The sequence below is a fragment of the Camelus ferus genome, chromosome 2, assembly GCF_009834535.1.
Source record: "Camelus ferus isolate YT-003-E chromosome 2, BCGSAC_Cfer_1.0, whole genome shotgun sequence".
In the NCBI taxonomy this organism is placed as follows: domain Eukaryota; kingdom Metazoa; phylum Chordata; class Mammalia; order Artiodactyla; family Camelidae; genus Camelus; species Camelus ferus.
Window position 1 is genome coordinate 36,863,389 of NC_045697.1, and position 120,448 is coordinate 36,983,836.

The 120,448-nt window shown below is 37.7% G+C and overlaps 1 protein-coding gene across 1 annotated transcript; it reads right to left on the minus strand.

The window, feature by feature from the left end:
- Window positions 1–40,489: 40,489 nt before the first annotated feature.
- On the minus strand, window positions 40,490–96,841 carry CHIC2 (cysteine rich hydrophobic domain 2). The gene is made up of 6 exons (XM_032497690.1): window positions 96,368–96,841; window positions 77,452–77,506; window positions 77,149–77,304; window positions 54,592–54,648; window positions 54,366–54,425; window positions 40,490–51,102 (listed from the first exon to the last, which is right to left on the minus strand). The coding sequence occupies exons 1-6, from the start codon at window positions 96,484–96,486 to the stop codon at window positions 51,052–51,054; spliced, it is 498 nt and encodes a 165-aa protein (XP_032353581.1). The 5' UTR covers window positions 96,487–96,841; the 3' UTR covers window positions 40,490–51,051.
- Window positions 96,842–120,448: the final 23,607 nt, after the last annotated feature.

Below are 120,448 nucleotides of genomic sequence, written 5' to 3' on the forward strand. Positions count from 1 at the left end.
ACAAAAACAAAGCGTAAATACAGGGCAGAAATAGACTCACAGACAGAGAATACAGACTTGTGGTTACCAGGGGGGTGGAGGGTGGGAAGGGATAGACTGGGATTTCAAAATTGTAGAATAGATAAACAAGATTATACTGTATAGCACAGGGAAGTATACACAAAATGTTATGATAACTCACAGAGAAAAAAATGTGACAATGAGTGTGTATATGTCCATGAATGACTGAAAAATTGTGCTGAACACTGGAATTTGACACAACATTGTAAAATGATTATAAATCAATAAAAAATGTTAAAAAAAAAAGAAAAAAACTCAAATCAGGAATACAAAATTATGTATGAAAGTAAAATAAATTTTGATTGAAAAAAGAAATCACAACAAATTACAAATTTTTAGAAGATGACAAATAAGGCAAACATAAAAAAGTGAAAAATTATGTAGTATATACCTCTAGTATACTTTTCCTATTTTGTTGTATATTCTTTGTGTGATCATCTCTGCAAATGGCAATAATTCTGTACTATCATTGTCACGAAGAGAAGAGAAAACAATTCAAATGCACTTTGAAATGCCATTATATTGGACTGAGCTACATAACTGTTTAATCAAATTAGCTTTAAACCATATGCAATAACTTATAGATGAATATGCATGGGAGTTTTGTCACAGGAACACTTAGGTTGCTCTGCTATGATTTTGAAGATTTTGAATGTCTTTTTTTTTTTTTTTCTAGAATTGCCAGACTTCAACAGGACAAGGTGTCTCAGATATGCTAAGACTGGTCCAATGGGAATCAGTTGGGGTCCCAGTCAGTTTTTATGCTAGGAGGCATAAAAATGCCCCTTCACAGTTTATAGTATTGCTACAGTTTTGTGCCCTAGGAAGTCTGGTCAGTTCTATCTTGCACTGATCCTCATTTTAAAAGCATAGTAGTATGGTGTGTTATAATTGTATCCACTGCCCTACTGAGTATTTTCCTGAAGGTAATTTCTGTCTTGAGTAGACATCAATGAGAACCAAATATTCCAAGTATAATTTTGTACATCTGAGGATTCAAAGAACATCCCTCACACTAGCTTCTATTTCTGCACTTCTTGACTCTCTTCTCTTCCAGTGTCAGGTGCAGTGGGATACACTGATATTGTAATAGGACCTGTGATGCCAGATGGGTTTGTACCAAGGACATCAGGCATATTCCTGGAAGCCGTTTCGACCCGAGAGAAGCTAACGTGGAAGTAAGTGTGAACCACGTGAATAGATCCCTTGAACCCCAAATAAGTCTCCAACCCAGCTTCTCCTTAGCTGGAGTCCCCACCATGCTCAGGGCCTCTCCATTGACACGCAACTCCTCAAGGGAAAACTGATGGAGGGGGAAGAAGACAATATCCTTAGCCCACTGCAGTTAAAATAGCTTACATTTGCGATTTTATCAAAAGCATATGACCACGTGAAACCACGCAAGGACCGCATTATTAGAAGTTTTAAAGCCTAAGCCTCTTTCATTTCACAGTAAATCTGCCCTGACTGTGGTGAAGATGGTCATTGCAACCTGACCTGAGATCGTGGATAAATCAGTGTGGACCAGAGTTGTCAAAAAAAATCTCATGTTGGAAAAAGGCCCTGAGCTAGACCTTGGACCTTTGGTAGGATTCACGAGACAGAATCTAGAGTAGGAAGAGCCGAAGCCACAAATTTCTGCAGTCTGCCCAAAGTTGACACACATATATATGGATGTGCTCTCCTGCCAATGAAAACATTTTTTCATAACTGGCTGAGAGTTACCTCCTAAGAGCCAATGGCAATACATTTCCACATCACTAAAGAATGAGACTTGAATTTTCTTCCCAGCCCCCTCTCTCCATCCCAACCAGTAAATAATCTCTCCCAAGATGGGATCAACCAAAGCTTCAGCATTTGGCCCACATGTGTCCATCATCCGCCTTGCTCCAATACAGGGACCGAAGAATGCTGGGTTTACACTCCAGACAGAGGGGAGGGGAGGAAAGAGGACCTGGCCGGAGACAGTTTTTTGGGAGGACTTAGGAAGCAAAGCCTGCTGAATGCCTGTTCAGTCAGTGTGAGGAAAGCAGGCCCAGACCCAACTCTCATTTCCCTTTCTTTCCAATATTTTCTGTGCCATTATCTTGCTGGAGCAACAGGCAACATTTCCTGCCAGCGGCAGCATCCAGCCAGCCACTTGGAAGCCTGGGAGTTGATCTTGGCCCTGGTCTTCTGCCTGTGTCTTTAACATGCTGGGTTTAATCCTCAGTCTTGCTCCTACTGGTCCCAAATTCCACTCTGAAATATCAGAGAAAAGCTCCCAGGGTCCCTTGAGTATGAAGAGTCTTCATACTTTCAGGAGCTCTGGACTCAGACAACAACACCCACAACCATCTGCAGTGAGGTCTGCCCAGTGCAGCACCAAGACACACACATCATTTAGTCCACAAACACCTGTTCAGCACCCGCTGTGTGCCTGGTTCTCTCTTAGGAGTTAGAGTAACAGAGTAGCCGAGGGTTTCCAAATGCCCCTGTCCTTCCAGATCATAAATGCGATTATCCTCTTTTGGTTTCCCACGAGCTGAGGTCTAGTCAATTTGCAGTTTATCCTTTACCCAAATACCACATCACTCTAGAATTCAGCTGGGTTCGTTCCTGGGTCATCCCACTGCTGTAGCACTGGTGATGCTTTACTTGTACGAAAGCAGCCACACCGCTGATCCGCTGCCTCAGGGTAGGGCCTGGGGGAGCCTCTGAACATGGGCACATAGAAAGAGAGAAGGTTAAGGAACAATGATCAAGTGCCAGGTTAAACTCATTTCAGGGTATGGTTTCAGGTATGAATCTAAAGTGCTTTTTATCTAATTTTAGTCTTTGTATACAAAATCATTTATTGAATAATTCTCCCTTTCCCTTTGTGATGCTCACATAATCTTTTATTCAATTATCATATATTTTTAGATCCATGGCCAGCTCTCTAGCCAGTTTCACTGACCTGCATCTTCACCGTGCTAAAAATCACACTGCTTGAACATGCACGGCTAGGTCCTTATCTCCAAAATCCCACCTCCTTCCCCTCGACCCCTTTTCACCTCCTCGGCCCCTTTTTCCATGAGGAGATAAGAAAAAAAGACACAATCTCTATCTTTCCTTGAGGAGTTTGCATGCTATGTAGGAAAATAATTCTTATGCCCTTGGAATAGGGTAATATGCACAGCCAGTGCTCAAGATGGCTCATTGACATAATAAGTTCAAATACGATGGAAAGGTATCACCAACTAGCCTGTCTATTAACTACTCACTGCTCTATAAAAATGGTTCCAATTACCCACCCCTAACACACACACACACATACACACATATGAATCTCCATTATTGCTTAATCTTGCTCTTGTTTTTCAGATTGACTTGATTCAAATTGTGTAAAGTAAAACTCACTGGAGTGACCTCACCCAAGCTACTTAGAAATGAAGAGCCAGTCATTTGAATCATTGTTTTCGTTTTATTTTGGAGGGAAAAAAATAAGGTGGGGCAGGAATATCGCCACAGAAACAGTTTGCAGAAATTTGCAGCCATGGAGTGGGAAACAATTGGAATTTAGGGACTATTCTCCCATTGGCACTTGGTTGGTTCAGAAGCACAAGAGTGCATTCTGTATTATCAGGTCACTTATGTGCTTACTATATTTGGCATTTCCAGAGATATAAAGGTTTGATTTAAGAAGACAAGATTTCTGACTTCTCTCATTCTTATGCGAGTCAGGAGGTAAGTTAGGCATGAAAAAAATAGTTTTTTTTCCAATCAAATTTTTCAGATTTTAAAAACTCTAAAATTAAGATGTTTCCCCATGACCCAAGGTTAATTCTGGGCCTCTAGAATTTTTAGCAAGAGTACTTAGCTCTTATCGGTTGTGATATAAACTGACCTGTCTCCGGATCTAGCCCATTCACACCACCCTTCAGGGTGGAGCCTGCCTGGACTCCGGAGGAGCTGCGTGCAGGGAGAGGGTAGCTGAGGTGTCTCCGGAGTTCTCAAAGTCCTGGATAACTCCTCAAGCTGAGGTGTGCGATGGGTACCAATGGTACCTGCCCTCCACCAGGGTGTCTTGAACATGAAGATGCATCAGAATCATCTACCGAGTCAGGCTACTGCATGGAGGGGAGCCCACACAGGCAAACTTCCAATAGAGAGACCAGTGCCCCCAGTCTAAGGAGCCCCGGCTAGACTAGAGGCTCCAGCAAGATCAGAGGTGATCTTTATTCAGTCTGTGCCTGGAGCATGGCACAGTGCCACATATATAGTAAGCACTTAATACATATTTACCAAATTGATCATAATTAGTACTAAGTTCCACTTGGATTAAAAATCATTAATACTTTTTAATAGAAACAAAATCATTGAAATAGCTTCCAAATGCTGTCAAACCAAGAAAAGGATATTCTTAACTTGATTTCAAAGAAAATACTTTAAAAGTTATCACAATTATCATTGCTACAAATTTAGTTGGTGTCAGGAATCACTAAAAATAAGATTCTTCCATGATGGCTAAAGTGAAAACACATCACTGTTTCACAAAAGGCAGAGGCAGCAGGGAAAAAAAAATCAGACAATAAAGAGTCAGTTTTTATGATACAGAATCCTTAAAAGTAAAATCCGTCTTGAGATTTAAGCACCTGCAGTTCTTCCTTGTCTTGTTATCTTCCTCCCACACCCCCCTACCCCTGCCTCTTTCTCTTTTTTGGCTTCTGTTCTTTCTACCTGTTTCTCTCTGGCACCCTCTGTAGCTGACACTCTCTTTCATCTTCTTGGGAGCCATTAATAAATGATTTGAATGCTCTGAGTGGGTGGTAAGGACTGAGGCTTAGACTGTTGAAAGAGCAGATAGAACAAATCCAGGGCAACTTCTGAAGGGTCTAGAACTTGAGGATGAGTAGGCTTTAGCTTTGCACAGAGTAGCTGAGAAAACATCTTCAGACAGCAATTTGTAAACATTTAAGTGCCCTTAGGAAGCTTGCTGTTTAAATAGGAATTCTCTACTAGATTCAGTCCAGTTCAACAAAGATTCATGGGCATAGCCATGATGTGAGGACAGAATCTGCAGGCAGACTACCTGGTTTCAAATATCAGCTCCAAAAGTTCCTGCCGGTGTGACCTTGGGCAACTTTCCCCTCTTCCACACCTCAGTTTTCTCATCTGGAAAATGGGGACAACAATAGAGTTGATGTGAAATTTAAACCAGGGTCTGGTGACCTATAAATGTTTTTGTATCACTGCTCTTCTTTTCAAGTAAATGAGCAGAAGACCTAAATAGACATTTCCCCAAAGAAGACATACAGGTGGCCAATAGGCACATGAAAAGATGTGCAGCATCTCTAATTATCAGAGAAATGCAAATCAAAACTACAATGAGGCACCACCTCACATCAGTCAGAATGACTATCATTCAAAAGTCTACAAATAACAAATGATGGAGAGGGTGTGGAGAAAAAGGAACCCTCCTACACTGTTGGCAAAAATGTAAATTGGTGCAGCCACTATGGAAAACAGTATGAAGTTTCCTTAAAAAGCTAAAAATAGAGTTGTCATATGACCAGCAATCCCACTCCTGGGCATATATCCAGAGAAAACTAATTGAAAAAGATACATGCACCCAAATGTTCATAGCAGCACTATTTACAACAGCGAAGACATAGAAATAACCTAAATGTCCATCGACAGATGACTGGATAAAGAAGTTGTGGTATATTTATACAATGGAATACTACTCTGCCATAAAAAAGAATAAAATAATACCATTTGCAGCAACATGGATAGACCTAGAGATTATCATACGAAGTGAAGTAAGTCAGATAGATAAAAACAAATACCATATGATATCACTTATATGTGGAATCTAAAAAAATGACAAAAATGGACTTATTAACAGAAACAGAAACAGACTTGTAGACATTGAAAACAAACTTATGATTACTAAAGGGGAAAGGGGATAGGGGAGGGATAAATTAAGTTTGGGATTAGCAGATACAAACTACTGTATACAAAATAGATAAACAGCAAGGTCCTCCTGTATAGACCAGGGAACTATACAATATCCTGTGATAAGCCATAATAGAAAAGAATATGTATATATATGTATAACTGAATCACTCTGCTGTACACCAGAATCCAACACAATGTTGTAAATCAACTATACTTCAATTTAAAAAATAATAATAAAATTTAAAAGAGTAAATGGAAACAAGAGCTTATAATTTAGTTGGGGTCAGTGGGCAGTACAATATAAACAACTCATACTAATTTTTCTTTCCTATAAATCTGATTAATTTTTTTTTTTAAGCAGGACATAGCTTACATATAGGCATGTAATGGAAGAAAGGCTTACTGAGGCACTCTGCCAAGTCCTTTGTGTAATTATGTTAATCAATCCTTACAGAACCCTATGAGATAGATCTCAGATAGATCTCATTATCCCTGTTTTGCAGATGGGGAAACTAAGGCTGAGAGAGGTTAATAAACTTGTCCAAGATCCCACAGCTGGGAAGTGGCTGAGCAAAGATTTGAGCTCAAAGTCCCATTCCAATTCCTAAGAGCTTCCAAAACATCGTTAACCCGGAGTCTCAATCCACAGTTAAAACTGTTGACCTGCAGAATAAACCATTTCCCTACCAGCCCCCTTGCCAGCCCCACCCAGCTGACTCATGGAGAAACTGAAAAGGCAGCATCACTAGAGATGGTTGCAAAAACATGGGAAATCTTGGCTGGCAGGAGCCACCTTGTCCTTCAAGCCTCCAGGCCGAGCCTTCAAGCTCTGGGGGATTAGGTAATCTTTGGCGAACGTGGAATTCCCCTCCTCCCCTGGTTGCCAGGATTCACAGGAACCTCTCCAGCTCTGGTGTTTCTTGTGCATTTGCTGGGCTCTCAAGACACTTTCTTGGAGTTCCCGTTTTCCAGCCAGTGACAGGAGTGAATTTAAGGCTAATTCATTTATCAGGCAATATAGCCTTAAATTTGTCTATCAACCCGCTCTTCTCTCTCCATTAGGTATTCGGCACTGGGCAAAAGTCGAGGTCTTGTCCATCCTGGCCCAGAAGGTCCCATGCCCCAGGAGCATTCCAAAAAGCTCTGGGAAAAAGTGACTGCTGTGTGACCTTCTTCAGCTCAGTTTTGTGGCCAGATTTGGATAACATCCAAGATCTTATAACTGATCTCCTCCTCTTCTTTTTTGGATGCCATCAAGCCAGGGGTGTTTAGGAATGTGTTAATAATTCCCAGGAGAAATTGGCCAGGATTACCTAGTCATGACTAATGAAGCTGTCATCCACCCTTCCTTCCCGCTGCTTAATAATGCCTTCTGAGGAGCACTTTATGAAGATGGATCGTATGGTAACGCTGCACCCCAGAAACTGGCACAATGTCAATGGAAACAGAGACCAGCTTATTCTGCATGCCACTCCATTTTTCATTATACTTCACAATAACTTGTTATTAAATGAAAATGAATTCACCATTAGGGACGAGATACTCTTTAATAACTGTTCAGCAATGTTTCATGATTCCTTTTTTTGAGGGGTGGGTAACTAGTGCAGCTGTCGTGTGAGTAAATCTCATTCTGGATAAGGTGAGGCTGGATCTTCTAGAACAATCTGAAATATTTCATGGAAATTGATCATTAACACCTTTGGGTTGAAGCTTGGTTTGCAAGATTCTGACTTTGAATTGGCCATCTTAAAAACAGAAAGCATGAGGTAGACTGTCACCTTAAGTACTCCCAGAAAACGACAGAATGGGGCTAGGACGGGGTGTTTCTGTGCAAGAACAATGGCTTTCTGCATAGAGGGCAAGGAGGCTTTCTGGAAAGCACCCCTCCCAGCTGCCCTTTCCAAAGAGAATGTTTCAGTCAGGATAGTCAGTGTTATTTTCCAATACCAAACTCCTAAGATTTATTTATCAGTGGCTTAAAAATGACAAATGTCTGTCTCTTGCTTGTACTGCTGTGTATCTGTCATGACTTATCTTGGAAAATAGACGATGAAGCCCCCACCATCTGCAATGGTAGCAGAGAGGAAAAAGAGCCTTGGAGGGTCTCAAAACAGCAATGAAGAGCTTGATCTTGAACTCATCACCTGGCCCTAACCAACACCAAGGAGTGGGGGGAACTAAGAATTACAACCTTACTATGTGCTCAAAAGGCAGAAACAGCATATCTGATGATCAGCCATCGTAAGTACTAATGTGGGATCAAAATGAGGATTCATTCAATCACCTGAAGGCCTGAATAGAACAGAAGTAAGAGAATTCTTCCTGCCTGGTGGTCTTTGAACCAGAGCATCGCCTTTTACCCTGTGGTCAAACTCAAACAGAAATGTTAGCTTTTTCCTGGGTCTCGAGCCACTCCTGCTAAAGATGAAAACGTGCATATTCTTTGACCAGCCACTCCACTTCCAGGCCAGGAAGTGCCTAGAGCTGAGCGCAGTGCCTGGTGGACAGAGTAGAAGATGGCAGTTAGGAATGTGAGATTTAAAGTTACAATAGCCCATAGATAAACAACGCAATACTACCTAGCCATAAAAAAGGAGAAAATAATGTCATTTGCAGCAAGAGGGATGGACCTGGAGGTTATCATACTAAGTGAGGTGAGCCAGAAAGAGAAAGAAAAATACCATGTGACATCATTTATATGTGGAATCTGAAAAAAAAAAAAAGAACATAGATGAACTTATTTGCAAAACAGAGACAGACTCTCACAGACATAGAAAACAAACTTGTGATTACCAGGGGGGGAAGGGAGAGGTGGCGGGATAAATTGGGAGTTCAGGATTTGCAGATACTAACTACTATATGTAAAATAAATAACGAGGTCCTACTGTATAACAGGAAACTATGTTCAATACCTTGTAATGGCCTATAATGAAAAAGAATATGAAAAGGAATATAAATATATGTTACATGTATATAACTGAATCACTATGCTGTACACCAGAAATTAACACAACATTGTAAATTGATGATACTTCAATAAAACAAATAAATAAATGAAGTTACAATAGCCCAGACCCATCACTTACTCACAGCTTGACTTTGGGCAAGGAACTCCATCCAACCTCAGTTTCTTCATCTGTAAAGTGAATGGTAATGCCTCACCGCATTGTCATGAGGATTAAGTAGGATAATTTATGTACTGCCCAGTGCCTGGCAGGCGGTAAGCCTTCAGTAAATGGAGGCACCTGTTTGTTATGACCCTCAAAGCTGGCTGGGCTCCTCGCTGCACAGGGTGGAAGGCCTCTGACTGAGCTCTGAGGACAGAGAGTGGGAAGGAAGTTTCCATCATCTGAATCATGGCATCTACATCCATGAAGCCTTGCACTTTTTAGTGATGGTAAGTAGCCTTTATGTACCTCAAAAAATTGTGGGACGCCCCCCCAAACATGAGAATAATGATATATTTTAAAATCCTTGATTGAAAAACATATGACACCAGAGGGCTCCATTCTCTCCATTCAGTCACACTCTGAATGTGTTTTACTGGCCTCAATGGTATTGACCTACACCTTGAAGAGAGGAGGGCCTTTGATGTGTGAGACAGAGACTTTACCCAACCTAGGGACAATGCTAGGTGGAGATCTGGTTTCAAGATCCCACTTGGGGCCTTAACTCCAGGGCCATTCGGGGATTTGAGGCCTTGTGGGATGAAAACAGCCACTTGGCTAAGTAATTGTGCGAGTCAGAGGAGATGCCCACCTATTCCTCCATGGGAGCTCGAAGTCGTACTTCCCTCCTCTGTTCCTGCGCTGCAGCCCTGCCCAGGCAGGTGCATGCCGACCCGAGACTTCCCTCGGCCATCTCCTTCCCTTTGAGGGGCTGTCCCCCGCCATGAGTGTCACTCATTTGCTCAGCTCTTGTATGTACTCCAGTGTGAATACATGACTACTCATCACCTCATTCTCAGAACTGTATTTCTGAATGCATTTGCCAGAATGATTAAAAACCAAAGGAGACCACACACTAGCTGAAGCTGGAGGACTAGACATCTGGTCATTTCCACAGGAAAGGACTGTCATGAGACTGAATGGTCAGAGCTCTGATTCTGGCTGTGTCCCAAATCCCAGGAGGGCCCATCTGGAGAGAGGCTGTGGTCCTCGGTGCCCATGAGACTTGAATTCCATCATCTCCCAGGGACGATTTCCTCACTGGTAGAAGAGACTACCTGGAGGAGGGAAGACAAATCCAGCAGCAAGCTCAGCCCCACGTGTGAGCTGGTTGTCTCTTCTAGACCCTAAGGCAAAACTGGCTTTTCAGTGGCTCCGAAGGGAGTCACTTCAAGAATCTGACATCTATGACAGGAGGTTGAGAAGTCATTTGCCCCACACCCTCGACATGCAGCCACACCAATCACAAAGACCACAGATGCGCCAAACATGTAAAAGGTGTGGAGCCCAAAGTGACAGATTACAGAGATCCTCATCTATGTGACACGTGAAAACCAGCAGGAAGAAACTACTCTTTCGGCCGTCACTCATTCATTCAGTCATTCAGTCAAACAGTTACCAAACCTCTAGGACACAGGGTAGGTGAAACGTTTTCCTTTGGAATAAGTAAAGTAGTTAGTTCCCCACACAGGCTAGTTCTACAGTGCCCTCCTAGGAACCGCTCCCAGAGACCAGCCTACAGCCGCTCCTCCAGCCCTCCCAGCAATGCTGTAACACCCGGTTCCCAACTAACTACTATATGTAAAATAGATAAAACAAGTTTATACTGTATCGCACAGGAAACCATATTCAATATCTTGTAGTAACCTATGGTGGACAAGAATATGAGAACGAATATATGGATATTCCTCTGTGACAAGTGTTGTGCTGTACACCAGAAATTGACACAGCATTGTAAACTGACTGCACTTCAATAAAAATATATTTTAAAAAATCCCTTTCTGCTTAAACCACCGAAAGTGGTCTCTATTATCTGCACTTAAACTTGGATTATATAAGTGGTGTAATCTTCCTTTTCTCATAGGAAAAGCTAAATAGGAGAAGCCATACAGTATGATGGCCCAGGCACTGAATTTGGATCAGGTGACATGGGTTCTAGTCCCACCCTTTTACTGAACAGCTCCATGACTCTGAGCAAGTTCCTTTATACTTCCGAGTCTCAGTTTTTTTTATCTTTGACATGAGGAACTATATTGTCATGTCTGGCTCTAATATCCTATGATTATCATCAACCCAGAAGAATATTTAAGCACCCATGATGCAGAAACTAGCAAGGCTCTTCGCTCAGTCCTGAATTCTCCTTGGTTTAACTCATTTGGCAGAATGCTCTGTGCTGGGGCTGGGATCCAGACCCATCCAGAGACTTGAACCATCGGAGCAGCACATTGAGGGTGGAGAGGGTACAATATCTATGGGTTGTTAGCTGCATTTGGAAGCAGCTGAGCAGGAAAGCTGGGGGTTAGGGAGCCTGGGGCTGCTAGAGATCAAGCCAACCAAAAGGTCAGGAAACTGGAAAATCAGGACAGGACCACGGAGAATTCTGAGGGCAGAGGTCAGTCACAAGGCAGGGACGGAAGCCAGGAAGTCTAGCCCGAAGCCAAGGAGTCCACGGTTCATTCATAAAGCTGTGGTCCAAGTGAGGAGACAAAGATGTCAGAGTGCAGATTGAGAAGTAAAAAGAGGATCCTCATCTACCCTCCACCTGCCTGTTCAGATTCAACTCACTCAGCGGCTCACAGTTTGGAAGCTCAGAAATTGTTATTGCATCAGATCGACTGAAACCTGGTCTTGGAACAGATGTTTCCAGCCCCAGTGATAAGCAGGAAGTGTTTTCATAAGTGAGAAAATCAGTGGCATTTGGGGAGAACGGTTCTGGCTGACTGAGGACAAAGTATTGAGCAAGTCAGTTGAATTCTGGCAAATTGTCAAGGGAGGAGGGGAGTGGAGGGGGGAGGGTGGGAAGAGAGCTGGACAGGGTAGCACTCTGGCCGTGGAAAGGCGGACTTCCAGTGTCCCGCCATCCTCCAGGGAGAATGAACACAGACTCTAACGTTAGAGTTTGCCTTAATAGTTTGCTGTCTCTGTGTTTACAGTTCTTTTTCATCCCTTCTAGCCCATAAATACCGCCTTTTCTGAATCTGTTCTCACATAAAAACAGTTATGGTTACCCCTGGGGCATGGTGGGTAGGGGTAAACTGGGAGTTTGGGATTAGCAGATACAAACTACTATGTACAGCACAGATAAACAACAAGGTCCTACTGTATAGCACAGGGAACTATAGTCAATGGATTGTAGTAACCTGTACTGTTTCTGAGTATGAAAAAGAATATGCATAACTGAATCACTATGCTGTACACCAGATACTAACGCATTGTAAATCAACTATACATCAATAAAATAAAAACAACAGGAGGAAAAAAATCTGCTCTCAGATAGGTGTTTCCCAGCAAGGAAACTGATAAACAAATTCAAAAGACACAAATAATTCAAATGATCATTTGTTTCCCTCCTCAGAGGTTGTTGCTTTTTTAGAAACAGACTAATAACGATGAATTTACACCAGGGAAGCACTGTGGAACAGGGCCCAGGGTAATGAGATCTCACCCTGAAGGATATATAGTTGATCTTCATTATTCGTGGATCCTGTATTTGTGACTTCACCCTGCCTACTAAAATTCATTTGTTACCCCAAACCAACACTCGGTGGGAATTTTGCAGTCATTCACAATCATGTGGAGTGGCGAAAAATTTGAGTCCCACCCAGAGCATCATTAAACAAGGTGCTGCCTTCTTGTTTCAGCTCTCAGACTATCTCCAAGTGTCCTTTCCATGGTCTATATAGTTCCATGGTTTTTTTTAATGTTCTTTTTTTTTAATTTATCTTTTAAGAGATATTTTACTTATCATTTGTTTTGGGGGTAATTAGGCTTATTTATTTGCTTATTTATTTCAATAGAAGTCCAAGGGATTGAACCCAGGACACCGTGCATGCTAAGCATGCACTCTACCACTGAGCTATGCCCTCCCTCTGTGTAGTTCTGTGTTGTTTGCACTCATGTGCTTTGTTGATGGTCTCATGGCTTACTGGCCCCCAAACTGTTGCTGAAGGGCTGTCTAGTGTTCCTGAGTGCAAGAAGGCTGTGACGTGCCTTAAGGAGAAAATACGTGTGTTGGAGAAGTTTCCTTCAGAAGTTTCCATTGTGCTGTAGGTCATGAGTTCAATGTGACTCAATCAACTATGTATGTACTAAATATGGTAATATACATGGAAATGGAAACACACATGAGACAAGGTTATGTATTGACTGACTGATGAAAATGTTGTTGTGACCAGAGGCTTGAAGGAAGCTAACTCTGTATTTCCCCTGGAGCTCAGAGACTTTCTAGAGCATAACTACCGTGAAAAACGAGAGTGGGCTATACTTGGTCCATCTCCAAACACTTCTGCACCCTGACAATGTTACTAGGAAATGTGTCCAGGGACCTCCTGCACGATTGCTGCAAAGAACCATAATGAAAATATTTGGAAACATTTTTCAAGATCTTTACTTCTTAACCTTTTCCCAGGAATGGCCTGAAGTTTTCCTTGACAAGCCATGACTGTGATGGCCCATTGAGGACTGGATGTGCTGTTCCAGAAACTGAGATAAAAAGAAACTCTGTAGTAAAAATTAAAATTAAAATTTTAATTAATTTTTTTAAAAAGCTCTGTAGTAATTCTGCATGAATTTTTTTTTACTATCCTACAGATTTGGGGGATCCCTGCTCCTATCAGATTCTTGATGTGAGTGTAAAACTTTTGAAAGAGACTCCTAAGTGATAAATGGTTTCACTACAAAGTCTTCACGGAGACTGTCCACATGGAATCCTAAGCAGAAAGCTGGGCAGAGATGGGGAGACAGAGGCTTACAAGGGAGCCCTCACTCCCCCTCTATGGGAGATGGCAGAGGGTCCGATTTAGTCACCAACAGAGGGAAATCTCTACTTGGCACTTAGTCTGTTTCTGACCTTTCCAGAACTATCCTGCCTGGAACGGAGCTTGGTAACACTTCAAAAAGAAAAGACACGAGGAGGCTGCTGCTAACATAGATGCCTGCTAAAGGTGCTTAATCCCCAGAGCACACTGCCGAAGACAAGAAGCCCCTGTTTTTAAGCAGTGACACCAGGTAATTCACTTCCAAAGCTGTTTAAGCTTACTGGGAGGATTTGAGGGGCTCAAATGTTAGCTAAAAGCTGTGCTCTCCCAAAGGAAAGGCATTTTGAGGCTGACAGGGAGTCTCTTTTTCCCTGCATTTCTCTTTCAGTTAAGTTGTGGTGAATTTCTTCCTTTTGCATTTAAATGCATGGGATAAAAAAGAGGCTTCCTCCCCATGGTTCTCTGCTCCACCGCCACCCCACGTCCAAATTTCTGAGCCCAAGCATCCCAGACACACGTTTCTCACAGTGATGAACTGAAAGGCCTCTCAGTGCAGCCCAGCCCAGCCCAGCCCAGCCCAGCCCGGCCCAGCCCGTCCAGCCCGGCCCAGCCCAGAGGCCTGGCCGCCCGGCCTCCCTCGGGGCCCTCGCAGGCCGGGCGTGTGGCCTGGTCCAAGGAGGAATTTGTAACCGAGGACTGGGGTCAAACGCCTTCCGCTTTTCTACTTACTGACACGCTTTCTCACAAAGGGGTCGAGAGTTGGGGCCTCACAAATGCATCCTCTGAGATGAGCTGCTAGAAATGTTTGCTTAACAAGAGTCCTTTTCTTCTCCCTGGAGACACTGCGAGTTTGAACCGCAGACCTTTCAATCCCTCGGCAGAAGCTGTAAACCACAAATGTGCTCCATGTTGAAAAGACGTGCAAGTGACTGCCCTTTGGTCTTCGCCTCAGCCGACGGCTTGGGCAGTCTGCCCACGCTGCTGGGGAGAGAAGAGGGACCGCTTCCTCTGCCACCAGGGAGCCATCAGGACTCCACCAGCTCGAGCCTGCCGTCCGCACTCAACAGGCTTGCCTGGGCCCTCGGCCCGGCCGCAGCAGGGCTTCTCTCTCCCCCGATGCCCACCGGCCTGCTCCTGTGACGCCTCCTCTCTCTCAGGAGCCTGTCAGAGAAGTATCGTTTGGCCTGTTGCTGTGACTCACCAAAAAACCCAGCTGCTGCTCCACAGGGACACGGGGGAGCCAGCACAGCTATAAAGCAACGGGCGCACCAGGAGGGCGGCCACGCTTGTGTGTGACCCCAGAGTCAACAGGTGTCCACTCGGGAAGATTTATCACCATTCAGTTTCCTTCCTTCTTTTCTTTTTAAATGGCTTTTGCAAATATTTTTTTAGCAGGTATTAAAATGTGCTCTGTGTTTGTGTTTGTGCGTGCGTGTGTGTGTGTGTGTGTGTGTGTGTGCGCGCGCGCGCGCGCGCGCACGCACGCGCGTGCATGTGCGTGCGTGTATCTCGAGGTTGGGGTTTATTCTGGAAAAGAGAAGAGCCTGGAGAGAGTGTGGGAGGCTGGGTGGAGGGGAGGTGAAGCCAGGTGCTCGGCTGAGCAGGTGAGGACAATTCCTGCCCCCCCGCCCCCCGCAGCTTCCTTCTGATTGGCTCTGGCAGGAGAGGGAAAAGGGTCCCAAAGTAGGTGAGAGCAGGGGGCACAAGGACAGCACAGGTCCCGGGTCAGCGTCGCAAACTCTGTGTTGCTGGATCTGAAGCACCAGCCGGGGGCCTTCTTCCCACTCACAGGCCTCCGTGTTGCCTGTTCCCCAATTTGCTCTTGCCCTCCCCCGCCCTCTGCTCCTGGCACATCCAGGACAGGCTGCAGGCGCCTCTGATGTCTCTTGACTGTGGATGTCTGGATGGTTGCAGGGAGTCCAGGTGCAACTGGACCATAGAGAACAGAGCAGAGGTCCGTGCAGTGGGGCCCACGTGTGAGGAAGGGACTCTGTTTTCTCCTTGGTCCTGCTCAGCCTCCTGCCAACCTCAAGTCCTTCCCTCACAGTTTCTGTCTTTAACAGAATTTGTCTTCTCTTAAAAAATGCAATATCCCTAGGGTCGGGATAGCACTTTTTAAATTGTGCTTATGGAAATCATATTATGCAAACACTGAAGCAAAATATTTTACAAAGCACATTTCTATCACTTTTCCAATCAATTTAATTTTTCTAGAAATTTTGTCTGTTATCAAAGCAAGTCCTAAATGTCATAAAATATGTTTTTAAGAGGAACTCTCTCCCTGCGCACACCATTGTCCCTCATCTACTTTGCAGGAAGGGTAGCCACGGTTAGGAGTGTGTGCAGCGTCCTTCCAGATGTTTCTCTATGTGTGCACGTGTGTGTGTACAAGTGTGTTGTTTTTAAGAAAAATGCATTCCTCTTTACACAGTTCGGTAGTACAGGTATCCCCCCGCTTTTGAGTTCTGTTTATGCCACAGGTCTTTTACCAAAGACCTACATTAGTACCTATTTTCCATAACTGAAAGAAATCCAAGGAGGATTTTCACTTTCTCGAAAAAAGGTGAAAAGCACAAATAGCTGCAGTCAGCGCTGGTTTCGCAGCAACGGTTACAGACGCCCCTACACTGAGCAGAGAGCGAGGCGCCGCCAGGCTCCTTCCCCAGATCTACCCCCAGCATCTCGGGGTCCAGCCGCCAGAGCTTGGAACTGTGTGAGCATCAGGGCTTTATCGCGATTTATTTTGTGCCTCTGTTAGCAAGAAGTGTCCTTATGCCGTTTTACCTTAGGAAAGGTTTCATAGGAATCTCTGCTTTCAAACAGTGGGGGAAACCTGTATTTGATTTTTTTCCATTCACTGCATTAGAAACCTCTTTCCAGGACCAACTTTTTTCCATCCTATTAATATTACATGAAAAACCTTCAAAAGTTAAATTTTACTTAATATACATTTAACAGATCACCTTTGTTTGTGTTATTGTCCTGGTCTTTATCAAACAGAATAAAAGTACAAGAGGTCAGGGATTTTCTAGGGCAGTGCGGTCTATTTGCTGTTTCTGTTGTGCTGGAAATACTCCGTATCTGCTCTTTCCAATATGGTAGCCACTAGCCACTAGCTTAGTACTCTTGAAATAGGACTAGTGCTAGTGAGGAAATGAATGTTTAATTCCCTTAACTTGAATTATTTAGATGCTAAATTGAATAGCTTCATGTGGCTGGTGGCTACTGTATTGACCAGCACATTTCTAGAAAATTTGAGATGAACCCATCATCTTCTCTTAGAGGGGATATAGGAAGAAAATTTGAAGCCAGACTTCCTGGATCTGAGCCCCAGTTTCTTTCACTTACCAGTGGTGTGACCTCACCCACGTCATTCAACGTCTCGGAGCCTCAGCCTGCTCATCTGTAAAATGATAAAATCGCAGAAGTACCTTGTGGTGGTGGTATGAGTATTCAGTGTGTTAACACTAGTAAAGCAATCGAACACACGGTGCTTGAGCACATAGTAAGAGCTCAATAAATATCAGTTATATCATTCTTCTAGGAATGGAAGGGAGAAAAAAAAAACACTTGAAGAGGGGAGGAGACGGGAGAGAGGAACTTTTGGGTGAATAAATGGGGTGCTTATTCCCTCAGGACGGTGAGTCAGCAGTGCAAACAAACCGCAGGGCCTCTCAGTGTGCTTAGACCTGCCCTCAGCGATAGGGGAGGGAGCAAAAGTCTGGTCTGGAAAGTGAACTCCTTCAGCTGGTTCTTGAGTCCGTCCACCCCACCCCCCACCCCCCAACCCCGCCCCCTGCCCCAGGGCTCCTCCCGGGGGAGCTGCTCCAGCCCAGCTTGAACGCCTCCTGGGGCCTTTCAGAGACAAAGCCTGCTCCACGTCAGTGCCGGCCGCCCTGAGGCCTCGCCTCTGAGCCCAGGTGGCTGCACAGGCGTCCCCGGCCTGTGGGCAAACGGCAGGCACAGTGTTCCCAGCCCCCAGGGCATCCCTGTCCTGCGGCTGTGTTAAGGCTAATTTCAGTAAAGGGCAGGAAAAAACAATCTAACTTTGTCATGGAAGTGGGATCTCTCTTCCAGGGGAAAACAGAGTCTGTATAGTTGGAATAAATTGACAGATACAAGCAGATTTTTTTTCTCTCAGGCTAAGAGTTTACAGATTCTTATATGTGATGAGCTGCTTTTCTCTTAAATTAAGAAAAAAAAAAGGGATATTTTATGATTTTTTTTTTCTCTGTGAGTAAGCCAGCTGACTTCACTTAGTATGGTGACCTAAAGGTCCATCCATGTTGCTGCAAATGGCATTATTTCATCCTCTTTTTATGGCTGAATAGTATGAACAGAATTTAAATAGGAGGAGTCAACTGTTATGGGTCTTGGGTCAGTGTGGATTATAAAGAATGCCGAGAAACACGACTTTATTTTAGGAAAAGGCACCACCACCGGCCTGGCCAGAAGGATGCCTGGGGTTCAAGTTCCAACTTTGCCCTTTGGCATCGAGCCTTAACTTACTTTCTGGTAAAATGTGGGAGAGACACAGATGATCTCCAGGATGCCTCAAAGCTCACACATTCTACACTGCCTGCACTCCCCGGGTGAGGTATTAGGCAGACACCTACCTGGCCACAATTTTCCCAGCCCAGGGGCCACTGGGCAGCCTTCCTCAAGAGTGGCAGGATATTGTTGCTCCTGCTGCAGCCTCTGAAAAGGCCGGTTGTCTCTGTGGCTCAACAGAAAGGCCCACAGCCATTGTCCTTAGGGGAGCCACCCAGTCCCTGCAGACACGAGCTACAGCTCCCATCACCTCAGTAGCTTTTTGAGGGGGATTTTCATTCACAAACTCCATTCAGAGGCTTTTTGGAAGCCTTCTGTCCTAGTGCAATGAAGCAGGCTGCCTCTTTTTCCACCAAGTGTCCCCAAGGGAAGTGACATTCACCAAGAATTTGGACAAACTATTTTAGAGGAAGAAACAGTGTGAAAATTGCACAGATCCTTGTTACTTAAAGCATTTGAGAAGAAAACGGCAGGAAGTGGTGGATTCGGGACATAAAGGACATCATTTGCCTGCCTTATTATCTCATTTTTCAGTGGAGCTGACAGGACAGCTGCCTGTTATTACAGGGCGCACCAGGAAATGTTTAGCTGCCAAACAGAAAAGAACGAGGGAGGGATTAGCAGCCCCGTTCATGCCACACAAATAGAATTCTTGCACCTGGTAGTCATGCAGTTCGATTTATCATCCTCGTAGGGTATGTTACTTAAATTCCATTTACAAAGAAACAAAAACAACCCAAAAAGGCGCCTTAATGTCATTGTAATTATGATCAGTATTAGTAACCACTTTGCAGTTTTTAGTCTCGATTAAAGTAATTGGTGGTGGTTTTCATTTAATTGCTCTAATCTTTTATTTGGTTTCTGGAGTGTTGTAAATTCACTCTTCCGTGTTGCAAATCAAAGGCGTTCTTAAAAATGAAAGATTGATAACAGTTCAATCCTCCGGAAGGCTGCAGTCATTAGTGACATAGTACAACCATAGCGAGCTCTTTGCAAGGAGCCGGATCACCTCCAGAAGTGACATTTCAAAGAGAGTCAATACTTTGCTTCTCGTCATTTTCTAATGCTGGGGTGGGGGGATGGGGGGATGGGTTTGCCAGCTTCTCAAGCCCAGAGCCCTGGGAGGCTGCTGGCAAACAACAGAGGCCCTAAATGGCCTGCTTATTCCCAGGATCGTGAACTCACCTCCCTTATGCCAAGCCCCAGGGAGGGATCTAGCGGGAGGAAAAAGTCTTAGAGTGAGTGAAAAGTCTTAGTGAGTCTTAGATCCTGTGAAAACTACCCGTTAGTATGAATCTTCGAATTAATTAAAAAAAAAAAAAAAAGCAAACTCCTCACAGTGCCTTGTTGCATCAAGTATGAGGGGAGAAACTTGAGGCTGTTGAGTCTTCATTCCTCCTCTGGAGTCTCCCAGCACCTCTGTGCCAACCCTCGACATAAAGAAGAGTGAGACCAAGTCGGTCGGAGAGCATCAGCTCTGCCTGGAGGCCTCGGAGACGTTTTGGGTCCAAGGGGGTCTTAGTTTTCCAGGGGGGATAGGAGTCAGGGGCATTCTGGAACCATATGAAGGGCACAGAAAAGGCCTGAGAAGGGAGCTGCAAGAAGTCGGGTCGGACTATCACTCAGGGTGGCTACAGAGCAGTGCAGGGGGAGGAGGCTGGAGCCAGAGGACAGAGGGCCTTGAATGCCCTATGAAGGGGCGTGGACTCTGTCCTCCCAATGACGGAGGAGAGTAATGTAGCACTGGTGACAGTTGTGTCATTTATTCCTGCAGCGTGAATTTTAAGGAAAAAGGGCTGAAGAGGGGAAGACTTAGGAGACTCAGAATTGTCCAAGTAGGACATGCTGAGGCTGCATGGCAGGAGCATGAAGAGGAGACAGGTCCCAGAGAGCTTCAGGGTGACACTTTGACAAGGCACCAATCACCCACTGGACAGAGGGAAGAGGAGCTAGGTTGGCTCCTTGGGCATGTGGGTGAAGAACGGTACCACTGATAACGATGCAGAACTCAGCAGAAGGCGGATTAGGGAGTGAGGGAAGAGCTGATTTGCACTATACTGTGGGATGTGCATGTGGAGGGGTCTGGTCTGGAGATTTCTGTCAGTAGAGAGTATGAGCATTCGGGCACCATGACCTGGTACTTAAAGGGAGCTCAGGAAATAGATTTGGTACTTACCCTTAGAGCTATTCTGTGCTTACCTGAATAGAGACAGAGGTTGAATCCACTGGATTCAATACAATCACTCAGGGACGATGTGTGGTGAGACTAAATACAGACTGAAAACCAGAGTGAAAGAACACCACTTATAATGCACTGAATGCTTGTGTCTCCTTAAACTTCGTATGCTGAAGCCTAATTCCCAGTGTGATGGTCTTAAGAGTTGGAAACCTTGGGAACTGACTAGGTGATGAGGGTGGAGCCCTCAGGAATGAAACTGGTGCCCTTATAAGAAGAGGCCCCAGAGAGCTCTCTTGCCCCTTCCACCATGTGAGGGCACAGTGAGAAGACAGCCGTCTATGAATCAGGAAGTGGGCTCTCACCAGACATCCGATCTGCCAGTGTCTTTATCTTACCTTTCCCAGCCTCCAGAACTGTGGGAAGTAAGTGCTTGTTATTTAAGTTACCCAGTCTATGACATTCTTGTCAGAGCAGCCTGAATGGACTAAGACACCACTCTTGAAACACGGACGTAGAGAGAAGAGCCGGCAAAGCAGAGGAGTAAGTGGTCAGAAGCCAGGGGAGGACAGAGTTTTCACGAAGAAGGATGTTAGCAGCAGTGTCACCTACCAGACAGGACAAGTGTCCATGGGAGCTGACAATGAAGAAGTCATGGTCACTCTAGCAAGCAGTGTTCTTTCTTGGGGGTGAAGGTGGGGTGCTGGTGGGGGGGGGGTCAGGACAAGGAGTAGCCTTGCTGAATCTTCCTGGGGTGAAGAGGACAGAGGATGAGAGTGTGGAGACTCTGGGTAGAGACTTTCTTGTTTTTTATGGCTGTGATAGGAAGGAAAGGAACAACCCACAAGGAGAAACAGGATTAATGAAGGATTTTTTTTTTTTTAATGGAGAAAACCTGAATCTATGTATGAGCTGCAGGGAGGGCACCAGTCAAGAGAAGTCAGTCAGAGGGTCAAGAGGGTGGGAAGCACTTTTCTCTGTGGAAGGAAGAGGTAGGGCTGGGAAGACCGTAGCAGAAGGATTCGGGTCATTGTTTCAAGCTGTTTTCCCGTTTACTTATGCTCTCCTCTCTCCTGGAAAGGCTCCTCTCTGTCCCTCTGCCCCATCACCTCCAAACCAGGACTGCATCCTTCAAGGCTCCCCTCAAGTGCACCTCTCTCCCAGCCCCCGCCCCATTCCTCCAGCTGTGGTTCCCTTTTTTGAACCTTGGCAGTTTGTCCGTTTTCTTCTCACAGACAGACATATTTTACCTTGTATTGTTGAATCATCACGTGCCCTCACTATGAGAGGTTTGGCTCTTTGAGGAGAAGAATCGTAGCTATTTTTCTAAAAATATAAAATGATTTTCATTTGAGCTTAATAACATGTTGGAAAAATAAATCTGCCGTGATCAAAGTCAGATATAAAAAATGTGGATGATTTTTGCTACACAGGGCAAGTTATATAACTTCTTGGAGTATGTTTTCTTGATCAGTAAAGTGGGAATAATAATAATACCTACTTTTTAGGGTTGTTTCAATCATTTAATGAGATAAAGTATATAGTGTTTAACACAATGCCTTGCACATCGGAAATGCTTAATAAAGGATAGATATTATTGTTATTAATCAACCAGATAATCTCTGATTAAGTTCCATGATTCTTTCTCCACTAGTGCAGGCAGACCTTACCTATAAAACATGCACATACTTGCTAATACACCATAGCCACAAAGCTCGGCTAAAAAGGTCAGAACTTGAAGCAGACTGAGCAAGCCACCCTTCCATATCCCTTTCTGTAAGCATTTCTTCTGTAACTAGTGGCTATCATAGTTCATTCATTTGTTCACTTCACAAATACTTTTTTGAGAACTTTAAGTGTGCAAAGCACTCTGGAAGAAGCCACAGAGAAATCCAGGATGAATAAAACACAAGCTTTGCTCAGAGGTACTCAGGGATTGGGGTAAGTAAATAATTATATCCAAATCACAGTGCTGTGTGATGGAAGGAAATACCCAAGGAGAAACTAGGAAAGGTTTCAGGAAGAAGGGGGCACCGGGGGCCACCACCATGGCAATGAATTCTGCACCAAGCACATCAATTTAGAAGCAAAAGCCTTCCAAGCTTGCCTTTCACCCACCATACTCGATTAAGGAAACACATGTTCAGGGGGGAGGGTATAGCTCAAGTGGTAGGACGCATGCTTAGCATGCACGAGGTCCTGGGTTCAATCCCAGGACCACCTCTAAAAATAAATAAACTTAAATACTGCTCCCCCCTACCCCCCCCAAAAAACATATACTCTTTCCATGGGCTTCTTTCTTTAGCTCCAAAAGGTAAGGAAAAGGACAGACCTGTCAACATGGAGCACCTCAGCACTTCAGGAGACCAGTCGCAAGGTGACCTCTGTTATTCAGCCAGCTGGATTTATCAAGCCCTCAGAGACAGAGTGACTTCTGTAGGAAGACTTGAGGGTCAATCGTTTCTTCTTTTTTAAGTCCTCAGAAGGGCCAACAAAATAAAAAAAAAAAAAACGAAGAGAGGTATTTTGGGCAGTGTGTAGAAGCCCAAGGCATCCTTAAACGCAGGTATCTGGCTCCCTAACATCACCACACAGGGAGGCAAACTTGCGTCCGAAGGAAATACACTCCTCAGAAAGCCAAACATTACTTTCAAAACAGAGTTTTCCAAACAATTTGCAATTTGTAATACAGACTTGAGGTCTGGGCTCGTTGAGAAGGAAAAGTGTGCAAACTGTTGGATGCTAGTTGGTGGCATGGATCAGCAGACGTCGTGGAAGAATGTCAGCGTTCAGTTCATCAGCCAGCTTTCCTCCTCTACTGTCATGGGTTTCTGAGAGAGAAGCCGAGGGGACTTCAGACGAATGGTTGGTGGTGGCAGTGACTGCGAGGGAACCGCTGCCAGGCTACTTGTGCAGCCCGTTGGCCAGTTATCTACAGATGGTATATGGGAGCATTTCACCAGTGAGCCTGAAGGTTATGGCTTTGAAAGTCTTAGTGTAAGAGGAGTGTCCCACACTTCCAAAAAAAAAAAAGCTTTTGGCTTTACTTACCAGATATCGACAACAATCTAAATTATGTCAATGTGAGTTTTTGTTGTTCTTAATGGAAGCTTCAGAGCATAATGAAGACTATTTGCTGATACCTTGGGTTTTTTTTTTAAATGAATATGAAATTTATCAAAGGAAGAAATTTTAAATTTAGTTTTCCTTAAACCTAAAGTTCAATGTAGAAGCATTATTATTCTATTTATAAGTCAAGTAAATTTTAACCATCAGTTTCAAGAGGATTAAAGCTCTGTCAGTTAAAGCTGCAGGAATTAAATTCTCCTAACAGCCTCATTTAAATACTCAATTAATTAAATTCCATTAAAAATTTTAATCTGCATTATTTGTTTAATATAGTGGATCTTTTTTAGCAGTTCAAATGCTTCTAACAAGCAAAATGTTCTCAAATGACTTACATGACTCTAGAAAAACATAACTAGAATAATCTCCAGTTCTCTTAAACCAAAATGGTTTAGAACCTTAGTCAAAACGTTTTTAAAGTTTATACATTTCACCTAAAAATCACAAATTATACTTTTTAAATTGGGATCACAGTTCTCTAACAGGCTAAATCCTCCCTTACAAATATTTGAAATACCAAACAACACACAACATCCTCAAGATTATAAAAATCTCTTCCTGAACTTACACAGAAAATGCTAACCCTGTGGGTTTGATTTACTTCACCACCTATTTAAAACTCTAAGTCTTAACAGGATTAAAAGCTCCATTAAGAAAACAATTACACACCGTGCCCAAACTAGTAGAGGTCACCACTCTAGTAGAATGAGTATTCATAGTATCTGGAGGTTTGGGGCCAAAGTGCGATTTCATTCTGTGACAGTGAGGAACAACACGGTGAACTTTTTCAAGGGTGTTGGTCTCTTCCAGTTTCAAGATACATCATTACTTGCTTTATCTGTAATCCAAGTCCTGCCCACTTGTTCACGACTTTATTGGCTAGAATAATTTATTTATACCTGATTCTATTCTCAGTGTTTTTCTATTCTTCCATTTTGACCAGGCCATGACCCTTATAAATAGGTAAGTGGCATTCAAAACAATTCTGCATGTTCCCCTTGCGTTTGTCTGGCTCTGCCTACGCCTGGATCAAGGGGATGGCCCCAAACCAAACTGTTCCGCTTCAAATGACCCAATTTGTCTCACAAGATAAGGGAAGTTTGACAAGGCTTTCTTCCTTTTCTCATTCGGTCCAACTCAGATAAAGAATTTTGTTTGTTCCCAAAGAGCTGCACCCGAGTTTAGACACAGCAGACCAAGTGAGGTGGTAAGTGGCCCTCTACCAACACTGCTTCTCAGACTTGCAATTATTGTGTTTATTGTATTGTATTGCATTGCCATGTATTTGAATCTCCTAGGATTTCATTCAAGTACAGATTCTAATGCAGTAGGTTAGGGCTGAGGCCCAAGATTCTTCATTTCTAACAACCTCGGGTGCTGCTGGTCTTCAGAGCACACAGTGAGTAAAAAGAATTTGAATAGTTGATGATATTTGAGGGTCAATTTAGGGTCAATCTGGCCCCCAATTTCTGTAAATCATGCACAGCAAGTATCTAGTGTTTTTTCTCACCAAAGTCCTTCTGTCTCTTTTCTCAATCTTGGGTCCTCAGCTCATACACACACACACACACACACACACACACACACACACACACACATCCACACACACACACTTCTCTCTGCCCCTTTTCAAACCTGCCTGTGAGAATATAATGCTGTAACCATTTAAAAAGTAGTTGTTATGCAGAGCTGGAAAGAAGGCTGTACAGAGAGAAGACACACATTTCAGCTCTGTATTAACAATAAGAGTGCCCATTTATTACGTGTTAACTAATGCCAGTCACAAGAACTATGTGTTTTATGTAATCGTATGAAAAACGTATTACTATTTACATTTTAAAGGAAGAGGAAATTGAGGCTCAGAAAGGTTAGTAACTTGCCCCAGATTAAAGAGCTGGTACCTGACAGAGTGTGGCAGCTGGTCAAGACTTAGTCTTTGAAGGTCATCCCACCAGTGTGGCCTCGTGACCAACTTTGACTAAGAGAATGTAGCAGAAGTGACTTCTAAGCTTTGACCTCAGGAAGGCTTGCGGCTTCTGCTCTAGCCTTTTTGGGACACTGCTGCCATGTGAACAAAACCGGGCTTGCTTCCTTGGGGATGAGAGCCTTCATGAAGAGGCCCAGTCATCCAGTTGTTCCAGTCCAACCAGACATGTGAAGCCAGCGAGGCTATCTGGGACCAGCCACTTCCCAGCCAATCTACCCACTGCAGACAGAAGAGTGAGCACTGCCAACACCATGTGGGCCAGAGATGAGCCATCCCAGCTGAGCCTTGCCTAAATTGCCAACACACAGATAGACTCGTGAGTAAATACGCAGGTGCTGTTTTAAGCCACTAAAACATGGGGTGGTTTGTTATGCAACGATAGATAGCTGAGCCAAGATTTGAATTCCAAAGATGTCTGATTCTAAACCCCTTCTGAGCCCAAAGGCATGACCCTACAAACCCTAACTTGGTTCTCCAGAAAGAACTGGTTTGGGGCCTGCTTGCTTCTCTCTGCATTCTTGCTCTAAGCTTGGTTTAACGCACTAGTCACTTCTGATTTTCCTGTTCCCCCTCTACCCCCTACCCTTGGGCTGACTGCTTTCCCTTCTTCCTATTTGTGTTCCAGTCCTCCTTCCAGGCTGCCCTTTCTGTTCTGCTTTGAGCTATCTTCTTGGTAATCTTTATGTGAGGTCCAAGTTCTGGTCCTCCTTTGACTCCCTAGGGCAGTGTTTAAATTTTAGAGAGTTTAAAAATCTTTAGACGATTTTGTTGAAATGCAGAGTCTGGTTCAGGTGGTCTAGGGTAGGACCTGAGATTCTGAATTCCAAATAAGCCTCCAGAGGATGCTGAAGCTGCTTGCCCAAGAGTCACATTTTGGATAGCAAGGCTCTGGGCTGCTCTGTGAAGCACCCATCCCCTACTCCCCCATTCACATAAATAATGGTCACAGCTGATGGGGGTCATGGCTGGACTCTTCGGCCAAATAGGGAGCCTCAGCTGTGTGCTTGTCAGTGACCTTCACTCCTGCACACAGAGAAATCTGGAGTCATGTGCCCCTATGAACTCATCATGCTTAATCCAGGGAACAATGTAAAAGAGAGGAAAGAAAAAAAGCTAAAAATTCAATTTCCAAGGCATTTATTCAGTAATATAAGCATTTACTAAGCACTTATGCCAAACACTATATGATAGTATCTAGACAGGGAAATCCATCCTCTTTTGGAGACCTGGACCAGCTAAGCAAACACCATTTTATCATGAAACTTTCTCTAGTCACCAGAGTCCCTTTATTTAGTTGAAGTCTGTGGGCTCTAAATACAATGCTGGCTGATGCAATGTGATTGTTTTACAGCAATCTGAATTAGGAGCTAATGTTATGTTTGAAATGTAGGAGTGTGGTTAGCGTTTAGCTACCTGTATGTAATGGAATGATACGTCTTTAAAAGTGTGTGCCTGGGCGGGCCAAACTCTTTCTTAATAAGATCAGGGATGCACACGAGTGATCTTGTAAATAAGGCCAGACGGTGGTCCTATTTGATCTGAGCTTCAGTCTTTGTTTAGAGACAGCAGGTCCCCAAAAGAGGACACCTGGAGCTCCCTGGACAGATACGGCCACACGCTATCTGGCACAGGCACTTGGGAAATGTTTGCTGTATTATTGAGTGAATGCCTTGAAACCGGAAACTTTATCTTAGATCCCCTTTTCCTTTTTCTGTTGAGGCCTCCTATGATGAGTGCTGTCTCTCTCCTGACTAAAGGACCTAGTTTCCCTGGGGAACAATCAGATCCAAGAACAACGTCACCCTTCTTTGACATGGAGTGGTGAGGAACTGCAATTCTCCCTCCAGCCAGGGCTCCACCTCCCTTCTCTTCCTCCAGGCCTCAAGAAGAGCAGAGTGGGGTTAATTCTTGCTTTGTGTTGCCTATTCCTGGGTTTGCAGGGCAAAGGCCTACTTCTGGAACTATAAACTTAACCTTTAGTTAGTGTAAGACAGGGGACCCTGAAGAAGCAAAGGTGTGAGACAGACACAGTCCCTCCCCTCTCGATGGCCTAGTGAGAGATCAAGACAAGGATGTGGACACTAAAGAGATACAAACTACAATGGGGAACATACGGTGATATCATAGGAGCACTTAGGAAGGATACCCACCCCAGTCTTGGGAATTGGGGTGGTGATGGAAACAGGAAAGACTTTTCTAAAAAGATGTCACCTAAGCTGGGTGTTAAAGAATGAGTAGCACTGAGCTAAGCAGAAAGGAAAGGAAGGGTAACAAGAGGATCCCAGAGGACAAAAATCACTGTGTAAAAGAAATTCAAACAAACTGTTGAATCAAACTCAAATCCAAGTGTCAATGCAGCTGGATATGTGGATAGAAACTCAGTAGCATGAGCTGGGCTGAAGATGATTTAAGGAAGTCCCTGGGGCCTTTTTATTTTAAACTAGTTATATCTCAGCCTTATTTATAGAAAATGTAATAGAAGATTCTATTTCTTAGTATTTGGAGTTTTGCTCCATTCTTTACAATTGTGCTCACTTCCAGGAAGTGAATTCCATATTGCACACTTCCCTGGGGAATATGTGATAATTGGACAAAGCTGGGCTGACATTTACCTTGGCTGCACCTACAAAGAAAGGATTTGCTAAGATAATGAATAGAGCAACCAAAAGCAGGGGATGTACTTAATCTACTTCAAGGACACATTTTTCCCCCAGTATTCTATAAGCACACTATATGCAAATGATGTTATGCATTAAATTAAAAATCAGCCTCATCTAGTCATCAAAGCAAGTCGTGGCTTACCATCTGCTGGGAAACACTCAGCCATTATAAAAACAAACTTGAATTTAATTACATAACGCAGCATTTCATAAGGACTTTCATTAAAACTTTATATTAATTCAGCCTGATCTTCTAACTTATCTGACTTGTGAGGTTTCACCAAACTTGGTAGATGCTTAAATGCCTATGGATTGACTTATGTTTTTCTTAGCCTTGAACGTGGGAAGTTTCTAAATTCTTCTGACACTATCAGTTTAAGCATGACTATAACAGTCAATCAAAAAGAGTTCATGTATTAATATAAAATGTAGGCCTAGTCTCCGTATCCGACTATCTTAAGGAGAATTTATTAGTAAAACCATCTTTCTGGAAGTCCAACAAAGGGTATCAGCAAACCATTAAATGCTGAGCTCAACAGTAAGAAAATTTTCAAACTCAAATTTCTTTTACACTGAAATAACTAATGTCAAGAAAGATGAAGTTATTATCCTTAAATTCACAACTCAGTCAAGATGCCAGTATAGGCTCACTTCTCTTGCCTGTAATTCTGAAATCTCAAAGGTTTTAAAGACAAAAGTTCTTTGCTTTTTAAATTTAGTACCAAAACTTATTGAATAGCAAAGTCTGGCCTAAGCCTACATGAGGTAATGTATCACAAGGTGAATATTCATATATTTCACTGAAGAAACATGAGTCCATCTGATTATGAAAGCTTCCCTGGACCTCAGCGGAGATGTAAGTGCACCAGATAGCCTGTCTACAATCTGAAGAATTCTGGATTACAAAGCATATCTGGCCTCAAAGATTTTGGCCAAGGTATTATGAATTCCTAACAACAGCTGTTTATTATTGAGTATTTGCTTTGTGCCAGATATTCTCCTAAGATTTTAGATGCATTTTGCATAATCTTAATCGGACACATTCCATTCTGACCGCACCTCCCATCTTTTCAGCTCACTCTTTCTAGTACCCCTATTCCTGCCATCCTTCTAAGCCATGTAGATCTCTAATCCATTTGGTCCTTCTCTCTCTTTCCTTGAGGTCCTATATTCTCTCCTGATTTGGCTCAAATTCTCTGGTCAACTGTCATGTTGTAATTACCCACATCAGAACCCTTGAGATCTGCTCCTTTCTCACTTTGCCACCCTTGCTTACCAAAACCATAACCCTGGCAAAACCCAGCTCTTCGCCTGCACCAGAATGGTTGAATATGCCTGGTGGAAGACTCATCTGTGCTGACTGGCCTCATTTTGAGTTTCTGATCATTAAGTGGGCCCTTAATACTGCCTGGCATTCATAACATGTTCCTCCAGTCCATTCATTCTCTTGTTCTCCCGGAGAACAAGTTCACACTGTCCTCTCTCCCTTTAGTCTCAGCTGATTACTTTGCTTCCTACATCTCTGAGACATTTGAGAGAACCAGAAGAAAACTGCCAGAGACTCCCACACCCACATCTCCCCACCTACCAGCAGCTGAACTGGCGTCCTCTCTGCCTCCTTGCCTGCTGCCACAGAAGAATGCCCTGTGCGTCCACCTAGACCGGATCCCTCCACCTGCTCAGGCACATCCCTCTAGACTTAGACTTCTCTTTCCTGCATCATCAATATTCACTCAACTGGGTCACTCACACGACTGGATCATCAGCACACAGAGGCACTACTATTTCTTCTATAACTACCTTTTCCTCCTTTTCCATCCCCCCACCACTTCCAGTGATCTTTTAAAATATTGGTCAGACAGGCTCCACATTTCACTCTGGGTTCTGACCATGGCCTTCCCCAACCTGCTCTGTGGCTACTCCTCCCTCTCCAACCCACACTCGCTTCTCTCCTCTTTTCTCTCAAACATGCCTGGCATACTCCTGCTCTCTGGCATTTGTACTGGCTTTCCTTTGCCTAGAACACTGTCTCTAGATACCCACATGACTTACTCCCTCACCAACATCTAATCTTTGCTCAAGCATCACCTTCTCCCGTCTACTCTTGTCTATCCTATAGAAAATCGCAAGCCACTCCTACCCTCCAATATCCCCCAACTCTGCCTTTGGAACTCTTCCCTTCACTGCCGCCCTTAGCACATAGAACTTCTAACGTATCGTATGTTATTTTAATATGTTTATGGTCCTTATTTGTCTCCCATCCTCCTGTCTCTGTGATGTTTGTACTCTAGCTAGGGCAAAGATCTTTATTCTGTTCACTGACCTGTCCCAAACATGTTGAATTACATCTACCACAAATAATCCATCATCCAGTGCCATAGCTTTTTATTTTGTCCCATTGGGGCACATGACAGTTTGGTAGTTTTGATCTAAGATCAGATGTTACTTGTTTACTTCTTTACTCCAGAAGGAAGAGGTTGAAAAGCCACTCAAAGGCATTGGATTCCATTCATTTATCTCCTCATTCATTCAGTGTATATTTATTGAGCATCAACGTGCTGAGTCTATTCTGAGTGAGGACTGTTGATTTGGATGGAGTCAGTAAGTCAAACATCCCCCTTAGGTCACTAAGGGAAAAAATGCCCCCATCGTTTCGGAACTAAATTCACAGATGAAAGATGATCTTTCTTTAACTGCATCAGAACGAACAGCACTCCCCTCAGCATAGGAAGAGCCTCCTGTTCTATCCCCTGTCCCGGGGGCTCCATTCCAAGGAAAGTGGAACGGCTAGTCCCTGTGCCTCTGCTGAGTTACATAGCTAATGGCTTGCTCATTCTGAATAGCCTGGTGCTGGAATTTAGAAGGAATGTGTGTAGCACTCAATATGAAGCTCATTTTGGCTTCAGGGACTATTTTAATTAAATTAATTATCTCTAGAAGAAACACTTAGAGCTGTTTAAGCCTGAACAATAGGTACTTGTTCTCATTCCTAATAGGAGCCGCATTGTGCAGCGTTCTCTTGGTGAGCTGAGCGCAGTACCACCACCAGATATTTAACGCAGGCCCTCCCCTTTTGCTCCTTGCCCCGCTTCTCTTTTGCTCTCTCCTCACGCAGAGTGAAGGGGCTTTCAGAGAAGAGAGATGCAGAGCCTGCGAGATGTGCGAGTCTGGAATCTACGTAAATGTACTGCAGTGCTTCAGTGACTTTCCTAACTCATCTACTTCTTGCACTTGGATGAGTCCCGCTGCCTGGCTCTATGTGGTCTGCATTTCCAGGGGAAAGGATCCCATCCCTAGTGGTCCTTGTTGTTCCTCTAAAGGAATAGGTGTCACCACTTTTCTATTACATTCTCCCCTGTCCCATTTTCTTCTACTGTTCCACTGTTTTCAAGAACTCTAGGTTTTGTCTTTTTAAAAAAATAATGTATACCCTGCCTCATTGCAAAAAAAAAAATTTTTTTTCAGGCTCATTTGTTCTATTCTGTTTTTTAAAATTGCAGTCCATGGACGTAGAGTTAGTCAAGTATTTCCCCTACCTCAGTCTCATCCTCTGCTTCTAACAGCTAGTCATGCCCCACAACCTTGTCACTAGGGCAGGAAGGGGTAGGGGGAGTCCCTGTACCCTCAAAATTCACTCTTCTGAGCTGTGTATTATCTTTCAGGCTGTGCCACTCCTTTGTAGGAAAATCTTGATATTGCAGGCTTTAAAAAAAATTCTAATTAAAAGTGAGAACGTTTAAGGCCGTTCTGTGCTGTCTAAGCCCTCCTGTGGCTGTGGCTTCCCAAGCCCTCCCCCCCGAGCCTTCCCTCAGCAGAGCCATAGATGGCCTCTTGTTCGGTGTCTCTCCCACAGCCTGGTGGACACGGGGTACGGCACGCAGCAGAAGCCCTCAGGCAGTCACTACTGTGTCGACAATGGCAGCATTAAGTGTATAACGGCTAGATTTGCTGAAATAAATGTAAAATAACGACCAGAGCTTGTCAAGTTAGTTTCACATAATAATATTAGACAACTGGTGTTGGAAGACTTGGCCAAAGCCCAAGCCACAGCCTACATTGGTCTCATCCAGCCTTAACCATCCAGAGTTGTTGTTCAGCAAGACTTGGTCAGCAGTATTAGTGGTGACTTCACTATTCTTGAACTAAAGTGGTAATAAATGACACTCAGTATTATTTTAAATTTATGTTTGGCATATTCTAATTCATGGGCAAATAATAGAGAAAAGAAGGAAAAGGCTTATTTTATCTTTCTTGTTGTAATTAAAATCTCACGACTAATTGTTAGCATACCCCTCTCGCCATGACCCATTCCCAGCCTATTTAAGTAAAAACTACTGCATTGTTTTGAACACATAGTAAAATTCCAAAACTTTTCAAAATCATTTCTTTACAGACAGCAATCAAGTGAGTTGATCAATAGTAAATTACCAATTTTTAAAGGTTTCCTAACCTGCCTTGGTACCCTAACAATATTGACTAGAACAATATCCCCTTCTACAGCTAAGGAAGCAGAGACCTGGTGAAAATTAATAGCAAAAGTGAGCAACCCTAAACAGATTAGCTTGAGACAACCCTAAATTATGAACTGCTAAATAGGATTTTACCCCATGAGCTGTTTCCTAAGAGTAACTATCTTAGGACACAAAAGGATTTCCATATTTGAAAGCAAATTTTGACTAAGGGAAAAAAGGGAAAAAAGATGTGGTAAATAAGAGTAGTAACCAGACTCTGCTTTCCACTTTCAAATACTTAGTACTCACTGGGTACAAACACATCTTTATACAATAGGAAGGATGTTGTGTTTTCAATGACTAAGTTTCACTGTTTCACTCACTTAAAAAAGAAAAGCATTTAACAATTTAGAGAAAGATAAAGATTATTCTGTGGTTGGAAAAGAGCACTGCACTCTTGGGACCATCCTCTAAACTGCTTTGGACAAACGCAAAAAGGATAGAAATGCTCACGCTGCTTTTCTGTGTTTTTCCTCATAGGATCATAAAATCATGGCCTATGAGAGATTTACGTGTTTTCAAAGGAGACTCAAGCCTTTGTCTCACCTCTCTTCACATCACATAATAGTCTATTACCTTTTATCAGCCATATCAGGAAAGCACACTTGCTTATTTAAGTCAAGGGTCAAGCCAAAAGCTCCAGCGTGTGGGAGATTTCTAAGACCGTGTCTCTATTTCCTGTTTTGGTCTATATTGATAATTTACTGATGCGCTTCCTCACTGATGTTTATTCAAAGATACTGTCATCCTTCTTTTCATTCTGGAGGAGTTTGGGGACTTTCATTTATTTATTTTTTTAAGAGCGGCTGGTGTAGGTGAAAAGAGTGGCAAAGCTTCTCAAGGTAAGAAATGAGGCGATGAAGCCAGGAACACCCAGAGCCGTGGGAGAAGCAAGGCACATTCTCCTAGGGTCAGAGCTGTGGGGGTGAAATTAGTTTCATATTAAGACAAATACATATATTTATTCAACTAATATTTATGGAGCACTTAATTATGTGTCAGGCAATGTTCTTAGTGCTGGGAATACAGTAGTAAGGTCCCCAATTTCATGGGGGTGATACCCTAATAGAAGACATACCAAATGACAAAAACATGACCAGGGTCAATGCAGACAGTGAAAAGTATAACCAAGAGAATGAAGCAGGACACTGACAGGCAGCAGTGCTAATTCAGACTGGATGGCTGGGAAAGGTTTCACTGAAGGAGCGACATGTGTGATGAAACCTGAGTGACAGAAGCTAGTCATTCCAGGCAGAGGCAACACTGAACCAAAGGCCCCAAGGGAGGACTACCCTTCACCTTTTTGAGTACGACCGTTCAGCCAGACTGCAGTGGGTGAGCCTGGGTGCTGGGTGGTAGGAAATGTCAAGAGGTGGGCAAGAGCCAGATCAGGTAGGAAGCTGAAGAATAGTTGAGAGGCTATCGCAATAATTCAGATAAGAACTAACAGAAGATGATGTATTTTTGAGGTAGAGACAGGGAGTATGGGAAATGGAGGGGAAAGGACAAATCCTGGGTTTTTGAATATCCTGGACTTGAATATCTCAGTGTAAGGAGATGCCATATACTGAGGTGAGGAAGAATGAAGAAAGAACATTTTTCACAGGGAGAAAACCAAGAGTCCTGGTTTGGCCATTTTAAGTGTGAAATGCCTATTTGTTATTTAAGTAGAGAAGTTGGCATCCAGATATCTAAATTTATAGCTCAATGGAAAGCTCAGAGCTGGCAATATAAATTTGTATGCAGATGGTACCAGAGGAGACTGAGTAGAAGAAAAGAGCTGAAGTCAAGTCCTAGACCTGAGCCCTGGAGCACTCCAACATTCAAGGGTGAAGAGGAGGAGCTCGGGCCAATGGGTGGAGCAAGCAGCAAGGAGCAAGAAGCTGGGAGAGCAAGCCGACAGGGAAGCCAAGAGAAGGTGGTGTATGAAGAGGACGCAGCGGTCAACTGACTAAATGCTTCAGAGCAACAGAGGAGTGATGACTAGTTTGGCAAAGTGGAGGTGTTTGGTAATCTTGACAAGAGCAGTTTCAGGGGACTGGGTAACCAAAACCTAGTTAGGGTCAGTAGAGGTAAGCTGAAATGTGAGGAAGCTTTTGAGAAGATTTCTGTGAGGTGTGCGAGACATGGCAGAAGGGGATGTGAGGTCCAGGGAGAGTTTTATTTTATTGAAAGACGGGAGGCAGAGAGAATGTTTGCATGCTGATGGAAAGATCCAGTAGAAAGAGAAAGCTGGTGCTGGACATTTGAAGTGGGAAGTCAAGGTATGACAAATTACCTTGGGAGAGTAAGAGAACAAGCGTTATCTGTGAAGTATGGTAAGATCTTTCGGTAGTACATATTTGACATTTGTGGTAATGAATTGAAAATGAAATTAGCACTGGTTGTAGATTTTTCTCCAGGCCCATTCAGCTGTTAGGTGCAAGCACAGAGTAGTTTAAAGTAAGTTGAGATGCAGGGGACTACGAGAGAGGGAGAGTGGCTGAAGAAGTGGATGTCATTACAAAGCAGCAATTGCTAGTGACAGCTTTGGTAAGTTCAATTCCCAGCTGAGTGTTTATTAAATGATGAACGACACAGGTCTGGAATCGAGCTTTATTTATCAGTTCCTAGAAGAGCAAGTTACTTATCTTCCGCTTAAGTCAAAGTTTCCTTTGCAGAATAGAGATACCAACTTTTATGTCCAGAATTTCATTGTAACTTTTGTTAACATGCCTAAAATAGTACCTGGCTGAGTGACCACTCAGTATATGCTAGTTTCAGTTCTGCTTCCCAAGCACAATTTCTTTTCTCTTCCTCTTTCAGTTACTCAAAAACAATTTCTTCAACACTTACTCTGCCAGACACTGCACTTAGTGCTAGAGAGAAAACGACAAGGCTAACAGGTTTCGTGGTGTATCAGGGAACACAGCTACTATACAAACAAGTACTCTACCTAAATATTTAAGTTCAGTCATGAGAAACACTATACAGGTTGGTCGACCAGTGTTATACTCACATAAAATGAAGATGTTGGAATGATTAGATTTTTAAATTTGTAAACTTTTATAAAAATGTTCGACAAATCTGTTGTTATAAGTTCAACGTTCTGATATATCCTTTTTTGAGCTTGAAAAATACTAACTCAAAGTAAAAATCTAAAACATAAGAAAAATCTCCTCACATAGAAAAGGAGTGAGAAGGTACAAGCCAATAGGGTAGGTCAAAAAAAAGACCAAACTGTCCTTTAAACTAGGGTTGGAATACATTTGAGAGTTGGGTTCAATAGTATAATTCCTTAGGAAATATTTTTTAAGCTTTAAGTTTACGACAGGCATTGTGCTAAGTGGTGAGAAGAGAAAAGCAGCTCCTGGCATCTGGGAACTGGCTTGTTACTATCAGTTAGGTCTTGGTGTTCTCTTGTTGAACATAAATTTAATCTCACAGAACACCAATATCAGGCAAGGTCACTCTGTTACCCTGATGATGTAAGACAAACAAACAAGCCCTCTTTATAACTTTGTCTAAGTACAGTTAAAAACAAAGTCACAGTGCAAAGCACAAAATACCAAACACCCTCCTCCCACCTAATACTAGGTGACTGATGCTGCTTTACCAGTTACAGCTTTAACTTCCCTTTGTTCTTCCCATCCTTCTAAACAAGATCCAATAAGATACCCAATCATAAAATTACCCCACCTCTTGAGAGTATGCAATTCAGAGCAAATTCTTGCTTCCTTGAACTTTTCCAAATCATCCAACAATAGCCCAAATCCTATTAGGCCTTTTCAGCATCCTCTCATTTGAAATACCTCCACCAATACCCCACTGTGTTAGTTCCAACAAGTAATAAACCCAATTTTGTTCAACTCCTCCTGTGTTCCTGATAGTCTTAGGTTGGGTAGCATTGCCAGTAGAATATACACGTTACGTTATTTAATCCTCACAGCAATTTCTGGAAACAGGCGCTATTATAAATGTATTTTACAAATGAGAATACAGGCACAGAACTGTTGAGTAACATTTGCAAGGTCACACAGCTAGAAAGTGGTAAAGCTAGAATTAGAGTCCAGGCTTGACTCCAGAGATTCCTTGATAATGTCCCAGATAATTATCCAGAATTGTTAGAAGGCTAATCTTTCAGTTAAACAAAGGTCAAAACTTTTTTCTACACCTCCATTCCTTCCATCTTACCTATTATTTGGTCTTATTGCTAAAATAATGAGTTCTTCAGTGAGAGATATGATCAAGTCCACTTACCTTCTAAACATCCTTTTAATAGCTTCAGGTTAGAGTTAACATGTCAGCATGATACAAATGTCCCTTCTCCCTTTTCTGGCCTTATCTCTTGATGTTTCCCCATAATTTATTAATTTAAGAGATAATTACTATGTACCAGATAATCTTTCCCTACTTTCCAGTCATGCAGAACCCTTTTCAAATGCAACATATTTATAGCTCTCTCTGCCTCTGCACCTGTACATTTTCAACTGGTCCTTCTAAATCACCTTGCCTATCCCCTCTGAGGACTTCATTGACCTTCTCATCCAATACAGAATTTACTGCTCATTTGTAGCTCCACCGCACCAAGTAATTCCTTTGATTATTGGCGCCTATTATACATTACATGTTTATTCCTCCAGCCTCAACTCTTCAGAAGTGAAGAGATGTTATTTCCCTTGCTATCCTTTACACTTGGCACAATGCCTGTAAATGGGTCAAGCTTAACACATATTTCATAAAGCCTTCCCTCACCAAACCAGTTTACAGTATGGCTCTAAGGAGAAAAAGTCTAATATCTTCAATTTCATTAGTAACATTTTTCACTCTGTTACCTGGTACTCATCTACATTAAAGATTTAGTAATCTATGCATTAGCCATGATGGTGGACAATTGGTATTCAGACTATTTCCCTAAAATCTATTGTGGATTGGAAGATAACTTATTAACCGGATTATTTTTCTCATCCAGGAATAGAAGTTCAACAGGTCTTTACATTATAGAAGTGTCACCCTTTGGAACTAAACTATGATGCGTTTTTTAAGGAAGTCTTCCTCTGCTATTCCAGGCCACTGTTTGCATGATTTGAGGAGACAGTGCAGTCATAAACCTCTCTGATAACTAATAGGAAAATAAATATTAATAACAAAACCAAAACCCAAACAATTCAAAATAGAATGATTATTTTGTGGATGCAAACTGAATAGAAACTAACTACTACTCTCTACTGTACTTTCTGAATTCATGCAAAAAAATTTGATAAAAGTATTTTTTAAAGCTAAAAATGTAATTGTTGGAAGTAACAAAATAAAGTCATAGAGTTAGTGTGAAATAATTAAGGGGCAACTTATTTATCTACTTAAATGTAATGGACACTCCTATAAAAAAAGTATATTTATAGGGCAGCTTTTAAAAGTAGATTTAAAAAATAGAGATGGATTACTTTTTTGTTTCAGGAAAAAGAACAAGCTAATCATCTATTTCAAAATTGTTAAGAATAAGATTGGGGTCAAAACACATGCTTAAAGTGGCACTAAAATGACAATAACTTTTTAAAATTTGTTTCCCCTTCCTCTTTTTGAGAAAGCGGTATCTTTGAAAGGTAATTTGCTCCAAGAGTAAACTCTATCTTGTTTGAAATATGTTTAACATTCTTTTTATTTCTATAGAATAATTAAAACAAACTTAATTACATCTAGCAGTTTCAGAAAGTTCAAAGCCTTAAACTGTCTTTTGTTGGAGAATGCAAAATAACCCTTTTGTCAAAACAAACATAAAACTCAAATTCTGAAATCTAAATGTTATTTCAAGGCAGGACTAACACTGACTTTCTATCTCTGGCCAATATTTTGAATTACTTAAAACATCATTTTTCTTTTATTCTTCTTATTTTAAGTTATTTAAATATTATCCCAATTGATCTTACTTTAAACAAAATTTTTAAAAAGCATAAACAAATTTTAACATACTATTTAAGTCTCTAGGTTTCAACAATGCCAGCTCCTGTACTTCATCTTCCTACGTAATTAAAAACATTCTCCAACTGATTTTGAATGATTTGATCAACTTCATTCGTGATCTTGATATAAATTCATTCCAAGAATGCAATTTTGATGAGTAAATCAGGGCAGTTTAATAGAGGAACAAAGGAGATAACCAAGAAATTATTCATGTTTACCTTTCATGTTTGAAAATGTGGCATTTAAGAATTGTAGCAGATTTGAAGCATAGTTATGTGCTGGAAGAAGACAGTGTAAGAAAGACAGCTGTCAGAGTTCAGTAATCCTGCAACATCAATATTGTTCACTAACGCTGCTTCCTCAAGAGAACTTCAAAACTAAGTTTCTGACAGTGCTCCAGACATTCAATAAAAGAAAAAGCACATTCATAAAGTATTAAACATTCTGTAATTTTTAATGTATACTTTAGTTTTCCTTTATAAAAAAACACCTAAAGCTAATTTTTTAAAAAGTTGCTAAAATTTCAAACTGCACAAGAACAAGTTCTTAACTGAGAGATTCTGATCAAAAACTTTTCAGTCATTAAAGAAAAATTTTTATATGTTGTAACTTCCTGCAGTTGAAAGAGTTAATACTCTTTAAATTCATGATATACTTACTTTACTCCCAGAAAATATCTTCTTCAATCATGGCCTAAAGCCATAAAATCATTATTATTGATGCCAGTAACTAAAAATAAGGCCTTTCCTGTCATTTTTTCAGGCACCTGCTTGTCAATTACCCTCAACCGGCAGCCTGCTGGACAGAGCTCCCTTAAGCACATAGTTCTTAATTCCAACATTTCATTACATAGTCAGTCATTGTTTCCTCTACAACCCTTTTAGATTCTGTGTAATTTCACAGAACTTCCCAAAGTATAACATATTTGAAAGAATGGCAAACTAAGAGTTGAATAATTGTATCTTAGTCTAGTGAATGTTAATCATCAAATACTACAGTTTCATGTTGTCATTCACTATCAAGACAGTTGACTTCTGTCCATGTGGATGCAGAACTAGAATGGCAAGTCTGCAGAGAACTAGTTTACCACACAGCTGAGCAATGATGCTCAAAGTACCCTTCATTATCCGGAAGCATTTATTACATAAGGGAACATTACATAGAGTTTGTGTGCATAGATCTACAGATAACATTAAGTACAGTTCACTGAAATTAACATTACTACACAGTACAGTTAGCTTACACTTTAAAATAAAAAGGGAAATTAATGGTAAGGAAACAGAATATAGTTAGCATTACATTATTCACCATTTGCTTGGAAAATGCAATGAGAACACACACACGCAAATTGGTATTTGTAGACCTGCCTTTGTAATTTAAAATGTTAATCAAATGTAAATTTTTTCTGTACAAAATTCATGAATGTTCATCTCTAGGCTGCATTGTGTCCAACCTTGTTGGAGTCCTTTTTCAATTTTCTTAGTATGAAAAGTCCCTCATTGTCCATTTCTCTTCCATCTCACCACCACCAAAGAAAATACATTTGACAATCATAATTAGAATACTGTCAGTAAAATGTAAAATAATTTTAATTTAGAAAACAACACACCCCTTGCTTTTTTTTTTTTTTTTTAACAAAATCAATTTTTTGGGTTCCAAGCTATTCATTAGGAAGAGAATGTGTTTAATCTGATGTGAAGTTGGCTACCCAGCAGTCTAGTCAGACTGGAGAATGTTTAACTCTGGGTCTGGTAGGCTGCCAGCCATTCTAAATGTTTTCACATGCACCAGCAACAAATAATTAAATGTTTAAGTCACAGTTCTCAGGTTGGGCAGTAGACAGAGCTGAAATTTTATCACTTAAGAGACAAGGAATTTGGTGGGGTTTTTTGGGCTTTTTCCCCCTTTGTTTTTTTTGTTTTTGTTTTGTTTTGTTTCAACAATTTGCCTTTAGGTGTTCAAGGCATAGATGATAGTCTTTCAGTTGCAAAGAATCAATTTTGATAATGCTTTCTGGACTTCAAATGATAACTTTTAGGAATTTTTTTTAACACCTATATTTGCAAAAAGGAAAATTCTATTTATAGTATTTACTGCAGGAAAGACCCCCACATGAGCTCTATCACTAACAATCCATGAACGTAGATAAATGAGAGTCCATTATAAGGTTACAATAGGAAGGGACAATGTCATCATAATTGAGAAAAAAATTTCAAAATACATATACGCTCTCCTTCACTCTCCTCCCAATTCTAATGGGGGGAGAGTACAGCCAAGTGTATTTGAAAAAAACCAAAAAACAAAAAACTCCCCAGGATTTCAAGGCACATTCCCACTGGGCACCTTTGGGGTTTCTTTCAGCTCGGAGATTCTACCTTTTTAAAAATGGATGGGGGGTATATGGCTAAAGGGCAAGACTTAGTGCTGACAAAACTGGAAAAGAAGACAGAACTTTCCTACACACACTTTCTGCAAAGCTCTTTCCTGATGCAGCCTAACTGTTGATGCTTTTGATAGTATTTAAATACCATGTATTTATAAATCACCTAACTAATCTTTGCTCTAAGCAGCAGATAGAAGAAATATTGGTCAGACAATCTGGGCAGAATGGTTGATCTCTCACACTTGCATTCTTTTACAAAAATACCTTCCAGCAGGTATGGTATGTTACAAACAGAAGACTATAAACAGCTGAATCTTCAGAGTTCATAAATCTTAGAATACCTCCGGTAAATTTTACCTGTCTTTGGAAAATAATTTCATGAGTTTTTGTTACATGTTTAATGCTCAGAATAAAGCTGTATCACTTGTTTTATGTACATGAATGGAATAGGTTTGCCTACCTCTTCAGGTTAAGCTTTCCAAGCATAAGTTTAAAGTAATTTAAAAGTCAGTTTCAATAGATTAATTCCAATTTGAAAAAAAATGCTCTCAATATATAGCATAAAAATATTAGTATATGTCTCATTACCTTTTACCTATAATACAATTTAAATTTAAGATTATACCATGGAAGAATGGTATCATTAACGTAGAAACCATTGACAAATACAGCCAAAAATACCAGGTCAAAAATACAAATTCACCCTGTATTTTCTGACTTTAGTCTTTAAAGCTCCAGTTAATTAATTTTAAATGCTTTTTAAAATTACAGGAGAAAAAAACAAGTACAAATGTACCAAGATTTTGGGATGTAAGATAAAAATTCTTCCCACATTTAGTCTGGAAGTTGGGATCTTAACCATGAAGCACAGTACCTGCTGAGCATCTTTGGGAGAAAAATCTACTGAAGAGAACTATAAATAAAGGAATTAAAGATTCCACTTTCAGATGTTTTTATAAATTTCATATTTGCCACTGCTAGCAAAATGCCTCTTCAATTTTTGCTTCTTGCCCAGATCATACAACATTAAAGGATGGATAATTTAGACTTTTATTTTGCTGAAGTTATTAATAAATTATTTTGACAGAAACAGCCATTTTTCATCTCTGAATAATGCAGGCTTCTTCTTTTAACACTTGAGATGCTTCCTTTGTGATCAGATTTTAATTTCCCCAAACTTGTGTAGTAATTTTTTTCATAGTTTCTAGTATATTATTTTTGACATTTCTAATTTAAAATGTCTAAAAACTCTTCAGATTGTATCAGTGCAGTATTTTTGCTTTGATTTAAAAACAAACATAACAAAACTACAAGCCTGTTTGATCAATGTAAACCACTAAAGGGATATGACTGTGCCACAAATGTATCCTTTAATACCTTCAGATACTATAATGTAAGTAAATCACTTCACTGATTCAAGACATGTCAAGTTGGATTCTCCTTCCATTCACAGCAGAACATTTGAGGGCTTTTTTTTTTTTTTTTTTAAAGTAAGACGACAGTGTCTGGATTCTTGAATATGATACAAAGTAAGGAACATATAGCTAAAACCTTCCATTTCATCGAGTTAACATCTTCCACATCTAGAGACATACAAACAATATTTGAATATGCTAGTCCTTACAATCATCCACAGGGTATCCTTTAAGGACAACTTAAGGTCATAAGCTATAGAAAGTCTAGCCTCAGTCATGCTCTAGAAAGGACTCAAAAAGAGATTTAGGGGTGAGAGAGAACCATCTCTTTGCCACTTCAGAAGAGTTTCACACTTTGTAAAATGGCCCTATATTAGTCAATGAGGTAATCTATGGTATGCCAGACTGGGCTCCAAAAAGTGGGTGGTCTTTGCAGAGGGAGGTGCTCACTCACTCTACCTCTGGCCAGAGCCAGTTCCTGCAGCTGGACCGAAGAAGGCAGCCCACAGACTACACTCGGCACATTTCTTCATTTCTCACTTGAGTGCCCTTCTTTAGTTCCCTTTCAACTGCCCACTTTATATCGGCTTCATTACACCACCGCTCCATTTGTAATGTAAATTGGAAAACTCGGGGAAGTTTTTCTTTTGGCCTTGTCTACAGAAGAATACGGAGTGGTATTCAAAACGTATTAACACAAATCAATGGCACCAATAAAAGCAAAATCTCCTTAGCAACATAATCTTGATTGCAAAAGGAGAACTGAGAGCATTTAGCAGAACAGTGGCCCACATGGAATACGCATTTGTCTGGAAGAATCCAGCACAAAGCCTAAAAGAGAGATTTTGAAAAAATCCAAAATTAACTCACAGGGAACAGTTACTCTTTTTTTCAAAAGTACACAATTGGTTACATTAAATCTATCGTGTGCTTTTGGCTCAGCAACATTGTATCACACCGCTTTGCAAACTGAAATTACAACACCCTGCATGCTTCACATGAGTTACAGGGTGTTTTTTGTTTGTTTTGTTTTTTTGGGTTTTTTTTTTTTCCCTTCGTTGATTTCTTTAGTAAAGCAAACAAAAAAGTCTTAAGAAATATTCATCTCACACACAATGTAAAGAAAACTGAATGGCCATCTAACAATATCTAAGACTGTAGGTACAAAAGGTTGGACTATCTTTTGGGCTTTCTGTGATGGATTCTACGATAGTAACTTCTACAAGCAGTAATGGCATTTTTGCTTAGGTTTCCAACTGTGGAAAGGGAAACTTAATATACTTCTGAGAACTCTCACATTTTTCTTGTCAGGAAGAAAAAAAAAGTGAATAAAAGAATAGAAATTCAGAAAATAAATCAATCCTTTTAAAACTACAATACTGAGATGATTCAAGGAAAAAAAATAATCCACGAACACAAATTTCCCTTAGTTTTTAAATGTTTTGAATAGAATCAATTGTCATTTTGTACTTTTACTAAAACAATCCAGGTGATGGAGTATAAATGCATCTTAACTGCCTACTGCAAAAAGATATCTTAGTGAACTGAGTTACAATTACTTTATTTTAGAATTATGTGTATGTATACACGCACATACATTTTTCCATATATATGGAACTACTTTTTAAAGGTTTGCACTAGAATCTGGGTCAATCAAATCAAATGAAAAAAAAAAAGTTTATATGATAAATAGTCATTTCATACAATGCAATAGATAAACTTCAGCTAAATACTGCTAAATATGTGTATTTGCAGGGATCATGATTAGAATTATTTCTGTTTCCTCCTGAAAACTTAAAAACCAATGCTAAGCCTAAAAAGGATAATCAAGAACTCTATGTAATATAGCTCTACTGGCTTTTTAAATTTAGGGAAAACTTAAGATCTCTAGAGGGAAAAAAGGTAGTATGTAAGTTGTATTTTTTCCTCTTCTTTTTTCTAACTATAAAGTGAGTTCATGAACACAATAATATAAAATTTTCTTTTATAAGTGTATTGCTTATAGCTCCTAAACTCATATTTATAATGTCAGATGTTTTATTCCCAGAAATTTGTACAGGTCATGTTTATAGAAGAAATATGTTTGTGTGTTCATTCACATGGTCATTTCAATAGATGTGATTAAGTTTGGTCAATTTCCTTTAAAGTGATTTGATTTCTAAATTTTAGACTCCCTTTTCCAATGTCACCTAAATTAGCTTAAAAGTTTACTTAACATATTATAGTCTTTAGAGACCAAATGCTGTGAATTAGCTCATATTTCGGTTTTGAGCATAAAATCATGTGCTGAAGTCCTGTGTTACAGCAGAGTAACAATAAAAACTCAACTAGGCAAAGCAACAAAAACTCAACTAGATAAAGTAAAATTAAAAAAAAAAAAAAAATCCCCTAGCTCCATTTGTTTACTGGAAAAACCATGTCAAAGAAGACTTAATTTTATAAGACTAAATAAATATACTGCAACCAACAATGGACAAAAAGCCACCTTAAATACATATTTTTTCATAACTATAAAGGCAAACAAATTTTTATCTAACCAAAGGGAAAATCTCATCTTAACAAAAACATGGTACTTGTTTGGCAATGGCTTTAATTTCTTAATAATGAAAGAAAAATATAATACATACCTTTAAAATTCAACTGTGTATTTTACTAAATTACTTCCATTTTTCTGGATTGAATTAAATTTATTTATGTAACAAACACTGGATATCTGCTATGTGCCAGGTCCTGAGATGGTGCAACTTTCTTTTTTTTAATGTTAGCAGACTTACCTAGATGTAATTAGAATTATCTGAAAGTATGATTAATAGGGACCCTGATCTTGGGTCTGCATAATTGCTCATCCATCAGAAATTTCTGATGAATTACTTTATTTGAAAACTACTCCATGCTCATCAAAAACATAGGAACAAATTCCTAAAATCCTTTATTTGGTACTTTTCAGATTGTTTAATTATCACACTTAAAACTATAAAAGATAAATCAAAGAATACTGTATTCAAGGTGGTCTCTTTTATTATCTTCTCAAAAGGACATGATAGAAGAAGAAAACTCTAGAGTAATATTTTGCTTTAAAAAATAATTTCTATCGTAATACATAAAGAATGCATAAAAGGAAGTATAAAGCCACGTGCAATTCCTGGCCATTGCATAACCTTCACCTTCGTAAATCAAAGTGTAGGGCAGCAATGCAGTTATTTCTCTCAGCCAGCATGTTACTTTCAGTCATGTCTACCGTGCTTCCACTGCCACTGGAATGCTTAACTTTCCTGAGAGGGCAAAATGTCATAGCGCTAACAAATGTAAAAAGAAATAGACACGTTAAAAGGGCTTTGATAACTTTAGTTAAAACAAACTCATGTTTATGAAGACTTCGTGGCAATGCAATGAGACTGTTGTAATTATCCAATTAAATAAGCTGCTATGAAGAGAAGGAAGAGGAAGTGGTCTTTAATTTGTACAAAAGGTTTCTTGAGGAAATAGAATGCTCTTTCCTTCTAAAACATTTTAAATCTATGTAGCATTTATATTGAGAAAGAATTGAACCAGTTTTATTAAATTAAGAATCAGTAGGTAAAATAACAGGAGAGAAAAAATCTGCAGTTTGAGGAGACATTATGGTCCAACAGACAGGAGCACTGAAAATTTACTTATCTAGTCTTGAAGGTTGGGTGACATTGTCTCTTTAAAAAAAAAAGACTAGACAGCTCATCTGCCAAAATTAAGAATTACCTGGTATAGTTAGTTCACTGAAATATTTCTGAGATAAAGAGCTAGGGAAACAACATACCGTCTATTTTTCATGAAGAGAAAAAAGCAGTCAACTCTCAAATTCAGAGCACCATGTTTATGAAGTAGAGGAAATGTTAAAAACAAACCAAAAAAGGGCATGATTTTGCTTACATATCAGAGATGTGACTATATTTTAAAAGCTTTTATTAAAAAGAAACTTTTCTCAAGTATTCTATTTAATGTTTACCTGATTTTTAAGCATGCAAAACTTAATTTTAAGTACATATAGGGAGTACTCTTAAATTTTAAATGCAAAATTTGATAACTCAAGTTTCTGCTGATATTGTAAATAAGTCAAAAAAGCCACTCAACCATTACTGTTGAACATCTAGCTACTTAATTCTGTATAGCACTTAATGAATAACAGTAAAATAAATGATTTAAAAATATGAGGTAGTCATAGTATCCTCCTTCTGTGAAAATGAGAAGCAAAGAGGCCAAGTAACTTGGTGATCTTGCAGAACATCAGAAATCAATCCAAATTCAGAATTAGCAATCTGAATTTCTGTTTTCAGAACTGTCTATTAAGGCTACAACCTGTTGTTTCAATTTAGCATGGGATGGGTTGAGGGGGTGACTGCTCCCTATAACAGAAACCAGTACACAGAATTATGACTAATAATGTAAATAATATTTATGTTTCTCTTAAATTACCTAAAAATCTTTGTAAATGTACAGAACAAGATAACTCAAGATTTAAAGACAAATCTTCAAATCTCAATTTATATACAGTAGTTCCTAAAAAACAAGATAAAGTAGGCTATTGTATCTATAAGAAATTAGGAGTTGCTTTATTTATTTTAAAAGAGTATTTATTTAAACATAAACTATTATGGATAACTAATAGTTTGATCTGGGATTGGTCTTAAGCCGATTCTTTCTGCCCTAATGCTAGACATAAATCAGATTTCTTCAGAAATACTGGTTTGAGAAGCCCCATATGCAACCATCCTATTACTCCCTTCCTGTAAAGAGTGGACTGTAAAGTAGGGTCTGTTGAAAAGGAAAACACAAACTGTACCACTGCACCAATTGGAAATTTAAGTTAAGAAATTCCCTTTTAAAGATGAAAGTACCACTTAAGCAGAATTCAGAATGTCAGCCATTCATCACTTAATGTGACTGACTCACATTAACTGGCCTCCTAAACACCTAGCTAAGAATGCAAAAACATTAACATTCTTACTGGGAGCTTTGGGGAAGGAAGACAGAAAGGCAATTCTAAACTATGTCCACGCCTGGGTGAAGACTCTGGAGATCAAGAGGGCAACAAAAGAACCCACAGTGCTTCAGTGGGATAGGAGAAGGAAAGAGTCCAGGACTAGATGCTGAAATTCCATCAAAGACAGTTTTAAAACATATGTACTTCTGATTTAGTATACTGACCAATAGCTGAGCCAAAGCAAATATTTACAGTAAAACATCAGGCAAGCAGCTAATAGTCATAATCGCGAAGAAAATACCATGAAAGTTCAAACAGTCTGTATACAGAATATTAAATAACACTAGTATAGTTTGAACTCATGCAACTATGGGTCTCACTGTATTTTACTACTTAATATCATTTTTCTATAACCAAAGACAGATATGGAATGTGTCAAGTTTTTATATGGTCAGCTTGTGTCCACTAACATAAAGAAGCAATCAGAAGCTCTCTACAAATAACACTGAAAATGCAACCATGGAGCAAGTTGTGGTTCTTCCTGATTTAAAATCATTCAATTACAAAACTAGGTTTTTCTAGTAAGGAAAGGAAATTGTTTACTGGTATTTAAGGTTTGAACACTTTTTGATTTTAGGCCAAAACACACGTTCGTATTTTAAATGGATAAAACCTAGTCACTAAAGAGTCTTAATAAAGCATCTGATGACCATTTTATATAGGTAAGGTGACCATCTTGTGAGAGAGGGGCATATCTACCTTAAAAGCTAAATATGTCAATTCAGTTTTACTATAGTCATTAGGTTTTGGAGTATATATTTTAACTCAGATATACAAGAGTCATGTACTAAAATATAATAGGGTCTGCAAAGTGCATTATTTGATAAAGGAATGTTTCTACACAAGAATCCTAGACTAATTGCAAAACACCAGTAACATAAGAACAAAGATCATAAGTTTTTCACATAGCCCACGTAAAATCCGCAATTAGATTTTCTGCTGACAATACCTATTCTTGGACAGTTTTATAAGTATGGTTCAAGTCTCACAAACTTGTAAGTCAGAAAACAGTAACTGAAGAGCAATCATCATTTCAAACATTTCCTTTGAACTAATGTTCACATAGCACAGGCATCTCTGACATTTCTAATTTCCAGTAACATGGGCACTTAAATTTATGATTCAAGAAAGGATAAACCAGAGTGCTTACGCTGGCAGCTACTAATGAAATCCCAAGTATAGAAATCTAACCTCTCAAAGCGTGACTGGATTATGGTAATGCCACATATTAAGCATTCACAGCTCTTTTCTACACATTCGTTAGAAATATAAGTGTGCCCAATTCTAGGGAATCTTTAAGCAACTGATATACTTCTCAATAAAATTAGAAAAGCTTTTTAAAATCCTGTACTTAACATTATCAAGTATGAAAATCATCTTTTTGTTAAAAATATTCTGGGAACATAATGTTAAAATTACAATTTACAGAATAATAATAAGAGAAAAAAAAATGCCTAAATAGATGTAGTTCTTCCTTTAAAGCTGATTAGTATGGTGCTCGCTCAGTTCACAAAACTTTAGATTTGGAAACCTGTGCCGCATAGTCTGCAGTCATGTTATTCTGCTCGTTATAAATCCTGAGGCAGAATTAGCATCCTTCATACAACAATGCTACATCACACTGAAACCACAGAGGAACACTAGAGTCTGAACAGTGTTATCTTTTAATTGCACTACTTTAAGGAGACAGGATACACCCAAGATACACCGTAAATAAAGTGAGAAGTGTTTGAATTCTTGGTACTTTGAGCTTTTCAAAGGAAAAGTGTTTTATAAATTCAAGTTGGTAAGTGTCTTGCTGGGCAATGGAAACAAATAAATCTCAGACCAAAAAAAAAAAAAAAAAAAAAAGAAACTTAGTTTTCTTAGTTTTTAAAATAGTTCCTAATGTCTGATATAGGATATAAGATACTGGCATTCAACTATTCAAATTTTTATAGAATTACAGTACTTTGGAGAAGTACAAAGAAATACTTTTTAAAAATACAGATATATATAAATTAATGAAACTGGTATTTAAAAGGTTTAATAAAGGGAAAAAAGGTATTATATAGTGGTACCAATTCTTAATACAAATTAGCATAGTTTATATAATTTCAAAAGTTATTCACATTATTGCTCGATACCACAGTCGTATGGAACAAGTTCTTGACACACATAAAATTTGTATAATTCCAGGTTTATAAAAACAAAAATTTACAGATAGGCCATTCAGAAATTTAGAAAGTTTTAAAATGCATGGAGATATGTACAACCAAAAGGAGAAAAAAATGTATGTTTGTATATATTTTAAAGAAATAAGCTGATCTGATTCAAACTTAGATGTTACAATCTCAATCAAAAAAGTATACATAACTGGACTGAAAGCAAACTAGTGGATAAAAACAGTACTAAATATGTCCTCTATTTTTTTTTAGCAATAATCTGTTTTTAAATATGAATGGGGTATTAAACACCAGCTTACTGTAATTCTAGAACTTTAGCTTTCTTTCAAAAACTTTTCAGAAACATATGCCCATTCTACAATTGTGTTAAATTGGGAGAAATATTTTCCTTAGAATTTTTAAGGGAATATTTTTATACTTCTGTATATAAGATTTGATAAACAATAGAAAGTAACCAAATAAGGCCATTATTAATACCATCTTGATCAAAAATATACAGATTGTAATGCTACTATATTTTGTGATCCTGAGCTCCAGTAACCATTAGATGCATGCATATCATTCACTGATTTGTATATTCTAATGAAAATAATTTAATTCTGCCTTGCTACTTTTGAAGACAGAAATACTTTCAAAACTTTTTGACAGGTCTTCATAACGTTACAGATATTTCTGTTGTAAACAGAGCATTAGGAATTGTATGAGAAAGAATGCGTTAGGTTTCAAAAAGCTATCAAAGAAAACTATTTAAAAATAATAACTACATTAAATTTTAAAAGCAAGAAAAATAATGCAAAGAGTGTGCTTGCTAGAATATATAAGTAGAGCCTTACAAAGGTCTTTTTCTATATTAAGGAATTAATAAATAAAGGACTCTGTGTACCTTGGTGGTAAAATAAAAAAGGCTAGCCATGTTTTATGCTAAGTTCAAATGTATTTTTTTGATAATACAAAAAAGTAATCCTTAAAATCAGAATACATAACAGAAAAGAGCACAATAACTTAAGTATTAAACATCTGTATGAAATAACTGTTGCAAAGTTTGACAAAAATGCACACTTAGAACATGCGGTTATTGAAAAAAAAAAAAAAAACCAGAAAAAAACACCACACGATTCTGTAGAACCAATGTTATGTCACCACCAGGAGAGCACCAAGCAAGGCACCATTGGAAAGACAACATACTTGGAAAGTCTCTATAAATAAAGTAAATGCTAATCTGGTCGAAAAATCGGTGTCTTTGGTAAAAATTCTATGAGGATGACCTGTAGAAGGAGAAAAAAAAGTTTTAAAAAGATTTTAAAGGATTTTTATCTTAAAAAAAAATTTCAGTTATATTCCATCACTTAAAATGATTTTGATAGTTCCTCTGACAAACAGGAGAATGCATGTATGAATGAATGAGAAAAAGGAGCTAGCATTTACTGAGGACTAACTACATACCAAGTGTTTCATACTATATACACCTATTTAATCTCAACAATTTTTTATAAGGCAAGTATTATCATCCTCATTTTATAGAGAAAACTGATGATCCAAGAAGTATAATATTATGGATTGTGAAATCAGTATTTGAACAAAGGACTGTCTTACCTCCAAAGCCTTGCCCCTTCTACTGCCCTATTGTGGTTGCAGTTGACTCAATATTTACTTCTTCAACCTTCTTCCCTTTTATCTAAAGCCCAATTCCATTGGTCTTTAAGTTCTTAGACTTACTCTCATTTTACTGTATCAGGATATGTGATCTCTAGACAAAGAGTGTTATCTCTCTCTTTTTTTTAAACATCCTTTTCTTCTCAGGTTTGCAAATTTAAATGTTAAAATTCATTCCAAAGGACACTTTACTAGGAAACTAAAGGGAACAAAACAAAACAAAAACAAAACACAGTAACAAAGAAAGACACAAACTGACCAGAGCTAATTTTTATTCCAAACTCAGAACTATCTTAAATTATTATCAATTCTTCCCCATGTCTTAACTCTGTATGGAACAGATGCCAAAAAAAAAAAAAAATTTTTTTTTTTATTTGAACAGCTTCCAAGTTTGGCGAACTCCTCAATTCTTTTTCAGTAACTATGTCTTGAGATGACCTCCAGGTTTGGACACTCTTCTACATTTAGCCATTTGGGCCAGAAACCTTCATTTTCACCCTTCAGTTCTCCTGGCCTTTGATCTGTCCCAATAAAGAAGGCATTTCGATACATGGCTCAAAAATATTCCTCTCCTAGTGGACTTATCCTGCACTAAGCCTTAGGCACCCTCTTTGCCACTCTCCTGATCTGTGACTTGCTTACAAAATGTTCACTAGCTTCCTATTCAGCTTCCTTATTTGAGCTAGAGTCTCCTGTTTCTCAGTTTCCTCATCTATAAAATAAGGGAATTGAACTAGATGAGAAGATTCTTTGCAGCTCTAAAATTTGCTGATTAAATTACATTTACAGTATATACTACATAATGTAAATTAAAGGCTATCTTTGACTATATTTGAATTACTACTAGTTTTTAAAGAATATATCCTACAAACTTTTTTCCTTTAGAAGCCACACACAGAAACTGACCACTTGTCTGATTTCTTCTAGATCATACTGCTCTATCATATCTGAATAAAAAGAAAAGTTGGTATCAAGTTAGTATTTTTCAGAGATTGACTCAAATATTCAAAATATAATGGAGGAACATTATTTTCCTTTAACTAACAAAATAAATTTCTATAAAGAAAAGTTGAGGTCAAATACATGGTAGATTATTTATTACCTTATCTTTTCAAAATTACTTTTAGGAAGTTTTTAAAATTATGTTTTCCCCCATTCAAATATCACAAATATATATACTCTGAGAAAACTTAGAAAAAATATATTTTAAAGCAATTTTAATGTATTTTTAACCTATTCTTCTGGATGTCTTCTATGATGGTGTGAAAAATAATATAATGGCTTTAGCAGAAGTGTTTATGTAAAAATTCATGATAAATTAAAGGAAACTGTTTTACAAACAGAGCACATGGTTCAGAATGTTTTACAAGGTTAAATTATTTTACTTTTAGCTAATAATAGAAAATCATAAAAATAAACATGAATATAATGAGCACACTTTATGAATCAATTACATTCATATAGTTCTATCTGGAAATAAAAACACTACGAATAACTTTTGTTTTCTCTTCCAAAGTAAATTTGGAAATATGCAAAATAAATAAATAAAAAGCCTCCTTTTTAAACTTTGAGCTTATAAATACAGCAAATACTTTTTCACAAAATCTCTTTACATGTCCATCCCTACTTGCAAAACACCTACTCTCTTATATCTATGATGAAAATATGAGACTAACATTTTTATAAGTCAGTCTCAAAACAAGTTCTTTGTGCTTTTACTAAAGAAGTATCAAGTGTATTTCTCATCATCATAAATTAACAAGTTTGATATAATAGATAATGATAAAATCTACATTATCTCCTTCTCTGAATAGAGTTATTCTATGAAAAAAGACATTTTTAAGAAATCTTTTATGTTCAAGGCTAGAAATGGGATTTGACTGTGTGATAATGAAAGAGAAAATGCTACATAGAAAATGATTTTATGGTAATTTCCAACTATTTAAGCATTGTTTTAATCAATCTTTTATACACACAACACACACAACACACACAACACACACACACACACACACACACATATATATATATATATATTACCTATGATGGCTATATTGTTTGAAAGAATAGACAAAATTTGTGAGAAATTATTTGCCAGGTACTTCACTCTACCTTAAATCCTTTTCTTTTAATATAATAATCTTCCCATATTTAAAATAAAACACCCAAGCTCAAGGGAGAATAAATAATGATTTATAATTTTCCAAACTATTCTGAACTTTTCAAAGAGAAAAATTGTTCAAGTAAATCAAAGAATCAGTAAATTAAATCCCATTCTAAGTTCCAAAATCCATTGTATTCATGTGCCCATCTGGTATCTTTTAAAGAATAAACACAAGCTGAGCAACATCTCATCTCCTGTTTACTTTGAAGATAATTTTTACAGAATAATATTCTAATAACACTTTGAAAGATTCTCTAAAGGCCACTGAGGTATGGGCAGTTAAAATCTATAAAGGCTAAAGGTTTCTTAAGCTCCAACGGCTTGGCTGAAAGGTTTTCTTCCATACTTGGAAACCTGATTAGCATTATATAAAAAAGCCATATCTGACTTGCTGCGTAACCAAAGTTGTGGTTATTCTTTATACAGCATCTAAAATTTCACACTCCATCAACACACGTTCAGGCTATTTTATCTTGGCAATTAATTTATTATTTTTCAGAACACAGTGAAGCCTTGTTTTCAAGTCATTCATAACTTTATAAATCAGTCTTGCACATGAAACCGTGCATCTGTGAACCGTAGAAAATCCTTGCACTCAGGAGATTAAGCTCCTGACACCTTTGCTGATTAATAATCATGGAAAGAATAAGATCAGAAGCAAAATAAATGATCATTTAATAGAGAAACTCACAAAACAGCCCTTTAACTTACATATTCCATCATGTTATTCGTTTCACATTTCCTTTTGCTCAGTCTCCAGTGCAAACACAGCTAGACAAGTAGGAGAGTAAAAGAAGAAAAATGAGCTCCATTTTACTGCAGCACACAGACTAACCCATTTGTCCACCTTTCATATTTTTAGTTCAACAAAAGCATCTGTTTCCATACTGTGCAATTCAGACCCCAACAGTACGAAGCTGCTCCCTGTGGTACTCACCTTGTGGTATAACCTATTGTTTTCCCATTCTAATAACTTCTCAATCGATCTTCGTGTCTGGAAGACAAATGAGAAAAAAGTTTACTCTTGACTGGATTTAGAAAAACTTTGTTTTGCAGCTGCTTTCTGTGTGAAAAGGAGAAGTATTAAGACAGGAATGGAGTAAAGAGCAGCCTGGAACACTGTCACAGCTCCAGCACTAAACAGCAGCCTGAACAGAAACAGTACTCTATTTTGATAAAGATAAGGTTTTATCTTTTGTCATTGTATTTTTTTTAACTGTTTCAAACTTACTAGCCTCTGATTTAAAACTATCAGAGTCTAAAAAGCTAATGTTATCTACCAAATGACACAAATTTAAATCCCCATTTCTTTCAAAAATATTTTTGTAATACTTAAATAGTAACAAGAGTTCCTTAATATATACTTTAAAAGAAAGGCTATTTAAACATTAGTCAACAAAATGCAAAAGGTCTTTGGAGTAAATTCAAAAAGAAACTAACTAAAAATTAATAAAAAATCAGTCTGCTATCAAATCAATTGTTTACATCATACTTAAAAATAATGTCCAAATTTAAAAACTAGTTTATTATTCCACAGATAAAGATTTTCAAACAGTTGCAAAACTGCATTTAAACCAATTATTTTTGTTGGTTTTCAAACAAAATTGGTTGTATAGGAAAATCAAACTCTGTATTTATTACTATTGTTAAAGGAATCAACTAAGAAATTTATGGTTAAGATCATTTGATTTTTTGCAAAACACACCATGCAGCACGAATGCTTCTTGCTTGGAAGGAGTAAAGGGAAGGATAATTCATGGTGCCAGGTGTTAGGATGAGACTGACACAGCTGCAGGTGCAAACAGAACAGTGTTGCCACAAGAATCAACTGCAACTTGCTGCAGCTGCAGCTTCCTTGCAAGGAAAGGAAAAAAGCATCTAGATCTATTAATGTGACACAACTAAGTACTAAGCATCAAATATGAAAATCTGCATGTGAAGCAAGGATGAGTTAGGTAAAAACTCATTAGGATCAAGCTGGTTTTGAAAAATTTAATGTTACATAATAAAATGTTTAATATTTATTCAAAGTATCTACTGTAATCGAGTTACATTACCTTTTAGCATGTCGAAGATGCTTAAGACACATCACAGTCACATAGGTGCCAATTATAATTCATAACTACCACTACCACCTTACATTTTCCAAGCTTGTGTCATAAAAATCAGAAAATCAGCTCTCTAGGTTATAATATGCCAATGACTAATTTATTACATTTTTTTTGAACAGTTTTTTTGGCAAGGATTTTAAAGGAAAAAAAAAGTGCCCTTGTTAACAATGATCAGCAGACCTCACTTGTTTCTTTGTAAAGATAGCCTTTTAGAAGCAGCTCTCCTTTTAAATGAAAATAGGGCAGCAGTTATGGTCACACTTTTTGTTAATTTAGTTGCCAGTCAGCCCCAAATCAAAAGAAAATAAGGCTGCAGAGTGTAATTAACATTCAGTTCAGTCGTTTTGTCCCTTGTCTAGCCCCCAAGCTTTGTTAAAATTGCCATCTGAATGCTGAAGGCTGTAGGGAAATCGATTTGATTCTAATCGCACCATGAAAAGAACATGATCTAACTGCTTTCAGCCCTCCGTAAATCTGTACTAGGTCTTTAGCACAATGCAACTTCCAATTTAAAAAGCACTGAATGTCTCGTCAATGACTTTGTGAAGAAAAAAGAACAAGGAGCAGACATAAAAATTCCAATAGTTGTTTAAGCATTAAAGTTCATTTGCATCACAGCGAACCTGAAAAGGGCTGACCTCTCAAACCGCCTCTCAGGTCTATGAAGTTGTAGCCTTGACAAGCTCACATTGACAGAGCTCATTGACTCTGAAAGGCTACTCTATCAATGGTGAAAAATGGCAATAGGTTCTACTCTGAGCAGGCATCTGCCTGCCCACCCGCTGCTAAACCAATGGCAAAACCGATTCAAAACCTGAATCTACCTTGTAATCTTCCTTTCTAGGACCTTTTAATAATAGATTAAGATTACTATACAATTTGAGGTTTTACTTTTACTGATGGTTTAAAAAAGGGGGTGAGGTGGGGGGGATGAAAGAACTAGGGTGGGGAGCACAAGCTTTCCAAGCTTATAGTTTCATATTAATGAATAAAAATTAAAAGTTTAACATTACATTCTGCAAATACTCATTAGTTAAAAAGTGTAGTTACCACAATCACCATTTCATCTCAAATTTAAATCCATATGCATAACAAGAAAACATCTCATTATGAATGGATCTCATGGTGTATATGATACACACACGTCAATTTAGAAACTTAACGATATTTACTTTAAATAACTTAAATCAACTACTAGTATTTGAATAAAGATAATTATAAAGTATGAACCTTATATTCTGAAATATTTATGTGGGAATTCTGAATTTACCCTTTGCCTCTAATTAAGAGTTTAATGATAGGATTTGATACAATAATTATATCTTACAATATTTAAAAGCTCTAAACAAAACAAACTGGTGTGCCATATTCTAAATAAACATCTAAATATAAAATATTTCTACATACTTAATAGTCAGGATTAAAAGCTGTGAATTAGCACCATCTAATCTTGCTATAAGACTTCTCTCCAGCTTGACAGGTGAAAAAAAAAAAAAGCACTTGCACGTGCAGCTTAATTAATCATCGCACTTGACATCTCAATGATTTACAGTGAGGAGCAGGTGAGAACATACAAAACCAGAATTGAACCCTTAATCTGAGTGGAACATTTCTAGCACACTAAGGTGACAAGTATATAGACTCTAACAGTCATTTAAAAAAAAAAAAAAAAAAAAAAAGGAAAGAAAGAAAGAAAAGAAACTGTGCCACAAATTATTTGTTAGTAACAACAAAAGCTCAAATTAAATGGAAAAAAAAAGCTTTAACTACTGAGAATGTTTAATACTTTGCAATTATTTTCAGTTAGCAAAATCAAAATATATATTTTCAGGATTAAATACAGTACCAATTTGGCAGATAGTGAAAAAACATGACACTTCAGCATTTATAAAAGCTATTTAAAAGCCTTTAATGATGAAAAGAAAGCACCTTATTATTGCAGTAATCTAGAAATTAAAAGTTAAGAGTTTATGTCCACAAGGTTGTCAAATGAAATATAACATTCAACACTGCCCAACTTTATAATTACTGCTGGACAAAAAAATCTAACAGTATAAAAACTGTCTTTGATTTTTAAAAGTTTATACTGACCACCAAATTTAGCATAAAGCAAGCTAATATACATAAAAAAATAATATGTATAGGGTCTTTTGACATGAAACACCAATAAAAAATCATCTTTCAGTATTCTAGGCCAGTGGATTTCTAAAAATAAGTCATCTCAATTTTCTTAAAAGAATTTGGTGCTTGTGAAAAGCACCAGATTGACAGTCATGGGAACTAAAAATCTTCTATTTAACTGAAAGAACAGGGGAAAGGGCAGTGCAGGCTTCAGTGCAAGCTTCCCTACAGTGGGCCTTAATCCTTTTCAGTGCTCACACCCTGGGGGCGAGAGGACAGGTTAGTGGTTCTTAACCAATGAATCTTCAGTCCTTCTGCATAAGATGATTAACAAGAAATCTAATTTTTTAATGGATTCTTACTCTAAATTAAAAGGACCAAGACCACCAACTCACACCATGTAATCAAAACAAGTTTTTTTGTTTTTTTTTTAATGAGAATAACATGTCAACTAACCTGGTTGGGTAAAGAACTGCTCTAAACTTCTGGATTCCCATCCATCTCTCTCATTACAGAGCTTATTTTAATTTTTTTTCATACATTTCCTCATTTCAACACCTTGCTAATTACATTTTTCTCACTAATGAACTAGATCTAATATAGCCATTCAGCAATGTTACAGTAAAAAATAACAGATTCAAAGTCATAATTTCAATTATAGACATATTTACTAAACAGATTCAACCTGAGTAACAAACAGAATAGAAAGATAGAAATTTTGGTTTCTATTCTTTTGGTTCCCTTTAAATTTGGAGGAGAATTGTGGAAATAAGTCAAAACATGAAAACTGCAAGAGAGGTAAAATGGCCTGGATAATTCACAAAATGGCTAATTAAATTATGATTAATCAACAATTAATATTAGATATGATATACCCCTATCAACTTTCAAAGAAGCATCTAAAGTAAGCTTACAATAGTAACATACATATTAAATACCTAGATATAGTAAGTTACTGCAATTGAAAATTAGAGTTTTCTGAAAATTCAAATTTGACTTATAAAAAGAAGCTTTTTTTGTAATTTTTTCTAAATATCATAATTTTCTAAGGAATAAATTATTATTCCCTACAAACAAATTATGTGCCTCTAGATATAAACAAATCTTTCAGGACAGCAAGGGATCATTTAGAAAGTCTTCAATGTATTACTTTCCACTTTATTACCACTATTACTTAATAGCGTACTCATTACCAATAATTCATTCACTCACAATCGTTTGAAAAAGTAGTTTTTCAAAGAAGTGGTTTTCTAGAAGTTGCTAATAAAATCGATAGAAATCTCATGAATTTTAAAGTACTTTAAACCAAAAGAAAAATGTTAAATGTGAAAGCTGTAACATAATTTCTCTGAATTTTTCCCAAAGAAATAGCCCTCTTATCAGTCTTTAGAATATAGATGCTAAGATGTTAACAAAATGTATAAATAGAATCTCACTAATAACTATTTGTAAAAGTTCAGCTATTTAAACTTAAAATTAAAGTTTATTTGAATAGGATTTATATTTATTCATAACATCACAAAAGGTCAAAGTGCAATTTCAAATGTTCAATTTCTTACTTAAAACAAGTTTTAAACTCCTAAGTTTATATGCATTAAGCTTTAACTAGAACAATGCTTTGAATGTATTCATAATTTTTAAAACTTTTTAGTATTTTTCAAATAAGAACTATACTTATCTTTTGACATCTGTGCAAATTTAAATCATTAAAATAAGTGAAACAAAAATGTTTTTAAGTTATAAGTCATTAGGAAACCATACAAAATTTTAAATGAACTATTTTAACTTAACAGAAAATTACTTGATTCACCTCTGTTCTAAATTAATATAAATCTTATATTGCAGTTATGTGCAGAAAATTAAAGGGCCTCTCTCAGTATTATGATACATGAAAAATCTGGATTCACCGAAAGACAAACTAGAATATGATCAGATTCCTCAAAAGGATTTTGAAACAAATTCCCCTCCTATACTTCTAGTCCCCTTTTAAAAACTTTATGTGAATATTAACTTTTAAAAACTAAACATCCATCAAATTATCTTTGGAACAATCCTTTTTGTACTGTTTGTTAAAAGTACTATTTTTAGATGAAGATAAGCTAAACAACTGCAGACATTTTGTGTATCAAAAATGTCCTTTTAACTTAGTACTGAACAGTGACTTACAGGTACTAATCTTAAATAAGGAATGCTTACATGCAATTTAATCAAGAGTTTATGACCTAGGCTAATGGTTCTTAACTTTTTAACGTTACTCACACTACTGTGTGAATGGTAAAAAAGGCATTTATGCACAATATATGAAATGTTGCGAACAATTTGAAAGGGGTTTTCCACGAACCTCTGATAACATTTCAGAAAATATTGATAACATATCAAAAAAAACTAACACTGAGTTCCAATTGACAGCAGATATTAGAAGAACTATTCATAAGACAAATGAATTTCCCTAAGTGAATATAGTCAAACATATCACTATCAGGGATTTTTTAAAATTATATAAATACACAAGGAAGAATCATTGGCTAGGACCAACAGGTAGGCAGTAAAAAAAAATCACCTGCTGATTGATTATAATGGACAACTGGAGAAACAAAAGGAATAGTATCCTCATTTTGGATCTGACTCCATGCTATGTGTCTTCTCTTTGTTACCTTGTTTAATCTTCCCAATAAACCTAGGAGACCTTGTATAACTTCTATTTTACATATGAAAACTACCTCTTAGAGGGGTTAAGAAACTTAAAGCTACACTAGGAAATGGTGGAGCTGGGATTTGAAACCAGGATTGTACGGTCTTCAACATGATGCCTCTCTCCATGAATTTACAGAGGTATGAATTAGTAAAGAATCTAACTTGTGAAATAACACGTCTATGTAACATGTATCTAAGCTACTAACTAGGCTGTCGGCCTTGAACAGTCAACTTAATCTAAAACTAAATTTTCTCCAGCTCTAATATTCTTCAGTTCTAAGATCTAGGAAATACCCATTCTACTCTTAAGTCTCAATGAGACTTCTCCAAAATGTATTTTGTTCTTGCTTATACCTTACTTTGTGCAATAAAACATGAACTGAGGTATATTTCTATTTTACAGATTAAGTATGCAAGCTTACAGAAGTTAACTGGTTTGCCCAAGGTCACACAACCAGTAAGGGTAATGATAGGATTCAAACTCAGATCTCCAAACTTTAAACACAATGCTCTTTCCACTTGGGATCAGCAAACGCAACTATTTCTACTTGTCTCTAAGTGACATCAATTTACAAATCCTTACATTCAAGGCACAAACATAAAGTGAATACGTCCTTAAAAAAGGTACTGACAATATGATTTCAATTTCAAATATGAAGAAATTTCAAACAAAAATATAAAAAAACAAGATAGTAACAATCACACCATGCAAAGAACAGCGTAATTCTTTATGTAAAAGTATTTGGAGACTTATATTTATGGGTAGAATGTCAACACTCAAGCCTACACTCCCACCACAAATATACATGGATGTAACTGAAGAAGGAAAAAAAACCCACATTGTTTTTAAAACATCAGAAAATTCTGGAAACAGTAAGACTAGATGAAATAAAATTCAGAGAAGGAAAGAACCCTTCCTAAATCATTTGATGATTATGTACTGGCCATTTTCTTTCTTTGCTGATTTGAGGGGTTGGCTGAGGATCAGGCTTGGCACAACCAGTGGGGCTCTACTGAGGAAAAGGGAAATTAAGAGAGTTTTTGCAGGTTGTACAGGCTGGTCCAATGGACTGGAAATTACACATGCTCTAAAATGCAAAGCCAGTTTTCCCTAGAGACACTACTGAATTCTGGGGCAGCATGGAAAGGGTAGGGACCAAGATAAAAAGGCAGAGAAAAATTATTCAGTCTCCCAGTACTCAGGGGACAAGATTCTGCTCAATCTCTGATTAGATCAAAATGATCATTCCCCTTCTCGTATCTGTCTAACAGAGGAAAGAGGGGACCCCTGTTTGTGGAGGATTTCTTCTGGAGCTTCTACTTTATTTTGTTTATAACCTCTAGCATAAAGTAAAACAGTTTAAAAGCCAGGGAAACATGACCAATAATCAAAAGAAAAAACCCCACAGAAACAGGTCCAGAGATAAAGTATTGGTGTGAGGTGACAGGAATTTAAATTAATTATGATTAATATGTTCAATATAATACAGGGAAAAGATGGGTAAAATGGGTAAAAAGATGAAGAATTTCAAAAAAGAACTAGACTGTCTTTGATAAAAACAGCAAATGGACATTCTAGAACTGAAAAATACAACATCTAAAATTAAGAAGTCATTGAATGGGGTAACAGCAGACTGGATACTGAAGAAGATGGGTAAATCTTTCTACAGCAATTCTATGTTCTAAATATTTAGAGAGAACTAAATGTCCATCAGACCTCGCCAAAACATATTTTAAAGGGCTCTAACACATCTTGAAGTCCCAGTGCCATCTCCGCACATTTAAGACTCAAAGTTTACATTTTTTTTTGCATATCCTCTTTTAAAATGAGAATTTAGTAACATGTTTTTACTCCAATTAAAAACAAATCATCAGTCCCATTCACACTAATGGTAGTAATTCATTTAGTTTATGTAAGAATCAGTTTTCTAAGTTTCAGCCTAAATATTCTTTTAAAATTAAACAGCACTAAATATATTTTTCTGGTTATGAGAAACCTTCTACATAAGACCCCTTTCCCACAGCAATTAAAATAAGATTTTAAAAAGGTTAAGCCTATTGATTTATCCTGCATTCTATAATATGAGAAATACTGAAGAAGGGGCAAGAAACCACAAACTGAACGCCTAGGGTTAGATATAGAAAACCCGGTTCCAACTTCAGTGAGAGTCCCTGTCCCTCCTACACTGTCATTATGCAACATTCTCAACGTAAGAGTAAGTACACAAGTTACAACGAAGAGTAAAATATTAGGAAAAAAACTTTATCAGAAATAGTGTGCAATTGTTTATTAGGGAATGGGAACCTGATAATTTTCAAAGACAGGGATGCTGATTTTTGTTTTTATAAAAGTAAAACAGAAACAAAAGCAATTTATCAGCTCTTAGTTGTCCAACTGGAACTTTGTATAAAATCTTATCAAAATATACTGTTTTCCTGCATTTACCTGCTTTATGGCCTCCTTTCTTTACCATGAGTTTGTATCTTCAAGAAGTACAAATTTGTTTAAATATTAGGAAAATATTATGGAAAGATAAATGTGCTAAAAAACTAAAGTATTCCAAAAACCAATATAAAATGCTTGGATACTGTTACCATTTATAAATCTACTGGATCAACTTAGATAAACTGAAATATTCAATGGCTCTGAACTTCCTAACTTGTGAAATAATCATCTTTTAAGTTCCTTCCAAACCTCTAAAATCCCCTGCTCACATGGAATAAAATCGAATTAGATAAGTTAAAAAACAAAAAACAAAAAACACCTTGATTTCTGTATCCTCATCAAAGAGAGAAAAAAAAAACCCTATGAGATTTCGAATTTAAGCCTGGAGTTCTAATTATGGCCTAACTTTGTAGACTGTGAGATCTCAAATAGATTACTTAACTTCTGAGCCTCAGTCTTCTCATCCTTAAAGTAGGAATAATATGAATGCCTACTCTTGTATTTGGGGAAGATTAAATGACACAGTATAAGTAAATTGGTTAACACGATCTGTGGCATGCAGTTAGCACTCAATAATTATTACATGTGATCATGATGTTTACCACACAGAATTGCTGTAAAGATTAAAAGAGAATGTATGGGTTTCACAATATATATGTATTAAATCATGCTGTACACCTTAAACTTATACAATGTTATATATCAATTACATCTCAATAAAGCATGGGGTAGAACTTATGTTAAATGTTCTTATCACACACACACACACACACACACACACACACACAAAGAGGGAGGAAAGGAGTGAATTATTAGAGGTGATGTTATGTTTATGGTATTGTCTATAATGATGGTTTCACAGGTATATACTTATCTTGACAATATGAAAGCCCTTATAAATATATTATATTTATAGAAATAAAGCAATTGTGTAGCATTCTTTAAAAAAAAGTTAGCACTGATTTTCCTACATTTTCAACCAATAATGACTGTCATAAGAATATCATCCCTTGTTCACCACAAACTTTTCAAGACCCCCTGTTTGCTAAAGTTTCATTAAGGTGCTTTTAAGTTTGTTTTACTTTTATTATCTGCAATATGTTAGAAGCATTCTTCTGTATCTAATTCTTCATCCAAATGTTCACTGCCTTTGCCATCTTATGATTCAGAGGTACTGGCTACAAATGCTCAAATCCCAAACATGGAGTAAATCAGAGTTCTGAAAGTTCAGGGTAACTTCTAATACTGTCACAGTATAACTGAGTAAGTATATTTCAAATTCCTCCCATATACAAATATTTGTAGCTCTCTGGTTGATTCTCCCAGATTCACTTTCCCTTGAATTTCTGTAAGTCTTACAAGGCTGTCTTACTTCTGATCTGTCCCATTTGGATTCTCCACCCCTACTGCACTCCAACCAAAGTAACTCACAATTATTAGATAACTAAACTTGAGGCTGACAGGAAAAGAAAAAAAAATCCAGAAGTAAATCTACATACTTAGCCAGACTACAATTTAAAAGTAAAAGAAGTAGATTAGATACAAGCTCTTTCAATCAAAGTTTCAAAACTAACAGCAATTATCTACTAAAACTCAGCAAAGCCAAAAAAAAAAAAAGGGAAAAAAACTTAAAAGAAAATGTTTTAAAATGTTAATTCTTTAGATTTGAAATAAAAATCAATATGGAGACCTTTTTTTACTTAGAGCTTAGAAATAGTGATGTTTTGTAGACCTACACAGTTCAGTTTTCAAAGGATTATAGATTTTCAGAGCTAGAGAATACCTGGAGCGATTAGTCAGCCTCTCCTTTCCTGAGATTAAAAGAAAAAGGAGGGGTGGCGGTGGTGAAACTCTAGGCTCAACACGGTTTTAAGTGACTCAGTTAAAGTCACTCAGCTTCAAACAGTGATTTGCTGTCTTTTAGACTTTATCATATTGCCCCTGTAGAAAAAGTCTGTTATTTACTCTAAAAGACAAGATGCTTTTACTTACTTGGGAATCTAGTTTTGAATGGTGAAGACCATATCTTCTGAAATGTTATAATCTTACTACTCTAGAGTTTCAGAAGTCAAAGGTGCATTCATTCAGCAAATATACAAGTACATTCATTCAGCAAATATTTATTGAAAATAAAGTAGATGAGAGGCACTGTGAGAGGCACTGGGGATTTAGCAGTTAGCAAGACAGAGACTGGGAAGAATAATAATAAAATGGTATTAATAGCAACTGCCATTAAGCATATACTATAGGCAAAATCCTACATGAAGTACTCTATATGCACTTGCTCAAATTTTAAAAACAATGCTGCAAGGAAGAGATTAACTTCATTTTAGAGAGCTTAAAAACTGAGGTCTAGAGAGAGTGAACTGATCAGTCATTGAGTGCCACTTTCCAAGCCAGCTCTTTCTAGCACCAAAGTGCAAGTCTTAGCTACATGTTGCAACCTACTTTCCTATTCCTAAGGGAATGATTCCTTGATACAGGACTGACTACAAATTAAGAGTATAAAGGGAATCCACATATACACTATTTACAACAAATCATATAGAGAGCACTCTAGAAAGCCACACAATTCTGGTCATCATATGTAAGAGAGATTAAAGCACCAAAAAAAGAGGTTAAGACAACTCACAAGATTAAGAAGTTGGTATAAACACCCTAAAAGTTAGTATTCTTTAGTCAGAAAGGATAATGGCTGAGAGCATATATGAACAAAGTCTATAAAATCACTAAAGTTGGGATACGATATATATGTGCAAAGTCTCAGAAGACTAAAGCTAATAGTTACTTTAGTATAAAAAATAAACCAAAAGAAATAAACAGAAAATACTGTAACACAACATACAGTAAAATTATGAATCTTGTTTCCTCAATAAATGAGCCAGGCTGAAAGCAATTACAAGTCATAGAGAGTTCACTTACTTAGACGTCAATTTTCTAAACTATAATACTACAATTAAGGCACAATCAAGAAGCAAAGTAAACAAAAGTATAAACGAAAATAAGCTTTTGCAAAGTAAATGTCGTAAAATCTATTTATTGAAGCTGAAGCATCTTATTTGCTTGTGAGCTCCTCAGGCTCTTACAAAGAACCTACTAAAAGGCTGAGGTTTCCTGTTTTATTGTCTTTCAAGCACTTACCACTATTCGTAATTACTTTACTGCTTTCTATCTTTTAAGTCCACAAGAGGAAACACATAACCTCTAAACAGTATCTAAATGGCATCTAAAACAGTAACAAGCCCACAGTGCAGCTTCAGAAACATTAACTGATTCAATGAATAAGTAACTTCCGGAGAATGGCACATTAGCAGCATAAAGAAATGGCAGCTAAAACCAGCAATTTCATAAGACAAATATGCTTATATTCCAAGAGTATCAACTTTATTCAATAAGTCATTTTAAACTTTTCTATTGAAACAAATGTACATTATGTAATAGAATGTATAAGTCAAATGTGCGTCTGAGATATAATACAAGACTTCAAATATATTTTGTAATTGCAAGTGGTTGCTTCATATTTCTAGACCCAAAGGACACATATTTATTGTTTTTTGTTATAAGAGACACTTCATGAAAATTATGACAAGTACTTACAAACTCAAACTATCTCTGCATTCACCTACCCAATTCTCCAGATAGACTATATGTTCTTTGAGTATAGCATTAATATAAATCCTTCTATCACTGGCACAGTATTTATATGTCAAAAATGTTTCTATAAAAAGAGAACATTCAGACTTTCATTTTCAGCAAAGATGCAGCAACAGGCACCAGATTTACTCTCTGGCCTGAAACCACCAAAAAAACCCCACAAAAAACAAAAAACCCAAAACACATAAAACTTGACAATAAAAGACCAGAATTTCTGAGAGACCAGAAACATATGAGAAAGGTCCTATGATTTCCCAAGATTATTGATAAAAGAGAGCTTCCAGGTCACAGTGAATGAATGGAAGGAGAGCCTAGACAAAGCCTGGGGACTCTGTGAGTAAGGAGACAGAGCTCAGACTGAGGAAACTAGGGCAGCTAGAAGCACAGGACACAGTACCAGAGAAAAGATGCTGCAAAGAACTCCAAAGATCTTCAAATAGTCACTACTGAATACTGAGGTCAGTACTGAGAAGCACATGCAGGTAAGGAAACTACCAGGGTGGAACAAAGAACTACTAGAAAGGATTAGAGGTAAGAGTGTCCAAAACTCACAAAGATCTAGCACAATGCCTCTTCCCATCAGCCAGACTAGTAAACATCAAAATTAACAGGCCACTGAGTAGAGTATCCAGGCAGGTCTTGCCTCACTAGTGGGAAATAGATAGCCCTAAACTAAACACTGCTCTAGTTCTTTAAGAAGTAGAAAATTACCTTATGACCCCACACTCCAAGGTATATACCCAAAAGAATTGAAAACAAGTATCAGACAATACATGTACACCCATGTTCATAGCAGCACTAGTCATCTTTTGGAGGGGAAGAGCCTAAACCTCCATCAACGGATAATGGATAAACAAATTCTGACACATGCACATAATGGAATATTATTCAACCATAAAAAATAATGAAGTATTGATACATGTTACAACACGGAAGAACCTTGAAAACATGCTAAGTGAAAGGAGCCAGAAACAAAAGGTCCTGTATTGTATGATTCCATTCATATGAAATTACCAGGATAGATAAATCCTTAGAGAGAGAACACAGAGTAGTGGTAGCTAGAGGGAAAGGGTAATGGGGAGAAACTGCTTAATGGATAAGTTTTACTTTGGAGTGATGAAAATGTTTTGGACCTAGACAGAGGTGATAGTTGTACAACACTGTGAATGTACTAAATGCCACTGAATTGTTCACTTAATAAAGGTTAATTTTTGTTACATAAATTTCACCTCAATAAATTATTACCTATCAAGGTCAATCCATGAAGTAGACAAAATCTGAAAGTTTATGCACCTAATTACAATGTCAAAATATATGAAACAAAAACGGCAAGAATAGACAAACCCACGATTACATAATTACAGTCAGAGATTTTAATACACCTTTCTTGATAATTGATAGTACCAGACAGAAAACCAGTAAGAATACAGATGATTTGAACATAGTTAACCAACTTGACCTAGTTGACATTAAAAAAAAAAAAAACACCCACTCAAAAAGAGAAGAATACACATTCTTTACAAGTGCACAAGGATCACTTATCAAGACAGTTCATATTCTGGGTAATAAAATAGGTCTTAATAAATTTAAAATTCAAAACACACACAGTTTTATCTAACCCAAATGAACTTAAATTAAAAATCAGTAACAGAAAGATCTCTACAAAATCTCCCAAATATTTGGAAGCTAAATAAAATATTTCCAAATAATGCACTAGTAGAAAAAAAAAAAAGTGATATGAAAATAAAATGAATTGAATGAAAATTAAAACACAACATATCAAATTCAGGGCAATACAACTAAAGCAGTATTCAGGAAGGAAATTTACAACACTAAACCCCAGAAGAGAAGCCTCAAATCAATGACCTTTCGCTTCCACTTTAAAAAAACTAGAAAAAGAAGAACAAATTAAATCCATAGTTAAGGAGAAGAAAGGAGAGAATAAAAGGCAGAGTGAAACCAATGAAATATAAAATATTAAATTGATAAAAATAATGAAGCCAAAAGCTGATCTCTGAGATGATTAATAAAACTGATAAACCTCTAGCCAGACTAGTTAAAAAAAAAGAGAGAGAGAGAGGAACAAGGGATAAATTAACAATTTTAGGAATGTGAGAGGTGGTATCACTAGAGATTTTACAAATAGTAAAAAAAAAAAAAAAAAAAAAAAAATTAATGAATTTTATGAATTTTATGAATTTTATGAAAATTCAACCACTTAGATAAAATGGACAAGTCCCTTGAAAAAAACAGAAACAGAAGCTCAAACAAGATAAAATAACAACCTGAAAAGTCCTGCATCCATTAAAGAAACTGAATTTATAGTTTAAAAAATTCTAACAAAGAAAACTCCAGGTCCAGATGGCTTAACTGTTGAATTCTTCCAAAACATAAGAAAGAAATAATGCATATTCTGCAGAAACTCCTTTAGAAAACTGAAGAGGCGAGAACACTTCTCAACTCATTTTGTGAGGCTATCACTACCCTGATGCCAAAATCAGACATTACAAGAAGACTTAATAAAAATATCCCTCATGAACACATGTGTAAAACTTCTAAACAAATTTATTATCAAATCCAACACAAATATTAAAATAGACATGACATGATCAAGTAAGGTTCATTCCAGGAATGTAAGGTTGGTTTAGCATCCAAAAATTCAATCAATTCCATGTATTTCTAAATTAAAAACAAAAACAAAAACACATATAACTATCTCAAAAAAAGCAGAAAAGATATTTAACAAAATTCAACATCTATTCCTGATAAAACTCTCTACAAACTAGTAGAATAAAACTTCCTCAAGAATAAAGGGCATCTACAAAAACCCTACAGTTAATATACGGAATGATGAAAATGTGAACATGTTCTCTCTAGTATCAGGAGTCCCTATTGGCCATTTGTATGTCTTCATTGGAGAATTGGTTGTTTAGGTCTTCTGCCCATTTTTAGGTCAGGCTGTTTGGGTTTTTTTGTTATTAAGTTGTATGAGCTGTTCATATATTCTGGAAATAATATTTGCATCATTTGCAAATATTTTCTCCCATTCCATAAGTTGTTGTTTTGTTTTGCTTATGGTCTCCTTGCTGTGCAAAAGCTTGTAAGTTTAATTAGGTACCATTTGTTTATTTTTGCTTTTATTTCTATTGCCTGGGTAGATTGCCCTAGGAGATCATTGCTAAGATTTATGTCAGAAAATGTTTTGCCTATGTTTTCTTCTAGGAGCTTATAGTGTCTTGTTTTATACTTAAGTTTTTAAGCCACTTTGAGTTTATTTTTGTGTTCTCACTACTTCTAATCAATGTTTCTGGAGATTCTAGTCAGTGTGGTAAGGCATGGGAAAGCAACAACAACAAAAAATCCAGATTAGAAAGAAGTAATACCATCCTCATTGCAGATGACACGACTATCTATAAAAAATTTCAATATTCTACAAAAAAGGTAACAGAAATAATAGATGAGTTTAGCAGAGCTATACCCTAGCATGGAAAAATAAATAATTGAAATTTTAACAATACATACCATTTAAAATAACATAAAAATACTTATGGATAAATCTAACAAAAGATATATAAGACATGTACACTAAAAACTACAAAACACTGCTCAGAAAAAAACTTTAAAGATATAAGTAAACAGAGAGATATCATTTCCTGGGTCAGAAGATAAAATATTTTTAAGATGCCAATTTCCCCAAACTGATCCATAGATTCAATGCAATCCAAACTAGTCTCAAAAGGATTTCTTTTGTAAAAAGTGAAAAGCTGATTCTAAAATTTATATGGAATACAAATGACCTAGAAAAGAAAACTTCTTTGAAAAAGGAGTAAAAGGAGAACTAACACTACCCAATTATAAGACATATTACAAAACTTATTACTCAAGACAGTGTGGTACTGGTATCAAGATTGACAAAAAGATCAGCAGAAGAGAAGAGAGCCAAGAAATAGGTGCATATACACACTGACAACTAATTTCCAACAAAGGTACAAAGGCAATTTAGTAAAGAATAATCTTTCTAACAAATATTATTGGAACAACTGAATAACTATATACAAAGAGAAAAAGAAAAAGAACTTCAATCCCTACACTGTACCATATAAAAAGCTTAAATCTAAATGAATCATAGACCTAACTGTATAAACCTATAAAACTGCTAGAAGAAACAAAGGAAAAAAAAAATCTTTGTATCCAGGCTTAGGAAACTAAGGTGTAACACTAGGTGTAACACTAATAGCACAGTGAATAAAAGGACAAATGGATAAACTGGATTAATTAAAATTAAAAACATCTTCTCTTGAAAAGACTTAGGGGATGAAAAGACAAGCTATTGTTGGGAGAAATCTTTTCAAAGCATACACTTATTTCCAGAATATATAAAGAATTCTCAAAACTAAACGATAAGAAAACTCAGTTAAAAAACAGGCAAAAAGGTTTAAACAGCCCACTTTATCAAAGAAAATATACGAATGGCAAATACACCTGAGAAAATGCTCACATCATTAATTATTAGGGAAATGAAAAATAAAACCATAATCATAACATTACATACACATTAGAATGACTAAAATTAAAAAGGCAAACCACACTAAATGCTGAAAAGGATGCAGCAAAACAGACTACCACACACTGCTCGTGGGAATCTTGCAGTAAAATAATAGCACCACTCCAGCAGTATTTCAGTTTCTTAAAAAATTAAACATTTACATACCCAAATGATCAAGCCACTCCGTTCTTGGGAATTTTTACTCAACAGAAAAGAAAGTATATGTCTATCAAAAGACTTAAGAATATTCACAGCAGCTTTATTTATATAGATCAAAACTGGAAACAATATAAAAGTCCATCAATAGGTAAATGGATAAACAAATATGATATATCCATATGAGAACATTATACACATTAAAAGGAAATTAATTATTGATCACTACTGATACAACGACATGGATAAATCTCACAATAATTATGAGTAAAAGACAAAAACAAACAAACAAAACCCCATACTGTATGGTTCCATTTATATAAGACTCTAAAAAATACAACTGAATCCATAGTGCCAAAATGCACATCAGCAATTGCCTGGAAGGGGAAGAAAGATTACAGAGACACAGGGAGTTTTGAGCGGTGATGAATGCATTCACTATCTTAATGTATACATGTATATATGTATTATGTGTAACAAAACTCATCAAGTGATAACACTTTAAGTATGTGCAGTTTATTGCATGTCAGTTACATCTCAAACTGCTAGAACCTAAATAAAAATTTTAAAGAGACCACTAACAAGATATACTATATTCAAGGCCATAGAATAAAACAACACATTTTTCAAAAAAGAAATCACACGAAGTATGTTCTCTTAGACAACAGACTTAAACTAGAAATCAGTAACAGAAAGGTGTCTGGGAAATTCCCAAGTATTTAAACAACACATTTCTTTATAACACATAAATCAAAGAGGAAGTCTCAAGGAAAATTAGAAAATATTTTGAACTGAATAAAAGTAAAATATAGCATATAAAAATATGTAGGATGCAGGTAAAGCAATGCTCTAGAGGGAAATGTTTAGCTTTATATACTTATATCAGAAAAAAAGAAAGCTCTCAACTCAATGACCTCTGCTTCTACCTTAAGAAACTAAAAAGAAAAAAAAAAGTAAATCAAATCCAAAGCAAGAAGAAGAAATAATAAAAATAAGAGCAAAAACAAATGAAATTGAAAATAAAAAAACAGTAGAGGAAAACCAGGCCTAAAGGAGTCCACTCTCACTTCTACTCCACATTTTACTGGAAATCTTACCTAGTGAAAAAAGAGAAAAAGAAACAAATGGTATGCAGATTAGAAACCAAGAAGAAGGAGAAAAAAAAAAAACCAGTAAGGTTATTTATGTAAAAAACCCCACAAAATCTATAAAAACATTCCTGGAATACAATAACATCACAGAGCACAATTTCAGTATACAAAAAATGACTTATTTTTTATGTACTAGCAATGAACAATGGGAAATCAAAATTTTAAAAATACCATTAATAGTGCCGAACACACACACAAACACATACAAAGTTAACAAAATATGATCTATATGCTACACAAAAAATTATGAATTACTGGTGAAAAAGAAATCACAGAAGACCGAGATATGCCATATTCATTGTTTGGAAGATGTTGTTAAGATGTCAATTTTCCCCATATTGATCTATAATTCCAATCCAATCAAAATCCAAGTTTTTTTTTAAGATATTGACAAGCTCATTCTAAAATTTATACAGACAAATGAAAGAAATTAGAACATCCAAAACAATCTTGAGAAAGAATCAAGTTTGGAAAACTCATCCTACCCGATTTCAAGACTTACTATAAAGTACTACTCTATACACACACACACTATATATCTATATATACACATATATAGATGTATATTATTTACAGTACTTTTTAATAGGTACTACATTGCTATAGCATGTACATATACTATATACTATAAAGCTATAAAGTACTTACTATAAAGCTATAAAGTATTATAAACAAGATGACGTGGTACTAAAACCAAAATGGATACACAGAAATCAATAGAACAGAGCAGAGTCCTGAAGCAGATGTACATAAATAGGCTTGATTGATTTTTTACAATGTACAATGGCAATTTAATGGAAAAGGATAGTCTTTTTACCAAATTGTGCTGGAAAACTTGGAGTTGTATGCAAAAAATGAACTTTGACCTATATCTCACACACTGAGTCACACAGTGACTCAAAATGAGTCATAGATTTAAAAGTAAAATGCAGAAGAGATCATCTGAGAAAAATCTTGTGACTGTAATTTAGGCAAAGAATTCTTACATATGACACCAAATGCACAATCAATTTTTTAAAAATTGATAAATTGAACTTAATCAAAATCAAACTTTTGCCCTGCCAAAGATACTAAGAGAATTAAAAGACAAACTATAGACTGGAAAAATATACTGGTAAATTATATATCTGACAAGGGATTTATATTCAGAACATATAAAGAACTCTCAAAATTCAACAGTAAGAAACAACTATTTAAAAATGGGTAAAATATTTGAATAAACACTTGAACAAAGAATATGTATAAATGGCAAATAAACACATTAAAAGGTCCTCAATGCCATCAGTCACAAAGGCAATGGAAATTAAAACCACAATAAGAAGCCATCACATCTATTAGAATGACTAAAATTTCTAAAACAAACAAATACCAAGTACCGGCAAGGACACTGAGCAACTATAATTCTTATAAATTGCCGGTAGGAATGCAAAATGATAGAACCATTTGGGAAAACCGTTTGGAAGTCTCTCATAAAATTAAGCATACACTTACCACAGGACCCAGCAACTCCATTCATAAAAATAGAACTTATGTTTATACAAAAATATACATGTGACAGTTCATAGCAGCTTTATTCAAAATCACCAAAACTGGAAACAACGCAATCCTTCAATTGGCAAATGGATATGTTGTGATACAGCCATACAATGGAATATGACTCAGCAATGAAAAAGAATGAACTATTGATACACAAAAGAGATGACTCTAAAAGTGATACTTGAATGAAAGAAGCCAGACTCAAGTGGCTACATACACTGTGTAATTCCATTTATATAACATTCTAGAAAAAGGCAGAACTGTAGGGATAGAGAACAGATGAGTGTGGTTTAAGAGCTGAAGATTGTATGACTGCAAAGGGACAGAAAAAGGAAGTTTTTTGGAATGAAAACTGAAACGTATCTTGATTGTGGTGGTAGTTACACAATTCTATGCATCTATCAAAAATCACAGACTTATACATCAAAAAGTATGAATTTTACTGTATATTAAATAATTTTCCAAAAAGGCTAGGGTAATATTTTTAAAGGAAAAGGCAATCTGGAAGATCTAAAAATAATAAAGGGACAGATAAACAACAAGGTCTCCAGAACAAGACCCATCATAAAAAGGGGCACTCAGCTGGGGATGAATTTCAAAGGCAAGACAAAAACCTAGTTATCCAAACTATTGAATAGTGTCAGGAAGGTGAAAACGTTAAGCTGCATATTGAGTATGCCTTTGGTCCTGATTTAAATCTTAGAGTCTGAGACAATTATAACCATACAATAGGATTCCACATCACAAATGAGGACAAAAAAGAGTTCAGAGGCTGACAATTAGGCCGAGTTTTAGTTTTTATTTATATTAGTACCTCTAAATCAAAGGTTGTTAACATGGAATACCTAGATAGAATTCCAGGAGTCCACGAAAGTTGACAGAACAAAAATTCATCTTTAATCTCACTAACCTCTAATTGAAACGTAGTATATTCCCTTAGGCTGTGAATGTATGCAACTAAGTGTGGTACATTAAATAGGACCTGTATCTTTATCACTCATAGAAATCACAGATTTTTCCTATCACATCATATTGCCATGGATCCCCTGCTATCTTATTTTGCATACATTAATAAAGAAATATTTATAAATTATATATCTGAGGGGTTTTAAATATTTTGATAACTATATATATTGGTTTCCTTTAACTCTACATATTGGATTTTACACATTAAAAATACATTAAACTTTTCCAAATACAAATAAAATATTATTCTACGAAAGGGTTCATAGGCTTCCCCAGACAAAGGGGTCTATGATAAATAAAAAGCAAAAAATCCCTGCTCTAAATTATCCTGCCCCCATCTTACAAAACACCATTTTTCAGGGCCTCTAAAATCCTTCATAAATGAAGGGTCACTCTCTCCAATTACTTAATAGTTTACACCCATGACAGGGAAATGCAGTTTTTCAAGCAGTAATCATATTTGTTTAGGCTCACTGGATAGTAGAGTCCATACAAAATTATATTATATATATACACAAAGAAAGACCTTAGACGTAATGCTACAAAGATGGATAAAATGTTCTTTCTGAAATTACACACTGGAATAACCTAAAAAAGTCAATCCACCTTATGTCTCAAAAAAAAAAAAAAAAAGGAATTTAAAGCATCTGAAAAATGATCTTGTTACTAAGAATATGTAGAGAAGGATAGGAAGTTTACTTTTGTTTTCTAAATCCTACACTGTGTACACATTGCAATATCTTGTTTACTCATTTAAAAAGTTTAAAATAAAAAAGGATTTCAAAACCTCAAAAAGCAACAATAACTAGATCGCAAAGGTTTCTAAAGTAATAAAGCTCTCTGATACGCTGGCTTAAGTAATAGCAAATTGCCAACCAAATAAGTTATAGCAGTCATGTAAACAACAGAAATGGCCAAACAGTAGGAGGGAGTGAGGAGATCTAAACTACAAGAGCTATAAATTCAACTGTGGATGCAGAGACAACCAGATTTAAAAAAAAAAAGAAAGAAAACTATAATAGGAAGATGATCTGGTGAGAACTATGAGGGGAAAAAAAAAGAAACATTCTTAGAGCAAAGTAAATATTACAATAAATATTACAAAAGTAATTCTATTACAAAGGCAATATCTACTTCCTATCAATAAAATGTACTAGTTAAAAAATTTTTCAGTAGAAATATATATCTTATTTTATAGCAACAACAAAGGACAAACAGAATTTGCTGTTCAATATTTCTTATAATTATTTGATGACAAAATAAAATGTATCCACATAAATCTATTCATTCACTTTCAATTTAACAATATTTAATTTTTATACATAAAATTACCATAATTTTAAAAAACTTTTTAACACAAATATAACATTCAATCTATACTAGTTTGCCGTATCTATCCATATCTTGAAAAACTGTTCCTATAAGCAGTCAAAATTATGACTCTTTAGATCATTTTTTCTGTATAGGATCATTATATAATCACCATGGGAAACTTATAAAATACAAAAACTTTTCTTTAAAAAAAAAACAAAAAACAGAATTCCCCATAATCTCACCAACTAAAAATAAGCATTATTACCATTTGATTTCTTCTACTGGTACTCTTCTTATATCAGTAATAATGCTATTAATCAATATTTATTATACACTTGCTTTGAGCTCTTTAGCTACAAGCTTTACAAATACTATTTCATTTTATCCTTACAACAATCCTATTCAAATAAGGAGGTAAATACTGCCATTTTACAGATATGTCAACAAGAGTTTAAAGAGGTTAGGAAACATGCCTAGGGTCACAGAGGTAAGTTGTTAGACCTGAACCCAACATTCTCAATCACTATACCATACCACCATTAATGTACATATAGAGAATGCTGTATTCTACTCTAACATAATATCCTTTGTCATAAAAATTATAAATATAATTTTAGATGGCTATTTAATATAATAGCATGTGACATAATTTACTTATTCACTCCTCTACTGGATCAAATTATTTTTGCAAAGTATTTAGGATAGTGTGAGTCATTTAATATGAAAATAAAAACTAGATAAACCCAAGATTTGGCTTGTCTACTTCTAAATTTAAATTAAAATATATAATTCAACTTACTCTTTTACTGAGGCAAATAACTGGCCACATACTGCAACCTAACGTGCAGCAGCAACAAAGGCAGCCACAAAGTAGCCAACGTACATTAACGGGAAGGTTCTTCTTAAGACAACTGTTAACTCTGTTGATGCTGGCTTTAAATTCTTCAGGAGCTACCTAAAGAAAAATTTTAAGAAATAACAACACTGCAATATTAATGTCAATAAACATGTCTCATTAGCATAAATTTTTTTCTAATTTGTTAGTAAAAGATTTTAGTTTTGAGGCATATAAACAATACCTAAATAATTGACAGACACTCACTTTTCCAGTTAATGAAGAAGGAAATTCTGATTCAAATTTGTTGCTCAGTCCAAATCTATTTTTTAAAAAAGAAGAAAAACAGGTTATTACATGTCATTTTTGCCAAAATATACCATTTAACTTAATCAAAGGATAAGTAAATAGAGTGCAGCTTCCTATACAGAATATGGAAGTTTGAGACACAAACATTGTAATCAGCAATTTATGAAATATAGTAAGCAATTTTAGCAGCTGAATCAAAACTGATATAGGAGGCTGAGAACACAGAAAGAAATTACTTCTTTGGTGCTATGTTTGTGAGCCAAATATTAATGTAATGGAAAAACAACACATCTGTCAAATTTTGTCAAAATTACCAAGCTTCTGCCAATTTAGTAATATAAAGCCAAAATCTCTGCTATTGATCATTCTTTAGGTCAAGAGCATTTGTTAACACTCAATAATGTGGTAACATGTAGATCAGTATATCTACACTGCTATCACAGCTAGAGAATGCTAAAAAACACCTGGAACAATGTGATAGCTGGCCTGGCTGCTTAAACTTTCAAATACCAAGACATTTGCTAGACATAGCCCCAAAGAAATGGAACTAAGGTAGTGCATTTTAGCATTTTTAACCTTTTAAATGTCTGCAAAGATCATGAGAATTGACTGGGCACTTGACTACTTCTTTGCATAAGTTATTAGGAAGGAATAAAACATTCATATACACACATTGGTAATACCAGATCGCACCCTGGAAATAAAACTGAAATGCTTTTATATGATGACTTTTATTCAATCCTAGAGCCAAAATTTCTTTTCCAGTTTTATTGAGATATACTTGATATTTAACTTTGTATTAATTTAAGGTGTACAACATAGTGATTTGATACATGCATATATCCTGAAATGATTACAAGTTTAGTTAACATCCATCACCTCATACAGTTACAAATTTTTTTTTCTGTAAAGAAAACAAGAGTCTCTCTCTAAGCAACCCTTAAATACACAATACTGCACCTTAGGTAGCTGGCACTGGTAACGGGGATCCCCTGAGATATTGTACATGAAACAGTTGGCCAGGTCAGCGGTTTCTAACTCAATCATTAGTGAAGTGGGGGGAAATCAAATAAGGTAGGCTGTGTGAAGGCAGTAAGAGTGATGGAGCCTGACCAAGTGGAGGCCATACAGTTTGAGTGTATGTGTGTGTGTGCAGTGTCATGGCCAGATCCAGCTGATTACTGTCACACTAAAATGCAGGTCCACCTTTGACAGATTATATAATTTTTTTTGTTTGTTTCTAAGAGGAGCTGGAAAACCAGATTTTTATGCAAAATAGAAAAAATACCTTTAAAATACTGTGCAAGTCAATCACAACACTTCTGTGAGTCAGGCTGTTGTTTACATCATGATCTAGACTTCCCTACAACATGCAAATGGACCATCTGAGACCATTTTATTATCATCTTAAAGTACCCTCAAAAATTATTTAATAGCAGCATTGAAATAACATTAATGTCTTTATAAACAATGGATATTATTTATGAAAAAGATGACAATGTAACCACCTAGATTCAAGCCGAAGTTCTTTTCACACTACACATAAACTGGCAAGCATTACTGTTTACTATGATTCTGGCATTAATGACATTCTCTTTCTAAGACTGGAAGACTCTAAGTTAACCCAATTTTTTTATCTGGGGGCCTCAGAGCAATGTGGTTGCACTTGAAAATGCCCCTACAGATAACTCACCTCCAACCTTCGAGGTCTTTATATAATTTGAGGTAATTTTGAATGTTCTTATAATATATACCCGGTACAACTTTGCAAAGGGACTGCAACTTTACACTTAAATATAAATGGAATCTTGAAATTGGCTTGTTTTACTCATATCCCACCTACTTCCATTTCACTGTGACCTCATTCCTAAATCTACAGCCAACATTCAAAAAGTAAGCCATGTTAATCTGTTACCCTGCACTCTTATCTTCATCCAACTCAAAACTTCCCTTTCCTGACAGATCCTTCCTCTTCCAAACCCCCTTTAATATTTAACTTTGGAACCCCTAATCTGTTGGTCTGCTACCTAAATATCTATTTGTATCTTCACTTAAAAAATTTTTTTTTTCTTTCCTTTAACCAAAAATCCTGTTGAAACGACACTCTTTCCTTAGAAGTCCTCAATCATAGCTCATTCCATGGAGTCTATCTTCAGACTCCCATCTTCCAACTTCTCACAGCACTTGACTACATTCTCTCTTGTATAGTCCTTGTCAGATCTTACTATAATTATGTCATAAGCCTGACTCCCTATCCTGATAAACAATGAGTTTTTTATTGGTAGGCATGGTATCTTAATTATCTTGATACTCTAAATGTATGGCCCAATGCCTGATAAATACTTGATAAATAAGTTAATTTCCAATCGAGAAGAAATGCGTACATTCCACTAATGCCTCATTGCAAACTTCCACACCACTGTTCTCTTTTCCTCCGATGAACAGGATTTCTATTTATACCACACTGTTCCAAGCCCCAACCCTCATTTTCAGCCTTCCAGGTCACTCACTTTGTGTTGGGGGTCCTCAAGACCACCCTCAGGTTTGATAATTCACTAAGAAGGACTAATAGGACTCAGCATATAATTATACTTACAGTTAGCTTTACTACAGCAAAAGAATACAAAGCAAAAATCAACAAAGGAAAAGGCGTATCAATCAAAGTTCAGAGGAAACCAGGAGCAAGCTTGCAAGAGTCTCTTCTCCGTGAAGACACAAGGGATGTGCTTAATTCCATCAGCAATGTAGTTTTGACAACATGTATATAATGGTGTCTACCAAGAAAGTTCATTAGACGGTCAGTGCCCAAAGTTCTTACCAAGGGCTCATCATGTAGGTCTCCTCTACTTAGCATGTACCCAAACTCCAGACTCTCAGAAGGAAAACAGGTATTCAGTATAAACTACACTGTTTGTACAGTTTAGGCACAGGGAGCCATTCTTATCAATTCTGGGATACTGGGAACTCTCCCACATTTCAGGTTCCCAGACACCAGCCAAGAGCCAACACTGCAAGCAAGGCTTTCCATGGGCAGCAGTCTCAAGCCTGCTATGTTAACTCTTTTATGCACACCTCCACCCTCTCTAAGGACACAGACATTCATGTCACACGTTTTTTCTCTCTACAAGAACTCTTGACTTCATCCCAATTAATTCAATATTCAGCACCAGAACCTAACTAGTTACCCGACTTAATCTATTCCGAGGAATTTCACTTCTACACAATTCACTATGAAGCAGTCTGAATACTGTCATCGCTTGGAACTGTATCATCTCTGAAATCCTGAACTGTAATAAAATTCTCCTCTTACTACTACCATCAATCATTTCATTTCTCCTACCCTTAACAAATTTGTTTTGTTTTGTTTTTGTCTGTGGTTGTAACCTACTCCTTACCACTCCTCTTTGCTTTTTCACTCCATATCTGCTCCATATGACTATACTTCCTTCCTTCTCTGCCAGAACTAAAGAGTCAATCATTTAACCATATTCTAACAAAACTCTTTATTCTCTGCATCTCTAGACTCTCTCTTGTCAATCCAGTTCAATTGAAATGTTTACTTTCTTTGCTTTAATCTCCACCACCTGGAGCTACAAGAGAAAAATCTTGAAAAAATCAAATTATTTCTAACTTCAGTTAGATTGTTACAGTAATCTTTATTCTTTCCCAATCAGCTCCCTTTTCTACACTTCACTGTTGCTCCTCTATGAGCTCAGCCTTATCCTTACAATATACTTTTTTTGCAGATAACCATAGTCCTTAACTCCAACCAGAAGAAAAAATAAGACCAATGAACATAACCTGCTATGCCTCCTCTCCATTTCATTTTTAGATTTACCTATGTCTTTAGTATCTTTACTATCTTTCTCAATGCAAACTACCATTTGCTCCTGGTTGCATCTTCTTTAATCTCCTCTGCAATCCACTTATTTCTCCCTCTCTTCTTGTTCCTTACACACAGCCTACAAACCTGCATAAGTCTACCAGCCTGAGAATCTGAATGCCTATTTTTTTCTCCCTCAATGTATGATGGCATCCATCTCTTTTCCTTCCTCATCCAGTGTCTTGAAAGAGTCCTCTACATTCACTCTTTATCTCACCTCCCATTCATTATTCAAACTACCATAATCCATGATTTAATCCACATTCTTTACTGATGAGACTGCTTTCAACAGAGTAGTTGAAAATAATTCTTTTTTAACAAGTCCTACTTCATACAGCATGCTTTCTACTAGCAAAGAGCTCGGGTACCAGAGTGGAGAATGTTCAAACCTAATATACCAGACTTCGTTTGCTATGTCTTCACCTCTGCCAAAGCCTTTTTTTTTTTTTTTTAATGTATTCTAGGCAAACCAAAGCAACACTGTCAAAGTTTTAGTAAGACCATCCTTTTTTATGAAATAGATAAGAAAAGCCACACTTTATGTCCATTAATATAACTATAAAATATCATCTTTAATAGTTTTGATGTGACATAAGTTATTTAGATACTACTTTAGTTCCAGTTCAGGGAAGGTGGTTTTGTTTTTTTTAAGTTTGGCAGGAGGTAGGGTTTGTTAACAATAAAAATGAGATACATATTTCAGTTTAAGTTGACAGCATCATAAATTACTCCTTTTATCCATTATGCTCCTTCAAGTTAAAGGTTTTTAAATAAAAAATAATTTACTTTTTTCTAAGTACAATTGGCCCTGGACAGTATTGAAAATACCAACTTTCTTAAAATAGTAACTTGGTATGTTTGAAAGAAGAGCAATGGGTAGGAAGCTGAACTCTCTTCAGACCTAATAACCTAACATTCTATTAATCCAAAAAGCTAAAAGTAGCACTTATTAATTTTAAAAGATATAATTAAAGGTGAGTGGCATCTTTAGTTATCTACAAAAACTAATAAATGAAATAAAACCAAAACAATGTATGCTGGCAAGAAAGTATTAAAATGGAAAATATCATGTACTTAAGTGGAACTATAAATTATTACAACCATTCTAGAAATCAATTTGGCACTAAAAATATTTATACCTCAACACAGTAATTTCTCCTTTAGAGATCTTACCTAAAAAAAATCTGAAATATGGATAAAAATATATGCATAAAAAAGTTCCCTGAATCTTTATTCACAATAGAGAAAAATAAACAAAATAAAATTATGGGAAAGGGATGGGGTTATAGCTCAGTGGTAGAGCACCCTGGCATGCATGAGGTCCTGGGTTCAATCCCCAATGCCTCCGTTAAGGAAAAAAATTTTTTAATTTAAAAATAAATAAAATTATGGGAAGATTAAGTAAATCACAATGTCCCAGCATAACAGAATATTAGGCAATTCTTAAAAATGAAGTTTGCAAACAACATGGTAAATACACATAATCTACTGCTAAGTAAAAAGAAAACACAAAAACTGTACCTATAACATGATCTCAAATGTAAAGGAAAACACTTACAACATGATAGACCCTCAAGAGCACAATTCAATAGTATGCAAAAAAAAGTCAAAAAAATTCATATCCTTTGATCTAGTAATTCTACTTCTAGAAATGTATCAGAAGAAAATAATTATAGGTTTAATTCTGTATGGCACAGATATGTTAATGAGTAATCAAGTATTCTATAGTGTTATTTTGGTGAGGGAGTATTTGGTGAGGGACATTTTGTTTCATTTGTTGTTTCTAAAATAGGACCTATTTTTCAGAGATGTATAGTAAATGCTAAGTAAATACTTTAAAAGTATTTTATACAGTAACATCAACGTAATTTTTTCTATTTGAATCTTTTATTTGGTTATTAACTAGGTATGTTATCACAAGTAAACAAGGGGTTTGGGGTTCACTAATCAATAGCTTTCCTGAATGCGTGCTAACCTTTTCTATAGTTCTAGTCCATGTAATCCCCAGTTTTCTTTTTATTTTGATTTTTAATTCTTCTATGTTCCTTGTATCTCATATTAATGTCTCTTACATTTCATTAATGCATTGTTATTTTGAATTAAAATGTTTCGTGGTGAATTGTGCCCTTTAAATACAGAAGTACAAGAATATGACGTCTTCAACTTTGTTTTGTTCGTGTTAATTTTCCTTGCTTCTGAGTTGCAGTGCTATTTTTAACAGTGAAAGTTTGAAAACAACAGAAGTAAACTACTATTGTATTAAATTAATTATGATGCATCAATTTGAAGAGATACTACACAGTCCAAAACCATATACACTAGAAAGTAGCCTAACTAGGAGCTTCCTACACTTTGGTGAATTAGACCACAAATAGGTATCTGCTTTAAGAACAGCTAATCCCTGGGCTGGCTAGCAGCACGTGGGATGGCAGGGCCCAACAGCCCTACTCAACTTAAACAACATTAACTAACTCAATCTAATCCTCTTTCTTGAGGTATCTGAATAAGAGGCAATAGTTTTTGGAAACACGAAGCTTAGACTGAAGCCAAGACATAGTAAAGTCATGAATAAGTAGAAGTTATGAATAAACTAAAGCCAAAAGTAAGCAGAAACTATGAGACAGAGGGAAAAAGCAGTCTGCCAACTCTTGCTGCAACAGCAGAAGCTGGAACTGAGAGTAGGTAAGTCCCTGTGACAGACCACTAGACCAAAGGACACAATCTGCTGAAAAAAATGACAGAATAAATTTCATAACCAAAGCTGCATTCAGTTATTCAAAACAATAATATTCCAGTCTCCTTGAAGCCTGGCAAAACAATGGCAGAGTTTCATGTCTTCTTTAGTCTCTATGCATTTTTACAAAAAACTTGCACTACTTAAGGCCCCCTAAGGTGTTCTATTCTTTGGAATCTATTAGAGCCAACGTTTCATACTATGTAAGAACCGGCAAATGTTCCCAATATGTTAAACAAAAAATGTGGAGTACAAAACACTTTATAAGTATGGTCTTAACTTTTTAATAAAAATATTTACATATAAACAGAAAATCCAAGGCAATAATATTATGGGTGATGTTTCATTTTCATATTTTACATTTTCTAAAATTTCAATAACATATATTACTATTTTAAACTAAAGATTACTAGGAAAAAGATTTTAATAAGGACTAGAAATACACCAAAATATTAAATATTTTCCTCTTGGTGATTATAGATGGTTTATTTTCTGCTTCACTTGGAAGTACTACTTCCCAATTTTTAATAATCTTTATGTTTTTCATTATAATTAGAAAAATAATTAAACCTGAAGAAAAAAGTAGATGATTAAAGGGGTTTTGTTTTTTATTTTTAAGTGAGCCTAAGGAAATATGTGTGCAATTGGCATGTCACATTTCAAGACAATTCTGCTAGTTTTAAAGTACATTTTTGAGTAAATTTTAAGGATTTTTAAAGTATATTTAAATATATATTAAGTATTTTGTAAAGAATTTTAAAAATAAATAGAAAAAAATTCCTAATTCCACAGTAGTAGAACCTCAGAATCTGAGAGCTAGAAAGGACCACAACTATTATTTAGCACAAACATTTAATTTTACAAATGAAGAAACTGATGCACAAAAGGCAAGTATCTTGGGTCTCATGGCTAATTAATACATAGGATCTAAGCTAGACCCTTATTCTCCAGAACCCAAGCTGGGGGCAACTTCTATTGCAGGACAATGCCTTCAATAACGTTCTCTGTAAGCACAGAAAATGTTTATCTCCTTGAAATAGAAACTGTAAAATTAGAAAATATTTGAAAATTGGAGGGAAAAAACTTTTCCATCAAACAGAAATTACAAAATTAAAACTAATACATAACAGATGTTCACATTCTCATATGGACCTAGGGAAAAAAAAATCTGTTTTTGAGCTTTTCACATTTGTACCTAAAATCCCAAAATACAGGATTTTGTTATAAATGCTTGTGTTGATGAATAACACAGAGAACGCTTCAGTTTGTTGCTTTAGTTCAATAAAATAAAAGCAATTAAGCAAATAAGACTCAGGAGTCGGACTGCTTGAATTGAAATCTTGACACTGTCAATTTTTAGGTATGTCACTTTGAGCAAGTCAGTTACCTTTTTGAGCCTGTTTCCCTATTTAGATACCAGGGATAATAAAAATGCCTAACTCATTAAATGAGTTCATATACATAAAGCATCAACAGTGCATAAACCCTGTATGTTTAACTGCTTTTATTACTATAAAACAATGTAAATGTATGCTATATTTTTATTAAGGTTGTCATCCTTCTAATAAAGTGGGCAATGTTGTCATTTAACATCCACTCTGGATAATGATAAATTAGAGAATGTCCAGATCTCAATGACTTCACAAATATTCTTTTCAAACAGCTTAGCAAATAGAATAGCCAGTGATAAAACTGGCTAATGTCTAATGTTAACTGTCAAATATTCCAACTTTCTGCCAAATTCTGTAAGGTCAGGGGGTAATGTGGAGGAAAAAAGGGATCATAGAGTGGTGCTGAGTTCAGGAAAGTCAGGCAACATTAAATAGCTGTAGCAAACATGGGCAATCATGAGGCCAGGAATCCAAGCAAATAAGACAAAGGTTGAAAAGCACAAAGAAGTTATTGTGGTGAAAACATAAGAGCAACTAAATGGAGAGACAGAATGTCTGAATTCTAATCCTGGTTCTGACAGCAACTAGGTATATTATCTCAGGAAAGCAAATCTCAAGACAGCTTACAAAATGAAAGAAAATATTCACAAAGGATGAGACTGATAAGGGATTAATTTACAAAATATACAAATAGCTTATACAGCTCAATATAAAACAACAACAACAACAACAAACAACTCAGGCAAAAAATGGGCAGAAGACCTAAATAGACATTTCTCCAAAGAAGACATACAGATGGCCAGTAAGCATATGAAAAGATGCTCAACATCACTCATTATTAGAGAAATGCAAATCAAAACTACAATGAGGTTTATTACCTTACACTGGCCAGAATGGCCATCATCAGAAAGTCTACAAATAATAAAAGCTGGAGAGGGTATGGAGAAAAGGAAACCTCTTAAACTGTTGGTAGGAATGTGAATTGGTGCTGCCACTGTGGAAAACAGTACAGAGATTCCTTAAAAAACTAAAAGTACAGTTACCATATAATCCAGCAATCCCACACCTGGACATATATCCAGAAAAGATGAAAACAAATTCTAAAAGATACATGCACCCTAATGTTCCTAGCAGCACTATTTACAACAGCCAAGACATAGAACCATGGAAGCAACCTAAATGTCCATCAACAGATAAATTGATAAAGATGTGGTGTATGTACATGCAAGTGCGCGCACACGCGCGCGCACACACAGAGGAACATTACTCAGCCATAAAAAAGAATGAAATAATGCCATTTGCAGCAACATGGATGGAACTATAGATTCTCATACTAAGTGAAACAAGTCAGAGAAAGACAATAAATATATATCACTTATATGTGAAATCTAAAATAATGACACAAATGAACTTATTCACAAAATAGAAATAGACTCACAGACATAAAAAACAAACTTATGGTTTCCAAAGGTGCAAGTGGTGGGGGCATATATTAGGAATTTGGGATTAACAGATAACACTACCATATATAAAATAGATAAACAAAGGACCTCCTGTATAGTACAGGGAACTATATTCAGTATCTTGCAATAATCTATAATGGGGGGTAAAAGAATCTGGAAAAAAAAAATATATATATATGTATAACTGAATTACTTTGCTGTACATCTGAAACACTGTAAATCAACTATATGTCAGTAAAATGAAAAGAAAAAAAAAAAAAAAACAGCAAATCTCCTTTCTGGCTTTATTTGTCTCACGTAAGACAACCTGCTTCTCAGGCCATTTATGGCCCAAAGGTCAAACACAATCCCAAAGTTTTTAAGAAAAAAAAAATAGCAAGGCTTTCTGGGTTCACATTTTATAGGTGGAACAGCTGCTGCAAAACAGGGAGAACGTTTTAAAACTTTATTCTTCTCAAAAAAGTGAGTTTTCCTCTTTGCAAGGGAAGGTTGTCTAAAGTTTGTAGACTTTATCAAGTCTGGTTCACCTCAAGTTCTAACAGAGGAAACACTATGAAAGAAGAAAAAGCACAGAGTAAGGGAAAGGTAGATGAGTTTTAAGTAGAAGGGAGGGTAGGGCTCAAGACAACTGTGAAAGATATGAAGAGAGTGAAGGAACTAGCCATTTTGATATCTAGGGGGAATAGTCCAGAAAGTGGAACCAGCCAGTGCAAAAACCCTAAGCCAGGAGTGTGCCTAGAATAATTCAAGGAATGGAAAGGAAAGTAATGTGACTAAAATGGGATGAACAAGTGAAAGAATGATAGAAAAGAAATCAGAGAAATAATGATGGGTCAGATCAGGTAGGGTCTTGAAGACTATTAAAAGGAACTTTTAACTCTGGAGGTGGAGAGCTTTGGGAAGTCTGGATGCAGAAGAGACATGATCTGATTTATGTAGCAGATGTACCAAAAAGATTGTAAAGCTTGAAAGGCAAAGGGGGGAGCAGGAAGAAGAAAAGTATTAAGTGTAACACAGAAAGAGACACCAGCAGTCGAGATGGTAAAAAGTGGTCAGATTTTGAATACAGTTTGAAGATAGTGCCGATGGATTGATTTCTTGACAGATTAGATGCAGTGAAAGAGAAAGAGGGACATCAAGGATATGCCAAAGATCTTTTAGTCTAAGGAAATAAGATGCCAGATCTGCCATCAATTAAGAATTGGGAAGGCTGCATTTGTAGCTGATTTGGGGGGGAAGATTATAAGTTCAGTTCTGGATATTTTGGACTCTGAGACACTCAATCTGTACAAATCTATGGGCTCGGAGAATCTTATCTTCCTGTTGATGTAACACCTCTGAACATATGAACCTGAAATTTCAGATTCAATGTGAACACATGGGTTATGCAGAGGGTGAGTGAAGATGGCACGTATTTCCTAATGCTGAACTCTGAGTTCAATGGAATTAGCTTTTCAGCTATCTGGGGAGATGAAGTCATAACCATAGATGAAATTGACAGATTTTAATGCATAAAAATCACACTTTAAATTTATCTGGCTGCCTTAATATACACATGAATATCAATGTGGCTCATAGAGGGATAGAACTGAAAGTGTACTATGTCTACTCAGAAGATACAGAATCCCTGGAGTTGGAGACATATAATATATGAGTCTCAGAATAAGTCTAAAAATTTTAACTGTGTGACCAAATTCTGAACATTTGGGTTCAGTCAGCTCTGTGAAAATATAATCTCTTCATAAGCTAGGGAAATCAAAAACTTATTTAAATCATGTACTACATTCACTCTGTCATAAACCTTATCATTATATACAGTTCTATAATAGAATAGCATTAGAATTTTACTAATTTTCAATTATTAAGATTATATTTTCAAGTATTAACAGTTAATAACACATGTTGTTAAATAGTGAAAGCTATGCAAATATACACTGATTAAACTTCATGGTATTAACGTCTGATTGTATAGGGATTCAATTAATCCAACTCAACTACTTTCAATTATCTTCACCAGACTAAGGAAAAAAAAATTTCTATATCTAATTTATATACATTTTGGAATATTCTTCATACTTGTATAAATACTATGAGCAACACAATGGTGATAAATTATGTTCATTTCAGAAATCATATATACTTGAATTGGTTTATAGACTACAAAAATATCAATTTCAAGTAACATTTACAATTAAATAGTTTAGAAAGAGCAGGGAAGAAGGCTGGGTAAATAGGAATTCCTTCACTGGACTAACCAAGGACTCTATTGTAATTAAAATTCAAGATCAAAGAGAATAAAACAAGGAGCTCTAGCAGGAAGCAGATGGATACAGACAAGACAGACAGGCAGACGGAGATACACACATATATACACATTCACTTCTTATCAGTCAAAAAAGCAAAAGTAAGTTAACCCAAATTCCAACCAACTCTACCCTAAGTAAACTTCATTTACTAGATGCAGGATGGAAAACAGCTTAAGAAGAAAATCATTTTTCCAGATCTTTGGGAGAAAACTTCAGCCCTTATATATACAGTTAGTTTTAAGAGTAAAGATGTAAAAAGCACAAATCTTTTCCTCAAATCTAAAGCGCAGACCATTGTCAAAAACACCACACATCTTGTAGCTAAAGTGTACAAAGGTCCTCACTTCAAAACCTACGATCTTGTGGGAAAGCCCTTCTCCACTTCCAGCTCATGCTGTTCTGGCATACTAGCTGCCCTGTGGCAAGAGAACAGGAAATGCAGGTATGTCATCAAGGCAGTCTCCAGTCAATAGTAAGGGCAGCCACAGTTGCTCGACCTCAGCCTCCACAAAGCCAAAACAAAAACAAAAACAAACAAAAAAACCCCACAACTGGGGAATGAGATGGGAAAAGTGGCCGATGCTATACTTTGCCATACTTCATAGGAAAATTGGGAAATTTGATGGCTTACAGGCAGAACTGTAATATCTCCATTATCTAAAGTCCATCACCCTAGATCAAGCCACTATCATCTCATCTGTACTGTTCCAATAGCCTCCCAACTACTACTCTACCCAGTTTCACTCTAATCTCTATACAATCCTTTCTGGTCCCTACTGAGCTCACCAACCTCATTTCAAGGCACTACCTCCTTTGTTTGTGCCTTAGTTCTCCAGACCTGCAGCGCTTTTCACAGGACTCTTTTAGTCTTCCTAAATGTTACCTTCTCAGAGAGGTTCTCCCTGATCCCATTAGATTCTATCACAGAATCGAATGAGCTCCTTCATAGCAATTTTCTCAGACATAATTTGTCTATTGGCAGAGGAACTACGTGTGTTTCATTCAAAACCATATACTTACAGCCTCACATAATACTTAGCATAAAATTTAATAAATATTTGTTAAATTACTTATCAAGAAATGTCAGTAAGACAGTTGATAATGAAAGATTAATCAAAAATACCTTGAGGAAACAAGTAACTTAAAACTCAAGTATTAACATTCAAATATCTAAATCCCAGCACTCAGAATCAACTTCTCTTTATACATCATTCTAGTAAGATTGGTTGTCTCATTTCCAACCTACAGCTGATCAATTAGGAGGAAAAGAAGGTAAACAGAAAGCAAAAGCCATCACATGTGAAATTCAAAGAAAGCACCATTTTAAGACCCTCAAACCACAAAATACCTCAACAGCCTTTAAGAACATCACTGTGTAACAATCTGATATCTGCTTTTGATTAAACATTTCCTCAATCAGATAATTCTGATTTATGCTCAGGATCTCCTTTTAAAGCAGGAAAGTATATGTCACCTTTTAGACTTATTTCCAAGAAAATGGTAAAGATTAAACAAAAAAATATGCATGAAGGGATAAACAACAAAAAGTGGTAAGCAATAATTTGCTGAGTGCCTACTATGGTTCCAAGTCATCAGATAAATTATTTGACTCTGACACCTAATCTCTGAGGTAGATACCCCTTTAGCAGATAAGAAAACTAAAGTTCTGAAGGATTAATGGTTACAGTTAGAAAGTTTCTGAGAACTGAAATTAGCTTGACATCAAAGACCATGCTCTTTCCACAGTACCATCCATTGCTTTCCAAATGTGTTTGATATGAGAATCACCTAAGCTCTTACTAAAAATAAAAATTCCTAGACTCTTCCCATAAAGATTCTGACTGAGGATGAATCGGATAAAAACTTGTAATGTATATATATATTTTTAAATATCTTTAGTGATTCTGGTAACCAGGTAAATTTAAGAAATCTTGTACTGGGATTAAGCTAGACTACATGAACATGGAAACACTGGTATAAGATCTGACTTTATAAATGGATTCTGAAACAAATCATGAAAGGCACCAACAAATCTTACACAGAAGATACTAGAGTAAGGGTACCTAACCGCATTTGTTGCTACATGTTATATTTAAAAGCTTTATTTTATTAAGAGTGAAATCTTAAGTAGCTTTATAGTAGATTAGAAAGCTAAACCAGACATAGACACTATAGAGACTTAAAAGATTCCCTTCTGAGTATATAGTTGGTCTAATATACTGGGCGTTTAACCTGATAGGAATATAAACTCAAGTTGGAATTCAAGAGCAGCTCTCAAAAACACTATTCTTTAGAGCAATATTATTATGAGTAACATGATTTAGAATAATAGTACTATTTATTTACCACTGTAAACAATTTCATATAATTTACTCTCCATCATTTAGTCTCTGTATTCCACTTAGCTAGTCAGATAAAATTTTAAGTATTAGTTAATTTCACATCTGTTAGCAGGCAGAAATCCCACACTAAACTGTTTGGACTGAAATAGCCTGTGAATTTCAAATTAAAATATAGCAAAATTTGGAAACTTCAGTTTACTGTTCTGATAAGGTCCAAAGATGTATACAATTACCTCATTTATTTAGAGAACATTTCAGGGCCCATAATATTCCAGACATTATATTAAGTAGTGGACAAATAAAGACCAATAAGCATAATTCCTGTCCTCAAAGAACTACACAGCTTTATGGAGAAATATCAGTAAGTTCTTCAAAAATGTCAAAACAAAAAGTTTAATCTTTTAAAAATGGAATGACTATACTGGGTGGAGGAAAGGAGATGGGAGTTATGAAGTTTTGAAAAAGTATTTAATTGAAGTGAATCTGTTATTTGGGCAAATCATGCTCATGTCTCTTGTTGCTTAACCACAGCATCTAGGAGCAGTCTTGAAATAAGGACAGTTCAGGACAGACAATTTTTTTTTTAACTCTACCATTTGAAAGTTCAATAAATACTAAAGTGTTTCTGTGCCATTTCCTATGCAAAGACCCTATTGTATCCCAAAATGTTTCCAGATTCTTTCATTTCAAGTCACGTTTCTAAATCTTTCAATTTTCTACAGCATACCTGAGATGAAGACAAAGAGAGCGATGTTCTACAGCCATTGATAAAAACTGGTGCTGAAGGATAAGGAATTATTTGTGGAGATGTGAAGATTATATCTTAGACGAAGTACTCAAAGATATGATAATTTTGTGAAATCAGAAGAGAATAACATTAGAAACAAACCTCAGTAAAAATAAGTTGGCTTTAAGACAGGGCTGAAGTCAGAAGTCAAAGATTATGCATGCCCTAGGAAAGCTCCAAGTTTGATTCTGATTTAGGAGGGCACGAAATGAGACAGAAGCAAATAATGTCAGTTACAACGATGAATTAGCTAGGAAATACTGGCCTAAAACTAGCTTTAAATTCTAATTTTTAGATTAACACATCACTATCATCATTCTGAAAAATTAGTCTTCAACCAAGAGTCATTATATTTTGCACAAATTATGAGGGGCAAAGAATGCCATAATTTAAAAATATTAACCAATCTGGCCAAAACCACCTAATAATCACTTTATTTCTCATCTTCATTACATAATGAGAAATACACATACTCACACACACACATAGGAAATCTACTCTTAATTTAAGTGTGAGCTCTAGAGTTTTAAATTACATGTACATAAATATTATGCAATAATAGGAACTTATCATTCCCTCTCTTCCTTCAATACCACTTTTCCTCAAAATATTCTTCTGCACAAGATTTCTCCCTGTTGGAGCTGCCACCTTGTTCCATATTGCTACATACAAATCTAACTACGAAGGAAATTATTATATTTATCTAAAACAATGTCAAGAAAGAATACTGATCATGATGGAAGTACAAAGTGTAAGTCTGATTTGGGGTCACTATGAAAATATTTTATTAAAAACCACACTTAAAGCAGATTTTATTAGGGCAAATTATACATTTTAGATCCAATTTTATGTCCCCCAAATCTATACCCCAAAAGTAACCAAGACCTGATTGTGTAGCAGTAAATAGAAGGTAACTTACTTTCTTACATTACTATAATGACATGCCAAATTATGCCCTATGAGAATATAATGATTTCTAAAATAAAATAAGAGTAATATTATAATATATTAAAGTAGAGGGGGAAAAGACTAGAAATTTTCAACCATAAAGGTCTACTCGAAAGTAAAATTTGTGAAAAACCATGTGGATGAATCTATCTTTTCAGACTGATCTGGATTACAGATGATTCAGTTTACAACATAATTTACTTTCAAATTGGTAAGGGAAAACTGCTCTGAACAGCTCCTTAATTTAAAAAAAAACAAGTGTGGTTGGTGGAGGGGTGGGAGGGTAGGGCAGTGGCAGTGATAAGCTTAACCAGTCTTATTATAATTGTTTTAATAGCTCTTTTCATTTACACTTAAAAGAAAGAAAAACTGAACATGCTCAACAGGTATAGCAACCCATAAGCACCAATTTCAAAACCTTTTATAGGTGTTAACTGCGGTCCTATTAGCATTAGTATGACTGAATTATGCATGACAGAGTCATGTAAAAAAAAAAGTTTTGTATTACTATACTTAACTATGTCACCACAAAACAGGCTTAGGTTTTCAATGCAGAAAGATTCTTATCAATTCTCATCAAAATATTTCTCACAACAATTTAACCTCATACAAGTCATCTAGCAATAGAAAAACAAGGCTAAAGTGAATTACTATTAGGTTTGAAAACAGCAGTTCAGATTTCTTAGCACTGTGCTTTATACCTATGTTTCTCAAAGTAGAATACTATATGTGTGGATGATAATTAATGAAGGCTAATATTTAGTAAGCACAGTACCACACAATGTGATGAAGTCTTTGAATGTATTGTCTCATTTAATCCCTAATAATCTTAAAAGTTAAAAACTATAACTATCCTTATCTTAAATAAAGAGACATAGATAAATAATTTATCCAAGAAGTGGCAGAGGGTAGATCTGAACCCAGAGATTAGAACCAAGGCAACAGGAAAGAAAGGGAAGATGCTGAGGGAGACCACAGAAACATCAGCTCCCCATGTAGAAAGGCATACTCCTTACTGGTGGCAGTTCCTCTTATATTCTGGAATAGTGGTTTTCAGTCCTGGATACATATTTGAATCATCTGTAGAACTTTTCAAAAAAAGTATCCAAGCCTGGGACCCTCACTCAGATACTTGGCTTTCAATTGCCTGGCCTGGGGGTAAAGACAAGGATATATATTTTTTTAAGTTCTCCAGGTGATTCTAATGGGCAACTAAGTGAGAACCACCTGTTAACCTCTTCCACCCTGTTAGCCTCTCTAAGTAGCCAACTAAAATCAAATTTACTAATCACCTATTTGGTTCTGAGCACTTCACCTATTACACTTTCCATTATGCCCAACAAAGTACCTAGCTTTCCTTTTCCCTAAACAGAGGAAACATTACAACCATAGCTGCACCTTTTAAAATAAAATCTTGCTAGCTTTTCTTTGATATGAAGAATATAAGGGGAAGAGTGGGCAGATACCATGATAAATTTTGAAAATTTCTTCTTTAAGCACCCATACACTCCTTAGGTTTAAAATAATGTAAAAAGGTCCTAACAGTCAAACAAAACTTAAATGGCAGGCTATGAGACTTAAAAGTTTCTATGATATATGTTAAAGAAAGATTTAATATCCATAATATTTGGTTATATTTCTTAATTCTGCTGGTGATAACAGTTAAAATACTAAGTAACTGTTATTGTGGTGATAAATTCCATTGTCTTCCCATGGCACTGTGACAGTGATAATGCAGTGTTTTTATCCTGTTAAGTCACCTGAACAAAAACTAACAGGTGCTAAAGAAATCAAAGCATTACATAGCATATCCAAACAACAATATGGCTGGTCATATCACGTATTGAGAAATGCAAGGATTTTGCTGACTATCTTATATGAGAAGTCCTACTGTTTCACTCGAAGTTATTCACTGCACATCCTACTCACCCTGTACCAAAAATATAATGAAAAGTGTTCCAGACAGTCTCAGACTTGCTGGCCCTTTTGTTTTACTAAAAAGGTGAAGTGTGGATATATCTGACAAGCATGAAGTTTGATCTATGACTTGAACAAAAGATCTAAAATGAGAAAGAGTATAAATACTTAAAGTGGTACAAAACTCTGGACTTCTCAAAAACATTACAAAACTTCCTGCTTCCGGACAGCTCATTATTTGGTTCAAGTCCTCACATTCCTTTATTAGTCATGACCTTTCAGAAAGTTCTCCTTCCTTATTGTTTGAATAATATCGGACTTTCAAATGTTGCCAGTTGGACTAACAGGAACCCTTATCAAATGAAGAAGCCATCCCAGAGTTCATGTCCAAAGGAGGGACTTAGGCTACAGAGAACCCTCGGTAACCTGAGCAGTGTTTGTCCATCACGTAGATTTTTCTTAAATTATCTGTAAACATATATCGTTCCGCATCATAAATATATATGTTCATCTACACATTTTTATCATATACAATTATAGGAACTTGCATTAGTTCCACAGGAATTGATTCTGCAAGAAATTGTGGAGACCGCTGGGGATGTGTGAAATCGACACAACGACAGTGAACCACTCACTACCGATTGTCACTGGGGTCTCACTCGGCCCAGATGTGGCCTCTGAGCCGCATGTCACTAGGCTCAAAGGCACAGCCGAGGAGACAGAAGCACAGGGTAACTGGAAGAGAAAACAAGGGGGAGGCGCCTCATAAAATACGTGTATTTGCAGCCCGAAGCTGAAGGGGTGGCCGGAAGGGCAGACCCTAAAGAATAACCTTCCCTTCTGGGATCCGTCACAGCACCCAGGCCCGCAGGGCCTGCTAAGAGGGGTGTGTAGGGGAGGAAGGGCAGTGTCTGTCCCCACTTCGGGGACAGACAAATGAAAATCAAGCAAGTTCTTACTTCCTGGTAGCCTACTCTGCCCACAGGCCTCCGACACAAGACGGACACCGAGGAGAGAGGGCCCCCGTGGAGCCAGGGGGCCCGCCCAGCCCTGCACCTCCCGTCCTCGCCCTCGCCCTCGCCCTCGCCCTCCTCCGGCCTTACACGGTGACGTGACCGGAGCCGCGGACCACCACCGGGTCCGGCGAGTACTTGAGCAGCTGCTCCTCCAGGGCCCGCTCCTCGTCCTCCTCCTCCTCGTAGATCTCGTCGAAATCCGCCATCCTGAACCGCCGAGGCCCCCCGCCCGAAGGGGCCTGACTCCAGTGGGGCTGGGGGCCGGGATACGGGCTGGCGAGGCGACGGAGGCTGAGGGGAATCGCTGCCGCGAGCTCCGAGGCCGTGGAGTTCGCTCTGGGCTGTCTCGCCTTCGGCTACAGAGGAGATGGGGTCCTGGCCGCCGCCGCCGCCATTACCGTCAGCAATAACAACACAATGTCAACATCCGCCCAAGGGCCGACACCTCCACCAGCACCGCCGCCACCGCCACCGCCGCAGCAGCAACTCAGGCAACCACAGCAACAGCCAGAGCCACCCGCAGCGGGAGCACCCGGCTACGGCATCGCGAGACTTCCCGGGACTGCAGGCGGGCGAGCCGGCGGGCGCGTGGGCGCGCGAGCTGACGCGCGAGAGCGCGCACGTGAGGCCTTGCGCGCTCCCCCGGGTGGCCTGCCTTCCTCCACTTCCACCCGCCGGTGACGCCTCGAGGGCGCGCTCCCGCCGGCGCGGCCCCGCCCTCCGGCAGATGGGTCACCCATGCGAGAGGGGGAGTGGCTCTGGGGGCTGGTGGCGTTGACCCCGGCTCCAAGAGCAGCGCTATGAGTGTCCAGTGGAGCACTTAGACTCCCAAAGTAGTCTCTAACCAAAACAACTGAAAATAAAAAGCCCAGTTGGAATAGAGAATTTATTGTGCGTGTGGTTGCCAGTTTATCTAATCATCGGATCTCTCTTTTCGTCGGTTTTTTTTAGTCTGTGATGAGAACCAGGGCCTGTACTTTTCCAATTTGAGGAACCCAACAGACACACTGCACATATTTTTGTCTACTAGAATACCGAATTTTCCAAAACATATCCAAATTCAAACATCTTATCCCATCATCCCCTTAAATATAGTACAATATATGAGGCCAATGATGCTGATTTTTTTTTTCTTACAAGAGAACTCATTGTAGTCATGCCATGAAACAAAACTGACAAATTCTCTGAATTCCAGATTAGAAGATGCAATTTCCTGCCCCAACTGCTTCATCAACTACACACTTCTTTCTATCCTTAAGACCTTAGGGAATCCCTTTTCCTTCCTTATAGCTCCTCCCAGGAAAGGAAAGGTGAAGAGAGGGGAGGGAAGAGTTTATGGATTCCATTTAATGGTCTAAGACCAGTAATAAAGGCCCAAGGGTCACATCAGTTACGTGGTTTTAAAGAACCTGCCCAGGCATACAGTTTAGGGGCAGCAGTGGGCTCCTGAAAGATCTTGGATAATGAGCATCCACTGGGGAGACAGGAGAGAATAGTCATACTGGAACCAGTGTGGGTCAGAATATTCTCCAAGTACAGTGTTCACTTCCAAGTAGTTTAGATGGGTTATTGTTGAAGTTGAGAAAGTGCAGTTAAGACAGTGAAATGCCAAGGAACATCCTACTGGTAAAGCTTGAAGGAAATGAGCATAGTTAGACAGGAAAAGATAAAAAACACAGTAGATTGTATCAGGCTTCCTGTATATCTCTCTTGACATTTGTTCATTTATTCATTCAATAAATATTTACTGAGTTCCAACTATGTGGCAGGCACTGTGGGTGTGGATGTGTGTGTGTGTATGATGAGTTTCTGCCTTCCAGTAGCTTATTTATCACTAAGGCAAGCAATCATAATTCTGTCAAGTGGTCCCAGAGAACTATACAGTGACTGGGTGGTAACAGAGCAGACAGGGGGCAGCTTGGTTTGGTGGTTAATAGTGGGCCCTGGAGCCTGACTGCCTGCCTTTGAATCTTAGCTCTGCCATTTATGATGTGACCCTGGATAAGTCATTTAATCTCTCTGCCCCTCATGTGCAAAATAAGAATAATAAATAGTACTACCCCACTGGGCTGCTCTGCAGATGAAATGGATTAAAACATGTGTAATGCTTAAAAGAGAGCCTGGCACATAGTAAATACGGGGTAGCAATAGGGCCTAAGGCTCCATCCAACTAACTGACTCTGTGAGGGTTAGCACAATTTTTTTTGCATTTTGTTTTTGCATTACTGTTTATGAAGCACATATACATCATTTAATATTCCTCAAGAACTCTGTGAGGTAACAAGGAGGATGTAATTTATTCTTTAGTTTCAGAGAAGCTGCTTTACAGTCAAATGGCTATTTAAGGGTCAAACTCAAGACCTCAACTCTAGTGCACTGGATAGGTCAAGCTCCTGACTTTCCTTCTTGGCAAGAACTGGGAGGCCAAGTGGCTGCACTCAGTTAAAGGAATGGCTGCAAATGGGAGGGTGAGAAAAGGGAACCAGATGAAGGAAGGTCTGTATGATCCAGGCATGGCCCACACCCTGTGTGCTGTGACTGAGAATTCACCTTTCTGTAGGAATGGTGGCCAAGATAAGGGGCTGGTGCCCCGAAGTATCTAAATTATCACATAACTGACAACCTCCCAAGGGAGGTCATCCACAGCTCCTTAAATCTCCAGCACTTTCCACAGCTCCTGCTTCAGAGAAGGAGCTCAATAAATGTTATCTGAATTGAGATTTATTGTCACTAGTGCTATTTCCAGAACATCATGAGTTAGTTAGGCTTCCAAGGACTGTGAGAGCCTCATCCCTATCTTAACACTGGTTCTGTTTGGGAGAAATTTTCTTATTCTGAGATCTATTCAACAGAGAGAATTTTGTAACTCCCACCACCTCAGCATAAGGTAGAGGCTGCCTTGTTTTTGCTCTTCCTATTTTGCACTTCTTTTTCCTGTTCTGGAAAACCCGTCAGAGCCAGCAAAAGGGTGCAGGACCCAGAAGAAGGCCGAGAGGGTGAGGGGAGATGAGTGAAACACGGCCCTGATGATTGTTGAAATCATAATCCTAAACTACCCACCCCCCGGCCCTCCCGAGTCCTGTTTCCTGTCAAACACCTTTCCCAGTCTTTTCCTGGGGACATGGAAAAGACCTTCTCAGTAACTTTTCCCTCCAGAGTTCAGGTGCTCTCCTGTGCTCTGCAGCGTAGGCTTCTCGACATCCCAGCTCCCCTTTATATTTCTGCTTCACATACTTTCACCTTTACCTTCACAGCAAATGGCTAAAATCCAAACAAGATAGTGCCTCAGGGGCCTCATGAGGCAACACATCTGCAGTTGCTTTTAAGGCAAATATTCCTAGATTTGAAAACTTCTAAGTTCTGTCACCACCTAGTTGAGTGGCCTTTGGCAGGTTCCACTTTCTAAGCTTCCTTTTTTCCATCCTGAAATGGGACCTGTGTCATGGGGTTGTCAAGGGTCCTGTGAGGTAGCACATGTGCCATGGACTGAATTGCTTCCCCTCAAAATTCACGTGTGGAAGCCCTATCCCCCAAGGTGATGTGTCACTTGGAGATGGGCCTTTGGGAGGTAATTAGGTTTAGGTGAGCTTCTTGGGATAGGATTTGTGTGCTTATAAGAAGAGATCAGAGAGCTTGCTCTTCCCACCACCCTCCCCTTGGTGGGAGGACAGTCTTCTACCTGCAAGCCAGGAAGCTAGTTCTCACCAGGATCCAAACGGGCCAGCATTTTGATATTTCTGGAGACTCTCAGTCTCCCGAACTGGTGAGAGATAAATGTCTATAGATTAAGCCACCCAGTCTATGGTACTTTTTTGCGGCAGCCCCATCTGACTAAGACAGCAAGTAAGCCCTCGTTTGTTCACTCATTCATTCATTAAACAAATATCCATTGAATTACTCCCACATGCCATACCCTCTGCCAGGAACCAGGGTTTAGCAATAAGGTAGTAAACAAAACACGGTCCTTGCCTTCATGAAGCAGAAAGGCCATGGGGGAAGGGTGACAGATAATTATAAAAATAATTAACTATTAGGATTGTGGTTAGTCCCATGAAGTACAGGGGACCATAAGAGTTGATGGACTTAACTCACTGAGAAGTCAGGAATTCTTCTCTGGGGAAATGACACTTAAGTGTCAAAGTGTCAAAGTATGAGGGTGGGGAAATAGAAGAGAGGAGAAATTTCTAGGTAGTGAAAATGGCATGTTTGTCTTCGTTTGGGCAGCTGTAACAGAATGCCATAGACTAGGTGGCTTATAAACAACAGAAATTTATTTATCTGCCCTCATGACCTAATCATCTACCACAGGCCCCAACACTTAACACTGTCACACTGAGGGGTTAAGATCTTAACATAGGAATTTGGGGGAACAAAACATTCAGTCTATAGCAATGCTTAAAGACTCTGAGGCAGAAAAGAGCATGGCCCAAATCAGGTACAAAGTAAAGACAGTGTGGTTGGACCATAGCAAGGAAGGCAGAGCCAAACTGCAAACAGATCAAAGAGGAGGTCCCGGCCTTAATGCCATCTTCTGAGAAGCCTCTGTGCCATGAGAACGAGGTGGAGGAAGAAGCGAATGCACAGGCTGAAGCGCAAAAGAAGATGATGCAGAGGTCCCAGTGAACATGTACACCCATGGAAGCTGCAGGAGCAGAAGCAAGGAAAGCCAGAGGCCAGGGGTGCTGACAGAAACTGTTGGACTGCATGTCTACAGTCTAGAACTTGTCTTAATGGGGAACATCTGTCACCATTCTGATCGCCTTGACCACCTTTAAGAGACATATCTTGCTCCTATCAAAATGGTCCCTTTGGGTCCTTTGCCCTGGACCTGTGATATTCTGGACTAGTTCTGTTCTCAGTTGTGGCTGAATGTAATGTGTGCAAAATAAAGCATCTCTTCTGCTGTCTTAGCTGAAGGAAGAAAAAAGATGAAAGAGAAGGGATAAATTTGGGAGTTCGAGACTTACAAAGATTAACCACTATATATAAAAATAGATAAAAAACAAATTTCTTCTGTATAGCACAGGGAACTATATCCAATATCTTGTAACAACCTTTAATGAAAAAGAATATGAAAACAAATATATGTGTGTGTGTATATATATATGTGTGTGTGTGTGTGTGTGTGTGTGTGTGTATATATATATATATATATGTACATGACTGGGACATTATGCTGTACACCAGAAATTGATACATTGTAACTGACTATACTTCAATAAAATGAGAATAAAAATAAAATAAAGTCAAAGAGGTTGACATAAACTTGAAGGTCTTAGTAAAGAGACACACGTTCACTCTAAAAGTAAAGATACACTGAGGATGTGAAGTCAAGCCATGACATTATCAGGTGTGCATTTTAAAATCTCTAAATGGGAGATCAGTAGTCCAACATATGCAGCATATATCCCCTTCTTCTTCTGAAAACAGCACACATCCTCCCCTCCCCTACTCTTGGCATATTTGATTGGGTTAAGCTGACCACATCCCCAGTTCCAAGAGTATAACCTAGGGTGGCAAATTAGAGAGTATGGGATACCCTGTGGCACGGTGATTGGTTTGAATGGGTACATGACTCAGACAGAACCAATGAGATTCAATACCAAGACTTTTAATAGAACTATTGGGAAAGGGGATGGGGATCTCTTTTTCTGTGACTCAACTAGGAACCACATTATTCTTGCAATGGTAGGAACAGTCTAAGAATGATGCCAGCACCGAGGAAAGCAGAACCAAGGGATGAAGCAAGCTTGACTATATCCTGATGACCATGTCTGAGCCCCTTGAGTTCAGCTACACCTGAAAAGGTCCTAGATTTGTAGAAGAGGATAATGTATTTAGCTTGTGGAATGTGAGACACCCAGTGGAGATGCCCAGTAGAGTGTCAGAGATATAAGTAGATACACAGAGATAGTACATAGATAGATGGATAGGTATGTGTGTAGATGAATGGATAAATAAGATTGAGGGGGAGAAAGAGAGAGGAGTCAGAGGAGAGGCTAGAAATATAAGTCTTAGTGGGAAATAAATACATTTGGGACCCATCAGCTCATAGATGGTGGAGGTAGCCATAGAAGTGACCATGGTGGCTCAAAAGTCAAGAGGTGAGGTGGCCCAGGGAGAGAGTAAGAAGATAAGAGGATGTAGGATGAAGGAATTTCAGTGAGTAGAGATGGGGATAGGGGGAAGAACTGACAAAGGAAATTGAGAGTAGCCAAAGTGGTGAGAGGTAAACTGAGAGAGTACGGTGTTACAAGTAAAGGGAGAGAAAAGTAAAAGGAGGTTGTAATGCGAGATGCTGTGGAGATGATATAAAGAACCTGTATCCACTGTATTAAGGAGGACAGCAAATCCTGGAGAAGGATTCAATTTCTACAACCAGCAATTTGACAGACAGAGCCAACACAGAGCCTCTTAATCAAATACAACTACTAAAAAAACAATCATAAAGGGGAGTGTAAGTCCCTGCTCCTGAAGTGTGGACTACATACACAGGGACTTGCTTCCAAGGAAAAGGGGGGAAGACTAACTTTACAGTGGTGACACCTGACAAAAAATGACATTGAAACTTTCTGATCTTCCTCCCCTAATCCATAACCCATTCTAACCATAAGGAAAATGTTAGACAAGTTCCCCTAGTGAGGCATCCTACAAAATACCCGAACAGTACTCCTGAAGATCCAAGGTCATCAAAAACAAGGGAAGTCTGAGAAACTGTCACAGCCAAGAGGAGCCTAAGGAGACATGATGACTAAACGTAACACGGTGTCCTGGGACAGGATTCTGGAACCGAAAAAGGAAATTAGATAAAAACTAAGGAAATCTAAACAAACTATTGACTTTAGTTAATAAAAATGTATCAATGTTGGCTCATTAATTTGAGCAAACATATTATATAAGATGTTAATAATAGAAAAAACTGCACGCAAGAGTATAGGGAATTCTACTATCTTCTCAATTTTCCTTAAAGTCTAAAACAGCTCTTAAAAAATAAAGCCTAATAAATAAATAAATAAATAAATAATAAAGCCTTAGGAGGAGGGTATAGCTCAGTGGTAGAGTGTCTGCTTAGCATGTATAAGGTCCTGGATTCAATCCCAGTACTCCACTAAAAACAATAAATAAATAAACCAAATTACCTTTCTCCCCAGAAATAAAGCCTAATTTTCAAAAATTAGTAATACTGTAAATATGAAATTCAAAAGAGAGAAGGAGAAACTTTTTAGTGCTTGAATTAAAAATAAAGCTTAAAAAAAAAAAAATAAAGTTTAAAGCTTGAGTAACAGACTCATAGACCCCATCAAGGGACTGGGAGGGGCAGGGGGAATTACTGGACCAGAAGTCGGCCCCAGCAGCTAAAGGCAGGATTTAACATGGAGACTTGGCCCTGGGTAGGATCCAGGAAAGATCATGGCAACCAGCCAGGAAAGGCTGCAAGAGAGAAACCAGAAATACTCTGCCTATGAGCCAAGGAAGCAATGTCCAAAACTTTTTCTCCTGGAATTCTAAGTTGGGGAAATAAAGGTTTCTGGTGAAAAACCAAAGCCCCAGACCTGCACCCTGCTTGACTGCCATGTCTAAATTCACACCAAACTTGTATATAGGAAGGGCCAACCTAAGAAATTAGTTGAGGGAGGAATCATGTCTAGCATACGATTTGGAAAAAGGCAAATGGATGGGATCTAGAATACAGTGCCCAAAACCTGGTAATCACACAGAGTTAGCTGTTTTCCTTTTTATTACTCATCTCTGTTACTACCTAACAAGAGTAATAGGGACAATAATACAAACAATAATGTATGATTTTACATGTTCTTGAGCCTAATTTATTTGGATGGTATAGATGTGGTATGAGGGAAAACGGCCCCGAAAATAGAAATATTTGGTGCCAGCCATGAGTACCATCTCCCTAGGTGTGAGGAAGAATTTTAAATCGCATCAGGAGAGTTTTATACTGTCTAGGGGAATCCAAACATGTTGGTCCTCTGGGAAAACAAATAAAATGTCTCACTTAGTCTTTACTTATAGTTATAATTCCAAAAAAGAAATTAATCCTCTCAGCCACATCGATCATTTAGAAAATCTTTTCTAGCATAAAATTTGCACAATATGTACGAACCTAGAGTTTGTGGTGCTCAGAGTATAAGTAGTGAAAAATAGCACTGATGCTTCAAGATCCTAGGATTAAGGAAAGCTCATGTGCAATACAAGTCTGCGAAAGGCCTTTGAGTAGCAACAAAGATTGTCTTCTTCCATATTCATCTCAACATCTGTGGTAACTGAGGGAGAGGGAAAGGTAATCCAAACTGCACTGGGAGCTTCCTGAGGGCAGACTCTATTCTGTTTGGGAAAAGAAACAAATGTTTATATGGTATATATAGTCTTCCAAACACTGTTCTAAGCACTTTGCACATATCAACCCATTTAGCCTCGCAAACATCCCTGTAACGTAGGTACCATTTTTATCCCTATTTTACACATACGCAAACTGAGGCAAAATGAAATTAGGTAACTTGGCCCAAGGCCACATAACTCAGAGGTGGTAGAACCAGGATGTGAGCCTAAACAGTATGTTTCCTCACCCCATGATCTTACCACTATGCTCTACACTCTTAAATACCAGCAGAAAAATATTCAGATTACTTCCATCTTCTTAACATCTATAGCAGTGTCTTACACATAGTTATTGCTTTATAAATATTAAATAGATGGCTACATATAGGAAATCATCCTGTTTTCATTTTTTCTTTGATCATTTAATATTGTATGTACATAATTAGTTCAATGTTTATCTCCAAATATTTTTATAATAAATTTATAAAAATCCATACAGATTCCTTAGATTACCCTAGAATAATATCTACAGCTGCTTACCTGATTTAAACTCATGCTACAAATATGACATACCATTGCACTGGATTTTCCTCATTGCCATTTTTTAAATTTGCACATGTCTGGAAACTACTCCTACAATCATAGTCTCACAAAATCAGAAAGGAGCCCAGAAGTCATCTTGTCCCAACTGGTATCCAAAACCCTGCTTCAGTCTAAACCATGTGGTGTTTTTCCTTCTCTGTGGAACATCTCCAATAATTATATTAAATGTCTGTAACATACTGAGCATGTACAAAAATGCTTCATTATATTCTTCCACAGTTCTTAAAGACTGGATTCTTTAAGGTGTGAGAATGTATCTTGGCTATTTATTTTTATTCCAAACCCTTGCATGTAGCCTGAAATCCTCCAGGAGTCATTCAATATATCTTCATTTATTTTCTTTCCAACCTCTGGGGAGACACAAAGCAAGTTTACTCTTTCTTCTATGTGATAGTACTTCAAATAAGAGGAAGATAATCCCACCCAAAATCTTTTTTTCTTTGAGCTAAACATATCCATTTACTTCAATCATTTTTCCTCCAAGAAAAGTTCCTGACTCTCTGCAGAGGCTATATCTGACTCTTATCAGCTTTGTTTGGTCAACAGTCTTAGTAGATGGGGCTCAAAACCAGACATGGAGTGATTTGACCAGTGTGATAACCAGCCTCCAAGACAATCCCTAGAGCCTCATCGTCTGTATCCATGCCTTTCTGTAGTCCCCTCTTCTGCTGAGCAGTATTGACCTGTATGACCAAGAGGATTTGTGAAAGTGACAGGATGTGACTTCAGAGGCTAGGTTATAAAAGACATGGCAGCATCCACCTTATTCTCTTAAATCACTCACTCCAGGAGAAGCCAGCTGCCGTGTCATGAGGACACTCAACCAGCCCTATAGGGAGGCTCACATGGAGAGTTACTGAGGCCTCCCACCACTCATGTGAATCAGCTGTCCTAAAAGCAGCCCTAGTCAAGCCTTCAGATGACTGCAGCATTATGAGAGACCCTGGGCCTGACCACCCAGCTAAGTCACTCACTCCTAACCCACAGAAACTGTCAGAAATAGCAACTGTCTATTATTGTTTTAAACCACTAAGTTTTGGGTAATTGGTTATATTGCAATAAGTGATTATTACAGTCAAGTCAGAAGATAAAAGGACTAGCACTTCCTTCTTGATCCTAGTAGAAACAGGAGAAAGACAAAGAAAAACAGATTGAATAGATTGATTAAACTATTAATTTTTAAAGTTTTAGGGGGATTTGTATGTGTATGTGTGTCCGTGTGTCCATGTGTCAAGTTTCTTTGCTATCTTCTTTAGCTGTTTTATCTTATGCTTCAGTACATTGCTGTAGTGCCATACTTAACTTATATAGATACTCAGTACATAATTTTTGAAATATTGGACTTTAACTTTCAGGCTTGAAGGGCACGATCAACTTTTGCTCCTGAATTGGGTATGGTGAAATCTATTCTCTACTCTTTTGGAACTCTCACTAGGAGCCAATGGCCTTCCCACTCAGCAACGTTGAGATTTTTCAACACTTCTTTGAACATGGTACAGGGGAGAGTTGGATGTAATAGTTATAGACCTGCTGGACTTCTCATGTGACTGAGTTTAGGCAGCACCCGCTTCACATGGGAACTTAGGAGACAACTTGCTTCTGCGCTCTCTCACTGTTCACCCCCACCCCCAACACAAACACACTGGCCTTGCAACGTTTTATTTTTACTCATATCTACTTTTTTCTCTTTTTTAAATTTTAAAAAATTTTACTTTTTATTGAAGTATAAATAGTTGATTTACAATTTTAGTTTCAGGACTACTTTTATTTTCCTCATATTACTTTCTTTCTAAATGTCTGCTTTTCATATCCATACTTTTTTTTTTTTAAATTGAAGTATAGTTGATTTACAATATTATGTTCATTTCTGGTATAAAGCATAGTGATTTAGTTATACATATATGTTCTTTTTCATTATAGATTATTACAAGCTATTGAATATAGTTCTCTGTGCTATACAATAGGACCTTGTTGTTTATTTTATATATAGTAGTTGGTATCTGCTAATCCCAAACTCCTAATTTATCCCTCCCTGCCTTCCCCTCTGGTAACCATAACTGTTTTCCATGTGTGAGTCTGTTTCTGTTTCGTAAATAAGTTCATTTGTGTCATATTTTAGATTCCACATATAAGTGATATCACAAGGTATTTGTCTTTCTCTGTCTGACTTACTTCACTTAGTATGATAATCTCTAGGTCCATCCATGTTTCTGCAAATGGCATTATTTCATTCTTTTTTTATGGCTGAGTAATATTGAGACAGATAGATAGATAGATAGATAGATAGATAGATAGATAGATAGACAGACAGACCCCAGTGTCTTTACCCAGTCATCTGTCAATGGACATTTAGGTTGCTTCCATATCTTGGCTATTGTAGCTAGTGCTGCTTTGAACATTGGGGTGCACGTATCTTTTTGAATTAGAGTTCTCTCCAGGTGTATGCCCAGCAGTGGGATTGCTGGATCATATGGTAACTCTATTTTTAGTTTTTCTAAGGAATCTCCATATTGTTTTCCATCATATTTTTGAAATTTCTTTCTTTTCTACTTTCGTTGGCTAGTATGACTCAACCTCTTAAAACCTGAGTTACTTTTATATAGAACTAAACTTTTAAAGAACAAATTCTCCTAAGTAAGTTAACTTTGGGGCTTCAATACCCAAGATATTATGTTGTTCCTAGTGTTGTTATGCACTTAAGGAGATGCATGAAATATTTTAGGCTTTGGGAGATTATCTAATAACTCTGCATTTGACATATTTAAAGATACTAATGTGTTCTTTGAAGATATATTGCACTATGATGTAATCTGGAGGTTCCAAAAATTAAATGCCTCTTATTTACCATTGGAATAACTTAGACCAAGAGGAACAAAACAGTTCAAAGTGAATTCTTCAGAAATCTTGATATTATCTTTTGTGTTGTACTTAATTGCACCATTTGGAGGACTTTTGGATATGAACATGTAAAAGAATGCAATGTCTTTCTTCAGGAAAAAAGGGGGGGAAATGAGGCAAAGAAAAAAAAGACCATCTATAAGTAGAAATAATATTTATATCATTATTTACAAAGCACTTATCAATTTATAAACATTTTCATTTAGAATATCTCATTTGACCCTCACAACACTCCAATGAAATAGATATTCCCATTCTATAAACTTCAGAGGAAACTGAAGTTAAATAAGTTATCCAACCTCAATTAGCCCCCTAAAAGCCTGAAATAAAACAAAGATCTAAGACTCCTTTTGTTTCCGTGGGTAAGTTTCCACCACAAGGAAGGGAAAATAAATAAGAAGGAAAAAATGAAAACTTAATGAGAAAATGAGGCTAACCATGTTTATGTAATATAATGAGGAATTGCTGAGCGATTATACAAATGCTCATTTACCTCCCCAAACACTTAGCAATCCCAAGATGATATTTAAGAAACAGGAAACTGGGTTGATGCAATACTTCTTACCCTCATCTGTGCGGGGGAGCTAATTATAGTACTTATTGCAGAGTTGTTGGGAGGGTTAAATAAGATAATATATTTAAGAATGATAAGTACTCAATACGTGTTAGTTGTTACAATTAATGATGACGTTATGTAAATCAGGGCAGAGAGAATACTAGGACAAAGAGTAGTAGATACGCATTTTCATGCTGTATTGAAACCAGCCTACTCTAAATTATCTTCTCAATTCTCTTATCTAGAGAATGAAGATAATATTCCTTTCTAGCTGCCTCCTTCGCAGAAACAACTCACCATGTTGTATCATGTTCTGAGCACCTATAGAGCCCTACAGAAATACAAGAAAATATTGCAACCAATTCTCTTCCAGTCTTTCTCCCTCCTTGTCAGTCTGAGCAAAGCTGTTCTGTGGGGCAGTGGAAAGGGTTTATGAGTAGCCATTCATTCAGACCTACGCAGTTGCCTGGCAACTTAAGATTCAATGGCTGAACTGGAAAAAACAGTCAACTTGACTTTATCGTTTTCTGAGATTCAAACAGTTCACATGATCTCTGAGAGGCTCACTGAAGTGGTAATGCACATGTCATCTAAGGAATGGATCAGCATAGTGATGAGCCTGTGAGAGGTTTGTCCACAAGGAGTTGCTTCCTCCAACTGTCTGTGCAGGGCTGTTGTGGCTGCTGCTTACCTGGGAAGTGATTTCACTTTGGCCCAGAGATCCCATTCTTCCCTGATCTGTCAGGTCTCTGCAACTTCATTCCCACAGCAGCCCTCCTGCCACCCACTGCCAACCATGAGGACCTGTTGTTTAAGGGCATGTCACATGAGCAGGTGATCATTTTTGTTAGTGTCACAGAGCAGCTGATCATTCATGATTAGAGTATGACTGTGGACTAAACTCATTTAAGGCCCATTCAACTCATCTACACTCTATGGCATTAGCATGCAGTCCTGTCTGGTTCTGCCTGATCTGAGATGCTTTAGGAATGATGTAACTTGGCAAATGAATCCCAAATCAAAAGCTCTTTAGATGATAATCTCGGATCAACTATGAGTAATACCAATCAACCCATGAATGTAATGTTTCTAACATGTTGATTCTGTAACTAGTGCCCACTAATAGAAGTTTTTCAGGTCCCTGAAATGAGTTTACAAATGTTAGGCAGCTCAGGACCCTACCAACACATACACATCAAATGGCATTTTGATAAATACCATTGCTGGAGGGTCAGATATTACTTTCTGTTCTCGTTCCTAAAATGATCAAAAGCAACGTTTTGATGGTTATGTTGAAGAGATCAGGTCAATCTGATTTAATTGAGTCAGATTAGGTTCATACTGTTAAGGAATAGCCCTACAATCCTTAATCCCCTCTTAGTTTCTGGATCATAATTAAAATAACATAGAAACAACTTTATTAATATACTTTGAGTTATATTTGTCTATATCGAGTCTGTCTCTCATTTTTTTGTCCACTTAGTCTTGAGAGCTTATTATTTATTAAGTACTATCTTTATATTTTCCTATATGACATTTAATTATACAATCTTAGAAATTTTACTGTATACTTTCTCTTCCAGGTTGGGATTAAAAACTTCCCTTTCAAAATTAATTTTTACCCTTACCTTCAGTTTTCTTTCAACTTTTCTATATTTTCTTTCCCCTGAGATACAGTATTTCTTCCCTTTGATCATAATCATAGTGACCTCTTTTTTTCCCTCTTCCTTTCCTTAACTAATATCTCAAAGATGTTTTAATCACTCACTGAAAAATCATGTTGAAAATTTAAACCACATACCATTTTTTTGTTTGTTTAGTTTTTTGGGGTGGGGGGATTAGGTTTATTTATTTTTTAATGGAACTACTGGGGATTGAACCCAGGACCTTGTGCATGCTAGGCATGGGCCCTACCACTGAGCAATACCCCTCCCCCTCAACATACTATTTTTGAAGATGAACATTTAAGAACATTCCTCTGCACTTAGACTACATAAGAGTGGATATAAAGATATTTCTTAAAACTTGGAAAGATCTTGGTCAAAGGGATGCATATTTTATCCTGTCTGGGACATTGGCTAACAGCTTTCAACTGTCAAAATCAGCATTTCCCAGTGTAAATTTATTCTGAGAAAATCTAGTCCTGTGAAACACTTCTAGAAAAAAACAAAGAGGGAAGGAAAGTGTTTTTTCTTTTTCTTCCTTTCTTTTCTTTCTCTTTCTCTCTTTTTCTTCCTTCCTTCCTTCCTGCTTTTCTTCCTTCCTTCCTTCCTGCTTTTCTTCCTTCCGTCCTTCCTTCCTTCTTCTGTTGGTGTTGTTGTTTAGTGTCCACTGTTATGCTTTAAGTTGCAATTAACAAAAATGAATTCAAACTGTCTTAATAAGCAGACATTTATTGACTTCACTGATGGTTAAAGTCTAGAGGTGGGGCCAGCAAGGTACAATTAATCAGGCCGCCATCTCCATTTCTGGACTCTATTCATATCTGTGTATTTGATTCTTCCCCTTCTCTGCAAAATGATTGCAGCAGATCCAGCCCTCATATTTACACATCACATTTTCTAGAGTATGAGAGAGTCTCAGTGTTCTTAAACTCTCCTCCACCAAAAAGTTCTGAGATCTCCTCTTTTTGGAACTTCTCAGGTCACAAGCTGTTTAGCAAGCCAACCATTATGAAAGGGGTAACATATACTGATTGGCTTAGTTTAGATCACATCCTCCTCTTTGGAGTCATAGATGGTGTCAGCTTTCCCAGAATTCAAAGGCTGAAACCAAACACTATGAACGCTGTAGAAATAATTGGTGCCCACTATAAATAATTTGGGAAATATTGGCTTATACCCACTTCTTAATTCAAGTCGAATCTTGAAATTGGAAAAGGCTTCAAACCTGGAGTATAAGCATTAAGAAGAGACCGGCCCCATGAGATTTATTAGCACATTGCTAAAACCTAACATAAGGAACAGTTAGAATGTCAGCCCCATTAGGAGAAAACTATCTGATTTCTTTTCCCTAGTGCCACAAAGAGTGCTTGACATATAGTAAGCACTCAATAAATATTTGTTGAATTAATAAAATAACTGGTTTCTAATGAAGGGCCTTTTATCTGAACATTAGCAAGCTTTGTTCTCAAAGGGATGGAGGACCCATAAATCTCTAAGTCAGCCCCTTCTGAGGAAGTGGACATAAGGAGGAGCAATTTTCCTAATTCTCCACGAGGTCTGGCTTTATAGCTGCTGAGATGTATCCTACTTTACTTCTCTGTCTGTCCTTACCAATAACACTCAATCTGCTGAAGGAAACTGAGCATCCATGTGTCCCTGCAATCTGAAAAAAGCCCATTTAATTACTGTGTTCAGTACACAGCCTTGAACAAGAAGGAATGGAAAGAGATCAAGAAAATATCAGTAACATTTTTGTCCTTTAAAAAATGAAGACTAAAAACATGGTGCACTGGTAAGATCATAAACTGCAGCGTCTCAAAGACAGGGGTTTCAATCTACGTCCTGCTCTTTACTAATCTCATGACCTCAGGCAAATGAACCTCTCTGAACTTCAGTTTCCTCACCTGTAAAATGAGGCTGATACCTTTCTCACCCTTTACTGACAATCAAATGTAATAACATGGCAAAACGCTTTGCCTGGCATAGCAGACACTTAATAAATGATGGTTGTGATCATTATTATTCTCATCATCTAAGAAACTTCCAGATGACTTAGTTGAATAGTTCATTCAACTCAACCAATTCTCTAGGTGGTGCTCAGGGCTAGTCTATAAGATATTGCTTTTGAAAGATTAAGCATCTGTTGTTAAGCACCTGCACAAACAGATGTCTTGAGAAATTATGCTCCAGGACACACTATATAGAGACAAAACTTATAGTGACCATACATCTGAACACTGAGGAATTTTAGATAGTTTGAGGTCTCACCATTAGGAAGAAAAAGCTCTGTGAAGAAGCTACAGTTTTGAGAAACATTTTAAACATTAAAAATGAATGACTGAAAAAAGGTAAAAGCACTTTAAGTGGGGAAAGATCTCAGTAGGAAGCCCCAGACATGGAGCTCTGTGTCTGGTGAACCACAAACAGGCCTGCCTGCTTAAAGCAGAGAATTCCCAGAATGTAATAGGGTGAGGGCAGTTAGACAGGTAACGAGGTGACTAATGGAAAACACATAAATAAAAAGTTATAGCTGATGATAAACGGCGATACTGTTTATGATTTTGTGCATTGATTTACCATTTCTCCCTGCTTTTTTCATCCACCTGGGATCTCAAAGACCAGCAGTCTTCTCTGGAGGTGGATATGACAGATCATTCGGCAAGCACTTTAAGTCCTTCAGGAAACACAAACACCTTGTGACCTGGAGCAGTCACTTAGGATTCTGATGCACACTGGGGATCTGAGCAATGCTGTCGCTCAGGACCGGGCCATAAACATCTGGCTGCCCTACTCGATGGGTGCCTGGCAGGCTAAGTTGTCAGCAGGCCCTGTGCAGATAAAGTTGTGTCAGTCAGAAAGCATCTAAGGTCTGCATGGAAAAGGAAGTCTTTTGGAAAGAAACAAAGCAGGTTATCTGAATACTACATCGGGATTTCCCTACTTGACTCTGTTTCTATTAGATTGGTTTGGGATGAGGACAACTTTCCAAGGCTCCTAATTGGCTAAAGGAGGCTATTTTGAGTTCTAATCCCATATTTACACCAAGCCACCTTACAATCTTGATTTGGTTTCCAAATTTACCATATTCTAGTTCCATTGTCAAGTGGTAAGTATTTAATTACCCCTAGATAGACTGACTGAGATATTATACAGTTCCTGAGAGCAGGGAATTGAGACTCTGGAACAGAGTCAGCTTTCAAGAAATATGTTAGATACTACATGCCAATTACTTTGATGGGCACTATACCAAAACAATGACCTTTCCTGACCACTGTCCTAACCATCACCTCAACCTTCAGTAATTTCATCTTATCTTAATGCTAGAACTATTATACAAATACAGTTCAAATACAACAGATTGGTGACATTTTTATTTCCAACCCCAGTGTCTCTTAAGTTCAGACCCATATTTCCAAGTACTATACATAAAAATTTTCTCCCTGGCTATTCTAGCAGTAGTTGCAACTCAAAATGTTTAAAACCAAATGCTTTATCTTCTTCCTCTTCTACCCACTCTATCCACAAGTCCACCTGCAACAACAAAAAACTGCTTATCTTCCTTCTGTAAGCACTATATTTGTTAACACCAACATCAACACAAATGCCTAAGCTAGAAACCCAAATTCCCCACCAATTCATTTCTCTTTCTGTATCCATATCCCATCTAATTAGTAGACAAGGACTGTTGGTGCTCCCTTCCAAAAGCGTCTTGAATTTATCCTCTCTTCTCCTTTCCCACCCCCCTGATTAATGTGACCCTCATCATCTCAGGACTAGACTTTAAAACTTTAAAGTCTTTCTGTTCTCTTCCAGTCTCTCTCTTCCAATTCATCCTTTACGATGATTACAATATAATCATTTCAATTTTCTGCTTAGCACCTTTCCAAGACTGTCCATCTAATATAGAGATACCTCATATTACTTCACCTGTCACTCAGACCCTTCGCTCTCTGCCACCAAGCAGCCCTTGCTGTTTCTCCTTGCTGCGTGCAGCCATTCCACCTCCACATAACACAAATCCATCTTCTAGGCCTGTGCTCACGAGCAGATCTTTGGCCTAGAAGTCTCTTCTCTCACTGCTGTTGTGGGAAAGTTGGTGTTGTTGTGTTGTTCTAAAGCTGAGCATATGCAATAAACAATTCAAGGCCCAATCCCAGAGTCCCAGATGCCAAGTAGAAGGAATGTCTCTTTTCTCCATGGTTCCATAGATTGTTGCATTCCATTAGAGTTCATCCAGAGCTGTGGTTAAGTTCTAGCCGTCTCTGTAACCCTAGCACCTAGCACAAGTAGGAACTCAGTAAATAATGGTGAATTAAACTGCATTTCAATAGCAACTGTGGCTCTATTTCCAAAAGTTCCTCTAGCAATATGGCCTAGATCTCATATTTTAACTTGGCCATTATTCTGATATGCTTTGTCTTGTGTTTACAACTAAACACACCCAGAGTTCTATCTGGGTAGGGGTCATTCTCTGGCCAGTGTAAGTGGTACTGTGATCATTATTAGGTACATTGTTTGGAATTTATCTTGCCTGATCTCAGAAAAAAGCACAGGTAAAAAGCCCCCTTTAGTACAGCAATGATGCAGTTAACTATGGCTGCCACTGTTCCTTTCTGAACTATGCCTTCTGCATTCATAATTAACATCTCTGCTGCTTTAGAGCAACTGGAACTGAAAAATACTGTATAACTGAGACATGTATTAAATTCTAAATGGCATGGAGATAATCTGTGAATAACCAAACATTGAATTAATATTTCAATAAACAATTAAATTGTTCTTTTCCTTTTCTTGTCTTAAAATGTTTAAATTTTCCCCGTTCACATAAAAAAACTAACAATTTATGTCATTTGAGGAATAACAAAGAAGCAACTGTCACTTATTTTACTACCTGTGAACATCTTTGAGGAAAAGTATTATCCTTAAAAATTTGTTTAGAATTGGTAATTTTGTATTTATACCTATTTTCTGAATCACATTCATTTTCAACTTTTATAATTCAGTATGATAAATTGTTGCTCTAACAACAATTATTGACTAATGACTGTTGAGATATCAGTGCTCTTGAAAGGATATGTCAATTACTAGTAGTATCTGTGGAGGACAATGGTGCTGTGTATGACTAGAGAATGAGGGACACTGTCTTGCTAAATCAGTCTGCAGTCAATGAGCTCATCAGCTAAATCTGATGGACTGACAGAGAACCCAAACAGGAGGAAGGAACTGTAATACACTGACTATGTATGTTGGTTTGCCCAGAGCGGTCAGACAAGGGAGGGCACCCAGCCAAGTCCAGAGATTCAGGGCAGACTCCAAATGAGCTCGAGCTAACAAGACAATATCTCTTGTTTTCAACCCTGTGCAAATTATAAACACAAGAGGATGTGCCCATTGTGTTATATTCCCCCAAACACCACTCATTTAGCTGGGGCTTGAGCAGCTATATAATACTAAAGGCAGACAGCAGTGGGAGGACCCCAGCCTCCATCCCAGGGCCAGGATTTAGAAGGATCCACAGTGAATCCACTAACCTATTAATTTTCCTCATTGAGTCAAGTGTCTTGCCCCCCCCTCAAAAAAAACCCACTCTGATTTAGAACCTAGTCCTAGATCTGATTTGGACAAGTCCTTTAACCTCTGAATACCTCATTGTGGAAGTAACACTTGGGGGGAAAAAGTCCTATCTAGCTTATATAATTGTGCAGATCCAAAGACACAACATATTTAAGAGTCTTTGTAAGCTCCAAAGTGCTAGGTAGGGGTCAGAGAGAGCTGTGGTTAGGCATCTACCCAGAACACTGGCGTTCTTCTCTCAATCCCGCATCTAGTACTGACTGAGCACCTGCTGGGCCAGGCACTGTTCTCACTGACCCCAGCGGACATAAATATCCTCCAGGAGCTCTCATTCTAGCAGGGAGGTTCAGACAATAAACACATAAACACAGTACATTATACAGCATATTGGAAAGTGCTAAGTGCTATGGGAGAACAAAATAGGGCATGGCAAGAGGATTGGGAGCACAGAGAGCACAGGAGGGACCCTGGTACTTTAAAAATAGTGAGAAAATAACATTTGAGGGAAGACCAGAAGTTGAGGAAGTGAGTTTGTGGGGAAGAATTCTCAGCAGAGAGAAAGGCCAGTGCAAGAGAGAGCTGGACAAGCAAGGAAAGCAGGGCAAGCCAGTAGGCTAATAGGAGAAGAGGAGATCAGAGAGACAGACACAGCCAGATCACAGAGGGCCTTTTTGGCTATTGTAACATCTTCGGTTCTTGCTCTGACCTGATTTGACTTCTATTTTTAGAGTATCCTCTGACTGCTGGGTTGAGAGCGGACAGACTGTAGAGGCAAGCATGAGAGGAAAAAGCCTAGTCAAGAGGCTAGAGTGTGATGTGGACCAGTGTGATAGTGGTGGGAGTGGTCAAGTTCTGGATATGTTTAAAGGTAGAGCCACTGGGACTAACTCCAAAGGATTAAATATACAGAGAGAAAGGAAGGAGTCAAAGAGGAGTCCAAGGGTTTGGGTCTGACTCACCAGAGGATAGAGTTGCTAGGAATAGAGATATGCCCATATGGACGGGAACTGGAACGCCTCCTCCTTTTTCCCTCCTAGTTGTTGGGCTTCATCCTGCAAATGTAAAACTGTGGATAGGGGAACAAAATTGAGGTGGTCTACTTGTTAACTGCTAAAGGGACTGACTACTTACACTACTTCACCTCCCTGGACCTCAGTTTCTCTGGTTGTAACATGAGATGGGCAAGCTGGATAATGGCAAAATTCCTTTTCCAGTTGCTAAATTCAAGAACCTAGATACTGCAACCAACTCTCAAACTTTTCAAGATCTGTATTTTATTTTTTTCTTGGAAAAAAAGTCTCAATAGGAAAATTCAATCTTTAAACATGTTCATTCTGGTTTCAAATAAAATTATTAAAATAAACTAATAACCAATTATTTGGTTTAAAATTAAATAAAATGAAATAAAATCATGTGATCCTAGTTAAAACATAAAAAGAAGAAACAATAAGATAGCATTCTTTAAAAAAAAAAAAAGTATGTCCTGAAATTGTTTATATAGCATCTTGTTCCAAGAAAGCACATAGCTAATCAGGAAACATATTTCCTATGTCATATTTCATCGGAAATCTTGTTCACAAGGTTAAATTACAGCATGCACTTTGTGTCACTTCAAAAATATTCCCTCTCACTTTATTGGTACATGAGTGGACTAGAAATGCTTCTAAGTCAGCCTGAAAGAACATTTGGCACCTGAAGGTTCTTACCGTCTTCTCCCAATATTTTTTTCATTTCCTCTTGACAACAGCACTATTGATACCATTGGTTCAGGAGGAAAAGCCACTAAAGAAGAATGAAGATCACCACATATCTGATACTCACAGCCTGATTCTAGAGAGGAATGCAATATAATCATGCACAAATTAACTTAATTCAAATCCATAGATAATCTCTTAAACTTGTAGCCCAGCATCTCCTCTTCTCCACACATTCTCAGGCCTTGGCAACATCACCATCATCATAGCTGGTTTATATACTGAGTGCTAACCACGTGCTAGGCATTTCCTGATAGGTTGTCATGACTTAACACCCACAGCCACTGTATCAGAAGGGTCATTATTATTTTTATAGTGAGAGGAGGGGAGAGTCACACCCAGGACCTCCTAACCCCCAGCCCAAGCTCAATAGCGCAGTGAAAATGTTGGGGTTGTGATGGAGCCAGAATATGTATGCACTCATTTCAGTGCATCCTCTTATTGCTCTCATTGTCTGTCTTACAAGCCCTGCATGGCCCTCTGCTTGAGGGCAGAGGCCAAAATTTATGTTTGTGTCATCATCATTTGGCAAAACAGTTAACACAAGAACAGAAAGCCCTGTGGAAACTTCACACAGTGAGTTGAGACTTAAGCTATCTTGTTCTCCTAGTTTCCCCAGCGCCTATAGCACAATCTGGCATACTGTAGGCACTCCATAAATGCTCACTGCATAAATAGACGGAAAGATGATCCAGAGGGTAGTGAAGAAAACTGGGGGCAAGCAGCCAAGAAGAGGGTAACTCGGGGTGATGCACCTGGTGACCCTGAGGCTTCGCACAGCCAGGTTTCACCCAGAGGCTCCCCTTTCCCCAGCCCCAACTCTGACCTTACAGTTTCTAAAGACCCAGGCAGAAAGCTGAATTTGCACTGCGATGAGCGCTGCACTTAATGAGCGGGAGTCAGCAGCCGAAAGGTCGGCTGGAGGCGACGCACCTCGCCAACGCATGCGCTCTCACATGCCACCTTCACTCACACACACACACACACACACACACACTCTCTCTCTCTCTCTCTCTCTCTCTCTCTCTCCTCTCTCTCTCTCTCTCTCCTCTCTCTCTCTCTCTCTCTCTCTCTTCTCTCCTCTCTCTCTCTCTCTCTCTCACACACACTCTCTCACACTCTCTCTCTCACACTCTCACACTCATGCATGCGCACCTGGCACGGCGAGGATGCTGTGCCTAGTTTGCATGCCGGTATGCTTGAAGTTTGGGGGCTGTTGCTGATGGAGGTATTTTCAGACTGTGGGTTCAATGCGATCTCTTAGAATCGCTTCGTTTTCCGGTAATAAGTTAACCAGGGAGAGGGGAAGACCTTGACCCAAACAGGGAGACACGCCAGGAAGGAGTAGATTGCAGTTCTTCCCCCGGGGGAGCCAGAGCACAGAGGGGAGGAGCGGACACGCCCGGAGCGCCCGCGCCGTCTCAGAGCCTATATACCCCCATCTAGGAAGCGGCCTCTCGGGGGACTTCGAGCTTCTGCCTCATTTGGCTTCACCGAGACCTGGGGAGGGGGATGACTGAACACGGACTTCGGACTGGCCCTGGCCGCGCGGTCCGGGCTCCTTCGCGCAGAGGACACAGCACAGGGAGCTGTAGGCTAGGATGAAAAGAGGGGCAGGGTCTTAGCGTTAAAACATCCTCAGTTTGAATCCTCCCTCTGCCATTTCTAAGCTATGTGGCCTTGGACAAGTTGCATAGCATCTCTGAGCCTCAGTTTTCCTATATGTAAAGTGAGGGATTAAGTTATTCAGCAATTAATTATTTCACTCCTTATATGTTCCACTTCTGGGCTGGACGGTTTATACACACTGGATAATAAAAGAGACCCAGTTTCTGCCCAGTGAAGCTTGCAGTCAACTGGGGTAGGTACCCAACCAGCAATGAAATAAACCAGCAAACATATGTATTGATTAGGATTAAGGATTCTGAAGTAAAAAAAATAAGATGTTGCTTTCACCTACCCTCAATGTCCTTCAGCACTTACTATGTTCTGGGAGCAAGTGGATAAAAGCAATCACATTCCTTCCCTACCACATCCTAAGTCCAGTGTGTGCCCTTTCTGTCATAAGGGCCTTTGTGATCTTCAATATGTAAGAAACCATATTAACCAAGGAGTGGACCATAAACAAATGAGAAATAATAAAAGTACCTACCTCACGGGGTCATTGTGAGAAATAAAAGATGCATTAATGGCTTAACTCGTGGCTGAGCACATAGCAGCTGCTCAAAAAATGCTAGATATTATTAGATGGTGTTGCCTAGTGCCTAGGACTCTGGATTCTACATTCATTCTATAGACAAGGTCTGAATCCTGGCTGTGGCATATCTAGCTGTGTGACCTTGGATAAGCCTTTGAACTTCAGTAAGACTCAGGATTCTCATCAAGAAACAACCATAAAAATGGTGCTTTATCTGGTAGGGCAGTTATGCAAATTAAATGAGGTCTTGTAGGCAAGGCTCCTGATTCAGGGCAAGGCACCATGAGAGCTCTGGAAACGATGGCTATGAAGATTGTCATAGCCTCCAAAGGCATCGGTTTCCTCCTCTCTGAAACAAGTCAGCAAAGCTGGCCAAAGGAGCCTTGAAATTTAGGGCGCAGTCCCAAATGGGGACTGCCAGGATGCAAGGCCTTTGATGGAGCTGGAGAATGGGAGGGGACGAGGTTCTCCTGGCAGGCTCGGGTTGATGCAGCTGCCAAACCGGGACAGGTACACCCAGAAACCAAGAACTAGGAAAGCCGCTGGGCAGGGCGCCTTGCCAGGCTGTGGAGGGGCCTTAGAGAGCAA

Bases quoted from the DNA above. Each gene is read 5' to 3' on its own strand.
- CHIC2 (XM_032497690.1), bottom strand. From the start codon at position 96,486: ATGGCGGATTTCGACGAGATCTACGAGGAGGAGGAGGACGAGGAGCGG. The intron at 77,507-96,367 runs GTAAGGCCGGAG...TTTAAAAAATAG, and splicing joins GGCTCCGGTCACGTCACCGT to ATTTGGACTGAGCAACAAAT. The intron at 54,426-54,591 runs GTGAGTACCACA...CTACTTGTCTAG, and splicing joins ACAATAGGTTATACCACAAG to CTGTGTTTGCACTGGAGACT.